The sequence below is a fragment of the Anomalospiza imberbis genome, chromosome 6 (assembly GCF_031753505.1).
Source record: "Anomalospiza imberbis isolate Cuckoo-Finch-1a 21T00152 chromosome 6, ASM3175350v1, whole genome shotgun sequence".
Classification (NCBI taxonomy): Eukaryota; Metazoa; Chordata; class Aves; order Passeriformes; family Viduidae; genus Anomalospiza; species Anomalospiza imberbis.
In genome coordinates this window covers 29,480,353-29,624,531 of record NC_089686.1, presented here as the reverse complement: position 1 = coordinate 29,624,531, position 144,179 = coordinate 29,480,353, and the positions used below count along the sequence as shown (strand labels likewise).

At 37.4% G+C, this 144,179-nt stretch overlaps 4 protein-coding genes and 1 long non-coding RNA gene across 7 annotated transcripts; 4 read left to right on the top strand and 1 right to left on the bottom strand.

The window, feature by feature from the left end:
* Positions 1–18,119: 18,119 nt before the first annotated feature.
* ZNF770 (zinc finger protein 770) lies at positions 18,120–26,163 on the top strand. Of its 2 annotated transcripts, none has more exons than XM_068193021.1 (2): positions 18,120–18,263; positions 23,023–26,163. In XM_068193021.1, the coding sequence occupies exon 2, from the start codon at positions 23,165–23,167 to the stop codon at positions 25,298–25,300; it is 2,136 nt and encodes a 711-aa protein (XP_068049122.1). In that variant the 5' UTR covers positions 18,120–18,263; positions 23,023–23,164; the 3' UTR covers positions 25,301–26,163. The 2 variants fall into 2 exon arrangements, with proteins under 2 accessions (XP_068049122.1, XP_068049121.1); XM_068193020.1 differs by having other exon boundaries at positions 18,139–18,284.
* Positions 26,164–36,281: 10,118 nt separating this feature from the next.
* AQR (aquarius intron-binding spliceosomal factor) lies at positions 36,282–86,463 on the top strand. Of its 2 annotated transcripts, none has more exons than XM_068193018.1 (35): positions 36,282–36,548; positions 37,499–37,555; positions 37,843–37,883; positions 38,882–38,917; positions 39,958–40,078; positions 41,356–41,496; positions 43,083–43,151; positions 43,623–43,723; positions 44,378–44,454; positions 45,655–45,719; positions 47,551–47,667; positions 49,143–49,256; positions 50,029–50,132; positions 50,645–50,747; positions 52,092–52,212; positions 55,039–55,180; positions 55,899–56,077; positions 57,881–58,048; positions 58,478–58,647; positions 63,031–63,272; positions 64,743–64,886; positions 65,344–65,413; positions 66,365–66,475; positions 68,576–68,685; positions 70,006–70,141; positions 71,796–72,005; positions 72,815–72,952; positions 73,823–73,894; positions 75,314–75,501; positions 77,069–77,240; positions 79,519–79,689; positions 80,401–80,486; positions 81,291–81,465; positions 82,780–82,893; positions 85,943–86,463. In XM_068193018.1, exons 1-35 carry the CDS (start codon positions 36,297–36,299, stop codon positions 86,186–86,188), a joined length of 4,563 nt encoding a protein of 1,520 aa, XP_068049119.1. In that variant the 5' UTR covers positions 36,282–36,296; the 3' UTR covers positions 86,189–86,463. The 2 variants fall into 2 exon arrangements, with proteins under 2 accessions (XP_068049119.1, XP_068049120.1); XM_068193019.1 differs by lacking the exon at positions 36,282–36,548 and adding an exon at positions 37,182–37,211.
* A 21,029-nt stretch (positions 86,464–107,492) lies between these two features.
* Positions 107,493–110,188, bottom strand: LOC137475589 (uncharacterized). The gene is made up of 2 exons (XR_010999963.1): positions 109,893–110,188; positions 107,493–107,840 (listed from the first exon to the last, which is right to left on the bottom strand). It is a non-coding gene; the product is annotated as an uncharacterized lncRNA (long non-coding RNA).
* A 1,258-nt stretch (positions 110,189–111,446) lies between these two features.
* ACTC1 (actin alpha cardiac muscle 1) lies at positions 111,447–116,553 on the top strand. The gene is made up of 7 exons (XM_068193017.1): positions 111,447–111,569; positions 112,110–112,258; positions 113,037–113,361; positions 114,021–114,182; positions 114,295–114,486; positions 115,714–115,895; positions 116,224–116,553. Exons 2-7 carry the CDS (start codon positions 112,130–112,132, stop codon positions 116,365–116,367), a joined length of 1,134 nt encoding a protein of 377 aa, XP_068049118.1. The 5' UTR covers positions 111,447–111,569; positions 112,110–112,129; the 3' UTR covers positions 116,368–116,553.
* Positions 116,554–136,429: 19,876 nt separating this feature from the next.
* GJD2 (gap junction protein delta 2) lies at positions 136,430–138,325 on the top strand. The gene is made up of 2 exons (XM_068193016.1): positions 136,430–136,596; positions 137,316–138,325. Exons 1-2 carry the CDS (start codon positions 136,526–136,528, stop codon positions 138,157–138,159), a joined length of 915 nt encoding a protein of 304 aa, XP_068049117.1. The 5' UTR covers positions 136,430–136,525; the 3' UTR covers positions 138,160–138,325.
* The last annotated feature ends 5,854 nt before the right edge of the window (positions 138,326–144,179 follow it).

Sequence of the window (144,179 nt, the reverse complement as noted above, 5' to 3'; positions counted from 1 at the left end):
CCTTCAATTTGGGATGCTAGTCAGCATCAGCCTCTATTACCTGAATAACTACTGTCCAGTGTCATTTTCTGGAGTTCAGAGTGAAATATTAGGGCAAGTTCAAGTCATGGTCTATTTTCAGAATCCCTAGAAGGGCTTTATTTCTCCTAAAATACTGATTCAGTGACTGTTACACACACAAACTAAAGTCTTGATGTCTTTAAGTTAAAAGCCACACTTCTAGAAAATTATTATTATTATTATTATGTAACTGAGGGTTCTGCCAAAGAAAAAACAGAAAATTTCTCTAATGTTACCACTGTCATGTTTTTATTAGACACAGTAAAATGTTCCTAAAGCACAAAAGTTAAATCATCTTTTATTGCAATACCCTTAATAAGAATATTATGTCCAACTACACATTGCTTGTAAAGTCTATTTGCCAAAAGTTCTTCATAGTAGAAAGGCAGAGATGACATATCAAAAATAGTTGAAAACCTGATGATCTTCTTTATCAAAGCTCTCTGTTTCTCTTATTTTCATTCTTCCTCACTTGAGCTGGGTGAAACCAACACTTGTCACTTGTAGAATTAAGTGCTTTGGACGTTTCTGAATAGGGTATGTTATTGGGGGGTTTATGTCAGTCTTAATTAGTCTGCTTTCAGGTTTGCTGGTAAGTCTAATCATACCACTGTCAAGATACTGTTCTGTTTAACAGGTGCTAAAATGTATTAGGCTGACAACTACTATTGGGCTGACAACTACTACAACAACTACTTTCTGTGTTTTTGAAGTAAACAGAGAAAATTACTTATTATTATTTTCCTGAACTTTCACAAAGTGAAAATCACAAGTACAACGATATGTATTTGTTCTGAGCTTTGAAACCTAGGCCTTACTGGCCAACATGCTGATTTCATACAGTCAGTAACACACTGGGATTCATGGTAACCAACCAGCTGCAGTGGTGCAGCCATATAAAATATTGCATTTCAGGAGATACAGGAAAAATTCAAGATAGGAAAATTAGAAATGGATCTCCAAAGACATTTTAGGGGTTGCAACTAAGTCCAATGAACTATATTAAAAGTGAATCCAAGGTCTGGACACTCTAAAATTTATCATGCAATGGGTCAAGCAAAGCTCTCAGCTCCAGCATTAACACTGGGGATAGCTTTTTCTCTGAGTCAGATAATGAAGAAAAATTGTTAATATGGAAACAAGCCAGAATTGCCACACTGAGGGAGAATTTATTTAGTGGTTTCCTACCATCTCTGGCAAACAGACAACAAAAGATCCCTTGATCTCCTGTGGGGATCTATGGACATTAGCCACTCAGTTATACCTTGGAGTTTTTTGTACTTATCACACTTTAGGAAAAAATAATCTGTTGGAGAATGCATATTTAGATGGTATGAAATGCTTCAGTTGGATGCTAACACTTGACAGGATCTCTACATTTTTAACTACTAAAATAGTAGTTTTCATTTTCTGTCCTTTCTGCATAAGCCACTTCTGAACACAAGCAAACTATGCCCTATTGTTTGTTCTTGCTGCTCTGTCGTCAGCTTCAGCTGGCAGCCGTTGTTTCTTGCATGGGAAGAGACAATAAGCAATAGATATCCATCCAGCACCATTGCTGCTCCTTCTGGAATGCATGATGATTTACACTGAGATTACTGTGCCATGCAGAGATTTCAATACCACAGTCATTACTACAGTACACAAACTTCGGTCTGCAGTGCATTAAGCAACATATTCCAATATCTCTATATGAGCTTCATCAGTGATGTAGAGCTGGAGTGCCTTGTTCATAGCCTGCTGGTTAGGTGAAATTTGTGAAGGTAATTCAGTTACTGATGTATGTCCTTCTCATTCCTCACTCTTTTAAATAAGGATCAAAACATGGACAGGTTGTCCTGGCAACCTGCTCAAAGGATCAAACAATTCTTTTCCCAGGTACGAACATTTGAGGTGGTAAGAGTTGCTCTGCTGGTCATACACTGAACATATCTGCTGGTGACCATATTCTTTACTTCCTTTTGCCCTCGGCATCTGTAGTTTCTTCAGACAATTTATAACACATGCTTTCAATATAGAGCAGGGATATGCAGGAGGTTTTATGAGTGGGATCAGAGTGCAGTTATTAATTATTTTTGTAGTACTATAAACATACAGAGTTCTCTCTGTTCTTCCTAGGATAGATAACAATGCAATTTAAACACAATGTAGCTCAATGAAACGGATGAAAGAAACAAAACATGGGGCAGCTGGAAGAGAGCAGAGGTTATAGCAATATATCTACATGGTTAGACAGCAAAGGCTAGCATGCAAATGTAAATTTCACAAGGTAAATTTATGAGAATAGAAATAAAATAAAAATCAAATAGAATTAAATGGAATAAAATAAATAAAATAAATCTGTGTCTCTTATATAATGGAATTTAGTAGTAATGATAACAGGCTATGTTATCATTATTAAGAGGTCTCTGTAGTACACCAAATGAGGTTACCCTTGCTGTTAGAATGTCCAATTCAGAAGGAATAAAAGTTAACAACTGATCAAATCAAATTAAAATATAGAACCCCCAGCATAGCCTTTCATCATGCTTTAATGGCATGTAAAAAGCACATCCTTAGATAACCAAGTGAATCTGAGCAAATCTTTATGCACAGATGTCATGGACAAGGACTTACCTCAGCTTTTTACAATATTCTTTTGAAGAGTTGCAGATCTGAAACTAAATCCAAATGTATAATTACTTAGGGATTCTATATACAGAGAGCAGACTCAGATCATTTGTGAGAGCAACACCAGTCCAGCATACAAGAAATCTTTGAACTGTGCATCCCATTTAAGGGTACACATAAGTTAGTATATGAAGAACAATATTCAGCGGAAATGTCAAATAAAAAGGGGCAGTAAAGCTAGTCTTTTCTTGAAGCAATGCCTGAGGGAATCTAAGGAAATTGGCTTTGTGGAATTATCTGGAAGGTGCATTCAAAGCATAATATTATCATTCTAAAATATTCCTTTCTTGTGGAATTAAATTTTGTGTATCCATCTTTATTTCTCTGCTAAAAGAAAAACTGTAAGTTACTCTCCTCTCCCAGCTTCAAAATCCTGGAGGTTGTTTCTGTCCTCTTTAGGGTCTCTGTGAGTTTTGCTATTAACCTCTAAAGGAAAAAGACTTGATTGTCATACTACTTCAGGGGACTCTGATGATTCAGTTGCTAATCCACTTTTATATGTAAATTACATAAATCATTGATTTGTATGAAATTGAGGGGAAGGAGACGCTTGTGGTTTTGCTAGGTAGAGAATCAAGGCTTATGTAATTGTCAGCTCTCAGAGTTATAAAATTAAAAGAAAAACAAACCCCTTCAGAATAGCAAGAGTATGCAGTTCATCATCATTCTGCAAACTGGTACCTTTATGGGTTTTGCTCTTTTTCTTTTCCATCCCCACTGTTCTTAATAATTCAGAACCTTCTTTCTTTAATCATATTATTAAAGGCAATAGACTGATGATTCATTTTGCTTTCTTTGCTCTCTCAGTGATGTCCATTAATGAAGACTTACTTTTCAGTGCCATTGACTCAGTTATCTAAATTATTTATTTGGTTGAGCAGTACAGTGTATCAAACTTTTTTTCTCAGTGTAGCAAGTACTTATAGCTCAGATTAGAGTTTCACATTGATTTTCTCCTGGAAAATGTGTATGAAATGGATTGTGCTTTAAAACACCAGAAGTGGCAAAAGCAGGGCTAAAGAAGGTGCAGCTAAAAAGATAACAATAATTCCTGTTGCTGTAGCAGTTTTTACATTTGTTGTTCTTTACATTTTGAATGAGTAAAAGACTTTTGAAAACCATAATGGTGCTGTAATTGCCATAAAGAACCTCATTTCCTGCTAGTTACGGTATTGGCCTAAGGTATCAAAGTCAGATATGCATTTTCTGCCTTTTGCACTCAGAACACAGTATTAGTCCCTGGCCACTGTAAATCAGAGATAAAATGGATTTTAATGTCTTCCCACCCAAAGCCTGTTCACTAAGTCATCACCTCCAGAAGACCTCATGTAAATGTTCAAAGAATGAATGCATATTAATAAAATTTACTTCATGGATCATTTTTGAGATGCTTCATTTGTTTTACTTCATGAATAATTTTTGAGATGCTTCATTTGTGTCAGTGATTTCCCATTGCCTTGTTTGTCCTGACTCTAAGGAAACCTAGGTTGCTTCTTGGATATGTTGATATCGCTCAGCTTCATTTTCTCCCACTTTTTTACTCTCCTATGACCATCCAATTCATAATGCCTCTTTCAACTGCTTTCACAACTGATCCTACTATATTTTCTACTCCTATCTCCTAATAAAAATCTTTTTAAAGACTTCATTCCTTTCAGTCTTTCCTGTAATCCAGTAAACAGAAATATTTGTTTCTACCTGAATACTTGAAAAAAATAGTCTGATAAATTCTCTTCACTGTGCTTCATACGACATTGTAAAAGGTTACTTTCTTTGTTAGGCCTGCATTCATAGGCTTCTGCATAATGCTTATATCACTGATTCAAACTCTCCACTGAATACTGGCAAATCTGTCAGTTCCAAAAAGAGAAAAAAATATTTCTGTGAAATAATGTTACTTTTGAGGAGCAATATTTTCTTCACCTAAATAAAGTACTTTGGGATGATGGAAAAAGCTTTTTCCATTTGGAGTCCACTATCATCTGGTGGTTAGATTCCTAGAAATATCTGTAGAGTTCAGATAAATTCTATAGGATCTGTGTAAAGCACTTATCAGAGACAAGGGTGGAAGTTTGAGTACAAAAGAGTACAAATTAGCAGAAATTATAAAAGAAAAATGGAACGTGAAACTTAGATTAAAATGTGACTACTATGTGTCAGATGGAAAGGATCTTTACTGTCTATTTTTTTTTTTTTGTTATGGAGATGATACAGAAAAAGCTTTGAATGCAGAAATATTGGAAATTCCTTGACTTGAGACCTGGTACAACCACCTGTAGCTCTGTCTGTGGAATGTGACTTTGGGAGAATTGACAGAAGCTATTGTATTTTCTCCAGATAGCAGGAATGTTTGTTCCTAGGCATGATGTGACACCAAGTACCATGGTGTTTCAGCACTGCACAAGTAATAACAAATTTTATTTTAAAGCATTTTTTGATCAAGAAAATATTTGATCTCTCCATTTTTCAGAAACAAACTGAAGCACAGAGGAAGTCATATTTTTCTCTGTAGTACACAATGAAACCATTTTTATGTGGGAGATGAATGATATTTCCCACTAGGGAAACCTTGGGGAGACCTCACCCTTGTAAGCAATTACATATGGGAGCAAGACCATCCTTTAAATGACTAATTTGTAAAGAAAAAGGAATTTTTAGCAAACAAACTGAGAAATGTCACTCTGATCCTTAGCTTCTATCTTACTAAAAATTAGATAGGCAATTCCAAGTTTTCAGTGCATTATCGGTCCTTAATTTCAATAACGTAGAGCAGATTACCTCCTCATTAGTGTTGATCTTATTGTACAATAGAGGTAAGAAAATACATTATTTTCCATTTGACAGCACTGAGAATCATGTGCTTTTTATCAAACTCAGTCCAGGTCATATAACCCCAATCTTTCATATCCTGAAATCTTCAGTTCTATTCTCTTCAGAAAAAATTGAGATGGAAAGTGTTTTGATAATGTTTGACTAATGAATTTAAGTAGCTTTTATTAAATATTTTCTGAACATAAATTCCTGTGGAATACTTGGGAAAAGAGTGTCATTTTTGAAATATCAATTCTATAACTTCTGAATTAGCGAAAGCACTTCAGGCACTCATAGAGTAGATGCATTCCAAGCTACCTCTTAACAACACAACAAGATCCTCTCTACAAAAACATCTACTCAAGATTAAAGACTAGACATGATGCCGCTTATCTGGACTCTTAAATGTTTCAGTAGAAAAAGCAAAGTATATGAAAAAAGGAACAAAATCTGAGGTAGGAAAAAACTTGCAGACTTGCATTTACCAGTATTCTAAGTGCAGCAGCGTACCCCTGCTCCAAGGGATTTCTCTGTCTGTTCTCAAGGTGCCACAGACACAGCGTAGCTGCATAATCGTGGTTTAGATTTTTGAGAAAAGAGTTGCATGAGAAAAAACTGTGATAAGGGGGCTGCTTGAACCCTCCTTGCTCAGAAGCTGCTTTCAATTCCCTGTTCTTTTGCTTGATCCCTGCCAAGGGTTCTTGGCCATGCCTGGCCATCTACTCCAGTGATTCAGACTTGATCTGACTCACTGACTTCCTTTCACAGCTTGGACAAGCACTTGTCTCTCCACCACAGATTTGTCTAGCAGCCCCATGACTCTTAGCTGACCCTCACTGCCATCACCAGACTTGCTGTCCTCTGCTTTGAGTTTTATGGGACTGGACCTTTGTTAGTGCAATCACAGCCCTGCACCTGCCTTTGGTCACCCTTGGCTCTTGGATCCCTTTTCTTTACAGAGCATCCCACTCTTGCTGCTCTCACACAATATCTTCTAATGCCATAAGAAATCGTAACACACACACTCAAAAAATGAGAGAAAAAAATAGAATACAAATACAGAAATGGATAAAAATCCTTTGCAGGATTGCTTTTAGGCATTGCTTTTTTGGCAGAAACCAATTTGAGTATTTATAGCCAAGTTAAAACCCACTGAAAGCGCAGGTCAAAATGGAAACACTGACCCTTGCCTACTGCAGGGCTAATGATCATCACCCCTGTCTAAGCACTTGTAAGCTGCTTGCAATAAAAAAACCTCTTAGTTTCAGCCCTCCAAGTGTCAGCCCTCTGTACTGGTTAATATTATCGAGGGAATCCTTGCCTGACAGAAAGTAATTTAGGATCCATTAAATATGATTACTTGGCCTTGAAAATGATGGATATTGAACAGAATTATAGGATCACTTTACAAAAGAAAGGTCTCTTTTACATCCTTTCTTGTGGGGCATTAAATAAAGTCTGAGAAAACTCCTAAGGGATTTCTGGCATTTATGGGTTACATTTATGAAAAGAAGGATTGATATTCATATTAAAAACTCTAAAAATTTAACAGGGTGATGTGGTAAGCACATGGACAGCTGAGACATGTCTAAAAAGTGAGTGACATGTTCACCAACTGTTTTCGTTGCTTCAGTTATACTAGAGATATGAAAAGTGCCTTTAATTTCAGACTAATCTTTCATGTACTTTATTGGAATATTAACCCCAAGTGGTTTCCTAAGTTCCCCATACTTCTCACTATAGCTCTGTTTTTAACTGAAGTATTTATACCAGAGGTTTTCAAAATTCTTAGGTCGCTGTTTTCATCAATGCCCTTTCCTAGCCATATGTTCAAAGGGAATTGTATAGAGTTGTATACTTGATATGTTTGTGCTGCTTTACCCTAACTGAAATCTATTCCTAAGAACATATTTTAGGTACATGGGAGGTTTAACCTCCTCATTACTAAATCATCTGCCTAAAGTTCAAAAATACAATGAAAATAGAGTTTGATCTTTCTCATAACTAAAATTTTAAACTTTCAAAATGAATTTTTTTCATTTTTATTTTTCCATGAGAAGGTGGACTGGCTGACTTATCCTACTGAGAAAGTAGGAAATATGGCCTCCAAAAATAGAAAAAAATAGCTTTGGATGGCTCCCCTTGAAAAGAAATCCTTCTCAAGAATCAAGGGGAAAGGGAAAAAAATAAAGAGAAGATAATAAGGATTAATTAAGTCTTCTGCTGTAATCTTCCTCATCTTGTTTTTTCCCTGTAATAAGCTGCCCTAGAAACCACAGCATCCTGAAATCCTGATCCTCACTCTGATTATTGTCTACAGATAAGGGCTCAACTTACAAACAGAAATTCCAGATACTTTATCCTTGAATCTTCATAATTAACCATAAGGCAGCAAATTCATCACTAAGACAAAAAGCACATTCATCATCTAGTTCATAACCATAAACACAACCACAGTTTGGGCACAGCAGAAGGCATGGCCCACTGACAAATCTTGGCTTGTGTGCTTTCTGTTTTGAGATAAGGAGGAGGTTTAATATATCTTTCAGTTTCAAGCCAGAATTGTCATAGAATTGCCTGCCAAACTGATTTTTGATTGCAGTGTGTATGTTGAGCATATATTCAGACATTGCAAGACTGTGGATGTGTACTTTGAACCATTCACGTACACTGGCATTTAAATTTTAGAGTCTTTAAAAAATATTAATATATCCACTCAATGGCATTAAATCACCCCTCTGGTTTTTAGATCTGACTGTATGCAGTGCACAATGGAAGCAAGTCCAACCCCTTCCAGAGGCAGCCTTTCTGCTGCTTCATGTAATGTGGGATCACTTGTACCTGTGTAAACATGGCACAATATTTTATGGGACTACATACAGTGCTTTAATTTACACTGACAACAGCTGCTACATGCACAGGGCTGGGAAGATCTCAGGCTATCTCAGCTTCAACAGCAAAGTAAGTTAACTCTGAGCTGTTTTCTTTTAACTAGCAAAATAACAATAATCAGCAGCTTCATGCCTCAGGCACACATCACATACAGACACATGGGTTTAAATTCCAGTTTTGCCAGTTGCAGAGCACAGCAGTGAAGTGGGATTTTCCACATCCCCTATGAATGTCTCAGCTATTTGTTTGTTCAGGAAGAGGAGCAGTCTCACATTCCAGTTTCAATCAGGAGAAACACATGCTTGACATGAGATAACTTCACCAAAAAAGGTTGTGTTAAAACTGATAGATGGGTCAAAAAATAGTTTTAGTAAATTAGTATTTTCTAATAAAAAGGTGGTTTCATCAGGCAGTTCTTGACCAGTTCCATTAATGTAAAATTTGCACAAAATTTGGTGACTTTATAATACATTAAAAATGTAATTAAATTTATACAAAAATGTTTCCTAATGTTATCACTATAGTTTTGTAATTCTCAGCATGAAAATTAATTTTCATTTTTGAAGGAATTTATGATTACGTATATGGGAATATTTAGAAACATATGAAGTTTCTTTTTGTTTATTTTTTCTTTCTAGTACATAACTGGAATCTTCTTGGAGAAAATGAAACTGAAAAGTCCTATCAGCTACGTATAGAAGGAGATGAAGAGGAAAAAAAAAGATATGTGGTTGTAAAGAAATGAGCACTAGTCAGCCTTTGATCATACTAAAAATCCTTATTAACTATTTTCCAATGTATGGAAGTGCACATAAAAATATATTTTTAATTATGCATAATCTAATTATTCCTTAGGCAGCAATCTTAGGTAGCCAGACTAAGTCAGAAACACATTTTTATGGTGGCGACATAAACCCTGCCAAAACAGAAGCTCATAATGGAAGTGCTAACACAACCTTCACACTTCACGTGCAAAGAGTATAATCAAATTTAAAAACTATTTTATCTCATCTGTTAAGTCTATTGTCACAAGCTGGCTGTTCAACAGGAAAATAGAAGATGACAGCATGCAAGCAAAATAAATCAGGATCAATTTATGCTGTTATACCTACTTTGTAAGTTTTAAGAATAAAATACATTACACAGATTTCAGTGTTGTACTTTTTTTATAAATGCTGCTCATGATGCTGAAGCAATCCAGCAAGTTGTGTCGCAGTATAGATTTTCTTGTACATCTTTCCCCTCTCAGTACTAGAAGTGAATATAATGAGAAGCTACAATACCCAGGCTAGAGAGAACATTTCATTCCAAGAGAGAGTTTAGAAATGTGTCCTTTACTTTACTTGAGTGCATCAAAACATACTTTTAAAATTTGCCAGGTTTTTTTTGAGGTTTAAATGATTTGCAACACCAGCTCTCATCATGCTGTATGTGTGGACATATGCACCTAAACATCTTTCCTTAGCATTTCTGTGATTACCCTGGACTGCAGTGTTTTAAAAACAGTGCGGAATGCCATGGTCATACCATCACAATGTTCTGCTGTTACTTCATGTATTGCTGGATTTATGATGTCATGCACTGTTGGACCCCTATCAGAAAATGATATCATTTCAGACCAGGAGTGAAACTATTTCGTTTCTATAACTTCCCTTGTTTCATTCTATCATTTTTCTTTTGTTGTTTTTCTTTCTCCTAGGTACTGGCAGATGGCCTAGAGGTCTGTTATTCCTTATGGTGATTAATATAGATAGATGTCTGAAAAAGTATCTGAAGTTGTGCTGGGACATTAAAATAAAGATTTTGAAGATATGAATGAAGACATGGCTCAGCAAATATTGAGTGGAACTGAGAGGAATCCTATTGTCCATTCAGACAAAAACATAGGATGGTGCAGAACTGTGAAGAGCAGTAAAGCCATTATGAATTGGCCAACATTGACTGTTGCTGATCAGCAGGTAATTACAGTATTCTTAGTTAATCAATCATTCATCTTGAAATTAAGATGTTTGTGACTACTGAGTGAGCATCTTTTTCCTCTAACTCATAAACCTGGGTAAAGCATAAGAGGTTCTGCGGTCATTGGGGTCCCAAAAAGAGCTAAGACAAGTAATGGGATACATGGAACCACTTTCCTTTCACTCCAGTTGTCAGCATTCAGTAACAGAAACTAAACCATCTCTTTGGACTGGTGTTTTGGTTTCTAATCTTTCTGTGTATTGTACTGATCTCTGCCGGGTGACTTTTAGGTGCTGGGATTGTTTACTTTATCGATTCACTGGTGGACCTTCTATGGGTTATGATCATAGCAACTTGTTTAAGTTGCTACTATACAAAAGATGTGTGGAAAATGTGTAGAAAAAAATGTACCGTGTAAACTCAAAATTCATTAGAGGATGGTAAAATTGTGGCATGCTTTTCCTGTATCAAAGACAGACCCTACATAGTGAAACAGGTGAACAGACCCTACATACACACCTTCAGCTTTTGACTTACTGAAACAAGATTTTTAATGGAAAGTTACCAAACTTAGACCACAGAGCCCAGGAAGTTGCTCATAACATTATTTGCTTTCTGACTTAGGGTTAAAGCAGAAGTTGAAAACTAAAGAATGCATCAGGTTTTTCAGAATAACTATACAGTGGTGATCACACTGCAGGGCAAATGAAGTATCAGAGTGATTTTTGAAGACAAATGTATCATCTATCCATACTGTGTAAACCTTTCAGGGTTAGCTCTGGGCAGCACACCCAGTACAACTAGCAAGAAAGGGTCTTCTTCTGGCTAACTCAAGAATGTACATTAGGTGAAGACAAGTCCTGGAACTATCTTTTACCTTAATATCCAGTCCTCCAGATATATAAATTAATATCCTCCATATCTTATGTAAGTAAATATCTAGCCTTAGAAGCCAAAAGTATATTTTTCTCCAAGTTAATTGTATCCTTCTGGCAATATGACTTTAGTTGACATTAAGCACATCTATCAAATCTCAACATATTTATTGAGTTATCAGGTAATTTGATAATTTGATAATTTGATTTGTCAAGATTCTCAGCAGTGTAGATAAAACTAATTGTATTGACAGGAGTTTTTGAGTAAGTCAATACAGAGGCACTGGAGTTTAAGAATAGAAAGGATTTCATAGCTCATCAAATCCAATTTCTTGGTGCCACAGGTGGTCAAGTGTTTCATGTTCTACTGCTGTTATATTTCTGGAAAAATAAATATACAGCTTTCCTAATTGTCTCACTTCAAGCCTTACAGTTTCGCTGCTATTTAAGATTCTCAGTTTCCCTCTCTTTTCACCTACCTAGTGATCCATATTGAAAACTGAGGCAAAATATTCATTGCATTTTGAATATTCAATGTATTTTGAACCATGCATGGTTTATCCTCCATTGCTCCTTTATCTTCAGTGAACAGGGATGTCACTTAATGTTCTTTTAAATTTATGTGGATGAAGAACCTTTTGTTATCTATTTTTTTTAAGATTTGTAATGTTTTATTTTCAGTAAATCTTATTTCACCACTATAGTTCGCATCCCTGATGTTTAGCTTTCCTTGCTAACCACTATTTGGTTTAATTAATTCTAATTTAATGAAATTCACCCTTTCTTTTGAAATCAGTAAACCTGAAGACTAACTTACATTAAACTACCAGCTAATCAAAATGTTATCTGCATGTCATCACTTAAAAGGTTATTTTTATGAACAGCTATTCTTTAGTGCACATACCTCTTCAAAACTCAAATGTAAATCAGCTCTAAAATAGAATCAGCTCTATTTGATTCAGTAATCATTCACTATTGTCTACCACATCTGGTTCCAAATAATCTTATTGACACTTTTCTCCCAGGGAGTGACACAGAAATTAATCTGTCCAGCAGTAATTTTGACTATTGTGTTCCTAGTTCATTTATTTCTCCTTAACTAAAGCTGTCGTTCTACAGACCTATAAGCCAGTTTAAATGTTATATCTTTTTGTCTTTCAAATCTCCATGAGCTCCAACTATATTTAATTTGTCCCTAATATCTCCAATGATGGAGACCTCACAACATCTCTGGACAACCTCTTCCAGTGTTTTACCATTTTCAAAGCAAAAAGTTGAGGATTTTTTCCTCTCGTTTAGGTGAAATTTCCTGGATTTCAGTCTGTGTCTCCTGCCCTTGCAGTGGAGACCACAGAGAGGAGTACAGCTCCAGCTTCTTCCATCCCTGCCTCCCACTTCAAAACATATTTAAACACATTGATATGATCCCTGCTAAGTCTTCTCTTTCTGAGGCTAAATACTCACAACTCTTTCAGCTTCTCACAGAGCAGATGCTACTTAATCATCTTAGAGCCTTTTTGCTGGACTCATTCCAGTATTTCCAGCTCTACCTTCTACTGGGAAGGCCAGCAGTAGGTACAGTACTGAGAACGTTTTGTTTTCTCCATATCTGTTTTTATGTTAATTTTACTAATTCCATGAAAGGAGTTAATTTCCATTTAATGAAATGTGATTTTTAGCTCCTGCATGCATACCATATACCTTGGAATTATATTGCAAATTTAATGTTTCAGTGATGTAAGGAATATTTTATCACTCAGTGGCCATCTAAGCTAGCAAATGGCACCGGATGTGCAAAGTCAGAAACTCAAAACTCACATATTAGACACAGCATGTGCAATTTTATATTGCATTTTAATTTTTCACTTCTATATCATCAGAAAGTTCTTTTTAATTGAAACAAATGAATCTACAGGAAGGAGGTGAAGAGAAGGGGAACTTTCTATGGAGTATGTCAATCTGTAGATTAATTAATACATTGATTCCATTTGAAAGCCTGAATGTACCTGTCTTCCCACTGAGATACCCACTGTGCAATCAGTGGTAATTTAAAAATCAATTGCTCTTCTGTAGTAATTAGGTTTGTCCATTTAAACAGATAAAATTGATAGAGCCTGCAACTAATTTCAAAGCAGGGATTCTTAAGGGATTGAAGAGATTAAGAGCTGTGAGCCAGCAATTTGTGGGTTTTTCACTCAACAAATGAACATCTACATACACTGGTTTGTGTATAAGTTTCAATTACTTTATACCAGATAAGAAAATTATTTTGAAATATACTGCTAAACAAAGCATAGTATATTGCTAGACAAAGCCAAAAAGTTAATGAAAGAGATTCTTAAAGGCACTGAAATAGAATTATTCTTACATTTCATAGAATTAAATGTGTTGTCTTTAAAATTTCATCATATTCTTTGGAAATTTCTCTTTCTTTTCCCTATGTTTTTATAAGTCTGGCTGAATAATGTTTACTTTTCTCAAAAATTTCATTACAAGTTGTTTTCTGTTTTGAGCATACAGAGAGAATTTATGAGTTCTTGACACAGTGCTTAATCAAATAAAATATGATACTTGCACATGTAGAATACATATTTCTGAGATTCATTAAACGACTATCTTCCCTCAAGGCAATTCATTGTTATGCACCAGAGGGTTTTAAGATGGACTATTTAGGGAAAAAAAAAAAAGTAGAAAATAGGGCAAGAGAAAAAGGAAGAAACCTAAGACTAACATTAAATGCATATTCACAGTTTTAAAAGCTTTTGCAATTTACTGCAGCCCCGAGGTGGCATTAATTGACACATTAGCAAGTTATATACTGTGTTATGTGTCTATTTAGCCTATAACACAATAAAAATAACACCAGGGGAATCGCTGTAACACATTGCATATACAGCTTGTGTTTAAAGTAGGGAACACCTTACAAAAGCAGACAAGAGCAGATTAATGATAATGTGTTGCAGTTAACTCACAGACTGTCCCCGCAACTCATGTAATTGAATTGCCAACTGTCAGCTTGCAGAGGCATCTTCACAATATTTTAAGGCAATAATCTTGTACTTCCTAAAAATTAATGGGAACAGAAATTTATTTGAATGAGTTCTGGCTTTCCATATCAATAGACTAAAGCATATACCCACAAAAAGACTAATCACTCATTTTCTGTTAAAATTGAGACTGAAATGTAAATACCTACTCTAGATAGTGTGCCTTCTACAAGAAGTGGAGCAATATGCATTTAGAATAATAATGTAAAAGAATTACATAACTTATGTTCTTGTGTATAATTTTCTTTCACAAATGAAGGAACAACTCAGCATTTCAGGATCTTGAAATTCAGCACTAGCCAGTGAAATTATTCTATTGCACAATTTTTATTTAAGGAAAGTTTAGGAATTCTTTCTTCATTTGTTTTTTACACTTCATTTTCGTTGAAAAAAAATTAAAAAGTATCTTGCATGTAACACTATAGCTATCACTAGAGCTAATTCTGTATAACCTCTCAAGTGCCAAGTTAGACAACAATCATGCAGACTGTTTCAATATGCTCCTGGTTTATTATCTGTTAAATGTAAGCTTATCTAGATAAGTAAAACAAGGATAATATGTATACCAAAGCATGTACATCCTGAATATTCTGCATATTAGCATGTAGAAAACTGCTACAAATGTTAATATTAGTGTGCAGGGAGAATGAATAACATGTGGGTGGAAACATCAGAAAGAAAAACCAGCTGGAGAATAGTTACAAGAATGGTGTGTATCCACAGCACCTCGATTAACAGGTCATCAAGATCCCAGCACATCCCTACCTACAGCTTCGAAGCACACAAGATGAGGCAAAGGGCAGCAAGTAAATCCCAATGACTTGCTGAAGTGGAACAGGATTGTGAAAGTAAGTGTGGTCAGGTTACAAAAAGACATCCACAACTGAGATGTGGGAAGAAGGCATAAGTGAATAGCTGAAATCCGTTTAGATTTAAAATAAATCCACTTTCCACACCTAGGAGGTCTTGCATTGTTGCTACAATGTTGCAACATGATTTCCTACAAACCCTGCCTTTTTTTTTTTTTTTTCCTTTGGCATCATAAAACCATGTGATTGACTCCGTGTGTTTGCAGTGTTTTCTACAAAAACATATTGATTTAATTCATCTGTTTTCTTATAACTGGGCTAGGACTGAATTTAGTATTTTTGGATTATACTTTCTGGTAACTTCTAGAACTACACAAGATTCTCAGCTGGTATTCATTGCAACAGCTTTGTTAAAATCAAGAGAGCTACAACAATCTACAGCAGCTGTGGGTCTGCTATACTAGTGTGTTACCAGGCACATGCAGAACTCAGCTGCTTGTGTACTTGCTTCAGACCAGACCAGAGGTTTCATGAGCAGGTTGCTAAAGCTGGATACACTTTAAAATTAAATAGATGCTTTAAAAAGAAAAGTATTCAGGTGATCTACAGTTATTAAAGGATGACTAATATTTCTGAATAGCTTTATGAGATGCACATGGCAATTATTATGCACTTTTTATAGCTAGGGGATGGACATCTAGAAATCTAAGTGACTTCCCTGTGACCATATAGTGTTTCCAAGCTTTCAGCTCTAGGCTGTCCCAATCCCCGCTTTAACCACAAGACTTGGCTCCCTTTCAGGGAGGTTGATATGTGACTGTATGCTACTAAAGCAACAATCAACACTAACTAAGCTGTTTGCTTGAGCATTTCAGCTTAAATGGAAATAAATTTTGTTCTGTAGTGTTACAATTTGGCTCGTGTGTTGTTAACTAGGTCAGATGTTATTTATACCACTGGCAAGGAGAATAATTTGATTTCTAATGTTGCTAAGCTAAGAAGTAGTGATTGTTCTACAGACATTTGTTTCTAGGTATCAGAGAAGGACATTTCTAGGTATTGCAAGAACAGTTCTTTACAGACACCTAAGCAAAATTATCCTTAGGCTAGTAAATGCTGCCAACTTCTCTTTCATTAATGTACACAACATTCATGAGTAAACAATTACTTTTTTATATATATAGCAGTTGTTTGGCGTTTCCTCAGCATAAATGATTTCTACTTAAATTCCCAGTAGGACTGGGAGAGAGGGCTTAACACCCAGAGCAGAAAGGCAATTTAAGTTACTGCAGCCTTTTTAAAACTTTACTAATTTTTATCTTTGATATTTTGTTTATTCTGCCCTCTTCTGTTCCTTCTGCTAAAAGTCAGATCCATTGCACCAAGATGGAGTCTCAGTAAAAGGACAGCTGAAAAAAGGTGAGTGAGCTGGCAGTCATGTTTCTCAAAGAATGTTGCACGTGCAAATAATTATTTAATTTCAGTCTGCATGAACAAAAGAAAATAAGCACAGCTCTTAGGAAAATGCATCTGTATGAAAAAAATAAACCTCTTATAAGCTTTATCTCAGGGAATGACTTATTTTGTCTTCAGTGTTACAATTTCACTCACAAAGATGGTCAAATCAATTATCAATGTTTAAAAAGGTGGGGATTGGTGAACTGTCTCCTTTTTTAAAGGAAAAGGGAAAGCATAGAAGACATCTGCTGGTCCTCTGTAATTCCTGGGATATGGTGATACCTTAAAAAGAAAAAATAATAAAAATAGAAAAAAAACCTGCAATCTGTCTTTAAGTGCTTTTGATAAACAGTTTAAGATTTGACTAATAGAGTCCATATTGAGCTGTAAATGCAGGTGGCTAAGTCAAAAGGCTAGTGACTAGAAATTCTCTGTCCCAATGGGGAAAACATAAGCAGCCTCCATGTCCTTGCATTATGTTAACAGACATTTATGATGAATCTCTTACACTTTGCTATGCCATTTACATGTTCTTTTATGAGGCAGAATCACAGCATAGAGTGATTTGGTTTGGCAGGGACTAAACTCAGATTATCGAGTCTAACCCCTTGCTGTAGGTAGGGACATCTTTCACTAGACCAAGCTGCTGAAAGCCCATTCAACCTGGCCTTGAACACTTCAGGGGTGGGGCATCCACAGCTTCTGGGCAACCTGTTGCAGTGCCTCACCACTCTTATTTGTGCAATATTTATTCCTTATGAAAGAGAATAAATCTATTCTCTTTCAGTTTAAAATTTTTGCTCCTTGTCCTGTCACTATAAGCCTTGGAAAGTCTTATAAGCCTCCTTTAAGCACAGGAGGGCAGCTGGAGGATCTCCGCAGAGCCTTCTCTCTTCCTGAACAGCCCCAACTCTCTCAGTGTGTCTTCACAGGAGAGGTGCTCCAGCCCCTTCTTGTGGCCTCTTCTGGGCTTGCTCCAGCAGGTCCTGTGCTGGAGACCCCTGAACTGGATGCAGGACCCACCTGTAAACGGTTTCTGTCTTTTACTGTATGCCTTCACCCTTTGCTGGCCATTCCTCTGAGGCCGGCTCAGCCAGGCTGTGGCCACCAAGGGAGATCTGGCTACTGCTGGCCAGGCATCCTTCAGCCCAGCAGCTCCAGCACTTGTTTGTTCCCGCTCTCCTGCAGAGGAGGCAAACCCGTCACCTTTGTGTGCACGCGTTATTGAAGGTGGTCTTAGAATTCCAGGGCAAGCGTCTCTTTTCCCCTTCCCTTCCATGTACCATTTCCCGGCATTTTAGGCCAGTAGGTTTGACTTTGCGGTGCGTTTAACACATAACGAAAGTGTAACTCTGCCATCGTGCTTTGCTCGCCATCTGCAGCCACCGGGCATTGGTTATGGGCTTTTAGGTAGCTGCAGTAGAAAATGTGTCTTGTTCGTACGAAACAACGTGCCACACCAACTAAAAATTCATCACCACGGCTGGGGGCATTTTCTGCCTGGGCATAAATGAAGCCTTCCCCGCCCCTCGTCCCGGCCCCGGCCGCGGCCTGGCGCGGCGGGTGGGGCCGGATTGCGCGGGGGAACGGAAAGCTCCGGGCCGGGTTTCCCGCTGCCCCGGTGCCATCCGGGGGGAAGAGTTTAGGCGGCAGCAATCCCGGGAGAGATGAGGAAGGTGGAGGTGCGGTAGCTGCTGCTCCAGGTCGCTCCCTTCTTCGCCCCTGGTCGCTGCCCTTTCCCTGGGCCGAGTGCGGTCCCGGCGCGGCGCCGCCGAGCCCCGGGGCACCGCGGGGCCGGGCCGGGCCGTGCCGGGGGGGTCTCTGCTCGCGGGGGGAGGCGCGGCGGGGCCGGGCGGCCGCGGGCCCAGCAGGGACCCGCCGTGCGCCGAGAGAGAGCCGGCCCGGGGGCGGTGGTGCTGCATATATGTGTGCATATAGGTGTATGTGTGTATGTGTGTGCGCGGTCTGCTGTCCGTAAGGGCCGCCTGGGCACCTGCTCTTAGGTTTTTAACTGGATTTGCGTGTGTCCTATTTGGGGGAGTGTTGGTGTCAGACCCAGGGATCTCAGGCCCCTGAAGAAGAATGTATGTTCTTAAACCAGCCCTGCTTCGCCATCATATATCTTTTACTTCTGTTGGCTTCAGGAAGTGTATCAGAAAGTTACAAGGAAAAGAGGAGAGAATGAAAGGTGTTAGCTCTGAGGAGCCATAATGCCTGATGTTGATTTCTGTGTAACTGACGAGTGAAGGTTCCATTTCTGATGTTATTTGTTCTCCCATTGTAGCAGTCTAAACTTTTCTCTTGGGAGAGCTGGTGAGGAAATCCAGTGAGCAACGTGTTTGTCTTGGTGTTCAGGTTCCTCTCTCTCTGGCATGCTATGTTTCATAAATCAGCAGTTAGATTTTCACTTTCTTGTTGAGTCATTAGTGTTACTAGAGGCACCTTATGTTTCTTCACACATCTATAATAATTTATTTTCTTAAATAATTGTTTCTAGGAGGTTATAAGCATTAGTGTGCCTCAAGGATTTGAAGATATACTAATAATAATGCAGAAGAATTCTGCCTGGAAAATTTTGAAATATACTGATTTTTTTAATTCCTAAATGTTTTGTTTTAAATTACAGTAACGAGTCACCAAAAAACAATGCAAGAATATATTCTTTTGTATAGGGTCAGCTGTGTGGGTGTGGGAATTTGAAAAGTGTTTGTACAACCTGCTTTGGAGACCTCCAATGTAGGCAGAGCAATCTCCCCACATAACTTATTTGTATGCTCATTAAGAAACACTTTGCAGCTGTAAGGACAATAATATACTTGAATTCTTTTTCTACAGTAATTTGGAGCCATTTTCATTCACAGCAATAAATGGTTTGGGGAACAGCTTATTTCTGTTTTCCTTAAAAGTTCTTCTGCTTTGTCTTGCATGGTGTGTGTGTGTTATTTTTTTAAATTGTGCCTCCTCTTTTTTTTAGCCTAAATGTTCCCAGTTACTTGAATCTTTTCTTGTATATTTTACATTTAAGATCAGATCATTCTGGATCCTCTTCTCTGAATTAATTTGTTCTGATCAGTTCATATGTTTGACTCAATTCGAAGGGCAGTATTCAAAACTGGATAGACTACTCTAGCTGAATTCTAAACAGTAGTAAGTAAATAAGAAGGAAGATTTATGTCCTCTCGGAGCTTTACATCTGTTCATTCATCCTGGTATGGATGGTAGCCTTTGGTATATTTACCTTCTGTTCCAACTTAGACTCTGGGTCTTTTCTGCACCAGGGGATTATTCTGTCCTAAATTAACGATATTGCTTTTCTTCTTATTTAAGTACCCTCTTCCTGGTTGGTTGTTTACTTTTTTTTTTGTTTGTTTTTTTTTGAGCTTTAAAAAAAAAAATAAAAACCAAAACACTACAATACAGACTTTTCTGATTAGTAAAGACTAGATTAGAATTCAGAATTTTCTTCCATCATGTTTTTGCTTTGCTGCAGCTTGCTGCCATCTGTAATATTAAGGAAACAGTTAATCATTAAACAATACTGCTTAGGAAGGTCCTCTCTGAACTTTCAGTGGCCTGTGTAACTCCTTGGTTCTATTTTTCTGCATGACCTTGCAGCCAAGATGAAAAGTAGGGACGGCGTAATATTAAATTGGACCTTTGCCATAAACTAAATCCTTATCACATAGTGAGGTATGTTTTCTAACTCTAATTAGGACAAGCCTGTGTACTTTCAAGGCTAGCAGGAAGCAATATTCCAAGCTTGTCTTTTGCTCTTTGATCTTCAGCAGCAGCATGTTTATTCCTTAGATGTCCAAGGCACAGAGGACCTTGAAATAGATGTGGAGATGCCTTCCTTAGTAAATAGGATTTGAAAATATATTTGGGCCACACAGTAATGCTCTGTCTTGGCTCCTTTCTCCTTCCCTTGCATCCCCTTAGTTTAGCTTATCTGAGCCTTCAGTTTTTCACAGGGCAAGAAGATTACAGCAAAAAGCCCTACTCTGCTTTTGACACCTTGTACTACAGAGCATTTTCCTCATTCACCAGATAGAATCTTAAAAAATTTATAAGCTAAATACAAAATCCCTTGTGTAATATGCCACAGCTGTCTCTTACTTTGGACTTCTTTTCATTGCATGTCACTGTGGTGTTTGAGCATTTTCCTGATGTGTAAATTAGATATGTATGACAGTATGTTAACTGAAATTCATCATTCTTTACAGTTCTTCCTCAGGAGGTTTTATTTCCCTGCTAATGGAGGCTGCCTTGAGCTGCACAGAAACTCAGCATAGCAGAGAATCTTTTCTCCTTTTCTCAGCCTGCCTGTCTTTAGCTTCATGGTAGCACCAACTAGAAAGCATTTGGTGTCACACACTTACTCTTTCTAATCTCCCAGCTTCCACATGATGTGACAACTGGGAGGAAAAGGAGGTCTAAAAGTGTTGTGTTTTCTTGCATCTTCAAAAGGAGACTGAAACTGAGTAGCTGTTAAAATTCTACAGGAAAAGAGAATTGGAAGAGTTGACTTTCTCAACTGCTTTATCTACCCTGTACGATTTCAGTGAGATTAAGAAACTCCTCAGTGTAGTGACAATCACATCTTAGGCAAACATCCAAATGTTCCTTATTAAGGCCCACAGTTACATAGGAACACACCTGTTAGGGATGTAACAATTCTACCTCATTACCAGGTTTTCTTTCCATTAAGCTTAAGAAAAATCTTGATTCACCAGGTATTTTCAGTCTTAGTGCATGTTTCTTGAATCTCATTGTAACTTGTAAATGCAGTAGGCTTTTATTCTTTGAATAGATATTTTGGATATTTATGATTTTTTAAAAAAATAAGGACATCTCTTTGTGAAGTGACAGGGGTTTTGGAGACACTGAAGAAACTAATTTGGTTATTCTGCTGGTATGTTGAATGAATATTCAACTTGTAATAAGATACATTGAGATACATTTCTACTAACTATAATTTGTGGTAGTTTGATATTACAAATCAAGTGCTAACTCTTATGCTCTTGCTTTAAAGTTTGCTCCCTTCATCCCTTTTCTTTTATATTGGTAATACCATAAAGGATTTTTTATTCTGTTGTTTGCACTATGTTTGTGGACTGCAATACTTGAATACTTAATCTTTCTTAGATGCTGCAATTTAGGAATGAAGTGACCAACTGATGTTGGTCCAGAGATGACAGAGATGATTAAAAACACTTTTTTTTTTTTTTTGGGGGGTGAACCTAAAAGCAGTACTTAGAAAACCCCAGAATTTTCCTGGTTTTAAAGCAAAAGAGTAGAAAGCACACTTTGAATACATAAAGTTGTGACAGAGAATGCTGACAATAACTATGTAGTAGAGAAAGGTGCAGCTGGGTGCAAAGAAAAGCTTTATGAGAAGGTGAAACTTTGAAGCAGGAGCCCTGCTGAGGTTAAGGAACCTCCCTCACTGGAAGTTTTTTAAGACCACTTTGGAGGCTGTCAAGACATGGGTTGGCCTCACAGTGGAAGGCTTGGGCTAAATGTTTGGTTAAGGTACTTTCTAGCTGTTCTATGAATATTTTAATAACTTTTCATGCACTCAGGAGCTTGCAAATTATTTTTTCTTGTTTGTAAGTCATTGAGCTGAGACACAGTAGCTTGCCAAACTGTGTTCCATGTTGAAAATTCAAAGAAAATTAGAACTATTTCACTATTTTGGTTTAGACTAAAACAATAATTATGATGAATTATGATAACTACCTTGGTATTCATGATGACTGCACAGTATATGCATGGTTAGGTATCACAACCCTGATATTCTAGCTTTATTGTGAGTCAGCAAACATAGCCTGTGTTTTTTCTATGTTCTGGAGTTGTCTTTGTTATGGTTATAGTTTATGGCTAGTGTGTTGCTCTTGCTGGCTGGCTCCAGCATTTGCCATTGTGAGAGAAATCAAAATTGATTATACTGCAGGATACAGTTGATGAGATACAGAAACATGAATAGTAAATTTAACAATATATTGAAGCTAAGTGTTTTTCTTTTCACTAATACTGCATTCATTTAATGTATTTCTGAAGTGCAAGAAATCTTAGTTCTTTTTTCTCTCACCTTCATAAATAATATACTTGGGAGTTGGAATTACTGCTGTAGAAAAGACATTTATTACAATAAGTTCTTGAATTTTTTTAAATGAATATAATGTAGTTGAAGTGTATATTATTTGGAAGAACAGATGCATTTATAGCACAGATGACTTAAACTTATTTTTCTTCTGAAAAGTAATTTAGTTTTTCTGCATCATGAAACAACTACTGATTACTCTGTTACAAGGAAAGTATTTTAAGCCAAATTAAATCAAGAGTGTGTTGATACTTTTGGTACTTTTGCAGAAAACAAGAGACAAACTTAGGCAATTATGTATTAATATAGGATAAATAATACTCTTTTTCTTATTTTAGGGAGCAGTGGGATTTAAGAATCTCTCTTCTAAGAAAATTTGCTGCTTCTACAGCCTTCCATCCTAGTGTGCACTTGATGATTTCACTTGAAATACCTATCTGAAGAAATTAAGAGTAGGCGAGGTGTAATTACCTTTTAAAAATGTTAAAAACTCAGCATTGTGTAACAGCTGTCAAGATACCCAAGAAAAAGCCATATATTTGTGACATGTGCTATAAACAGTTTGAAACCCCATCAAAATTAGCTAGGCATTATCTCATACATACTGGTCAAAAGCCATTTGAATGTCATGTATGCAATAAAACATTCAGGCAGCTAGTCCACCTGGAGAGGCATCAGTTAACCCATAATCTGCCTTTTAAGTGTATTGTTTGTTATAGAAACTTCAAAAATGTAATCACTTTCTTAAAGCATCAGCAGCTTCATAATGAAAATTACGAGAATGATACAAAGCAAGCAGAAAACTATGTGAATTCTGAGCAAGACAGGGTCACTTGTGGCATATTTCATTGTTCTGTGTGCTGGAAACCCTTTACAACTGAAGAGAGGTGGATGCTGCATCGGTGTCTCAAGTCAGATCATCTACATGGTGCCAGAAGAAGAAAGAAGAAAGCTCACACTTGTGAATCATGTAAGAAGACGTTTCCATCAAGATCCAAGCTAGAAAGACACTTCCTTATTCACACTGGCCAGAAACCTTTTAAGTGTTCTTCATGTGGCAAATCTTTCAGACAGTCAACACACTTGAAAATTCATCAGCTCACACACACAGAAGAAAGGCCTTTTCAGTGCTGTTTTTGTCAGAAGGGATTTAAAATACAGAGCAAACTCATGAAGCATAAACAGCTCCATGCCAGAAATAAGAATTTCCCCAATATTGTATGCAAAGCAAAGACTCTTAAATATCCCAGACCACACAACGTGTTGGAAGGAAAATGGGATAGCTTTGAGAATGCTGATACACACAAGTCACAGGAGAATGACCCACATGATGTGCATTCAATTTATATTGTACCCTTTCAGTGCCCAGCATGTGAGCAGTGTTTTGAAACAGAGCATGTTCTAAAGTTGCACAAATGTTGTTATTCAAAAGACAGCAGAAGTTCAAATAATGGTACAACAGCACGCAGACATGCAGTCAACAGGAAGAATAAGACCCTGATGAAACTGAAGCATACTGGAGGAGAGGCAACAGATTTTTCTCTGACTGACAGAAAAAAAATTAAATCAGGTCACGTTGGAAGTCCTGACCTGGTTGCAGCTAGAGATCAGCATTGTGATCAGCAGGTGTCCACTAAACCTTCCAAGGACCACCGGAGCAGGCGTGACGTGCGCAAGTCAGTTTGTAATGGGATGAAAAGAACATTTCCTGTGCCATTACCTTGGCAAGAGTACCCACAACCTGCTGACTTGGGCAGTAATTTAAAAGGTGTGCTTCCTGGTGAAAGCATGTTAAATGTTGGTGATTCACTGGATAATAAAGATGATGCTTTTTATGGTTCATCAAATGATAGTTTTTTTGATAATCCAGAAGAACTTCACTGTGCTTTTTCATCTTCTGCTAAAAATACACATAACAGACACAAAGTGTGTAAATGTGACAGATGTGAAAAAATTTTTCCATCTTCATCCAAACTTCAAAGACATTATCTTATACACACGGGACAAAAGCCCTTTGGCTGTAATGTTTGTGGGAAGGCATTTAGACAGTCAGCTCACTTAAAAAGACATCAGCTCACCCATACTGAAAAGAGAGCCTGTAAAAGCCCCATTTGCCAGGTAGAATTTGTAAACCTGAACAAACTTTTCAATCACCAGGGAGATCGCACTGAATTTATGTCGTCTCAGCCTCTGGGTTATTCCGTTTATTCTCAAACACCTTCACAGCCATCTGGCTTTCAAGAATTTGAGCTGATTCAGTCAAACCAAGCAGCTGAAATCAAAGTTGAAATTGAGTCAGGGGATTTTGTTCTTGACACCAGCAGTAGAAACCCACAGCCATATTTGTGCAGTAAATTGTTGGAAATAGAGCAAAGCTGTTACAGCTATTGGCATGATTTTTCTGAAGGTAGTGAAAAAAGTGAAGCTGTTAACAAATTATATCAATGCAGTGTCTGCTTTAAAACTTTTAAATCTCCTTCTAAGCTTGAAAGGCATCACCTAACGCATGCTGGACAGAAGCCATTTGAATGTTTAGTTTGTGGAAAAAAATTCAGACAGGCCCCACATTTGAAAAGACACCACCTTACTCACTTTAAAAGAGAGCTTAAAGCTTAGTTCCACTGAGGAACAAACAGGGACTGTATTAGTTTTAGCAAAACAGAATAGTGTCCTATGAAATAGTTTTTAATTTTTTTTTGTTGCATAATTATAAAAGATTTATATTAGGCCAAACACTTAACTGAAGGGGATTATATATTCTATTACAGAGATGACCTGATGAAGTTAATTTACTATCTTGAGAACTGTCTACTTAATATAATTTGTGAGATATTCATGTTGAGATGTTTTTTTTTTAAGTGCAACAAACCCACACACGCTTTGCATTCCCTTTGGCTAGATTAATTTTATAAATACACATTCATGTTGTATCAATAGTGTTGCAATAATCTGCAATGTTCCATGAATAAGATAATTATCACTGAACATAAAATACTATGTGGGAAAACGTAACACTTTTAAACTACCAGAAAAGTAAAGACAAAAAGGTAATTTTGAGAATATGAAAAAAAGGTCCTTTTCCTTTCTTCTGGCTCCCTATATGTTCCAAGCAAAGGATTCCTGCTGTATTTATCCCATACTTTAAAAAGAGAGGTTATTTTTAAATAGAAGATAATAGAAAAAGGGGAGAAAGTTCAATGAGAAGATGTTCAATATGATGTTATAGAAGATTCTATTTCCTATAGGATAGAAAAAATGAAAACTGCTTTGTTATTTACACTTAATGTGCTTGGAGAGATATACATGAGGAATTCGATAATTTCCTTTTTTATATAAAATACAAGGAGACTGCTATAATATTAGGATTTATAATCAATTTATCCATTTCACCACTTCATTAACTCTACTTCCTTGTAAATCTCTTGCCTTCTCTAGCTTTTTTGGCCAATTTATACTTTACTGAACTATTTTTCTGTAAGGAGAAAAGACAAGAAATTATCATTAAGGTTAAAAATGGGCTTACTATCTGTTCAGTCTCCTTTCCTTCTAGCATATATAGTGAACCAGTAAAAGGAATGTTCTCTAAGATATGATAATAACTCAGATGAGCAGTTTTGTCAGGAAGTCATGTTCTCATTACATTAAATATAAGAGACCGAAAATTACTTTTAGCTGAAATTAAGGAATTCTGATTTTGTATTAATAGAATCTGTAGTTACACTTTCTGGTAAGTAGATGGTTTTGTCCATTGTGCCAATGGGGCTGGCAAGAAGTGCAAGTGCAGTGGAGCTTCATACGTCATGAACAAGAATGAAGTTTGTTTCTTCTTTTTTGTCCTCTGAAAAAATACCTTTTAAGATACTTTCTTTGTTATGCAACTTTTGAATGGCTGAATGCTGAAGTTCTTATTCCTCTTTCTAAATTAACGTATCTGTAAGATACATGACATTGTTTTAGTATTTAAAAAGAACCATATTTATTTAAGTAAAGTGGGTTTGATTTTTTTTTTTTTAATGCCGTGAATCTTGTGGTACGTGGTGAATATGAAGGGTAAAAGGAGTTTTATTTTCATACATGTTATTCTTTTCCATTTTCAGCAAGAATAAAACAGGAAAAACATTTGGAAACAGTCTAGTTACTCTGCTTTTTATATGACAGACAAATTTAGTATATTATTGATTATAGTTCTATATTGAGATTTTTTTCTCCTTGTGTGAATTGTTTCATATTGAAAGACAAAATGCTGTATAAAATGTTTTGAAGGCATATTGTAGAGCTCTTTTAAAATACTTGTAATAAACTATTTTATTTATATTATACTTTCAGAGTGTGCTTTATTTGCAAACCAGAGTTTTAAAACTACCTGACATTCATTATGCAGAAAAGACTGCATATCAAAATTACTTTGTATGTTAGAACAATAGGTGTGGTTTCAGATGTTTTTTGTTATAAATATGTTAAAAAATAACATCTTTCTTAAGGAGTTACAGTCATTTAAAAATGCTATGAGACTAATGTTTAGAGAAAACAAAACTTTCATGTATTAAAAATACCAATTTAATTAAAATAAAGGGAAAGTAATACAAAAATATATTTTGAGGGATGAATAGACATTTGCAGGAAGTGTTACTGTGGGTCCTCCTGTGTTAACAATGAGCTCCTGCTGAGGAGAACTTCTTCAACAGCATGGGTTTAGCACTGACGTTCTGTGTGGAATAGAAGAAGGGTCAAATATTTTAAAACAAGCAGAAAAAAAAGGTAAAAGGGATTGTTTTAAGACAAATTATGCAACTGCAGTACTAACTGATCACACCATCCATTTGCTGTCTAGATGGGGCTATGGATACCTTTAAAATGTTCATGCTGCACTATCACTGCAATGTGTCATAAATGACTGTTTTAGGTGGCTCAAGGAATCACTGGCAAAGGTATCATCAAAAGCAGGTTTAATGTAAAAGTGAAAGCACAACAAAGTTTGTTGGCAACATTCTGTCTACTAATTAGATGGTTAAAGTACACAGACAAAAATTGCCGTAGTTGAGACTGAGGCAACACACTCCATTTTCAGAAGGCTTCAAATCATTTTTATTATAGTATGCATGCTTTTTATACATTCTTACAAAACTCATAAGTTTATACTTTACTCATTGGTCATGAGAGACAAACAAAGTGCTTACTAAAATAGGCAGTTGCAGGTTTCTCTTTATCCTTCTTTCTTTTTTGGTTTCTATGTGAATGACCTTGGTAGAAAATTCTTTCAGGGGTAAACATAGATCCTCTTATCAAACTTCTCTCTGGCTCACAGAAGTTGCTGTAAAACCTCTTCCACAAAAAATCAGACTAAAATATAAAATAAATCAATCTATGACTAAAATCAACCTAAAATAATCTGTCTGGAGGCTCTTGATGGAAAAAGGCTAAGGATAGAAAAGGGTAAGGATAAAAGAAATAAGGGGGACCCTCCAATTGAGTCACAAGGTTCAGAGAGGAGCCCCTTGCCAAACTTAGCCCTAGATCTGACTAACAGTTTAGGCCTAAAGTAACAGCACTTAAAAGCACTTAATTTAAGCCACTTCCCAAAGATTCTGTAGAATTTATATAGCACTACAGTAACTCACAGGATCTAACTTACAAATATAACATACTTCAGAATCCAAGAGAGCAACATTCATGTTCAAGAGAGCATATTCACACTCACACACACGGGGAACTAAAGGATATATATAAAGGGTATATACCTGTGAAAAACTTCCCTCGAGTTCAGTGAAGTTCTCACATCAGATGCCATTGCATCTTCTCAGTGGGCAAAGGGCTACCTGGGGAGTATCAGCCCAGCAGTGTTCAGTGCAGTCCTCAGAGTATAGCAGGCTTGAGAGTTCACCAGCTGAGAGCCATCCACTCAGGGCAAGTGCTGGTTGAAGCCCACTGTGGTTCAGGAGAGCTCCAAGGCTCTCACTTAGGACTGCTGTTTATAGGGCTGCTAGAGAGCTGTCTTTAGTCACAGTAACTTTCCATCCTGGATGAAATTCAGCTCAGTAACTTTCTTTGAAAGTTTGGTAAAAAAAACATTGTTCCACTTGTGTTGTTATGCAGACAAGAAGAATAAGTTTCCAAGGCTGTTTGTTAAAAACCAGGAGCTTGTTAGATAACAGAAGTTCCCAGGAAGAGACAGTGTTTCTGATAAGCTCGAGTAGCTCAGCCCCAGTGCTGTTTGTCAAGGCCGAGGCCTGAGGAGCAGTTCTGAGATCATAGTGGGGCCTGAGGTGTGTGTGTGTGGCAGCTGTACCCCCACACAAGGTTTGCAGAAAGTCAAAACAAACATATATGTATTCCTGTATATGTCTACAGAAAAATTCAAAAGAGGACAAAAGAAATAATAAACCACAGAAAAACTGTTTCATCACTGAAGCTGCTTTTCACTGTGTGCTGGGTTTTTCACGTGGCAGTGGTCTGCTCTCACACACCCAGAGCCAACAAGAAAATTAGTGATGCAAATGGGAGATAGAAACAAAATAAACTTAATTGAAGTTACTGCCACCTTAGGCTTCAAACCAAGATGCTAGATCTAATGTTTAGTTTTCCTGACTGCTTCCTAGTATAAATGTAAAACTACAAAAGTCATAATCTCTCAATAGTAGCTCATTTGTGTAACACTTACCTAAGTACCTTTGGATGACTCTTAAATCAATAAAGACTATGGATTCAGTCCATCTAATGGCCCCTTGTAATGATGTTGAAAATGCCCAGACCTCCTAAATAACTGAAGTGGTAATGGTTCATATTCCTAGCACAAGGTTTTGTGGATTTTTAAAGTGTAAGTTTTAACTTAATAGCCTGGTTTTACGGTCTGACGGCTGTGGATGAGATGTGTCTGAGAGGCAGTTATCATAAGGAAAATTGAAATTACAGAAGCGACTTTTCTATGCTCTCCTATAATGTTCTTTCTTCAGGTTAAGCAAATAAGTTGTATTTCTTCATATAATGACTAGTTCAGTCAAGCAGCTTTTAAACAGCTTTTTTTTAGCATCTGTTAAAAATGTGAATCTTCAAAGTCCATGCAAGTGAAGGTGAAATCAGTCCTATGACAACAAAATCATTCACAAGAGAACTGATATCTCCTTATTAAGAAACTATTGTTCTAACATGAAAGTGTCATTATGCTGAGTTATCATGGGTCTCTGAGTGCTGTTTTACTTCTGCTCTCTGCCATTCTAGTTCCTGACTGCTCCCAGGATATCCTTATGTGTGGCTTGACTCTTACACACTTGACATGATTTGGATATGTGGGTGACATTTTTCCTCTCTGCTGAATCCTTCGAGTGTTCCTGGTGCCAGTCTGTATGGCCCTGTTAAACCACACATGCGAGTTCTAGTCCAAGAGTCACGGAGCTGGCTGTTGTGCTGCCATGGCGTGTAAAATAGTGCCTGAGGATGTGAGTGCAGGAAGATGTGAGAAGCTGACTGGTGATGATGCAGGCCATGGCCTGTCATTCTCCACTCAAAGTCATCTGGGTGTGTAGGGTAGTAGGAGCACATGGATATGGTGACTGTCCAGCTTTACCTGTGGCACTGGAACATGCCTTGCTGACACGGTGAAGGAGGAGAAGCAGAATTCCTTGGCCACTGCTATTTAAAAAAGTAAAAGACTGTTCCTAAACTAAGGAAGCCAGCTATGCATGGTGTCTCCTCTTTGTACTCCTAATGCACTGCACTCAAATCCTATTGACATAAAGGAAAACACTCTCTGGATGCTGTGACATTATTTTATCTGTGCATTTTTTTGAGTAATTATTTTAATCCCTAGTATGTGTTTGCAAAAGCAGCTTGTTGAGCCACAGAAAATCAGATGCTTTCCTCAATTTCTAGTTTATTTTGTTTCTAAGATGACCCTGAAAACACAGTAGAGCAGAGAGATTTTTGTTAGTGACAACACAGTTCTACTAAATGAAGTAGAAATCTGCTAAGCTATCTAGACACCCCAAGTGTAGCAGCTGAGGATAACTTTTAAGATCAAAACAGGTTAGGGTTTTTTCATGACACTGAGAGCAAGCTTGGACCAGTATCTTGGCAACCTTGTTTGCTGTAGGGTACTATAGCTTGTATTTTATACTCTGGGTCTTAAAAACAGCAGGTACTTGGGTGGTGAGAATAGCTCTGGAGGAATCACCTCAGATGTTGAATAATATGTGATGGTAATGCAATTAGTAGAGGAAAAATGTGTATTTGTTAATAAGCTAAAATGATTTGTTGAGTAATACTGTCATTCATATTACAGTTGAAGGGTTTTTTCAATAAAAAGAATTATTAAAAGTCAAAACTTTTTTTTACTATTACACAGGTGTGAATTTGCTGTTTTCAGTAGTTATTCTGTTTTATTGCCATTTTATACTTCTTTAAAATCCTGAAATGCTAATGGAAATGTCTACCAAAAACCTAGAAAATACAGAGAAAAGCAAGGATGAAAGCTTTAGGAAACTGGAGCTAGCTCTCAGAATCTTAGAATTGCTGTCTTGATTGAGTTTTATGTTGCATATTAGACATGCTACAGTTTTGTCTGCAATTAATATTTTTTTTCCTTTATTGTGAGAAAAGAGATGTGATCAAGAATGTACTTTACAATGATGCTGCAAATAGACCCAAATTTCTATAGCACTTCTCATGCCAGCATTAGCAGAAAGGAAATTATTCACCTTAAAATCTCATTTCAGTGATGAAATTTCTCCATCAAAAAGATTTATTTCATATTAATTTTTTCCACAAAGAAATGTCATCACATAAAAGCCTCTCACAGGATTTTTAGCAAATATTACTAGAGCTTTTCTGACCATTGATCTCAGCTTCTTACCACTGTTCTCCCTCAGGTGGCAGGAACCTAGCTATAAGTCTCTGAAGGTAATTAGAATAGTCCTGAGATTGCTCTAACTTGAGCTGTTACCCAAATGTGAGCCCAGCAACAGAAAGCTAAGAATGACTCAAAGTCTCCTCTTTCACCATCTCCTTCACTAGAGGCACTGCTTGCTATTCTGGGATATAAAAGCAGCTGGGTTGCTGAATTAACCATATTTTCCTCTAGTCATGAGCTCAGAATATCCATTGAAGTTACTGTAAGTTTTGCACAAAAATCAAGGGCAGTACATTGACCAGAATGTGTGCTAAATAAATATTTATACACAAATCAGAATGCTACTGATGGCTTCTTTACACTTTAAAATTCTAAATATTTTAAGAAGCATCTGTTACTAAACTGAGGCATCATTTTTGAAAGTACCCATATTTACTGAGTGGAAGTACACATATTTAATGAGATGAACACAGTGACAAAAGTCTTGGACTAGAAGAATGCACATTAAAAAAAAACAGTAAAACCAACGTGACATGATTGAATTAAAGCTGTAATGAACAGACTGAACATTTAGTTTATATAAATATTAACTGCTATGAAGGATGAGCTATAACCAAAGCAATAACCCCCTGTCATTGTGTCTAAGCTTTTTACGTGTTAAAGGATTCCTCTAATCTTTTTTGAGAAGATTTTCCAAAATTTATTTACCTGAAAGGAGGTGTAAATCAATATATTTCTTCTATAAGTTTAACAGGTAAGAAACAGAGATTTCAGCTCTTCTTTGCTTAATGTACATATTATTCTATTTATATGCTGTTCATCCCCTCATCTGTTCAAAAACTTATTTCATATAACTTAGCAATAAATATTTCAAAATATTGCATATTCATAGTCACTTTTGTCCTTTGGTTAGAAGAAAAGTTGTACATTCATGTTGGTGTATTTACGTGATGCATGATGACAGTTGAAATTCTCATATGTGGAGATTTCGGTTTCAGAGCTTTTCAGAGGGATTCCTCTTGAAAAATCTCATGTGTATGTGCAAAAGTCAATAAACGAAGATGAAAGCTGATTTTAAAGTGATGGGTTCCCCTAAGCTTTACAGACTCGATTCACAGAAAGCCTACCCAACATATGGCTTAGTGCCACTCAGGCTGAGGTTCATCTGCTTTGAATTAAGGTGTGCAGCATGCAGTTAGGTACCTCCCCAAAGCTAAGTGTGCCCATGCAGCATGATGCAATGATATTAGGCCAGATAACACATTCCCATACAGCAGTGAGATGCATCCCAGATATTTTGACCCCCATCCTGAGAAGCATAGTTCTATTAAAAACCACCTCAATATTTGTAAGTTGTGCACAGAGAAAGCACAATTCAGCCATCAAAACTTAGCTGGTTTTGACATTCCGCACACAGAACATGGCTGTCAGAACACTCAGGGCTCACTTTAAAAAATGGAATGTCAAACTCCCTTGGCCTCTGAGTTATGGAACACATGGGCCACGAAACACTAAGGGTATTCAGTATATGCAGAAAGGAGAAAAAACTGCTGTTGAAAAGGGAAGTACAGCCACAGTCAAAGATTTGGGAAGGAAAAAGAGTCCCTCTATCAGGCCCCAGTGTCTCTATCAAGAAGCAGTTGAGGCCAAAGACTTAACAGCCTTGGTTACATACTGGAACTTTATGCCTAGCTTGAAACTGTACAGGTGGACCAGCAGCAAAACAGCTCCTGGATAGGAGAGCACAGGGCAGTACAACAATGCTGCTGTCAGTGAACTGCTTTTCTCTTTTATGAGAGCAATGTTAGCATGTCCTCAGCTATGAGGGAACAGAGTCTTCTCTGGTTTTGATATCTTCAATTCCATCTTATGTCAGGGGAACGTTTGTTCTGCTCCCCTGGCCACCTGGACAGGTGACAGTAGAGCTGTGATAGTAACCACCCCATCATTCCAGATCAAAGAGCCAGGAATAGTCACTGATGCTGTGCTGCAGTGACCAGGCTGAGGCACATGGGGAATCATCATCTGTCGCAGCAGAATGCTGCCTTGGAGGAGAACAAGTCAGTTGTCCACCAGACAAGATGCCTGTTCATAATTTTGAAAAAAAATGCTGACTAGAATGGGTAAGATAATGCCATTCTGCATGATGAATACAGTGCTGATATTTTTTACCTGCATTGGAACAAAACTTTCCCATCAGCGTATACAAAGGTGCAAAATGGTATCCACACACAAAGTCTGCATCTTAGTGCAGAGTTTATGTCTAAGAAGCTGAAGTCTAAATCTTTGTGTAGTAGACAAACAGTCAAAAGTGAGAGAGTGTTTATATTAGAAGTATGGGCCTGCTGAATCTATGGCATCTGCTGAATCTGCTGAATTCACTGGTCATGTCTCACTGATGACCCTATAACAGTAACAAACAAAATCAATTAATGTTTGAAATCTTTATCTATGAATTCTCCAGAATTGCTAGGAATTAATATTTTCTGTGATTTTAGAATCTAAAATAATCTACAAGTAGAAAATACAGAACATAGACCAACCCCTGTTGATTACCACTAGATAGTTCCTGTTCTGGTGGAACTGTGCTCAGGAGAGTATAACTGAAATAAAAGCAATGGCCAGCTTACTGATGACCTTGGCTTACATGGTTTACAAAGAATAGGAGAAAAGCATATTTTTCCCAATTACAATAATATAGAAAGGGAAGCATCCAAAATAAGAGGAGCTAATTAAGCAAGAAAGCAGCATGGAATATAAATTGACCAGGACTGTATGCAGCCTAGAAATGAATAATAGTCTTGAAAACTGCATCTACTCAAATATGTGACTTTTAAATAATAGATGTCTTCATTAATGAATTAACAGGTTTTTGAAAGGAATGTTTGATTTTCTTGACATGTAAAGCCAATGAGTATAGAAAGATGGAGAACTTCACAGAAGGCTGCTGGGAGGATGGGGTACAGGGTTTTATTTCTCCTCAGTTACAAAGGAGTTTGGAGTGAAAAGTGTCAGATGTGCCTTTACTCTGGGGGAAACTGAGCATAGTTATCAGACAGTTGTGAGCTGGGGTGAGATTTGCAGATGGGGACAAAGGTATAACACTGGGTGTCATTATGCTTGGTCTCACCATAATTCTTTAAAGGTTCCTCTGCTCCTGAGGATGAAATCAATGTATTTTTCCAAAGCACTAATTTATATTTTGCTACTCGTTTGTAGTCCTACTGTCCCCAGCACTCTCTAAATAAACAATACCCTCTATAGAGAAAAAATTAATATATTATTTATAGGGAGGGGATCTTTGTCACTTTATTTGGCATTTTCAATGAGGTATCTAATATTAGTTTCTGATATCAGAAGCTCCTTCAGAGAATGAGAGCACTTAGATTAGCTCTGACTTGCCTTTTGGGAGGACCTCTGTGGCCATATTGACTGTAGTGAGATTGAAGACAACTGACCTCCTCACTGGGACACCCAAGTGCCAAAAGTTAGGTAAATGTGGATTCCTCCTTGAGGTTTCATAGCTTTGATAACATATGGAAATTTGTGGGTTTTGACACAGGCCTGATGATCCGTCATAAGCAGAAGATTTAGGTTAGCCCTGCAAGGCTGTTCTAGAAAATTCACAAATTTTTTAACAAAATCTACAAAGTTCAAAATGCTTTTGCCTCTCCTAATTGTCCCGTCTTAACACCAATCAACATTTGACTTCCATCTGAAAGCCAGTTCAGAAATTTTCCTATTTTCAGCCAATATTTATAGGTAATAAACTTACATTCCTTTGTCCTTTTTTATAACTGTTTTGTAGCTTCAATTTCAATCCTTGTTATTTATAAAATTTCTTACTGTTACTTTTGTAACTTTTAAATTTTACCAGTTTTCATCTTCCTGGATCTTTTAAAGTAAAGGCATGCAGTAGGCATATTTATTTGAATGCAGCCATTGTCTGATCCTATTCAAGGTACTGTCATTGCTTTTCCCATTCCCATTGTACATTCTAATTCAACTTCAAAAAGAATATTTAGTTTAACCTCTGCTTGAAGAAATGAAATGGAGATCACCTTGATATGAAAACAAAGGAGGTCATATTCAAACAGTCTTCAATGGGACCTGCCTGGAAGTTTAAAGTATTCAAGTGGCAGGTGATGGATAATGAGCCCAGAAACAAAGCACAGTAACTTCCCTGGGGAATCTGTTCATTTCCTCCTTAATTAGTTTACCAAATAGAATAAGTTAATTTCAAACCATTCTAAAGCATTACCAAACTGTTGACTTCCTTGAGCATGCAATTTCACCCTTGTACCTTTGCCTTTTCTGCACACATTTCAAGAGATTCAACAGAGTATTCTGAGTTGGAAGGGACCCCATAAGGATCATCCTGTCCAACTCTTAAGTAAAAGACCTTAATTACGGACCTGTGGACGACACAGAGCGCTCACCCACGCTCAGGAGACGGTGGCAACTGTTTGAAATTAACAAGTGTGTTTTTTCCAGTTAGATGGACAGAAAGCTGCGCTCTAAGTGATACACAAATAGGAGTCCCCCTAAGCGTTGGAAGGCCGAGTGTAGCAGCAACTCTGTGCGCTGACAGCCTCCTTCATCTTTTCCCGCAGCCTTTCAACACCGACTCCTGAACTCCGGCCGGCGGCACGGAGAGAGCGAGGGAGCGGCGGGGCAGGGAGGCAGCCGCAGCGCACGGAGGGAGCGGCGGTGCAAGAGGAAGCTGCGGCGGGGCAGGGAGGCAGCCGCAGCGCACGGAGGGAGCAGCAGATGGCGCGGCCGCCGCCCGCCTCCCCGCGGCCGCTCCAGCCCTCCCGGCCCCGGAAGCGCTCCCGCCTCCGCTGCTCCCGGCCCGGAGATCCCTCCCTCGGCCTGGCCCGGGCTGGCAGCGCCGGGGGACCAAGGCCTGTGCCGGGCGGTGGCACCATGGCGGCGGCCGCGGCGACGGCGGCGTCCTCGGCCCCGCCGAAGAAGATCGTGGCGCCCACGGTGTCGCAGATCAACGCGGAGTACGTGACACAGGTAGGGCCGGCCGCGCCTCCGGACTGCCTCTGCCGCGGCCCCGGCCGGGGTTCAAAGGGACATTCTGGCGGCGACGGCGCCTCGGTGTTTAAATAGCCTTTGTAGGCCGTGGGGATGGGGAAAGGGTCTTGCTTGGTCGCAGTTGACGAGCGATGTACGCCTGTGTCATGTACGAGAGGGTATTTCCCCCCGCGCTTCCGGAGCAGCGGGATTTACAAAGCAGCGCTACCAAACGCATCGGTGCGATACACTGCGCATCGCTGTAAGGCGTGTTTTAACGTGTGAAAAGCTGCCGAGAGTTCCTTGTTGGTTAAAGTTCTAAATTATTTTCTAAAAGTCTACCGGTTTTCTTTCTTCTTTTCCTTTTTTCTTTCCTTTTTTTTTTTTTTTTTTTTTTTTTTTTTTTTTTTTTTTCTTGGAAATCTGTTCTCCTTCCTCTTCCAGAGCATAAAGAAGCTGGAATAAAGTTGCACAGGAAGCTCTTGTCATCATCGCTCAGGAGTATTGGTGGAGTGATGGCTGCAGCAAAGAGCCTTAAACTGCTAGGCTTTGAAATAGAGCTTCTAGTTACTTGTCAGATTCATCAAGGAAGCGTAATCACTTGCCATTTGGGATTTGCAGTTCCTGAAAGATCATGGTTTATTTTTGATGGATTTGTTAGATGTAACTTAAGAATAGAAAATGTTCGTTAGATAGCAGTCTGTGCATCTGAAATTTTCCCAAAGACTTGCATTTCTGTTGAAAAAGGTTTAGGCATAAAAGCTTTAAATAATTGATAAGTATTACTGTTGAAAAACATTATTTTATTACTTGTAGTTAGCATAAGCTGAAATTAAGCAAGATACTAGTGAAATAAAGTTTGGGGATGGGATATGTTGTAGAGATGTTATATCACTGACATGAAAATATATGTATTTAACCTTACTTTTTTTTTTTGTTTTCTTGTGCAGTTAGCAAATAAATACTGGGCTCCACATGTGAAGAAAACATTGTCGTTTGATGTAAAGGTAATTACTTCTACTGGAATTTTGTTGGGGGCTGTAAAAGAATGAGGATCAACCATTCTGTGATGTACCAATATTTAGTGTTGCTTATTTTATATTAGACTATAGGAGACTGCTTGGAAGGTCAGACACTGTAATTTGTTATGTATTTGTAGTTTATAAATGTAGGTGCTGTTAGGAAGGTATGCTGTAGCATGCAGTTATAGTATGCTATTCATAATAAAATGTCTCAATGCATTTTGAATCGTGTTAGTGGGTGTATCAAATTCTCTTAAATTTTTTTTCCATAGGTCATTGAAGATGTATATACAAAAGAAATTGTCAGGTCAAAGTAAGTACACCAGTTGCTTTCTCTTACTTACCACCATTCCAACATCATCCATGTTGTTTGAGTTTCTAATGTTTGATAGAATACTTTCAAACTCACCTATATATTAAAAGCAGATGGAAATTACTCAAGTGCATTTAAGTAATTTAATCATTATGGTATTTCAAAGTCTGAATGTAGTAAAAAGAGAGTTCCTAAGCCCATAAACCTTAAACATGATGGTTTGCGTTGATATTTTTCAGACCCTTTCCCTGGCAGTCTGTTGTCTTTTATGTTGGTTTTGTTGTGGCGGTTTTAGAAGGCTGATCTCCTCTTTTGTCACTAAAGAGAAAGAAAAAACTGTTGTGGAGTGCACTGCCTCTAGCTTCCTCCTCTGTTCTGGCTGCTGTTACCAGATTCATGAAGGGAAAGTGGTTTCAGTGAATTTATACTGTTAGATGGGGGAGATGAATCCAAGATACACTGCATTCTGCAGCTCTCTGTGCAGAAAAGAGGTGTAACTGTAGCTGGAGCTTTTTGGGGAAGATCGAGCTCTGCAGAGAATTCTCTGTATTATTCCTGTATGAAAGCAATCTAAGAATTTGTCATATGGTGTCAAAGGAAACTTCCACTGCCAGTCACTAAGAAAAAAAATACCATTATGAACAGATTAAATATATAATTGTAGTTTTCCAGGAGACACTCTCAGCTGCTAGCAGTTTGTATCATCAAGGCTATTGGAAGTGGTGTTTTCTAATTTGAAAGACCTACATGAATTTCTTTAAAATGTGAATTTAATTGCTTAATGAATCTCTGTGAACTTTAGCATCTCCAGTGTTACAGCAGTTGCTCCTGCATTCAAGTGGTTGCTATTGCATGGAAATGTCAGGACAGAAATAATTCCTGAGTGTTTCTACAAGTTTCATTATATAATGAAATAAAGGAAAATATAATAATTTTCCATGCAGCTGTGTGTGGGAGGCTTTCTTTCCTGTGTTAATTGATCAGTTTTTCCTTTTTAGGTTTGCGATCAGAAAGATAATGCTTCTTGAATTCAGGTAAGCTAAGGGGAGGGAAGTTTGGAGTTACATATTCATAGGAACCTGTAAAGGTGAGAAGGAAAAGCAGGGCAGTAAGACAGTTTGAAGGTAGCATATTTATTCCTACTTTGTAAGGCCTTGAATTGTGTACTGAGGAAAATTAAATGAGGAGAGCTTAGTTTAAAGAGGAAGTAATTCCATAAATGTAAGTGACATCTCAGAGTGTCTTGTTTTATGGTTCTCAATGTCTAGTGTAAGTGGAGCACCGAGAAAGGGAGTGTGAATGAAGTAAGTGAAAAACTTGGGACTGTAATTTGGAATGTATCATTAAGTTTTGAATCAGAATTCACTGAAATCAGAGAAGTTTTTGGATTATATCTCTTACTGTGAGGTTAAAAATGGATTGTGCTGCAGCAGCATTATTAACATTTTCTTCTCTTGAAAAAGAATGGAAGTCTGTTTAAACAGTAGTTTACAACTGCTTCAGACTTTCCTGGAACGGCTTACCGAGTATGTCTAAAAAGATATAAAATAAATATTATCAATATGTACTTAAAACCACAATATTTTATGTTCCATTTGGTTGTTTTAACTCTCAAATCTTAAGAAAAAATAAGAGATGTTTTTTGTTTGTGGTACTTTCTTTGTTTCAAAAAGGCTCAAGTCCCTAAGTTACTACCAGTAACTACAAAAGGACAAACTTCCCTTGTTTTTTTGCATTTTAATTAGAAAAAGCACAGGAGAGAAAATGTAAATTATGGTTAAGGGTGTGACACTAACAAATGGCATGCAGTGGACTTTTGGAATTTGTATGTCAGCAGTAGCACAGAGAGGTTCCTGTCCTTTCTGTGAACATTGTTAATGTCATCAGTTACTGAGTCTAACACGTTTTGGTTCGGTGACCTAGATGAGAGGTAACTTGAGGAACGACTCACTAACTATGGAGATGGCTTTCAGGAGAAGGAGGAAAAAAAAGGCTTGTGGATAACTGCTTTTTAAATGAGTGACAGATTATGTGGGTGGCTGCAACTAATGAAATACTCTTTATCTCTTCACAGTCAGTACCTTGAAAATTACCTATGGATGAATTATTCTCCAGAGGTGTCCAGTAAGGCATATTTAATGTCAATCTGCTGTATGGTGAATGAGAAGTTCAGAGAGAATGTCCCTGCGTGGGAGGTAACTGATTTCAATTGCAGCTAGAATTGACTTTGATACGCAAGTTGCAGCTTTTACAGTGTGCTCACTTACAGTGACAGAAGGTAGAAGAGCTTGTATTGTTAAAAGGAAATGGTGCCTCAGCTGGAATATCTCATATGGTGTTTCAGACTTTGTGTTCTTTTTTGGAGAGGGGAATGGACAGGTGTAAAATTACTTGATTCCTTCTGGTGTGGTTCTGCTGTGAGATGCTGAACACCATCACCAGCATTTGCTTTTTTGCCACTCAACAGAGGTTGGGTATTTACAGAGAAGTTCTTGTTCTGATATTGAAGGAAAAAGAAGGATTTATATATCTGTATAGTCAAGAAAGCACCACTGAAAGTCTAATGTATTATCCAATAACGTCTTGCTTAAAACGTGTATATTGGTTTCTACCTTTTTTGCTTTATACCAAAATAGTGTCTTACTCTTCTTTTATGTGCATTGTTTGTTTGGGTGTTTCTTTTTTTTGGTAATAATAGGTTTAGAAATTATGTAATGTTTCTACAAATCATCCAGGTTTTACAGGCCATCTCAACAACAGAAGCCTAGTTATACATTCTGTGCAGGCATTATTTCAGAAGCACACTTACTTCAGTGTGTGTGCCATTTACTTGAGTGTTGGCAAAGCACAAAGGATTAATAACTTGTTCATATATTATCCGTGTGCTTTTCTTCTGGCATACGTACTAGAAGTAAAATGACAGGTTATGTTCCAAGCAGCTTAGTTAAATTTATTTGGTACATGACTGCCCTTGCAAAGGAATTATTTTATCTTGGTGATTATTCAGTTTATCTTTTTCCTGCTCAGGTAGCTCAATGGAAGTTCCAGGACTATAATTAATCTCTGGTGGTTCTTACTTGCTCACTTTTTGCACGTGAGCATGTCACTTAGAGCTGCCATAGCTTTGGCCAAAACCTACTATTTATCTTCTAGCTGGGAGATTTTAGAGTATTTCTGTGCAGTCACAAAGTGAACATTCCCACAAGACTTCACCTGTGCTTCTTGTTTAGTTTGTCCTGGGAGTCACCTGTGAGACTATGCAGAAGATATACGGGGAGGATCCCTTGTCAGGAGGGTATCATTAGTCTGTTTTGCCTGTGCTACCTGGTTAGAATAAATGAAAATGAAAAAAACTAATCCCTTCTTTTATAGATTTAAATAGATTTAGAGAACTTCAGCTATGTTATGTGAATGAAGATTGAAATTATTTCTATCAACCTGATTCAAAATTACCTTCCTTTTCTATTCCTAGACATTCAAAAAAAGGCCAGAGCATTTTCCTTTCTTTTTCAAACGCATACTGGAAGCTTCGCTGGTTGAAAATGAGAGTGAGTACTCTCTGCATGAACAGACAGTCCTGCTGCTTTTCCTTGATCACTGCTTCAATAGTTTGGTATGTAAAAGTAATTGTAAATATTTCCAATGTGTTTATGCTGTTTTGTGTTAGTAGCAGTTTAGTTTGAGCAATTTCTTCTTATAAGGGAGATGAAGCAAAATTCCAATTTAAGGAAAACGCAGTACCAGAGGGCTTTTACCCTCTGTTTTGACTCCTACTTATCTCTCTTAATACGTTTGCTTTTCTCTGACATAAGGTCATAGATGAGACTTGCAACTGGAGGATTGGCAGTTAGACAATTAAAATATGGGATTTAATATAAATTTTTGTATTAAAAATGGTACTGTAAAATTTATGTATTTATATTTGAAAAGGTGCTTTACATTTAAAACTGATCAGTTACTACTGTGTTCTTTTTATTTTGCCTCGGAAATAGTGCAAAAATTATTTCCATTAATTATTGAGAAAGACAGTGAGGCTTTTTTCACTTTTGAAACCAGGTTTAGATACAGTTTTTATCTGCAGTTCTCCTGAGTTAGTTTTAAGAAAGCCTTAGACCAACTTGTGTTCTCAGTCTATACTTGAAGCAGAGTTACAGATCGTAAGCAGCAAGCAGGAAGAACACTTTACCTGTTATATGAAGCAGTGCTCTCTAACCTATCTTGCTACTGGGCTTTTTCCTACTTACATTGCACGTGGAGTGTATTATTCAAAATCAGGGTCTGCACAAATGAAATTGTTTCTCAGACAAAACAACATAGAAAGTGTTATTATTTGATTTTGAAATTAAGAATGGTTTTGGGAGCCAGTAACCATCTTGAACTTTATGTGTATAGTTTATTGAGATAGTATTTTTCTGTAGTGGCCATGGTACAGTGCATCTTCATTTAAAATAGTTTGATGGTGATTACAGAATCCTTCTTGTAGAGCACATTCCTAATACATCATGATAGGGAAGCTGGTGAAAATGTGCCTGTAAAAGCACGCTATTAGATGCTGCCCTTCTTTGTGAAAGACAGAATGGAATAGTCACAGTAGTGTTTTTAGTGATGGGCACTGAAGTTTGAAGTTTCAGAATGCTGAGAATGGAGTATTTGTGCATGAAGACATACTTAAGATGTTAATTGAAATTTTTCACTAGCTCAGGAGAGAAGGAAAACTTTGTGGATCCAGATCATAGGCATAGTTGGAGACAGCACATTTAAACTTACATGGAGAAAATTATTTGTTTCAGCCAATGGGAAGAGTGTAGAAGTGAGAGAAACTTGATAAATTAAGGGCTTCAGGAGACAAAGAACAGCTTAAAAACAAGTAGAGAAAGCATGGTAGGTGAGTTCAAGAATAAAAAATGACAGAGGAAGGAACATCAGTTCTCAGCAGCTTTTGTCCTAAAAATTCTTGCATGCATGGGGCTCCTGGTGAAGTGTTAAGAACTGACAGACTCCATGAAAAGAACCTAAAATACAGGGGTGTCACTGAATAGGGTTATAATGCAGTTTCCTATTAGGAAGTCGTGAAATCTGATAGAACAATATAAATATTTTTGTCAGATGGTAATGTATGTTGATGTATTTTTTAAGACAGTCATATAAGAAAACATTCTTACGTTTTAAAAATTTTTGTCATCTGTGACTTTCTAACAGGAAGTGGATTTGATCAGAGGACAGGTGCAGCAGCTGATTTCCTTACCAATGTGGATGGCTCTACAACCTGTAAGCATAACACTGTTAATTGGCACAGCAGTTTTCTAGGCATTATCCAAATCATGTACAGCAAATTCTCATGGAATACTGTTGAGGAACTCTAATATTTACAACGTTGATATGGAATTACCTTTTAGTGTGCTTTGCTAAATTCTTTCTTTTTTTGTTGCAAATTTCCATGTTATAAGGTTTTATGTAATTTTTCAGAAAACTGAGCTTTGTTGTTTATAGCTTCTTCAAGCTATGATTTGTAGACAAGGCCATGAGGTCACAGGGAGGCAGTGGAGTTGACATCTAGTCATGGCTGGACTCTCTAGCATTTTTGCATTTTTGTTTCACAGTGTTACTGAGAATAGCCAGAGACAGCTCTTTATTTCAGTTTGTAATATATTTTTTCTTTTTTAATAAAAAGAGTGGGCTGTATTTTTGTCTTATGAAAACAAGGTTCTTTGGTGACTGAATATCATTTTTACATTTTAGAATCGACTGGAACAAGAGTTGAAAAAGACACCAAAACTAAGAAAATTCTGGAATCTAATTAAGAAAAATGATGCAAAAATGGATGAAGAGTCAAGAATGCAGTATGTATAGAAGCCTTTTTTCCTTAATTCATTCATTGTGTTTCAGCTAAAATAAATTGTTTCAATGAAAAAGGTGTTTTTTTAAAATCTGTGGCAAAGGAGGATTGATCATATGCAGTCTCCTGGAAGCTGTTTTGGTTTCATGAGTCTCCATGCAAAATACTGTTACAGAACTTTATATTTTATTTGGTCAGTGAATTTGTGATACCAAATCTTAAAACTAAAGGATGAAAGCACAAAAGAATATTCATGTAGCTACTCACTTTTTCTTGTGACCTTTAGCAAATGTTTTGCTCTTAGGTATATAGCTTATGCAAGTATTTCAATAAATCTGTGTCTATCTCACCAAAATTAGATGTTCCAATGCCTTTGTGTTGCAATGTGCTAAGGTGTAGGAGGGGACTGACTTCTCCTTGACACAGTAAGAAGCATGGGTTGATAATCAGTTTCTATGTCTAAAAATGTAGACTGCTTATCTGTCTGCCTGAGTGCAGAGAGAAAAGTTATGATCTAAACAGATTAGGTGTGTTTTAAAGCAACCTACTATCATTATAATAATTTTGAAGCAGATAACTTTGTATTAGTGAAAGCTACAATATACTTCTAGTCTGCATTTAAGGAGTATTAATTCTTTTGTCATATATCTAATTTTAGAGCATATCGAGAGAGAAGATTTCTTTCACAGCTCATTCAGAAGTTCATTTCTGTTCTAAAGTCAATACGTGTTTCAGGTAACTGTGTTTCTTATGTTACTTTGTTATGTGGTAATCCGTGTGAAAATCTTTTCATGTTGCTGAAGCAACTGGTCCTTAAGATATCAGCCTTAGGTTGGGGACCTCAGGTGAGCTTGTAGTGAACACTGTCTGCATGGATTTCATATCAAAATTAATATTCAAATCTGTATATACTTTAAAAATGAAACAGCAAAAAGCTACTTTAAACCCCCTTCTATTCAATATGTACTTAGTAAAAACAATATTTCTGGGAACTGATATTCTTTGCTGTGTGCTTAGAGCCTTAAAGCATTTCATACATACTTAGGTGCCTTTTTAAATAGGTGGTATAAATGGATATCATAAGGCTCTGTCTATTCATACTGTTGATTTACAGTAAGAACAGAAGCCTAAGTGAAGTGAAATTCTGTAAGATTTGACTGCTCTTGAGTCATTGTGACAACCAAAATTATCTCCTTGCCTGATTTAGAAAGGAAAAGTGTTTGTGGAGGAAGGTGTTAGCCTTTTAACAGAAAAGGGTTATTATCCTCTAAGCACAGCACAATTTGGGTGAAATCAGTTCCAGAGTTTTGCTTTTTCTGTTAAACTCCTAGCAAACTTCAGCTTTTACCTGAGCTGTAAATTTTGTAATGTGGCTTCCTCAGAAAGGATATTTATCCCCTCTGTTTTCCTAATTATGCTGGACCTGTTTTAGGAAGATTTACTTCAACATTTCTTTTTAGGCTGTAAGAGTTGGAGGAAAGTTATTAAGGGAGACATGGTTTGTTTTGACGTGATTCTAAAGGCCCCTTAGTAGTCACCTCTGAGTACCTTTGAATATGGTCAAGGCCTTTTGCACACATCTTGTTTGCTGCTTTTAGAAATGTATTTTTGAGTACCTGGCATTAAAAGTTCTTAACAAACATAATGGGCAAGTGATACCTCGTGGAAGTGAGCATTTTTGCTTATTACATTCAAGGTTTTTCAAAGCAGATAAAATCACTCCTGAATTTCTGGTTCTGTTACTCTTTCATTGCTAACCAGAAGAATTTTTAATATAAGAAAGGTTTGTTTTAAAAAGAGAATAATGTTTTAATTAGCTTTTAACAATATTAAAATTAATGCTTTTATATTTGTAGCATTTATTTAGTTTTTAAGGAATTGTTCAAGTGTAAGCATATTGTGATGTGGATCAATATAATTTTTTTTTTAATCTAGGTCCTATTTCTATGGACAAAGTTCATTATTGTGAGAGGTTTATTGAACTCATGCTAGACCTTGAGGTAAGTTTTTAAATTGATTCAGCTAGTTTCCAGGTGTACTTTTCTAGGGTTGCAGTGCATAAAGCAATTATTACAGCCTTATTCCAAATAGGATGTGATTGTCACAGCTGTGCATATGGTTGTTTAAAAGTGATCTTCCATCTGTAAATAAGAGGTTGTAGCATTGCATCCGTATTGGGAGCTGACCAGCAATGTTGCTAAACCAGTAGGCAAAGCTAGGATCCTAAGTGCTTAGTGAAGAGGATTTAATTGGAATAGTGGTGATAATACTGGCAATTTCTGAAAATATGTAATGCTTTATTTTGGTAGGAATAATTCAGAATGATTCTTCCTACTGCATAACACGTCACTTAAAGTCTCTTTTGTGTTGCTGGGTTAAATCCCAGAAAGCAGCAGTAGTCTGAAATGTAAACTATTCCTGTTTGACTGGAGTTCATTATTTACAAGTACCAGTTCTGGGGATCTGCAGTTTGTTAGAGTAGTAAGGCGTGGAACAAGGTTTTGTGAAATTGTTCAGCAGATACCGAGGAGGTGAGACAATTTTAAGCACCACAGTACCAGTATTAAAAGGTATTCATTTACAGTTTCTTGCATGAAATTGTACTTATTTAGAGTAACTTCAGATTCAGAAGGCATTGTGAAATAAAACAAGAGTTTTATGAAGCAGTATCACAGGGAACTTTAAAATGGCTTTGTGGTGAATTTCTGCAGGCTGACTCTGTTAATATTTTAAATTAGAGCTTGCTGTCTTATGTATATAATATACTCTGGTAAGAGAAAACATGTTGGAAGGTGAACTGAAGTCTATCTGACTTAAAATGCTTAAAAGCAGCACATTTAAGATTGGTTCTCTCTAGGTATTACAGAAAGATTAGAATTCAGACAGATTTATAAAGCCTATGTAAGTGACTGGAGCAAGCAAATGAGAAATTAGCTGTAAATCCAAGTATTTTTGCCTTTGTAGCATGTACTGTGTTAATGGGCTCTTTTTACTTGGCTTTTTTCAGAATATTACTGTTCCATATTACAGTGCATACACTGTCATCAAAACTGGTGATTTGACAATTTGAAAGTAATAATTCAATGGAGAGTTCTTATGGTTTTATGACTTTTTTTACGGTTTTTGTAATTATTGTGCAGGGCAATCAACATCTACACAGATTCTTTTATTTTCTTCGTCTTAGTTCTAAACATCATGCTGATGCTTTTTGGCTTTCTAAATTCAGTCTGTAGAGAACAGCTAATTTTTCTCTTAAATTGTTGTGGTCTTCTACCGTATGCTGTTCAACAGTTGCTACATATAGCAGCTTAATCTATTTACATTGAGAAAGAAATTTTTTTCTCTATTTTTGTTACTGAAGATTTGAAAAGTACTTGAGTATTTTGCAAAGAAGAGAAGAAATAGTTGGCAATTTTAAGGACCTCAAGCTTAAAATTCATTAAATTGGTGTAGAAAACAGACGTTTAAAACAATGCTGAAGCAGTTTGACATATCATTTGTAGCACACAATCATTATGTAGACACTTATTAGTAGAATAATTTCTTTGTTTAATTTACTTTTTCTACTGGCAGGATGAATTCTCACTAGTGGCAAGTTTGTGTCATGCTTCCCGTTACATAAAGGACTGTGTTCATAGCAGCTTACTTGCATAAACCCAGTGACTTGGCATACATAAATGCTGCCTTAATACTTCTGTGAGGGTATTAGATATGCAAATAACTGGAGTAATCTGGCTTAATATGCCTTTTTGAAATGGAAAAATTCTGAAAAGCCAGAATTACTTACTTTTTGAAGAGTTGCTTGTATTAACATGATGTAATTTACCACAGGCTTTGCTTCCCACACGGCGCTGGTTTAATACTGTGCTGGATGACTCCCATCTTGTTGTTCACTGTTACCTGTCTAGTCTTGCTAAAAGAGAAAAAGAGGGTCATCTCTTCTGCCAGGTGAGATACAAAGTTCTTGAAAAGAACTTTTTCATTCCCTTTTTTTCTGAATGCTGCAGTTGGTTTCTTTTTATTAAAGATTGGCTTTTGTTTGGATGCAAACTACATGTTTATTTAAATCTTTCACACAGTATTTTTTTCTTACCTGTACTTACGTGTCTGACTGCTCCCATAGCATTTCATACATTTCATGGAATCACAGGCTTGGGTTGGAGTAGACCTTAAAGATCATCCACTTCCAATGCCCCTGCCATGGACAGGGACACCTTCCACTGGATCAGGTTACTCAAGAGTCCCATCCAGTCTGGTCATGAACACCTCCAGGGATGGGACATCTATGGGCAACAAGTTCCAGTGCCTCACCATCCTCACAGTGAAATGTTTCATTCTACTATCTAATCTAAACCTGCCCTCCTTCAGTTTAAGGCCATTCCCTCTTGTCCTATGACTCCGTGTCCTGTGAAAAGTCCTCCTCCATTCTTCTTGTAGCTCCCTTCAGGTACTGTAAAGAAAGCTATAGCATCTCCCTGCAGCCTTCTTTTCTCCAGGCTGAAGAGTCTTAACTCTCAGCCTGTTGTTGAAGAAGAGGTGCTTTGGCCCTATAGTTAGCTCCTCTGAACATTTTCCAACACGGTTTTTTTGTTTTGGAGACCCCAGAGTTGAACACAGTACTGCAGGAGGGGGTCTCACAAGAGCAGAGTAATATTTCTGCTTCTGTTTTTGAGGAGTTCTTAAAAGTACAAGCTAGAAAGCAGTGCAGCTTCTGGCATGCTTTACCACACACATAGCAGAAGTTGTCACCCTGCCTTCTTCTCTTGTTCGTTTTGACTTCACGCTGTTTTGCAGTGCAGCTGTTTTTCACTCCTGTCCTTCAGTTTACTCACTCATAGCTAGTACATTTTTTTTTTTATATGGCAGGATCTGAAGATCTGTCCCCTTTCCTGCATCACAGCTGCTTTTCCTGCTGCTTGCTGTCCCCCATCTCTGCTGCTTGTTCATTTTCTATGAGGGTCAGTATTGATAGAACACAAAGGCAGCAGCACATCTGAATAATTTTCTTCCTCCAAGTTAAATAATCCCATTGAAAGGTCGGATGAACTTCAGAGCTGCCATCAGAGAAGGCAGAAGGGCACAAGGCCTCTCCCTTTTGGTAGCAGGAAGCTGTAAGTTGGGTTCAATGACAGCCTCTGGGTAGATCACCTTACTGTGATCAGTTTCAATTTCAAGTCTAGTATATCAAGAAACCATATTGCTTGTGGACTATACTGAAACTTTGATGTCTTGCAGATGAGATACCTAACAAAAACTATTTTGTGCATCAGCCAAGTATAAAGTTTTGATACCATTGCTTAGTCCAATTCTTCTAGAACTCTGAGGAGTTCTTGTTTGTGCATTTGTCCTCTTGAACTGTGGTTTTGTTTGTAGTAGGGTATCTCTTATTGTTAATCCACTAATTTATATTGATGATGTCTCAGCTTTTAGATATGCTCAAATTCTACACTGGCTTTGAAATCAATGATCAGACTGGAAATGCTTTGACAGAGAATGAGATGACTACAATTCACTATGACAGAATTACTTCTCTACAGGTAAGTAGAACATGAAGTGCTTATGAGAGACAGAGGACTTGGTTTTGCTGTTCTAGTCTAATTTGCATCTGAAATAGGCATGAGGTTATTTCCCAAATCAAACCCCTTATTTTCCCTCTTGACTTACAAGAATAGCTTTAGCTTGACTGCCTGTACCATATTGAAGACATGTAATGTTTCAGCCTGGTGGGTGTGACTATGACTAAATAATATGCTCTAGCAAAACATCAGCATTTTTGACCTTGTGTTAACCAAAATGAACTGTTCCTGTAAAGTCTGTTAAGAAGGGAAAGCACAGTGCTGTTGGACCCTGTGGTGATGCAGTAGGTGGCAGCATTTCCTCAAGATCAGTGTGCACATGTCCCTACAGTGGTCCCTTGTACAAATTCACTCACACTTTTTAGAATTGCTCGCATCAGTTTTAACAGAACAGTTCAACAACCTTGGTTGAGTTAAATTTATTCCTGGCTTTTCTTAGTTGCCTGCAAAGCTACGTATCTGCTCCCTCATGTTTTATTTTAATGACAACAAATGCTGGTAGAAGGGTGTAATAAGAAAGATACTGTGTCAGAAGTAGAGGAGTAACAAACAGATGGTGTTAAGAAAAATGGAGATTCAATCTGGCTTGTATTTCTGTCCTGGTAGGGTCCATAGAGTGGTTCTTGTTATGAACCAGAAGAAACAGTGTTTTTTTTTTAAGTATTGAAACTGTTAATAAATCGTTTCAAGAATACGCTTACATCCACTTACATCATGCATGGATCTTTTGTAGAGAGCAGCGTTTGCACATTTCCCAGAGTTATATGACTTTGCACTCTCAAATGTAGCTGCAGTAGATACTCGTGATGCGCTGGTGAAGTTATTTGGACCGCTTAGGTAAGTTATCAAATTGAAATGGAAATTCTTGGTTCTCAGTATGATTAAATTTAACAAATTTCTAGCCTTTTTTCCTTCTGATTTCTCATGTGTGTAGCCAGTAGTTAACCTCTAACTTGTTTAGTGTATTTTTTTACTCCGTTCTGTAGAAGAACTACAACAGAAATCATGAAGGCATGCCACTGTGTTAACTGTACTATATTGTAAATGCTGCGAGTAAAAGGATAGCAGTATGTATTTTGACAAAGGCAGTGTCAAAATACGTTTGTTGTTTACTTCCATGTCAGGTCTTGAAACAAAAAATATCTACCCCTTACCATGTTTATTGTAGGTGAGGGGTTCAGCTTGCACCTTATACACAAACTTCACCTAAAGGCCTAACCCGTAATTGTTTAGCTCTGGTCGAATCAGGCAGTTGGAGTTTTCTTTAAGGAAAAAGCAGCTGCAGTAAGTGCTCCCTCCTCTCTGGTTCCAGTGTGACAGGGGCTTCTTGTTTTCCTTTCGCTGTGCAGCTCCAACGTTCTCCACCAGGTGGCGTCGTACCTGTGCCTGCTGCCGCCGCTGGCCGAGGGGGAGGACACGAGCCACGAGAAGGAGTTTCTGCTGGAGCTGCTGGTAAAAACCTGCTTAATGCTGCCTGCACTTTTCTGTTGAAAACTCAGGGCATAGCTACACTGCAGTAAAGTAGTCATTTAGAACGTTTTGTGAACCACAGCAGTGGTAGAGCAGTAAATGGCATGTTAAGATGGGGTTTAAAACCATATAAATTAAGTATTTGAAAATACCTATTCATAAATATAGTTTCAATGAGAAAGTATTGTGTGGTTTTTTAGGTCAATAAGAAGAGCCTTGGAAATGGTTTTGTGTTCTTCTGAAAAAGTTTTTGTCCCATTTAAAAACAAAAAGATCTGTTAAAGTAGATCTAGATTTTCAGTACCTATTTGGTCCTCAAACCAATTTGAAATAGTGTTTGATGCACATATGTCGTTGTTGAGGTGGCACGACACAAAGCAGAGACATCAAGCAGTCTTCTGATGGCAACTCTTTATTATGGAAAATGGCTGACCTTTTATGCACTTTCTACTTGTTTATACTTCTTCCACCCTAACTATTGGCCACAATGATTCAACATAACACCATTGGTGAAAAGTAACAGTGACTTCAGCTAACTTTCTTGTCCAGCTGCAAAGTTCCCTCCTTATCTTTCTTCAGTTCCTCTCTTCTCTTGGTCTCCTTGGTAACAGCCTTGCAGAGAGCTCCTTATCAGCTTCTTCTTGCTTCTCAGCTTCTTCTCGCTTCTTTAGCTAACAGCCCCGCTGTTAGCCCCTTCCACATACATAATGGTTTTTTGGATATTCAAGGTCTAGCAATACTACTGTAGGCTTGTAATTTGATATCAGTATTAGAATACCATAGCTGTTTTTTAATATCTCATTCATAAGTTTGTTTTGTGGTTGTTGATTTCTTAAAAAATTGTTCATGTAATTTTCTAAGGTATTGAAGGTAGTGATATGCCTATGGCTGCCATGGAAAGATACTTGTTCAGATAACATATTATAGTATTGGATAGATTTTTTTGTGTCCCAAAGAGGAAATAAAGACTAACTGTTTACTGAATGAGTAGTATTAGTTAGGTACTGACCATATTTTTCATGGAAAGTAAGGTAAGTTTTATTTGAAGTTGATTCTCTGCTGAGCCTTGACTATTTTCAGTTCTGTTGTGCCATTTTTGATCTGCTGAATAGCCAAATGATTGTTTGATTCTTGTACTATGACCACGAGTTGGACTATGTGTTTGTTCATCTTCTGATGTCACTCTGTGCATTTAGTTATATTAAAATATTTAATTAGAAAAATATTGATGGAGAAAATGCAAGTTATCGCCTTATGAATTATTGTCTGGTTCAAAAGTATATTTGTTGTTCCTTTTTGACTCAGAGGTTTGAAATGCTTCTTTAGGTGTCTCGTCATGAGCGACGAATATCTCAAATTCAGCAGCTCAACCAGATGCCTCTCTATCCCACAGAGAAGATTATTTGGGATGAAAATATTGTACCAACTGAATATTACTCTGGAGAAGGTATGATTAGTAGTTCAGTAAATGCTGAACAGAGTAGTAAATGCTGCAATAAAAAAAGGAGTTCTGATATATTATGTTTATTCTGTCCAAGAAACTTACACATGGTACTTTGGCATCTTCCAGTATCTTAGAGTAAGATCAGGGATTTTTTTCAATTATGAGTCAGGAACTCTTGAGATTAAATTATTAGCAAATTAAAGAAAAATCCAAAAATCTATTTTTACACAAAGATATTTATTTGCTTCTGTATAGTAGATGTGCTGTACTACCGGCTGAGGCACAGGTAAGGTGAAAAAGGTTGGAAACAGCAGCAGAAAAGCTGTTGTCTGTGCTCTGGGCTGAAGTATCTTCAAGAAAGCCTTTCTAAAACGGGGGAAGAGGTGGTAATAGGAGGAAATTAACACCAGTGATCTTACTTCTATTTCAAGGTAAAAGTACACATAGTTACTGAAGGGTGACTACTTCGAACATAATGTGCTCATGATCAGGGAAGTAAACTGCTGGTATTGCATACAGGAATCATGTAATTTTAAGATTTGCGACAAACAGCACATGTATTTTTGTTTAGCTACTTTTGAAAGCTGTTGTTCTAATGTAGATCATGAGAAATTTTATTAGGAATGTGAAAATTTAAATTTGGATTGTGACAATTTCAAACAACAACATATGTCTCCACAGACTAGTATAGTTTGTTTTGGGTTTCAGCAGCCAGTATTCCATGCCCTTCCCTGTGTAGTTTTGATTTAGAAGGGTTTTTTGCATAGGTGTAAGCTGTAAGTTCAGCTGCTTACCATAAATTAGTCTTTTTGGATAAATTCTCTGTGAAACAGATGTTAATGAGAAGAAAGAGCTGTCGCCCTTTAGATAGGCAGGGTTTATAGGCAACAAAGGATCTTTTTCTCAACAAGATATGAAACAAATGTCATCTTGAGATGTGCTCCAAAACAGGAAAAAAAGTATTTTTCCTTAGTATGATGCAGTTTGTTAAAAGCTGATTCAGATTCTTCTGCTGCTGTTGTTTAATCTTTAAAAAAAAGGGAGCAAAAAAGAGACTGCCCCTCTTTCCCCAAAAAAATAACCAAGCCAAAACAAAGGAAAAAAACCCTGAACCGGGGAGATTACTGTAACTTCTAGGAAATTGTTATATAAACCAAGTAGTTTTTAATTTTCTTTTTTTGTTTCAGTGAACAGCACATAGGTTGTTCTAATGCTCTGAAACATTCAGGTTCTTCAGTGCAGGTCAGGGCAGCTCTACTGTCATTCATCCCGTTCTGGGTGGTTAACTTCTCTGTGCTGTGTGGTTATGTTGGAGCAGCCAAATATATTAATGGCAATATAGGTTATAATGGGGGCGGTGAGGGGGGGCAGGAGGAAAAAGCAGCTCATCATTGTGACTTCTTTATAATACATTAAAGAAATTTTGTTAATGATGAAAGGGAATTTTGTCAAGTAACACTGGTTGCTAGTGAAAACATTTCTTCCTGTGGTGAATGCTTTTGGAATTATGGTGTTGATGGTGCTGTTGTGAAGTATTTCTTTTGCTGTCAGACTGTTACAGGTTTTTTTTTTTCTATTTTGCATCTCTTAGTTTAGTTTATACTTTCTCTTTTTAATCTCCGTGTGTTCTCCTGTCCTGGTTTCAAACAAGACAGTGTTGGGTTTTGGTCTTTTATGGTTTTTTTTTTTGTGTTCTTAAAAGTAACTAAATAAGTTTGGTGTAAAATTTATGTAATAGTAATTTAACCCAAGAATGTTAGGGGTGTTATTTCACTTTCCTTTTAGAAAATGAGGGAAGAAGAATATCTCTCTGATGAATACTGTGCAGCCTTAAAGAGGTGTTGCTTCACACCCAGCCCTTTGTGTATATTACTAGCTTTAGAGGACAGGGCTTCTTACTTGGTGTTGGGAAATGTGTTAAAGTATTTTATCACCAGCAGGCTTTCCACAACAGATATTAATGTGTTCTGCTGCCTTTCTTCACTGCTGTTGTATCTCAGTGCTTGTTAAAGTCAATATGTAGTACCTATAACAGAGAAAGGTTTCAACAATGATATTGCAAGTTTCAAAAGCAAGATGCTTTCACAGGTCTTAAACACAGGTATCAAACTGGAATAGTAGTCCAGTAATGTTAGATGAGTAACTTACAGGAATTTTAATTATGGAAAATTTGCATCTAAGACTGTCCTAAAGCAATGGAAGAAGCTTTAGGACCTGTCTAGGAGTTCTAATACTCATTGTGTAGTAGGATCTAATCTTCCTGTGTTTTTCTTGCATATGTAAAAAACAAACCAGTAACAGAAACTTTAGAGATGTGTGTTAAAATTGAATTTCTTGACTTAGAGCTGTTTTTACATTAATGGTTTTTTATGGCATCTAAGAAACATAAAGCATGGGAATAGGGGAATAGTTGGATGTTGCATGGTTTTTATTATTTTATTAGCCTTTTTCATCATTTTTTAATGCTAACTTAATAGCTGCATTTCCAAAGACCATTACTTTGTTGTGCATTTGATTTTCCTAAACTTAATTTTGTTACAGTCTGAATAAATTGATGGATTTAATATTTAAGTAGTTCACTGTATTAGTGCTAGAAGGATGAAAATTCCTTCAATCTTGTGCATGTTCTTTTAGAGAGAACCTGAAAAATACGTGCTCTTTAGAGGTGTGAATTGATAAAAGGGGTAGTTTTTAGAATCTCCAAGTATAACAGCAATGGCAGTTGTACAATAAAGTGTGTATGTGTGTATGAATTTATAGAAACAGTATATTAATCTTTTTTTTGTTTGTCCCTCAAATACCTCTTTCCTTCTTCCCTTAAATCTGTAGGCTGTCTTGCACTTCCCAAGTTGAATCTACAGTTCCTGACTCTCCATGACTACCTGCTGAGGAACTTCAATCTTTTCCGCTTGGAGTCTACCTATGAGATCAGACAGGACATTGAAGATAGTGTCAGTAGGATGAAACCATGGTAATATTTATTGATTGGTGCAAACCAGTCTGTTCTCTTCTAAAAAAAGTGTGTTTAAGAATGAAAAACTGGTACTGTGTTTATACGAAATGCATTGTAACAAATGTGATTTTTATTACATAGATACTGTAGTTGGTACTTACTCCTTCCATAAGGTATTGCCATCCCAAGAGTTGATATTTTAAGGGTTTGTGGTTATGTATCCCTGTAGGTATGTTAGAGGCATGTGGATGCTAACAAACAGCTTTTGTTTTGTTTAAGATGGATGAGTTAATTTTCCATGAGTACTAAGCCTTGGCTGACATTACAAAATACACAAACGTCATAAACTCCTCTGTTTGTGGGAGAGGTCACTGAGTATTCTTGAATTTGCCATCTGCCACATTTTAATCCTGTTTTGATTTAAATTTGATTTTTATTTGGTGTGATATCTTTTATACCCAGTAGTTGCTTTTTGTTACCTTTCCTTTATCTTCTGTTTCTGTGAGTTTTTTTTGAATAATGATAGCATAACTTGCCCTTGTTTTTTGAAATATAAGTTATGTTATGCTTCAGTTCTAAAATGCAGGATTACATGAATCTAATTCAGTAGCACATAAAGTTAAGAATTCTGCTTTTGTCTTAAAACTTACTGTTGGGTAAATTTTCTCACAGTTTAAAAAAGAATTGAATCTGTAATTAGCTAATGACTAACAAAACTTTGGGGTTTATTTCTTAGGTTATCAGAATATGGAGGTGTGGTCTTTGGTGGATGGGCTAGGATGGCACAACCCATTGTCTCTTTCACAGTGGTGGAGGTGGCCAAGCCCAACATTGGTGAAAACTGGCCCATGCGAGTGCGAGCAGATGTTACAATTAATTTGAATGTCCGAGATAACATCAAAGATGAATGGGAAGGTACTTAACATGCTTTGAAATGAAGTGCTCAAAATAGGTGCTCATCAAAATATATTTTGATTTAGTCGTATTTTTAAGAAGAGGTTTTAAACCATGATACAGGTTTGTCAATCCTAATATACAGCTTAAAAGTCAGTTTCTCAAATTTCAAGTTTAAGGAGTTTATATTTTCATAAAGTGAAGTTTGAAATAATTATTTAGGCATTCACTGGGAACAGAATGTTTATTACTTCAGACTGATGTCATTCAGTGACCAAGTGTAAAATGCTGTCCTTTATAGGGACTGTTGAAAGTTAACTTAGCATTTTAAATAATAAGTTTGTTAAAAATGTCATGTTGAAAAGTATGGGGAGTGTGATATCTGTCTCATACGCAAGTGAAGAGGACAGATTTTTATTTAATTCGAACCAGTGCATTCAGTAGTTTTCAGTATGTTTGAATGTTAAGAAGTGCTGACTGTACCAAATACTGTTTCTTGTAAGTATCCACAGGCGACACTTCTTTTGCTTAGGGATTTGAACTTTAGTTGACCGTGTTGGCAAGTGACATAGAAGCAGGCAATTGTACTTGTATTATCAGTAAATGTCACTCCTTTCTCTTTTGTTAGAGAAACCTGATAAATGTGCTGGAGCTGCATAGTGTGATTACAGGTCACGTAGCACAAATGCTAAAGGTGGACTGTGTGATAAATGAGCAGATACTGGTTTGAGGCTGTAGATTTCTGTTAAAGTAGAAAATCTAGGAGGATGGCAGAGAATTCACTATAATGAAGGTATCGATATAGTGGTACACCTGGCTTATTAAATATTGAAACGGCCTCTATGATTTGAAAAAAAGTAATATTTTAACTAAATCAAAACTGAGATGAAGAATTCATAAATTGTTGCCTGATGTAAGAAGATCTTGATGAAACTGCCTTCTCTTGAATAGTATCTGGTGCTTAATGAGGAATTATTTGTCTCATGAAAAATACAGCATGTTTTCTGAACTTTGAAGGTGTCTTACATCTCTGAGACTCTGGAGGTGTACTGGTGAGAAGATTTAGTGTTCAGAATTATGTTAGTGAATTGGAGAAGCAGCATTTTAAAAGTAGGATGTAGTTCAGCAGGGATGATTATTAAGCAAGAACAAGTCTGTACAAATACATGTTGGGGGAATAACTTGTAATAATACATATAATAACCTCTGAAGAATGGAAAGATCAGAGGTCATCATTGCTCACAAGTGAATGTGATTCCCCAACACTGTGTTAGTACTGAGGGAAAAAGACAAAATCTCAAGTTACATTGAAATTTATAAACTGGAATGTAACAGTAAACAAGTAACTTGGTTAAGTGACCTTTTACTCTATTAAATAGATAACTAAAGTAACTTGGTTTAGGGTTTTTTGCCCAGTTCTAGGCACTGCACTTAACTTGTAAAAAAAAAAGAAAAAAAGGAATTGGAGGTTTGTCCAGAGGGAAGCAATGAGAATAAGAGATTAATGTCACACGTCTTTAGAGATGATTGAAAATAACTAGGTAAAAATAACTGGAGTAAGATTATTGGGAGAAGAATAATCTTGAAATAATGTTTGTTCTTATGAAAAAAGCATTCAGGTTCTACTTTTTATATCTATTATATTACAGCAGCCTAAGGTTTTGTATTCTCTAAGTTCAAGGCATATTTTGAAGCAAAACAAAATATATACAGGTGGGATTTTATTTAAAATAAATTATAGTGCATTCTTTTATGTATATGTTAAGGACTTGATGAGGACAATGCCATTCAGTCATATCACTGACTGTTCCTTTTGGGGCTCAGGTCTGCGCAAGCATGACGTCTGCTTCCTGATTACGGTGCGTCCCATGCAACCTTACGGCACCAAGTTTGACAGGAGACAGCCTTTCGTTGAGCAGACTGGCCTGGTGTATGTCAGAGGCTGTGAAATTCAGGGCATGTTGGACGAGAAAGGGCGTGTTATTGAAGAAGGTATGATAATACCAAAACTTGTTTAAGAGATTTATCTTTTTTTTTTGTCTCTATTTTTTATCTTTAACAGCCTAATGGATAATTTTTCTCTCTTTTAAAGAATGTTCATTGAATTAGTTACATACATGGAAAAAAACAAACCAATTCCATAAGCAGCCTGAGAAAGGTTAACTAGTTTCCTCTGGTAAAATCTGATGTAGCTACATTAATTAAATTAATCTGGTATGCTGGGTTAAGGATTAAAATAGATTCTATTAAAAAACTGTTAGAACAATGCAAAGAAATGTTTCTATTGCTATGCAGAAATTAGTTTCATCATATGAATTTGTGTGAATTTCATTTGAGGAACAATTATGGATCACTTATTTGAACGATAATATGCTTTTAGCACTGAGTCAAATTCTAATCTTGCTGTTTCATTATGGGCAGGACCTGAACCGAAACCAAGACTTAAAGGTGATTGCAGAACATACAGAGTATTTCTGGATCCAAACCAGTATCAGCAGGACATGACCAATACAATCCAAAATGGAGCAGAAGATGTTTATGAGACATTTAATATAATAATGAGAAGAAAACCAAAAGAAAACAATTTCAAGGTAAGATACTTGCTCCTTGGCTCTTAGGTAAGAGTATGTCTGAATATGCTGTCAGTACTGAGACTTTTTTATTTTAGATGCATATAGTTAGGCTTTTTAGGTGGCAAAGGTTAGGCTTTCCCTATAGGAAGCTAGTGTATGTCAGTTGGTGATCTCTTTCCCCTGCAGATAACTCTTGCACTTAAAATCAGAACACTGCTACTCTGCTTGAGTATATAATAAAACATTAGTTTATAACTTCAGTCTTCTAACAGGAAGCCTTCATGTTTGGACTTTTGGGTTAAGGGTGTATTTGGAATGTTTTTGTTACCTAATGTAATAGTGAACTGTAAGAAAAGGAGTAAAAAAGTCAAAATGTGAAAATCAGAGGAGTCTGCTTTTGGGAGGGTCACTGGATCAGTTTCTTATTGAGCATTGGACTGTGTCAGATCAAGAGCAGCTCTGCTGGGAAGAACTTGGAGGTACTGGTGGATAATAAGCTTGATATGAGGCAACAGTATGCACTCACAGTCCAGATATCCAGCTGCATCCTGGTCTGCATCAAAAGCAGGGTGGCCAAAAGATCTCAGGAGGTGCTTCTTCCCCTCTGCTCTGGTAAGACATCACCTGGAGTGCTGCATCCAGCTCTGGGCTCCCCTACACAAGAAGGACCCATTGGAGCAAGTCCAGAGGAACGACAGGGAGATGATCAGAGGAATGAAGTACCTCTCTGCAGGGAAAGCCTGAGAGAGCTGGAGTTGTTTTGTCTGGAGAAGAGAAGGTTTCAGGGGGATCTGACTGCACCGTTTCAGGAAGGGGACTTTTAAGAAAGATGAGGACAAGCTTTCTCATCGTGGTAGTATAAGGGGTAATGTTTATAAACTAAAAGATGGTACATGCAGACCAGATATAAGAAAAATATTTCATGATGAGGGTGGTGAAATGCTGGAACAGGTTGCCCAGAGATGTGGTAGATGCCCCATCCCTGCCATCCCTGGAAATTTTCAAGATCAGGTTGAACAGGGCTCTGAGAAACTTGGTCTGCTTGAAGATTGGCCTGCTCATTGCAGGGGGGGTGGACTAGATGAGCTTTAAAGGTTCATTTCAGCCAAAACTACTATATGATTCAGCCTCAACAGCACTAAGCAGAAAGGAAGGAGCCACTTCCCTTCACCTATGGCAAATTCATACTGTAGCACAAACAAGGTGCTGTTGGCCTTCTTCACTGTGAAAGTGCATCATTTTGTACACCTAAAAATATTTCTTACTCAGTTTCTTTACCTTTTAGACCTCTGAATCATTAATGTTCCTTGAGTATTCCATTATGAAAATGCAACATGAATGAAAAGCTACATTTCTTTTAGTGCCTCAAAATAATGCGCTGCATAATTGAAGTGATGTTCATTTTGAGGGATTCTGTCGCAAGTTCTGTGTAAATGGTTAAAGAGGTAGGCAGGAAGACTTTTACTTCTTTTTAAGTCTAGAGGTATCTAGAAAGATACCTCTGGTGTGAAGCAGTAGCTTGCAGCCTGCATAGACCATTGTGGTGTCATCATTTCAACTCTGTTCTTGGAACAGTAATTTACAGGCAAATCCCAATGCAAGCCATTTTATGCTGGCATTTATGAAAGTCTCATACATTCATTTCTCAAGACAGTCTAAGGTATTTCCACATTTATCACATTGCTGCCAGTTTAGGTGCATGCATTCCATGCCATTTGCAAACCTTTCTAACTTCAAATGGAGAAAACAAGACAATGCTGTGATTAGTGTAGACAGTGTACGCAGCAGATGGAAGGCAGCTTGAAGTTTAAAGCTGAGCTTGTAGGAGAGAAGACAAGAGAACTCTTGTGCAGTCCTTGTAAATTAAGCAGATGAGACAGCAGAGAAAGTGCAAATAGAGTGTGTTTGCGGGAGGTGACACCACTGTGTCACTGCAGTTGGTCAGCAATGTTAGTTCTTACAAGAATGAATCTTACTGTTTTTACATGCATAAAAATTACATTTTGAAAAGCTGAAGCAAAGATTTTGTGATGTAGAAGCACCACATTTGCTGTTAGGAACATATTTCTTGCTTCCTCTTAGAAACTGATCACTAAGTTTAGAAATACTACCTGAAAATGTGACATTGTCTGTTTTCTTTATGCTTTTCTTAGCGCAAACATATTATGCTGTGCTTAATATGTGTTTGAGCCAGAAGTACTTGTTCTATATTTGCAACAAAATACAAAAAATTCTTAGTTAATATGGGATGTGTCCATCCATATATCTTTGAAGTAATTCAGGCTTCAGAAGTACTAAGATGCCTTCAACTTTGTAGCTTTACAGGTCTGTCACAGAAGCCACAGCATGATTGTGACTGGAAGAAACATATTCAGCAAATGGTTGAGGTTAGAGGGACCTTTGGAGATTATTTAGTCCAAGATCTGTTTAAAGCAGAGTCAGCTAGAGCAAGTTGCTCAGGATCTTGTGACTATGCAGTTAGAATTGGGTATGTGCAGTGATGGAGACTACATAACCATTCTAGACAACCTGTTCCAGTGTTGCCTTACCTCTACGGTAAAAATATTTTGGTGTATTTAGGTGGAATTTCCCATATCTCAATTCATGTCCATTGCCCCTTGTTTTTTCACAGGGCACTACTGAGTGACTCTCATTCCACTGACCTTACTTCCTCTCGTTAAGATTTTTTTATACAAATCAGTCAAATTCTCCAATGCCCCTTGAGTTTCGTATTCTTGAGGCTAAACAGTTTCAGCTCTCTCAGCGTCTCATACAACAGATTCTCCAATCCCGTAATCATCTTAGTGGCTTTTTACTGGACTCATTCCAGTTTGTCTGTCTCTTGTCCTGAGGAGCCCAGCACTGGACACAGCACTCCAGATGTGGTCTCACCCACAGCTGAGTAGTGGGGAAGAATCAGGACCTTAATAGAGGTCCTAAGCAGGGATGGTGATCACATTACTTGGCTCTTTGAATGATACTACATAAGCAAGAAAAAGAAAATCCTACCCTTTGGAGATGGATATATAAATGTAGACTCTCAGAATAAAATTCTGTACTTAGATTTGACTGACTGTTCTTTTACAAGATTGGCATTTGGAGGTTCTGTATTATATTCTGGTGTGGATGGCTGATGCACTGCGTTTGCCATTCATTTGCATCCATGTTTGGTGGCATGGGAAGTCTGAGGATCTGGAAATCAGTGCAGGTCTGGTATCCTGTGTTCCCTGCTGCTGCTGAGAAGCAGATACATGGTGACCAAATGCCAAGTTTCAAGTGAGATGGTTCTTCAAGACTTGCCACTAAAGTACCCCTTTAACAGGAAGGCTAAAATTCAGCTTCCTCTTAGTTAAAAAGCACGCCTTCTATGCAGGCCTAGGGTCTGGAGCATTGGTGTTTTGACAAGAGGGGAAAGGAGAGAAAACTTATATAACCACAAATGATTAGAGAAATTAATTTGTGGGTGAAGAGGAAATGCTTGAAGGCAAGCTTAAGCTGACTGCAGGGGTGGAATTTATAGGCATGTAAGAGGAAACCTTAAATTACGTGAGGATCTTCTATGCATTTTTCCCTTGCTGTGAATGTTCTAGGATGAAAACTTTACTGATGATTATGGTCATCCTTACTAGCTCTTAGTTTAAGAATTCTGTGCTTTGATACTGGTGTTTTGTTGCATATGTACGCTGTCTATATATTGACTCAATCTAACCGAATACTGTCAATTAAAGAGTTATATTCTGTCATCTTAAAATAGATTTGATTGATCTTCAGTGATGTTGGGGAAGATGAAATAGGAAAACCTTATAAATATGATTGCCTGGCAAAAGATTTGGAAAATACAGACATTGAGATGAGAACTAGATTTGAAATAACAAACCTTGACTACTGAATAACTAGAAAACAATAGTATAGCCAGGTTGAAAGCAATCCCCCCTTCTGATTAAACAATGCCCTTTACCTGCAGATAGGTCCAAAGGTCAGATGGAATGCTCTGTCTCACCCCCAATGTATGGTTCATTCCACACCTGTGACCCTCCCCTGAAGTATCAGGTATCTGTGACCCCATTGGCCCAAGTCCTGTTCCAGCCCACCTTGAAGCCCCCTGATAAGGTGTGCCCGAGGGACCGGACACACTTTTGGATCTTCCCCTGGGACCCTCACCTGGAGCCCTACCTCTCTCTCCTTCTTCCTCTCCCCCTGGGCCTGCCACGAGTTGCGCCTGACAACTCCAAGCAGGGCCTTTCCCCCCTTTTAATAAACCACATCTTCTAAGACCTGACTTCAGAGATCTCTCATCCATTCAAACCGTCCTGGAGACCCACTCTCTCTACAAGTATTATTTTTACTTGGTAAGAAGTCAGTTTCTTCAATCCGATTTTTTCTGTTTTTTCTTAATTACAGGCTCTTCTGGAGACTATTAGGAATCTGATGAACACAGATTGTGTGGTTCCTGACTGGCTGCATGACATCATTCTTGGATATGGAGACCCAAGTAGTGCACACTATTCAAAAATGCCCAATCAGATTGCAACTCTGGATTTTAATGACACTTTCCTGTCCATTGATCATTTAAAAGCTAGCTTTCCTGGGTACAACGTTAAAGTTACTGTTGACAATCCAGATCTGCATGTACCCCCCTTCAGGTGATCTCAGTATTTCAAGTACTTCTGGTCTGATATTCTTGCTGAAACGTGTTTTCAGGTGGAGTTGTGTTCAGGGGTTGAGGGGAGATGCTCTTTCTTTTAAAAAAAGATAGAGATATGTTAAGATTTAGATAGTTACTTGATAGAGTTAACTGTACAACAGCTAGACCCAGGGCCAGCTTCTGTTCTATTCTGTACAAAAATGCATCAGAGCATTGCTTCTAGATCAGCCTATGGAATATATGGAAAAAAACAAAAGTATGAGATAGAATCAAGACACATAATACTCTTCTGTATTGTGGTATCTAGCCTCCTCAAGATAAGGCTAGGGAATTTTAATTAGATAGTTTCCTTACATGTCTCATTACAACAAGCTAAAACCAGCCATTTCAACATCAGTTAAAATTTGAGCTTTTGGAGACACCATTCAATCAACACAAAGAATTAAGTCTGAAATCCCATAATGTTTATTTTTAGAAATTATTTCTGAAATAGGATGCCATTGGCAGCTAAATGAGATTTACTCATTTTGTTTCAGTGATGCTATTGTCCAGCATTTTCAGACTTGCAGTTCTGTCCCTCCTGGTGCACTTCCTTGAATTTTGACAGCTGAGTTTCACATAGTACTGGAGAACAGTTCCTTCAGGTGAAGAAACTCCATCTTTTCCTTGTGAAGGAGTAAATCTGTGGAGGGAAAAGATGCCTTTCCTCTGCACCAGTCAGCTTTTATCAGGGCTAAATTGAATCTTGAAAAGCAGGGAGGTAATCTCCCAAGCTTTTTTTGGAAACACTTCATGAAGAATTTGTGTGGAGAAGGCACCAACACTATATAATGATATAAAAATAGTCTGAAGGTATCAGGAAAAGATCTCACATGCAGTTTTCCTCAGTGACCTGTTGTTCAGTTTCAGATCCTATATTAAGAGAGATAGTGCTCTTTATGAGGAGCTGTTGCTCTTCCTACTGCTACTTCTGTCCTGTAAGAGATTATTACTGTTATAGGTATCTGCATTTTGGATAGGCTTTGGGATTCATTCACCTGTGATTTGTTTCTAAATTAGAGAGGCTTGCTAATATATACAGAAGGCTATAAAAAATTGAAATGGGAGGATAAAACCTTCATCTCTTGGAATAGTTTGGAACACTGACACAGCTTATGTTCTGTGATAACTTTTTCCCTGCCTCTTCCATTTTCACTTACAAACTTCTTGCCTTCATTGTTCTTCCAGCTGGCTCTCAGCACTGCTCCTGGCTTTTCCAGTGTTTTGAAACACTGTTTGTTTAATCAGCTTCATCAATTTATTTGTCATTTCTTTTCTTTATTCTCCTTAAAACTTTGTCATTTGTAGCACTTGTTTCCCTGTTGTATGAAAGTTTGTCTTAATGGTGAGAAAAAATCTTTATAACCTTCTGAGACAATCTATGTCATAGTGAACATGTTGAACTGTAACATTAAATTATGTGTTACAGGATAACTTTCCCAATGAAGGAAGGTAAAGGAACAAAAAGAAAAGAGGATGGAAGTGAAGAAAACCCTGAAGAAGCCAAAACACTGATTGTAGAGCCTCATGTTATCCCAAACAGGGGACCATATCCATATAATCAACCAAAACGGTAAAAAATGGATGGGAATATATTTTCAAACCCGTGCATAGCAGTTCATTTTCAGAAATGATACTGGTTTGGTTTTTATTTAAATGAAAATATTCTATTGCCCCTCATCTGTTAAAAAAGCCCCTTGAAGAACAGGAATTTGAATATTAGGAAAGTAATACCTAAATAATTTTACAACACTCTCTGCCAAAAATAACTAAAGACAGTCTTTTAGATGGAAAGAGTTCGTTGTCACATGGACAACATGATTTACTGTCTTGCTTAGAAATTTCGAGACTGTTGTATCTATAAAAAACGTAGTTCTAATGCTGGTTTAATTTGTGCAAAAAGTTTGCAAGTGTGTAGTTCAGGAAAGATATAAGCAGTTAATTGAAATAAAACTTGTTAAAACAATTGCTTTTATCAAAATTGTTGGCAAAATCTGTCAATTATCTGATCTTGTTTTGCTTTGTTGCAGCAATACTATTCAATTTACCCATACTCAGATTGAAGCCATCCGTGCAGGAATGCAGCCTGGACTAACTATGGTAAGAATGTTTTTAAGTTCAGTAAGAATGTTTTTAAGGATTCTATACTCTTATTTATTTAATTCTGGCCTTAGGTGCATTCAGTGAAATACTAGTCATGCCCCTTTCTGTAGCCTTGCTGAGGTAATTTCTGTTAATAGTTTAAAAATCTGAAAAGTTAACATTCAGAGGTTCAATGTGCTCCAATTCTCACAAAATTATACAGCAACACATCTCTCTATCCTGTGTTTCAGTGGCTGAAGGCTTTCCACAGCAACTGGATTTGGTTTTGCATTGGTTGAATAGTCTTTAAATAAAGCAAGAATGATTTCATAGCAATTTGTAATTTTATGTGTAGATGCTTATGAAAGCTGCTGTTCAGTGGTTCTTAATCCTGAACACATTATTTTGAGACGCTTTCTTTATAATACTTGTATACCTTTAAAATGTCTGTGGTGTCAGTTTTAGAGTGTTTGTGGAATTGACCCTATGAAAACATTTACTATTACTATATGTCTGTATCATCAGTTGTAGATTTCAGAGTAAATAGAAGGAATGAACTCTTTTTTTTTTTAATTTTTCCTGTTCTTTATGTCTGCTTCACCTTACTTTTTTTCAGTTGTGTGTCTTGATTTCTTTTCACTATTTCCCCCCTGTTTAACCTGTTCTGAGGCTGAAATACCTTTTTTCTCTGAGGAGATCTGTTTTCATAGTAGTACTTCCTGTGCTGGATAACCATATTCCTTTTAGTCAGGAATCTGCCAAAATAGTCTGAAGGAGTCTTTTATAATGTATTTGGTCTGAAAGCTCACCAGAGCCAGGAAGCAGTGTGTAATGTCAGTGTCTTGTGAGGTTGTTCTGGGTTTTTTCTTCCCCAGCTGACTTAGGTTTTTTTATTGTGAAATATTCTGATAAATTGTGTATTGATTTTTGTTTGCTTTTATTTTTCTGTGTGTGTGTGTTTGATTTTAGGTAGTGGGTCCACCTGGTACTGGAAAAACGGATGTAGCAGTCCAGATAATATCCAATCTTTATCATAATTTCCCAGAACAACGAACTCTAATAGTTACCCACTCTAATCAGGTAAAGTGTCAGTCATGTGTGGAATTTTCCTGTAATTGCAATGTAGAAGAACAGTAGGTATTGAGATCAGTAGTTTGGTAATTGCATTTGTCTCCTAACAATAGAAACTTGAGTCCACTTGTGTGCAGTTTTGCTAGTTTGATAATGTGAAATTAAATTTTTGAATTTCAGGTGTGTAGTTCTAAACTATTTATCTGAAGTTTTCAATATGTTTAATCGGTTGGAGGTCAAAAATAAGAAAGCATTTTGAAAAAATCTCTGCTTGGTTCTTACAGTTGCACATGCATTGCAAGCATGGCAGATTTTTGCTAATTAGCTTTGTCAGACTCTGGTTGCTCTGTGCTTCATGCTCCAAAGGGAAGGCCTCTTCAGATGAATATTTGCTTCCCATTCATAAGAGATGGAGTCTAACTGCTAATTCTCAAGCACATATAAAATTAAAAAATAAAAATAATGATAAGTTTTTAAGAGTCTTACTCTTAATTTCCCCACTTTACTCTGCACTGGTACAGCCTTACCTTGAGTTCTGTGGGCAGTTTTGGGCTCTACAATATACAAGAAACATAAAGCTATTAGAGAGTGTTGAAATAAGAGCAACAAAGATGCTGCAGGACCTTGAGGGGCAGCCATATGAGGAGCAGCTGAGGTCACTTGGTCTGTTCAGCCTGGAGAAGAGGAGACTGAGGGAAGACCTTATTGTGATCTACAACTTCTTCATGAGGTGACAAGGAAGGGGAGGCACTGATCTCTTTTCTGTGGTGTACAGTGACACGACCTGAAGGAATGGCCTGAAGTTGTGTCAGGGGAGGTTTAGGTTGGATATTAAGAAAAGGTTCCTCACCCAGAGGGTGTTTGGGCACTGGAGCAAGTTCCCCAGGGGAGTGGTCACAGCACCAGCCTGGCAGAGCTCAAGAATCATTTGGACACTGCTCTCAGGCACAGCGTGTGACTCTTGGGGTGTCCTGCGCAAGGCCAGGAGTTGGACTTGATGATTCTTATGGGTTCCTTCCAACTCAGCATATTCTAGGATTCTATGAAATTTTCATCTGATTTGGAATGATTTGTTTGGAAACCAGGGTCAGCTGTTTCCTGGTCTCCCTGATTAGCCTGTCCTGTCTCAGTTATGAGTTACTTTAACTGAACGTACCATTGGAAAACATATAATAATTTTTCATCAAAGCAAGATCAAAGAGTGGTTGAAAGGGTATCATTTTGGTGAGGAGTTACAGCCTGGAATAATACAGGCCAGTCTGAAATGGGTTGCAGGAGAGTGACAGGCTAAAGATAGGAGAAAGGGTTGAAAACATGTCCATTGAGGAGAAAAAAGGAGGAAATACTTTGAGGCAGATAGAAGACTCTTCTTACCAGACAAGACTATAATGAGGACATTAACTTGAAGTTGTGCCCTGGGAAATTAACTGTATCTCAGCAGGGTACATTATCCATGCTTTGATGCTGCACTTTAAGATGTTTACATGACTTGCAGCTGCAAGTGGAGCTTGCTTGTGTTTATTCTTATTTTCAAAACTTGATGATCCAGTGCTTACAAGCTTCCTCCTTTGAAATAAATGGGTTAGTTGATAGTGAGCCACTGAGAACTGAAGAGTTTAAGGTAGAAGATGTAGCACACCTAGAAGTTTAGTTAAGCAAAATTCTGTTATCCAATATGGGATAGAGTCACAGTACCTGACAGTCAGTATCAGATGATACTTCTTTTATGTACAGTGAAAGTTAAATTATTTAATGTCATCATACAAAAATTGGTGTTTGTGAGACAGTTTTGTAAACTGATAGCTTTATCAAATAAGTTAACTATGTGATAGAATTAAATTTGACAATTGTAAAATTAAATGTAAATGTTGTATAAAGTATGCAACTAAAAGGGTGTTAGTAGGCTAATTTCCCTGTTGTCATGATTCAGAATTTCAGTATTAACTTTATTTTGTTAAAACAAAATTAAGTTATGTTTGTTTTGGCTTCCATTTATAATAAAATAGGTATAATCTCCTGGTTTACTTAGGAATAATTCCTCAGTTTTCCCCTGCAAGAGCCTCTGAACTTCTAAAAACTACCTTTTCTCCTGTTCTTGTCAATCTTTAGGCTTTGAACCAGCTGTTCGAAAAAATCATGGCTCTAGACATTGATGAGCGCCACCTTCTGCGTCTGGGTCATGGAGAAGAGGAATTGGAGACAGAGAAAGATTTCAGCAGGTGAGAAAGGAGATGCTAATGATAAACTCACTTGTATAAACATGGCAGCAAGATGTCTCTGTTGAATCCACTTGACCTCCCATGCAAAGGAGCTGTGTTGGACAAGTTTTAGCCTTGTCATATTATTGAATCCCAGTAACACAGAATGCACTGTTTTTCAGTACCAGGTTTAGTAATTTTTGGTTTTTATTCTGTACAGAAGCTGTGCTCCCTTGAGCATCTAAAGGCAGAATCAGTCCGTTGCTTGTTCACAAACTCAACTGCTTGAATAATAGATAATTACTTTTTTTGGACCTTTATACCTTTCATACAATTAATCTGTGAGAGAATTTAGAATAATAAGGCAGATTCTTAGAGTTACAGTTTTTTTGTACAAATATGGTATCACCTCTACTATCATGGTGATTTTTGCATTAATAAACATGAAATTAAACTTTCTGCTTTGAATTCTTCTTGAACTACTTAACCTCAAAGTTGCTTATTTCATTCATAACACATTTTGAAGTATACATGTGTAAGGAAAGCTATCAACTCTATATCAGCACAAAACTTAAGAACCTGTTCTTCTAAATATTTGTATGTTTGTCATGCATTAGTCCAATTGACGTCAGTAGGATTACACACATTCATAAATGTAAGCGGGGTATAATGGTCGTGCACTGGAAATATCTGAACTGTCCAGTACTGGATTATCATAGCAATACTTTGACTTCAAAAGCTGTAGTAAAAATTATATATAGTCACTAGAAGCTACCCACATTCACATAGTTTGGTATTTAGCAAAATAAATACCTTGTGATTTTTTTCTTTTAAATTGAATGCTTTGATGTAGTCAAATTATTCCAGAAACTTGATAGCCAGAAGCTTACTGAAATTATGTCACAGCAGATATTTATTTAGTAGTATCCATAGTTTAGTATATTCCTTGAACTGTAGTGTTCATCATTAAAAGGAGTTTTCTTTAAGACAATACATTTTCTATTTTCACACTTTCTCAAGGTAACTCCAGACCTGTGGGATATTTGTGCAAGCACTATGGGTAATGGCAGTTCAAGAGGGAGGGATAAAGGTTGAGGAATATATTTGAAGGTGGGCTGCACTACTGTGAGAACTTTATTTCTTGTTAGCTTGTCTTTTTGAATTGTTAGGGCTCAACTGATAAAAATAGTCAGCATGTAGCAGATTCTTAGGTTTTGGAAGAGGGTTGTAGTTGTGACAGATTTTGGCAGGATGATGGGTTTTTTTGTGATCTCTCATTGTGATACTTAGATACTATTTTGAGTTTAATAAAAATTATGCTATATGTAATCCTTTTTGTAGGTATGGAAGAGTTAATTATGTGCTGGCTCGAAGACTTGAACTTCTACGAGAAGTTGGGCGATTACAAGAGAGTCTTGGAGTCCCAGGAGACGTGTCTTACACTTGTGAAACAGCTGGCCACTTTTTCTTATACCAAGTAAGGACTGAAATACTTTTGCAGAGACTGTATGACCTAAATATGTTACGAAACACTTCGTAAAACTTGAAATGAATTTTTCAGAGTTGAGAGTAAAAGCAAAAGACATTTTCCTTGGTGATTCACAGTACAGTAACAGCTAAAGCTAAAATTGCAGCATGACTTGCTTGTGTTGTTGTTTTAAATCCTGCCTGCTGACTCACCAAGTCATTGCTGCCCTTCATGAGTGCTGGCAAAGATTCTAACCTGAAGCCTCTCCTTCAATAGGAAAATCTGTGGGCTGCTTTATATTTTGGACAAACATTAGAGCAGCTACTTGATGGTCCTGATAGGAGGCTTTTATAGCATTAAATGCCAGTGTGAAATCAAATGTACAAAAGTATATGTTGTATGTCCCTCGTTTCTTCTCCATGTATTTTTCAGTGACGTGGTCTACATTTGCAATTAGTGTTACATAAGGAGGATTACAGAGGGGCACTTAGGACTGAATGCACTTACTGTGTATGTTGTTACAGAAGTTACTCTGGGCTAGCTTTAGTGTGGACCTTAACATTAAATGGACATTTGGTGTTGAAGAGTGCAAGGAGCACTGCTAGAGGTCATCTGGTTCAGTTTACTCCTAAATGAATCCCACTTGGTATTTAAATCAAAGTGGTGTAAGTGGAGATAAAAAAGAAGTTTACTTCTGTATCGGGTTTATGTGGCAAGGTTTTGATAGCAGGTGGCTGTAGAAATGACCTCTGAGAAGAGGCCAGGGGCTGCCCTGTGCAGGACACAGCCAGCTCCAGCAGACCCACTGCTGACCAAAGCTGAATCCACAGTGACACTGGTGGTGCCTCTGTGAAAACCTCTTTGAGAAGAGGTCAGAAACCAGCAGCAGCTGAGGGCAGAGAGGGCAGTGTGAGAAACAACCCCATACACCCAGGTCAGAAGAAAATGAGGGGGCAGGAGGTGCTCCAGGCGTCAGAGCATAGGTTCCCCATAGCTTGTGGAGGCAGCCATGGTAAAGCAGGTTTTCCACTTGCAGCCAGTGGAGAGGCTGTGGCAGGGCAGATAGCGACACTGCAGCCCATGGAGTTTCCCATGCTGAGCAGGTGGATATATCCTGAAGGAAGAGGCAGCCTGCTGAAATCCCATGCTGGAGAAGGGAAGAAGTGTGAGTAGGAAGGGTTGGCAGAGACATGATGTTGTGAACTTGAACCATTATTTCTGTACTGCTCAGGGTAGGGACAAGGTAAAAAAATTGACAATGAAATTAAGCCTGCGAACAAAGAGGGAGTGGAGAAGATGGTTTTGGTTTTGTCTTTGTTGCTCACCATCTTAGTCTGTTTTTAATTTGCAATAAATGAAATTAATTGTCCCTGTTTTGTCTGTGATACTACTTGCAAAGCAATCTCCCTATCTTTATCTCAACCCATAAGCTTTTCTATCTTATTTTCTCCCATTGTCCTGTTGGAGAGGGGGAGTGAGAGAAACTGAGTGGGCGTCTGGCAGCCAGCCAAGCTCAACCCTCCACAACTTCAAAAATGTCATTCTGACACAAGGTTAAATACTACCTATGACATACCTTACTTTTGTGATATTTTTTTTAATGCTATGCTGCAAGCCTGTATATTGCCAAAAACCTTATGATATAAACCTTGCTTTGTCATAGGTAATGTCTCGTTGGGAGGAGTATATCAGTAAAGTGAAAGTTAAAGGTGGAAAATCGCCAGATGTTGCAGATGTCTCCAGTTTCTTTCCTTTTCACCAGTATTTTGCAAATGCTCCTCAACCAGTTTTCAAAGGCAAATCATATGAAGAAGATATGGAAATTGCTGAAGGGTGTTTTAGACATATTAAGAAAATATTCACTCAGCTTGAGGTAAGACATGTTACTGTCTAAGGCAAGTGAATCTGGCTAATCCTGTAGAAAAACTACGTGATTCCGAAAATCTCTTTTTCCCTACATCCTAGAAGAAATATACACATCTAGGCAGCTTCATTGCCTTGCAAGGTGAGAATTTCCACCTTTGAGTAATATAGGTATGTTGCACAATAGGGGCAAGGGTCTCGTCTCTTTTAGTTGGATTGTGGGAAGCAGCCATTCTGCATCCATTTCCACTGATGAGGTTACAAGGATTGGTACACCTGTCACTGCTCCTCTGAGCCTCACAGGGTCTTTGTGTTTACAGTGAGTTGCCTGTAATCAGATAGCCTAAAAGTAACACATTACCTTCTGGTTTTGACAGAATTGTTTAAGAGGCTATTAAAAGTTAGAGTAAAGGTGATTTGGGTATCATTTGATTATATTAACTGTAATGATTTTTCTACTACTGAATTTGATGTCATGTTACGATGCATTAAAGTAGGAAACAAGAAGATACAGTAACATAAAATTTTGGGGGTTTCTGAGAGGGTTCCTCAGGATTATTTGAATATTTGTCTGCAAATTTATATGTACATACAGGTTGAAAGAATACTTTCATAGGTTTTTACAAGATTGTTTTTCAAAATACGCTAAACCTGGAAACCACAGTAAATTATTCAGACAGGATTGTTAACAGTACATACCCTCAGAGCTTTCTTGTTTAATTATATCAAGAAGGTGGCCACATTGTTCGAGTGGATTCATTTTATGAGTGATATTTTTTCATATTCTGACTTTCAAGACTTTTCTTTTGCTCTCCATAGGAATTCAGAGCGTTTGAACTTCTCCGCAGTGGCCTGGATAGATCCAAATACCTGTTAGTGAAAGAAGCAAAAATAATTGCCATGACTTGTACTCATGCTGCTCTGAAACGACGTGACCTGGTTGAATTAGGATTCAAAGTAATGATTATACTAGCATTACTGTACTGCTTGATTTTGTTGTTGGTTCTCTCCTATTTCCCACCCCATACAAATCTTTTTATCTGCCCCAAATCTAGGTGGCTAGATTATTTAGAATTGCATTTTTTACATGTATGTTTCAATTTTTTAATTCTACTGAAGAAAAATATAACTTCTGTAAGTAAAAGATTAAATCACTTTTAAGTTGCTGTATATACAAAAATGGTATATTTTTTTAAACTTTTTTTTTTAAAGTCAGTTTTGCCATATTACATGATAAACAGCAGTGATAGGATTAATAAAATAGAGGCAGAGCTGGGTAGAAAAACATGGCCGTTACATTAAACTTTGTTTACCTAAAAAATTGACAATTTGATGAAAAATAACTATGACGCAATGCTTTTTTTCACTCTGCAGTGGTAACTATAACTATTAATTTGGTGCAGTCTTCTTTTCTAATAAAAGCCGGCCACCAGTAATTCTTCCAGTTATATTTTTCACTGATCATATACTGTCTTGGATCACAAAATAGCTCCTCTTCAGCTTCAGCGCAGAGATACCAAATTAGTTTGCTCCACTGCACAAGACTTTTCTCTTGTGGTTATGGCATATAGGAAGCACGTAACGTAATTCAGTCATGGATCCCTTCTAGTATAAGCCCTGACTGGTACAAAGGGATCTGCCATTGATGTAGTAGGACTTCACCTATTTGGTAATACTGATATTTTGCCTGTAAGGTGAAATCCTGCTCTAACTGTCCTACCCAGCAAAATCTGAAGGAGTAATAGATGCTTTCTTTTGGTAGGCTGAATAAATAAGTTCATTTTGTTACTATGTTTACAGATATCTCTTTTTTTTTTTTTTTCTCAGTATGACAACATCTTAATGGAAGAGTCTGCTCAGATTCTGGAGATAGAAACCTTTATACCTCTCCTGTTACAGGTTAGATTTGAAACATAAAAGATCTTAAAAAGATAAATAAGACTCTGTGTTCTTGAACACTTTTGAATATTAAAATTAAAAATATCATGTGCAGAAAGTAACCCAGAACTGATATTTTCTGGTAAGACCTTTCACACTGATTTGACTGATTGGATTTTTAATTATGAAATTATTTTATTCAATGTAGTAAGCATCTTACATTTTTTTTCAAACATATAAATGAGCATTGAATAACCAGATGCATCTGGCAGATGAGGGAAAATAGGTATATGTGAAAAATGCAGGAACTGAAGAGTTTGTGTAATTAGAGTAGACCATTTCATCATAGTGGCATATTCTGGGGGATATTTCATGAGTTTATTTATGTGAGGCATCCAAATAGTCCTTGAAAATTGAGTGGGTTTTAATTTTAACAAAACCTAAGGGTGTAATCTTCCAGAGTAGCAGTACTTGATTTCTTCACTTGCAATTCAGTGAGAAATTTTTAAAAACAGAATTCGGGGGGCCTCTTTGTCCAAGATTAAAATGGCTGATACGTACAGAACAACTATATAGAATGTTTTGTCATCTCCAAAGCAGAAGCTTTCAAGAAAAAAAAAGGAAAAAAGTAAGTTTTGGGTTTTTGTGTTTTTTTTATTCTTGCCAATAAAAATTATTTCCATCCTCTTACTTTCTTACTAAGGCATTTTCAGGCTTGAAGAATTGGATCGTCCAGAGTTCAGTTTTCTTTCCTTGCTATCTGATCAGAAACAGCTTCAGAGCTCTTCCACTTCAAGTGGCAGGAAAAAGAACTTTATGTTCTGTCTCAAATAGTGTTCCCATGGGGAAAGGGAATTATCACAGGAGTGTGTAATGAGGATCTGGCAGCTGGAAGTCTCCAGGATGCTAATTGTGAAGAGCATTCAGTCCAAGAGCCAAGATGGGAATTCATTAGGGGCACATCCTGGTCATGGAAGAGGGTATTTGAGAATTACAGAAGTAAACATGAACTACAGAGACACTTGAAAGGTTCAGTGTTGCCTCAGACATCTGAACACTAAAAACTGTTTCAGATGCTTCATATTCACTACCTCAGAATCCAAAAAATAAGGTTCAGAGGACATTTCTGGGGTAACTGCTGCTACTGTGTAGTAATCAGGGATTTTGGTCTTAAAAGCAATGTAATTTGATCTTTATTCTGATATTTCTCTACTAATTTTAGTAGATAAAGGTACTTGTTTTATAAGAAAAGAGATTTTATTTACAATTCTGCTCTCTGATTGGATGAAAGCTAGTAGTCTTTTTAAAGACTGAAGTTCAGTGTAGCTTAAAAACAAATGTTAAAGGGCTTAGACAAAGGCAGACAACCTGACTCTTAGTGTGTTTTGAGTGCCTTGATTATACTGTAATAGTTGCAGTAGTGTAATTGTTCAATTCTAGAACCCCCAGGATGGATTCAGTCGTTTGAAGCGGTGGATTATGATTGGTGACCATCATCAGTTGCCACCAGTCATTAAGAACATGGCTTTTCAAAAGTACTCCAACATGGAACAGTCTCTTTTCACACGGTTTGTTCGTGTTGGAGTGCCAACTGTTGACTTGGATGCGCAAGGAAGAGCAAGGGCAAGGTAAGACACAAAATCCTTTGTCTAGCTTGTCAGAAAGTAATAAGTAAAAATGAGAGAAGGGCACTACAGAAACTGGTTTTTATTGTTAGGACAGGAGTTTGCAAAGCTGGAATTTTAATTTCAGCCTAGACTAGGAAGGCAGATTTTATATCTCTGAAATGCAATCAGATTAATTTCATTATTGTTATTTTTATATAGTAGTAGTCTGCTGTTGCATGAGTACTTTAATGAAAATTATATTCAAAGGTACTTAATCATCTTCAATGTTCAAGGTTTTTTTACAAATGAGACTTTACAGAAGCTTTCTTTTCTCAACTAACATTTAGTATATTCAAAATTAAATTAAAATCCAATATATTTAGTGCTAAATATATAATAATTCCCTTAAAGACTGTAAAAGGGTGCTTTTCTGTAGTATTTCAGGCGAGATGCATCCAGAGATTGGACACATTCAGGTTGTCCTCACAAGAACGTAAAACATTTTTTATAGTAAAGGAGATACTGCAACTCTGTAGTGTAATAGCTTTTCTTTTTTATCTATGTATTTGTCATTTCACTGTGGTAATTTAAACACCAGATTTATTGATTGTGTAAATTGCATATTTGTGGTATCATGGTAAGAAGAGAAATAAGAGAAAATTACTCCATATAAAATCTTGCTACTCTAGGTTTAGTTCGAAGTCTTTATTTTAGGCATAAAGTGTAGTGAACAATATGAAGGAGAACTTTTTTGTTTTCATGTAGGAAATATTTGGAATCTAGAATATTATTTTCTAGTCTTATGAATGACAGTTCAGTATGATTTTTGAAATGAAAATTTTATCTGAATGATGGTAAATAAAGTTTTTGTTTTAGAAAATCTTAGTGAACTTCTTAGGGATAACAGAGCAGAAGTCCTTCACTTTGCAAGTAATTTCTTGATTAAGAGATTACTTCCTATGCTTTGTCTTTTGCGATCACAGGTAGCTTTCCCATGAGCTGTCTCCTTCTTAATCTGGTCTGGATATTGTTGGGCATTTGTGAATGAGACGTTTTGTTAGTGTTACTGTCCCTGTGAATATCAGGAATCATTCAGAATTAGGTAGATTTTGTTTGTTTCCATTCATATCTTGTGCTAATACTAGGAAATGCACAAAATAAATAAGGAAATAAATTTCTTTTTACTGTAAGAAGCTTTACCACAGTTAATGCAGAAAATATTTTTTTCCTTATTCCTTCTGTTTTGTAAAGTAGGATTAATATTCCTTAAGTTTTGTTACCCATGAATTCTTGCAAAGCTTGTAGCTTGATCAAGAGGAACAGACTTAAACCTGAGTGTGCCACATTGACGTGGCATTTGAAGTTTTCGGTGAGAGAGACCAAAACAGAATCATAACCTAAAAATAATATTGCTGGAGAGATTGTTCGAGTGTGTTCCTTTATATATGTACAGGCTGCCTAGCAAAATTATTCTTTTCACTGAAAGGCTACAGAAGCCCTGATCTCGTATGCATCTGAACTCTATTGAATGAGTTCAAGAGCCTGCTCGAGCTCACTCTGTGTGCTGTGTGTCTGTGGTTTTGAACAGTTTGTGTAACCTCTACAACTGGCGCTACAAGAACCTGGGTAACCTGCCTCACGTGCAGCTTCTGCCAGAGTTCAGAACAGCCAATGCTGGCTTTTTGTACGACTTCCAGCTTATAAATGTAGAAGACTTCAACGGTGTAGGAGAGTCTGAACCCAATCCTTATTTCTATCAGGTAAGGGAAGTACTACATGTGTAATTTATTAGCCTCAATAGGCCTTGTTAGATCTACAGTGAAGACAGACTATGAAAAACAGTAAACTGACATTCAGTTAATGTTCTCAGATAATTAAGTCATGTGTGTGATTTTTTTTCCTCCTTTTAATGAGTTTTGAATGTTGGAAACGAAAACATTGTGTTGGGGCTTTTGCTCAGTAAATAACTTTGTTTTCTCCTTGTTATGGGAGGGATGAGACTTGGTGTAATTCATTACAAAACATAATTTTGACCTAAGGCAAATTAAAGTCCATTGTAATTCAGCTGTACCATGATAGTGAAAAAACACTAGTTTTTTCCCTGCACTTCCGCTGAACACAATGATTTGAAGTTTGCTTGGTTGCTCATACCTGAGTTTGAAGAGTCCTTGTGTTGATTTGATCTATAGGTAGGAATGCTAAAATGCCTATTCATTAAAGAATAAAACAGTACTGCTAGAGGCATACATAAGAGCCATAGAGACATGGAGGATGAAGTAAATTGCCAAAAAACCTTAATCTTGGAGTTTCTCAACTAAGTTTTCAAACTCTCAACTAAATTTTGAAATTAAGCCATCATCAACAGTCTATCTATTTCTCTTAAATTAGAAAAACATTTTACACTTGTAGTAAGATGCTTATATTTTCAGTCCTTTTATTTTTCTTGTTTTAAAAACTGGTGAAACAAACTATGGTGCCTAAAATAGCAAACTTGGGCTTTTGAAAAGTTAGAGTTGGAGCGATGTTAAGGAGTTTAATTCAAACATGGAGTTAACACCTTATATTTTGCCTAATATTATGGAAAGCAAACAATATATTTTATGATGATAATATTCTTGTTCATTTTTTCCTCTGAAGATCACTGAGACTTATGTGAATCTATGTTTTTAAAAAGGTATGAAATATATTTGTAGGTTTTGCTTGGGTTCGTCTCAATACTTTTTCAGTACAAATTAGTGTGCTGCTAGAGAAGAAAGCAATGGTTAATCCTAACCCACTTTATCCCATTGCTAGATGGAGGTCAGAATTGTTTGGAGAGATCATTTTGATTTTGTTTTTGAAACTGTAACATGCAAGTAGTAAAAAGTTGTCCAGTGGAACACAAACAGCTGAAAGGAGTGCCTGATAATTGAGAGTGCAAGCGCTGCTTTAGACCACTCTTTGGCTAAAGAAGATTAAGAGCACTGACATGAGGACACAGAACACACTTCTCATTATATCAGTACTCTCATGTGCACACTCTTCCAATACTTCCTACCATTACTTTTTTTTTTTTTTTTTGTGATCTTGGTAATTGAGTGATAGCATAGTATGTTGGTGGCATTCAAGGTTTTTCATGAGATAACAGATTGCTGTCATGTATAATTCTCTTCATGAATTTGGGCTTTTCTTTTCAGAGTTAAAGGGGATTAAAATTTGTAGAATAGCTTTACACCCACAGGTGTTTGATATGCCTGGCAACTGCATTTTCCAAGTAATGCAGAGCCCACTTAGTAAGAAAAAATAAATGAGGCTGGTATGTCCAGCCTATTCAAACATAAGCCAAGTGGGGATAAAATTCCTTGTATAAATAGAGCAGGAGTAAATGTCAGCATTTGAGAACAACTTTTTAACCTGAAAGATAATTTTTGTTGACAGAAAATGGATTTAAATAGGCTATGAATAACTTCAGTCTGGAAATAGGACAAAGCTTCCTGTAGCCAGAAGAGTGGTACTTTGGGACAGACTCATAAAGTAATGACAAAGAGAGAAAGTTACAATATACAAAATAAGCACTGGTAATTCGTAATTGAATAGGATGGCCTGCAGTGAAAATAACTGGATTTCATAATCCAGTCTGTCTCCTAATTAATACTTGAAAGGACTTTGTTTATACTAGTGAAACTAGTTCATACTTCCAGTTTACTGGGGAGTGAGTCATTGCACCTTTTTTGGCTGACTGGAACTTTTGAGTAAATATTGCAAAGTTTCAATCAGTGCCTAACAATAATATTAATGTAGATATTTTTAACAGTTGTCTGAAAAGGAGTGAGAATGATACCACAGGTATTAAACCTACTTGTGGTTCTTCCATTCTTTCAAAATGGCTTGTACAAAGTGAGCAAAGAATCATCAGATCTAGGGACATTTCTCTCAGTGCTAAATTATTTGTCTAAATACCTGACAATGTCACAGGTGTTATTCTTTTTAGCCTTACAAGATGAGTAACCCTTTTTCTATCTTTTTCTTCATGTCTTTTTCTCTTATTTTAAACTTTAGAATCTTGGTGAGGCAGAGTATGTTGTGGCAGTCTTCATGTATATGTGCCTGCTTGGTTATCCTGCAGACAGGATAAGTATCCTGACAACATATAATGGACAGAAGCACCTGATCCGTGATGTCATTAATCAGCGATGTGGAAACAATCCTCTAATTGGAAGGCCAAACAAGGTGACTTTGAACGTATATCAGTCATTGCAGTAGTTCTGGTTTCTGTGGTTTTAAATTGTCATATTGAAAATCAGGCTAATTTAAGCTCCACTTAAACAGGTGTCTGTGGAAGTATTTCCTGTTTAACCACATATTTATGAACCTACATTCTGTGGATTAGTGCCCTCATTTTTGCCTGTTGATAATTTGACAGAGTGAAGTCAGTGAAGGTGAAAAGACTACAGGCTGTGTGGGACAGAATAACTCTTTTTTTGTCATTTGTTTGTCCTTAATAATAACATCATTCCCCAAAATCACATCATTAGAAAGGTCCACCCAGAGTGGAAATTATTTGATAGAATGTATGATCACGAATCTGAAGAAATAAATAATACAGTTATAAATATCTGGTGCTAATTCTGCTGGTTAAAACTGTATTGCAAAGCTAATGGCTTCCGTAATCTTTTGGTATTAGCACTTCACTTCTCTGACAAATTTAAATAAAAAGAAGTAAAAGAAACAGCATACAGTCAGACAAAAGCTCCTCCTAATGTATTCCAGAAAAAAAACCCAGTCTTTTAGTTAGAGGCCGACTAAATCAGTTAAAGAATTTTCTCTTCTTGTTTACTGCAATCTCAGTCCAAAGTCTATGTTAAAATTTTGGTGTCGTGTTTTAACTGAAATGGCAAAAATTAACCTATAGAGGTTTTTTCTTATTTTTTAATTCTGTAGGTAACAACTGTGGACAGGTTTCAAGGCCAACAGAACGATTATATTCTGCTTTCCCTAGTGCGTACCAAAGCTGTAGGCCACCTTAGGTATGTAAGAAGATCTTCTCATAGTGCCACAGCAGTACTTGTACTCTGTATCAGATACAGAAATATGTATAGTCCATTATACAAAAAATTCTATTGTATGAGTATGTAGTAGAAGTGAAGTTCAATGCTATGTGTATAATGAAGTTCAGACAAACTTTCTTTTATAACTGTCTGGTACCCTCTTCTTGAGCACTTATCCTTTTGTAATGGCTCTTACCCTATAATTAGTTTATGTTGCTGCAGATAGGTTGACCTTGGTTTCACCCTAGTAGAATTATAGGACTATAGTGTTTTTTGAGCAAAATGCAGGCTTAAATTTTCTCATATATCCTTTCCTGTAATCGAGATTTTTATTTCTTTTGCATCAGAAGTGTTTGATCATTGCATAAGTTGCATTATGGTGTATAGTTTTAAATGTTTGCACTTTTGGTTTGGGATGTGATGGAGGAAGACATGTCTGATCTTAGGTAGATAGATGAGTTATCAAATTCATCTTTACTCATTCAGCTACAGAAATGCTATTGGAATTTTTTCTCAATGTTTACTTTCAACTTCTGAGGTGTAGGAAAATAGTAGAGGGCAATTTTTCAAAGTTATTGGTACAGTGAATCAGTATATTTGTTTCTATATAATGGTACTAGGATTTGCTAGTTATTGAAACAATGTATAGGGAAAAAAACTAAAGACAAGATAGTATTTGGGCAGATGATTTTATATTTCTTTTAAGACTCCCATGTACTTCTAGTTATTTTTATTGCAAGTGTGTCATCAGTGAAAAAAAATGATTGATTTCATTTTCTGAAGGGATGTCCGACGATTAGTCGTTGCCATGTCAAGAGCCAGACTTGGACTTTATATCTTTGCAAGGGTGTCACTATTTCAAAACTGTTTTGAGCTAACTCCAGCTTTCAGCCAACTCACAGCTCGACCACTTCACCTCCATATCGTTCCCACAGAATGTTTTCCAACTGCAAGACAGGTAGGAACAGCTGCACTGGATTCTGGTATCTGTAATGGGTGTTGGTGTTTGCTCACTTTATTTCAGTGGACTGTAAGAGGTCAAAGTGTTTTCTCTGCTAGACTGGTGCATCTGCTTCTTGGCATTGGACCAGGCTGTCCAGGGAAATGATGAAATCACCATCCCTGGAAGTATTTAAAAAAAGGTGTGGATGTGGCACTTGAGGGTATAGTTTAGTGGTGAACTCAACAGTGCCACTTGATGATTGGATTTTGTTGATACTAGAGGTCTTTTCCAACCTTAATGATTCTGTGATTCTATGAATACCTCCTTAGAGTTATCTTTTGTCATGATAAACACCAGCTGGTTTTAATTGATGTTTCCACAAAAGTTAATTATCAGTATAACTTAAACTTAAGTATCAGTAACTGTTGTGCCTGCTTTTTCCTGAATTGTGCTTATGTAAATGATTCAGTATTTTTCTTTTGTGATCAAAATATTTTTTTAGTTCTTACGCATTTTTGGTCTTGTTGTGAAACAAAATGATGTTACTTCTCAAGCAAAGCTACATAAAGCTACTCATTTCTCATTTAAAGAGGTAAAATTACATGTAACTGAGTAATTCAGGATTACAAGTTAATTTTTTTTCTCTTAAAATTGGTTTCAATACCACAAGAGTTTTGCTGCTGAGCTAGGTTCATAAGTACAAGAACCTAATTTTTAATACTGCACTAAATGTTTGGGGAAAGGTTTGAGTTGAGGATCTAAGCACAGGGCACACAGAACAGGATGCTAAATGAAGAAACAAAGGAGCATATCTACTCTGCTTTCTGAAGCTTTGAGAAGGGATGCCTGCATGCACCAAAAATTCAGTTACAACTCTTTTCCTGGTCTTAAATGCTGTTGACAAGTTTGGGAGGGAGCCCTTTCAGTTGAAACTTTCAGATCAACTGTGCAACAAGACTGCAACGAGCAAGGTCAGTGAGTGTGAGCAAGGAGCTGGGCTGCAAGAGGCTAAATCCTAAACTGATCGTAAAAAATTTGTGCCTTTAATATGTTCAATTACTCCAGTCCAAAATGTACTTCATGGAGTAAGAATCAGAACCCAGCCTGTCCTTTTGAAGTTTCTTCAGGCTGCAGTATCATGATTAATCCAGTTCCCCAAAATGTAAGACCTATGCTTCCTAATTTTCCAAAGAATTCACCGATTTTTTTTTCTTCTAAAACCGTTATTTAATTTCTTGGGGCTTTTGACTTCTAATATAGTTAAATAACCTTTGAATAAAGGTTTTTTTGCTTTGTTTGCTGAATGTCCACTTTTTTCCCCTTCCTTAGAATGGAGAAAGACCAGCTCATCAAATACATGTTATTAAGAACATGCCTCAAATGGCTAACTTTGTGTACAATATGTATATGCACATGATACAGAGTACACGCCACCATCAACAGGTAAGGACCGTCAAACTTTTTGAAAGCATTTAAAATAAAATCATTTTTCAGTAAATGGCATGAGAAGCTGTTGAGATTTGAGTCTGTTTCTGTTATATTTAAAGTTCAAAAAGTGTTAGTGACTGGAAGTGAGAATATTGAGGTCTTGTAAAATGTTGTGGTAGCAAAAGCTGTATCTTCTGGTGTTGTAAGCCTCAATTTAGGGCCCCAAATGTATCAGTAATTGATGACAAGTGCATTGATGGCTCTGTTTGGGCCAAAAATACTATTCATTAATACTAAAGAGCTAGCTTGTCTAGTATTAATTTGAAGGAAACTTGTGTGTTACATTTCAGGTAAGTGTGGGATTTCAGCTAGTTGGATTGTAACACTACTGCATGATGTAATAATGTTTTGTAAGAGCAAGACCAGATCATGTCCTGAAACCATTTTAACCCTGTTAAATCACCCTATTATCCAGGTTGGTTTGCAGCTGTACTGTTTTTTGGTTCTGGAGCATGTTTTTTCAGCCCTACTTCAGCATCAAGCAAAGCAGTTGTAGACACTTCTGTACCTAGTTTTGTCAGTGTTTAATCCCTGAAGTAGAATTTAGAAGCCATCAGAACGTCTTTGTAGTCTTGTGTAAATGAGTGGACCATTAAGGTAGCTTAGATAGTATACTGAGCATACTTAGATTTGTAAAGCCTAGAGGTAGTTAAAGCAAAAGGGAATGGTCTGAAATGCTACCCCTTAAATGCATCAGCTTTCACACAGTGTCTGGGGTCTGTCATCTTCATATTACCTATATATTATTCTTCATCTATTATATAATACCTATATATTGTATTACCTATAATTTATTCTTTCATGTACTCTGAAGTTCCCTTTTTGATTTTTGCTCTTCTGAAAGATTTCCAAAAGTGGACAAAATTGATGTAAAAAGACAGTACTTACTCTGTATTAGCCGACTGTGGGAAGAGAGTGTGAACATGACTGTCCCTGAACAGATAGTCTGAGATCTAGGTCCTGTTCTTTAATGCAAGGATGTCTCTGTCACATCTTCTTCCTTTTTTTTTTTTTCTTTCACTTCCATGTTTTGTATAATATGGAACAGTGTAATCAATAGAGATCAGAACTCAAAACTTTTTCTTTAACTGAATGTCAGACTTTCAGGAGAAAATTTATTTTTCTCTGCAGTTCTTACCCAGTGACTACTGGATTTTATTTTTATTTCTGAGAGAAAGCTTCAGCCAAATTTGAAGTGTTTTGTTACCCAGAAAAAGCCTTTTCCAGGCTGTCTGGACAGACAGGATACTTTCTGACTATTTTGGAGAAATGCTGTTAATTACCTGTGTGCTATAAAGAAAAGGGGATATACAAAGAGGACACTACTAGAATGTCTTCTTACTGTAATTTTTTTTTTAGTAGTAGTGAAGTAAACTCACACTGTTTTTTTTAGAAACCCAGTCCTATAAGCACCTGACAAGACTTGCTTTGAAGCCAGTTTGTCTAATATAGTTGGAGATCTTTCAACCATGCAAAATATTATGTGATGAAGACTTACTGGATTGTGCAGTAGATGGGCCACATTTAGGTGTAAGTGAATAGCCCTGTCAAAACAGGGAAGTATATACATGTCCTGAAAAGCAGATGCTGGCATCTAAATTTTACCAAAAAGCATTTGCTTGACACCTTAATCAAATATGGACCCAATTCTCCTGATAATACCTGTTACTCTTTTTGGCATCCTAATCTTATCCATTGCTAGCTAAAATTAGTTACAAAACTGCTGTTTTCCTACTGTGACAATGAATCACATTCTCCTTGCAGGAGAAGCCGAGAACTACTGAAAAAAACCAAAGCTGGCATTAAATTTCTTTTATTATATTCAGTACAACATTATTATTTTCCTTTTTTTTACACTAGTCTTTACGGTAGTTGTCACAAAGTACAGTATACAGCTAAGTAAGTCACAGAAGTCTGAGTTTGTCGCATACATCAAGAATTAATTTTTGTAAGATCTTTGGTTTGGAACTGTGCTTTCCCGTGCGCAGATGGATATAGAGACCAGTCTGATGACTTCAAAGTCTATAGAAAATGTTTTTTATATCTCTGCTGGTAATCACAATTGATTTGTAGATTTGCCTTTGCAAATTTGTAATATTAGTGTCATCTACTTGAAGGTAAAACTTCACTGTAATTAAACACCTCATTTTTCATGTCATACAAAGTTGCCTTTTGAGCAAAACAAAGCTAAACAATCGTCAAGGTTTTTAAGAATGTGTTTCATTAAAATGATCCAAAATATTCTAAAGGAATATCCATCATGTCATTAAATAATGTCAGGCTGCAAGAAGTATGAGTGTTTCTGTTCAGCCTGCAGTTGTATAGCATTCATCCATACTCTTCAGCTCAATGTATTCCTGGTATTTTTTGTCCAGTTGTGTTACTTAACTACTATTCAGCCTATAATGTTTTACAAACTACTTCTTTGGTTGTAAGCAGAACACTTGGAATACACGAAATGACTTTTTCAGAAGTATTGTGTGAAAATATTTAAGCATTGTTTAACTGTTAGTGAAATTTGAATTGTGTAAGTACAGATAACATTCACGTAGTATTTTATAAGATGTTGCAAGGGGAAATTATGGGTATGAATTGTTAAAGACAGGCCTGTTGAAGGCATCGAAACCAAGTTAAACATATCTCGGAGTTTGAAATGGTAATAGGTGAGATTAGGGTAGAAATATGCATATTGCTCCAAGATTTACCATAACCCTATTACTTGTCTGAGTGTTTGGGATAATGAAATGTGTTTTCTGTCCTTGAATTGGAAGTCCTAAGATTTTAACACTGTCTTTTCCATAAAAAAATGTATCTAAGATGACTGTATTGTGACCATTATTCTAATTTTTTTATATATAGGCGTGAAGTGCTTATAAATCATTACAGCTTCTAAATTTTATGTATTTGTTGTTAACTTGTTATCTAATGCAAATTCCTAATTGTAAGATGAACAGTTCAAGCTAAAGTGTAACAACTTAAAATCCTTCCTTTTTCAATCATCCAGCATTTACTGCCCCCACCTGCCATGATTGAAGAACCAGAACCGACACAAACTGGAGAGACTGAAGTAGAAGGGGAAGTTCAGGGCATACAGGAAGATGCAGCAGAAGAAAATGAAGTAGTGGAAGAAACGATGAAGGAAGGAGAATTGAATGTGGATGAAATGGATGAACATCGAAAAATGCCAGAACACCCTGGAAGAGACAGTGATAGTGGAGACAGTGAACCTGAGAATGAGACTGAAAAGTAATTGATGGAATCCTTGTCCTTAATGCATTTTGGGAAATGGGCAGGGAAAAGAGCAGTTGGAAAAATAATTGCTATTTTTACATTGACTTTCATTAAGTGGTTGCCTATGTAATACCTGTTTGGTATATTTTTCGCTGAATACTTTGTGGACAAGCAAGATGTTTGGCAAACATTCTACTGACGTCTTGTCACTATTGGTAATGTAATCTGTTTAATGGCCTCAATTTATATTTTTTCCTTTTTATAAGTTGTTCAGTAAATATGCTTTTTACACCAGTTTTGAATATTTGACTCTTAATTCAGTCACCCATTAAACCTCACAAAGTAAATTCAGTATTGGTCAGACATGCCTTATGGTTTCCTTATTATTTTGCCATGGACAATTCCGTATGCAGAGCTGTGCTTGTATTCACTGAGATGGTATTTTAGGCATAGTCTCAAGTTCATTAAGATATGTGATTGTATGTCTGAGAAATGTGAATTGTCATGGGACTTGAAAGTGTTCAACAGCTTTATTGAATTTTGACCTTAGTGGATTCTCAGGATCCACCTACTTGTAGCAATTTCTTATCATTAACTTCTGATGTTGTTTTTAATTTTTTATTCTTTACAGAAGAAGGAAGGATGCTGCTTTTCAACAGCCCTGGGTTCTAAATTAGTGTTTTGAAATAAATGTCTTTTGCTTGAAGAAGAAACAGTAATTGCCCAGGCTAAAGCCACTTGAGGAAGAAAAGAGATAGTAGTTCCCTGAATGCAGGATATATAAAACATACAATATTGGTATTAATGATATAATGGTTGGGTGGGGTTTTTTTAGGACAACTTTTGAGTGTGCACGTTTCATAAAGTGACCAGAGAAAGGATTGGTCCCTGATTCCTTATGAATACTTGTAGTCAGTGGTTTAATGAGACTTAAGAATTTCCAAGTAGATTTTCAAACACAGCAACAGCCATAAGAACACCTTTTGCTGGCAAAGGGAAAACTCTTGGATTTCAAGTGTTGCAGTTGTGAAGCTGCCAGATGGACTTGCTAGAATGATTAGAGAATAATTAACTTCCAAGCTTTTTTAACAGCATTGAAGTTTTTTATTTTTTCTTAATATTTTTATAGTACAGGAGAAAATAGTATCAAATGTGTGCCAAGCTCCATGAAATGCATCTATTGCATACCAGTCTGTGTGTTCTGGGATCTCATCTGCCCCTCCCCTGAAATCATTCTTTTCCTTCTCTCAGAGGGGAGCTCAGGAGTAGCAAATCTAAGTACTTACCTTCAGTACATGGTGTTCTTTTATGTTCTTCCTTTGCTGAAATGAAGTTTTCTCAAACAAGAAACTAATAATAATGCAGAATTTGTGTTCTATCTTTGTGTGTTTTGCTTTAAGGGAGTGTACTGTTTATTACTGAATTGCCTGCCTTGGAAGAATGAATTGTGTTGAACATATGGGTATTAAGTTTCATGCAGAACTGAGTAATACTCAGCCTTCAGGCCACAAGCAACTAGCTCAGATGAGGGTGGTCATCTTTGTTTTCCAGCTAATTTTCTGTAAATACTGAGTCCGACAATCATTTACTTGCTTTAGTATTTCAGTAATTTGAAAAGGACTCTCCAGTAGTTTGGGTTTTTTTTTTTCTAAAATGAGTAATTTAACTGACAGAGATGCTATAAAAAATTAGGACAGAATGACTCTTAATGAACACCTGAAGCTGAAGGGGGCTGCAAAAACTTCTTGAATTGTACAGTTTGCAGTGGACAGTGTCCACACCTGGCTGTGCCATGCTGTGCTCTGTGTGCAAGCCCCAGGCGTGTCTGGTCCCTTTGGCTCAGTCCTTGTAGAGCAGCAGCCAAGTATGGAGCTAGTCCAAGTATAGGCAGACCTCAGTGTTGCCCTGAAGTGCTGAGAGGAGTGGCAATGGAGGTTGTTTTGGCTAAAGAGCAGGAAGAGGCAGTGGAACTGCAAGCAATTGTAAAAGCTTGAACAGCTTTAATGTGCAGCTTTCTGAGGCACCTGTAAAAAAAGTGGAAGGTTTTGTTGAGGCAGCGTCAGCAGAGCAGGTCCTTCATTATCCTTAATGCCATCTTCCACATGTTAAAATCGACTTTTTTCAGAGACATGGGCGCATTAGGAGAATACATCCTCAGGAATTTGGGAAAATGTGTTGTCGTTCTAGCAGTGGTTGGAAAGTTCTTGAGGCTTTGGTTTGGAGTGTGAGATTGGATTTGGGGTTCCAAATTGGATTAAAAAGCTTCCAAAGCTTTTTAGTTCTGTATATAATTTTTGATAAAGGATGAACTTTGTCTTTTCTACCAAAATAGTCTTTTATGACTGATGCACTTTTCTTTCAAGAAGGATTAGGTAGGAGAACTGCAGGAGTTTAAAACTGTAATTTTGATCTATGTGGTTTGTTTTCCAATGGCAATATTTGCTTAGGACTTAGCATCTCTGTTCAAGTGAACAGCAATACACAGTTGTTAAACTAAATGTATTGAAATAAAAAAAAAAAACACACAAATTTAATTACTTTAAAAACATAGAGCTTTTAAATTAAATACTTGTTAAAGTAGCTTTTAAAAAATTCTTTTTAAACATTATTTCAAAGATTATTATAGCAGTGCATGAAAATCTAGTGAACAAAATTAAAATCTTTCTGAGGTCAAGATCCCCTAAGGGTATGAACCGGAGGAGAAGAAATAAAATTGCTTTATTTTATTGTTCCAAAGCTATAGAGTAATATATCCATTAAGAACATTTGAGTGAAACTAAAGAACTATTAGTGTTTTTTCTTCATATTTATTTAGCAACCCTTAGATGAATTGCCTCATTTTCCTCTTGCACTGAACCTGTAAAACAAATTAGTTACTACTTTGCAGGTTTGCTTAGTGACTGGTTTGGAAACAGCTCACCCCTTGGATACTGATGTAGTGCTAATGTAAAAATGACACTGTAAGGCAATGTCCTGTTCATTTCTGTAATAGCCAGAAAAAGAAAGGTAAAGAGCAATTTACCTTGGGTTCTGTCATCCATATATAGGTGAAATAATGCTATACTAATACAGGCTGGTTTCTGTCTGTGACTGAACTGATGCAGTAAGTGCAGGTTTTGGTATTATCAAAGAAAATGCCTTGGTAACTCAGCAGAGTTTGCTTTTGCTTTAGTCTGTATGGACTTCAAAAGGGCTTGGCAAAGGTGATGGGTAAGTTAGGACTAGAATATTCAGGAGCAGTTTTGCCAAGGGGAAAAGAAGGGACAAGTAAATGGAAGACATACAATGTATATAATCTGTAATATTAAATATAATCATATATGATAAATTTCTAAAGACAGGGCTGTTACTTTTTGCTAACCTACATTGTATTTGCTTTAGTAGTGTATACTGAGTACTGCTCTGTGTGTTCAATAAGGTAGGATCCAACTTCCTTTGGAGGGGAAGCAAGTTTCCAACTGCACTGGCAGTTTCCCTTCCCTCTTGGAATGGATCTTACCATTTCCTGGCATGTAAAAGGCTATGAATCTTGAAGAAAAGTATTCTCACGAGGAGTAGAAATTAAGTTGTTTCTTAACAGAGTGGCTTTGCTGACTCGACCAGAGAGACCAGCTTTCTGAAATCACTGAATTCTTTTAAAAGAAGACCTAGAGGTGGTGATGATCACATGCTGGATAAAGACAGTGACATACAATTCTGTTGAAACAAGAAGTAGGTAACACCTGAAATCTTGTAGCAAGCAGACAAATTGAATGTCCTGGTCAACAAATGAATCACAGCCCACAGCAGTCAAAAAGCTTTGAGTGCTGTTAAGATATATGACAGCGTAGTTTCCTTTGCCAAATATGGTAATGCTCTCAGGAGTGATAATCAATCGAAAATGAATGTTTTTGTGTGAGTTTTGGAAGCTGTTTTTACGGCCCTTAGTTTATGGCCCAAACATTTCCTTTGCTATGCGGTTTCTCAAGTGTAGTTCTTTTACATCCTTTTTCTCAAAGTGTTGGTTGCTTAGGTACCTGTTGGAAAAGCCCAATAACAGTGTAATGTTCATATGCTATAATGTTTCAAAGAATGCTGTTTCCATTGCAAATTGCAGAAGAATGTTCTTGAAAGGCTTTCAGCTAAGTATCCTCAGTAAATCATGTATTTTCCTAAGTTTTTGGGAGGTATCTGAGGAAGTAGAGTACTCAAAACTTCCAAAACTTGCAAACATGAGTTTCTACAAAATGGCTACATTGAAGAGAATAGAGGAGAGAGAGAAACGATAATTGCAGTTACTCCCTCTCAGTTTCTAAATAGTATTTCAGACTAAACACTACTTCAGTAATGAGAAAGTGATTTTTTTTTTCCCCACACTTACGGTAGGTAACAAGGACAGATAATCTCTCCAGGCCTTGGTCTGGCAGGGCTTTAGCTTAATCTAACCAATATAAGGGATAATGTAGTATGTTAAGAAAGATAGTGTGTTTTATTTAGCTGATTTTCACTCACCTTGAAAAAGGAGCAAGGGCAAGGATAATTGAATCAAGTAATAGCATTAATTATGTGCAATACAGAGTAGCCTGTTGCTGTATCACTATATCTGGAAAACGAGATTCAAAAAGAAGCTGAAGAAGAGTTGTTTCAGCTATAGGTAAGAAACTTCCCAGAGTTCAGGCATTATCTTTCTGCTGTAGAAACACTGCCAGAGCAGAGTATGTTTCTGTACAAGTATGTTCTAAGAATATGTGGGCCCAAACAAAAGGTTGAGCCAGCTGCTGACAATGACATAGTTCACCTATAGATGTCAGTGAAAAAGCTATATACGATAACAGTGCACGTTTGCTTAATAAAACATTAGAATTTTGTGATTCCATAGAACAGCATAAAAGAAGCAAGCTGGATTGCCAAATAAGGATCAGGAATACATCAGTCCTGGCACCATTTGCAAGAGATAAAAAGAAGCCGCCCGTATTGCATTTATCAAGTGTGAATTCCTACATTGCTGCAACCCGCTGTAAAAGAAGCCCTGCTACGCATCTAGAGACGCTTCAGCATCCTGCTGTGCTAGTCTGACATCTCTTGTGTGTCAAGAGCACTTATTTTTAGATGGGACAGTCGTTAGGGACAGAAGGTGTCTTTACTGTAAAGGAAGACAGGAAGTAGTTCAGGGGCAGCAGAAGTGGGTAGGGAGAAGCTCAGTACAGAGGCACAAAGATTCTCTTTCTGACCACAAGTCACAGCAGTTTAGGCTTGCCCTATTTTTTCAGAGTGATTTTTGGCAGCAGCAGTCATGTCCTATTGGGCAATACCTGTTTTCTAAAATGAGACCATGTTTTGCAAGCTGAGTCAGAGAGGGGAGAAATCGACTCACAGATGATCCTCCTCTGCTGAGGACACATTCAAGAGCACTGAAACAGGACTAACTGGGATGAGAAAAGTCAAACTGTGGAAAGGTTTTCTTGCTGTCTGTCACTGACAACCCCTGGAAATGTGATCAGGGTTAAATAAAAAAACTGCTGTGTTGTAATTATGCAATATAATGTGTGATCTAAATTTGAAAAGAACTCATGTAAATCCAAATATTGCCTCTGTATAGCTCTGAATTAAACCTAAGTTTAAGATGAGATAATGGTTTTGCATATGAGAAAGATATACTGAAAATGACTATTCTTTTATTAATTTATTTACTATGTTTTTGTTAGGAGTTTTGTGCTTTCATGCAGATTCTAGAGGACAATGCTACATATTCACCTTCAAGAAAATTTTGAGTTATTATTTTGCAGACTTTTTTTACTGATAGCCTACTGTGTGTTGATCTGGATTCTCTTATGTCTGTTGATGTGTAGTAGTGAGAAATCTTGTGGAGAGCAAGGCCAGAACCCATGGCCTCCAGTTCAAGTTTGTATCTAAACTATTGCAACAGATGTGTTTTACATAAATTTAAGTGCTGAACTATAGGTTTTCAAAGAGAAAATAAATTACATTATTTGGAAACTCCTGTGGGATATTGTTTTCAAAAATAATGATGTTCTAGGCATGACAATTTTCCCAAAGCAATGCTTTTCCCAAAATGTTGCATTAATGTTGCAATTTGTTGGGCACTTATTTAAAAAAAACAACAAATAGAAAGTGTTCAAGCACTTACCTTTAGTAATGTAATTTTCCCTTACATGAATGATATATTTTTAGGAAATTGAGGGATGAAATAGAAAGTAAAAGGTGCAGTATTAAAAAAAAAAAACCAACAAAACCAAACAAAAAAAAAATCAACCAATCAAACAAAAAACCCCACCCACACCAAAAAAAACCACCCCAACATACCTGATTGTTTAAAATTTCTGTTGTTGTGTTTTGTTTTGTTTTGTTTGTTGATCCAATTAGCACTGAAAGGAATTTAAAATTTGGAGTTTCACACAAAATGAAAACATCAAACTATGACTAGCTCTGGTCAAATATGTTAGGATGTTGAGCCATTTGTGCACTACAACTTGAGTCCCAGTTTTGAAAAATGGCCAACCTCTGTGCAGAAGTGGGTGATTCACTATAATCTTCATAAAATTCAAGTTATTGGAATTGTCCGAAATGGCCTGCCTTCCTGTCCTGGTAAATGATGTAGTGTCATACGGTTTCTTTCCATGTCCACACTGTCCATGTTTGAGGCACCTGCTAGTTTTACTCAGAGCTGAGAAATGCTAAGAAATTTTCACAGGCTTGGTTCTTTATCTCATTTGATCTCTAATGTACTATGAACTAATCTTGTTCCTGCATACACAGATACTTCAGTGATGGGACAGTTGTCCTAGATTGCTCCCTGCTCCTGCCGTGTTCACCCACTGGCGTTCTGTCAGTCTGAGCTGCATAACAAGAGGAGACACTGAGGACAGCTGCTGCTCCTGACTCATCTCAGTGCTCAGTACCTTCCTGTAACTCTGAGCTGAAACAATCACTGTAAATTGGAAACAAATGCTGAGCAAACACAGCAGGTATAATACTTAAAATTTTACTCTGTTGAAACACAAATATCAGTGGAAGTATACATGCATACCTTGTGTAGCAGTAAATTTATATTAAACTGATTCTAAAGAGAATCTCTTACTATAATCACAGATGTGTTCAGTTTTGTCAGTATGAAGCCTGAGATTTATATAATTGTAAGGTAAAGCCTATTTTGTAAATTATTAGTTTAAACCAGGTTTTTGATACTATTTCCTTTTAAGGAACTATGAGTGAATATGTACCCATACTTTCTTTCTAAGTATATATGCAAAAAGCCTTTCAATTTAAACAACATAAAATGGTTTGTCCTGCAAATTTACAGTTATTCTATTTGTATTTATTTTATTACATTTAGAAATGATGACTTACAATGTTCCAAAATGAATATAGTAGAATAACGGGCCAAGGCAAGTTATTGTTATTGCTAATGCTTCTCTACCATGGAGGAGGAGGTGTGGAGAAGGCAATCCCTCTCTTATATTCCTGAATTCTGCCAGCAAAGGAGAGTACTGGATGAAAGTGTGTTTCACCCAAGCTAATGAGGCTTTGGGTTTTGATTCTCCTAGACCTTAGAGAAAGATGCTAAATTTACCCACATATAAATTTGTCCTAAAAATTGCTACCCAAACTTTTTCATAAGGGATTGCATGGCTGTGAGTAACTGGGACCTGGAAGGCAATAGGTATAAACTGGTGAGACCATTAGATCAGAGGTGCATAATATGCCATGAGCACAGTGTGAGGAGGTGCCCAGTAATGTGTAGCAGTGAGCTAAATATGTGCCTCGGTGGTTTAGCTTTAATTTATGAATGTAACAACAGCTCCATGTTTCTTCTGGCAAGATCTTGTACATGAGCTATAAATACATCTGCTTTGATAAAATATTTTCCCTGTTGGCACCTGTCTGCACCTGAGGCTACTTTTCTCCTTTGAGAAGTGAGAAGCAACTGTGTTTTTACTGTTCTCACACTGATGCCTGCAGAGCCAAGCTCTTCCTCAAGTCAACCAGAGAAGCCTTAGTGGGAATCTTCCCCTACCCTCTGCCTTCTGCCTCAGTTTGTTGTTCATAGGAACTTCTCAGCTTGGAAACTATGCTGAATGCATTTTGCAGCTTTTTGCACTCCAGATATGGCCACATTCAACATGCAGTTGAAGGGAAAGACATAAGCTTCACCTTGCAAGGTGAGCCTCTGATAGATTAATGTGAAAAAGAATGAATTTGCTCATAAGCAGAAAACTGTATAAGATTTATAAGGGTAACTTTAACACTGAAGTGTCAAACTGCCGCTGCCTGACTCAATGTCAGGCATGTACATCAAAGTCTCTCCTAAGCCACACAACCCTGTGGCATTAGGTAGGAGATATATGCAGAATTTCAGGTTATGGTTTTAGATTTTGACTTTTAGGTGCTGTTTTATTCACAGAAGTTTTGGTTTGGATAGGGGTTTTTCCTTTCAGATCTACCTCTATGCTGTATGGGTATCAGTATCTTTTCAAATCAGCAGTCTTGAAGACAAGGAACAATTATTCATAACAGTCTTTTTGGTAATTCTGAAAAAATACTTGAATGTGTTCATAATGTTTTCATTAAAATTTTGGACTATCACCATTTTGATACCCTTGTAAAATCTGCTTTAAATAGGGAACTCCCTCACCCAATAGAACAAGAAAGACTGTACTTTCTTGTCTTGCTCTAGCTTGAAGCCAGATTTGGGACATCTTAAATACATTCATAACTAAGAAGGTTGAAGGCAGATTTACAGGAAAGGCAATCAGAAATTAAGCACTAATTTGCAATATTATTTCTGTGGGTACATGTTCAGAGTGAAGGTTTTGTTTGTTTTTTATTGGAAGCCAAATTAATGTTAAGGGCCTGTTCAGCAAATATGAGACTGAAGATATAGTGCCATTATTTTGCTGTTTACTGTGCATTTTCTTTATTTGAATTTGTTCTTTTGCTTAAGTTGACTGTGTGTTTAAAATTTCAGCTGGCAAGCTGTCAGGCTTGCCAGCAGCATTATAACTGTGAATATCATGACATCCATATACTTAAATTTTCAACCAAAATATTTGTTTAGCAACTTCAGTGATTAAATAAATTTATGAAAAAAACCCAACTTCTTCATATACACTGTGAAAAAAAATGTTGACATAGTTCAAATCAACATATATTTACTCTGACTATGAGGATGTTTTGTTAAACTAAATGCTCAACTCGTTTTGTGGCAGAGACTTTATTTGACATATCTCCACAAGAAGAAAGTTACTTAGAATATCTTACAGCATTTCACTCTGATGTGATTTAATATATTCTAAGTGGATTTTAACAGAATTTTCTGAAGCATAAACATTGTTGAATTATAAAAAAGCTGTCTATACAAAAGCATTTGTTAAATGCCTTTTAAAAATTACCAAATGCACTAACAGAAATACAGACTGAACATTCCCTGGAAGTCATAGAATGTTCTTGTCATCTAGCAAAATGATGGCAAAGACAAGTAAATTGGAGGATTTAAGGAAGTGCTTGTATAATGGATAAAAGCAGAAGGTTTTGCATAGGGCTTCTGGGACATGTTTTCTTCCCTGTCTAGTTGTTTCCTGTTTCTTTGTTAGGCCTGTACCAAAATCACAGAATTGCAGAATATTTTGGGCTGAAAGGGTCCCACAAGGATCACCGAGTCCAGCTCCTGGCCCTGCACAGCACCATCCCCAAGGGTTACACCATGTGCCTGAGAGCAGTGTCCAAACATTTATTGAACTCTGTCAGAGGTGGTGCTGTGACCACTTCCCTGACGAGCCTGTTCCAGTGCCCTCTGGGTGAAGAATCTTTTTCTGATATCCAGTCTAAACCTCACCTGATTCAGCTTCATGCCATGTGACTGACATAAAGAATATACTCTTTCACAGTGATCACAGTGAAGTTTTCTGTAAGATCACTGCAAAACTTTTCTAGCCCTCCTTATTCTTCTATTCCTGTCACGGAAGGAATGGAGGGACTAATTTTAATATCTTCATATGTGCCATGTCTCTCCTCCAGAAGTTTTCACTATTCAAAACACAACATGCACATGCTGTGTCTGGTTTTAGTTTCCCTGCCTCATGTTTCTTGTAGCTGAGATCAGAAGAAACTTACTGTACTCACTGAAATGCATCTGCAAAGCACAGCTGAGGCTGGAAGCTGCATCCTCAGCTCTTCAGAACAGGCGACATACAAGGTCATCCATCAATGGCAGTCATCAATGCCAGCCAGAGCAGCCATCAATGCCTCTTGGGAAGTGCAGTCTCTGGCTGATGCTGGTGACTTCTGCACACTTCTGTCCTTGCCCAGCAGCTCCAGATAGTGCAGCCACCATCTGGGATTCCATGAGCCAACACAAAGATATTTCCCACCATGGTTGCTGGTTTACAGGTGTGAGTGTTGGGGAATGTCAGGCTCAGGAGCACCTCAATTCCTGAGAGATATTTGCTGTCTACAGAGTCCCTCGATTCCTAGCAGCCCTCCTGAGGCATGAGCCACTTGCTGAGACTACACCTGTTGCTGTGGCATGGCTGTATTTTGGCTATAGTGGGGTTGGTGGTGTTCAGGTGACACAAGAGGAGAACATTGTACTCACATTAGTTTCCTGCTTTGGTGAATGCCCACTGGAGAAAATATGATCATTTAGAAAGCCATAAATCTATGCTGTCAAGGTAAGGAAAATTGTCTCCCATATATTTTTCTGGTTTTACTCATAATTGATAAATTTGTGTACTTTACAGTATGATATTATAAGACAATAAAAATTCAGCTAGTTAATCCACACCTTCCTATCTTTGAGCTCTTCTTTGGCCCATTTTCATTAACAGGAATGATGAAAACTGCATTAGTATGTTAGTGTGGTTGTGTGATTGTGTTAGTATGATTAGTGTGATCGCTATGAAATTAGTCCATGAGCAACACTCTCATGAACAATACTGTTCAAGAAAACATTCTTTGTGATCATACTTTACATGCTTTGTAAGCAGAACTTATCTGAAGAAATGGAACTGTGTATGTTGCCCATACACCCAGAGATACTATTTCATGTCATTATTTACTTTGTCATGATTTTAAACAGGTGCCTCCTGTGTGTTGTTCATGTATTTAATTAACATCTGAATTAGAGCAATCTGTTTAACTCAATAATACTGTACCATATCCAGTTATCTCTCATTATGCTGAGTAATACTGCTTTTTACTACCTCAACATTTTCTTCTCTTCTCTCCTCTCTCCTTGATGTTTAACCTTTGTATATATAACTAGTTAACAGCAGTCATCTGATAACCAAGAGTGTACAGAGTACTTGGGTTCTAATTTTAAAAGAATTTCCTGAGTAGTTTGTATTTTTACCATAAATTCTCAAATTTGAATTATTAAAACACTGAGAAATGTCTCAGTATTTTAGATATGATGCTTTATTTTTGCATTACATCTTTTTTCTAGGTTTATTTAGTTGTTGGACCTCTCACAAGACGATCAGAAAACAGCAGGTTGTGTTTTCAATTGTGTGGTGTTATCATAAATATATCTGCAATTTTCCAGTCAGCTGAAAGAATGAGCAAGGCAGAAATAAAATACTCTGACAGCTCACAACACATCTCAGACATTGGGGAGATAGCTGTTAATATTCTTGGTGGATAATAGGCTTGATGGATCTGTTAAATAAAGCACATAGTCTCAAAGCTCATCACAGGGAGTAGGTGATAATGAAAAGAACCAGCAGATATGCCAACTCAACCTGCTACTAGTTGTGTGCAACCTATTCCTCATTAAGCCAGAAAATAAACAATGTTGTCAGCCTGTGATGTTCTGCAGCTTTATGGACTAGCCATAGTCTAATTCTTGGGATTTTATTAATGTATTATATTCCAAATGTATTGTCTTCGAAACATTAATTTTATTCTTCATCTATAGCAATATTTTATCATGCATTGAAGGGACATTGAAACTTATCTCTGTAGAGCTGTGTTAAAAGTTTGCATCTAAGTCATACTGCTCTAGAATGCTACTCATTAAAGTGAATCTGATATTTTCCTTTCTTCCTCAGGAAGAAACCCCAGAAGGCATGTGTGACTTGGTATTTTTTATATTAGACTTTTGTTAAATAGAGGAAACAATATTTCTTGGCTGAAAATATCTTTCAATCCCTCCCTCAAAAAAATAAAATCCAAACAAAAGAGGTATATATCTCTATATGCACTTGCAGTCAAAATCAACCCTTCTTTTCCATGTCAGTGGTTTCAGATGGCAGAAACCACTGCCATCTGCATGCTGTGGAGATTATTTCGCCTCGTTGTGCTGGTGTTTCTTGGCTGGCCCGTAGGTTTAGCCCTGTGTGCCCTCCCTGGATTCCTCTCTCCTCTCTCAACTTCAGCAGGACCTGATGAAGTAAGCGAAGTGTTGCTGAAGGGCGCGTGTCGGGAGGCAGTGTGCTCAGAATGCATGCAATGGGCAGCTCCTGTGCCAGGCAGTGGAGACAGCTCTGCATCAGACCAGCTCTCAACTGTAGGCTGTTGGATTTCATTGTTTACGCTGTTAATCCTTGTTTTTCAGGTCTGAACAACCTTTCTCTTGAGCATGTCACAGAAACCTTAACAATCCAGAGGTTTGTCTCCTAAAATATACAATGGAAGCTATTGTAGTGAAAATGAGTAATGATACCTTGTACTTTTAGAAGGTAGCTTACTTGGAAAAGGTAGATTATATATATATGCATTTGTCAGGTTTTGAACTCAGTGTCAAAACCTAATTAATTAGAAAAGATTGAAAACAGGAGAATAGGGCAGCCAAGGTTATATTGTGGAGATAGACCTGAATGTAACTAAGTAAGAATTAGGTTATAGGGCTGATGAGATGTTTTTGAAAGACTTAGAGAAAAACTACACACCCAGGAATGATACTTCCAACATGGTTGTGGAAAACACACATATTACTATGACAGTAATATTGGTGAAAGTAAAGACACAAACCTCGCTGGTGAAAAAGCATTATGGTGCTATATGATGTCACTTCTGAATTTCAGCTTCCTTTTTTAAATCTCCCTGAAGACTTTGTGCAAAGACAATTCAGTGAAAGTATACCATGCTTGCAAAGTCAAGAATCTAAAGTCAGGAATGTTTCTCTTACTGATTAAGTAGAAGTCAAATGACTGCATATATTTTCTTCAGCAGGGATTTTGGTATCATTCTGGGTACTACAGGATACCCAGTGCTCTGGGTGTGATGCTTCAGACTTTAATTTTATTCAAACCTATTCCAGAGCTTTTCATATGTGGAGATTAATGTATCACGTTCTGCAGGACCCTTGGAAAACTCTGTGGTGAAGAAGAGTACAGGAAAATGCCTGAGGAATCCAGAGTCCATCTTTTCCTGCCTACAGCTTAAAGAACCATCTCCAAGGCTGTTTACAGTATTTATGTAATGCAGTTACTTTTTAGCTACTGAAAGGGAAGAATAGATAGGAAACAACCCCCAAATATCTGTCTTAATATCTCAAATACTACCTCTTTTTGATGATGTACCTAATCATTAGAGTATAGTGAGAGATTCAATCCTGTGTATAGCTATCCATAATTACTCTTGTAATAGCTTCTGTCTAGAACTGCCTTGAACATGGCTCTGAGAGGTAGTGATATGTATTTCTACCTCAGTAGGAACACAAAAGGATTACATATGCTATTTATGAATAAGCAACTGCAATTAAAAAGCCTTTGGAAAATAAAGTTGGCCATAACTGATGCATTTTTGAGCCTTTATAAAGTGGTTTCAGGCTGTGAATCCAAACTGGCAAAAAAGAGCATCTAAGCTCTGAAGATAAATGGTATTTCAGAAATACCCTTGTCCTCATTTAGCCTCAACCTTCAAGAATCATCTTATGCTGAATTGGGTGATGATACACAGGAGAAATTTAATATTTTAGAGGATAGGATCAGAGAATACACAGTGCTGACTGAGGTGATTCACTGGGGTTTTTTTTTTTGCTGATTCTGTTCTCTGAAACATTTAACTTCCCCTGTGTATTAACATGGGAGCTGTGAATTCTGCTAGGGCAGAGCAGACAGATAAAACATAGACATTAAACATTCATTTAACACTCATGTTAATGCATCAGGTGGAAATATGATATTTAGATTGGGCACAGTATGTGTTTTTGATATTAAAAATAAGAGAAATAAATACACCCAAAGTCAAACCCTACACATACTAAACTTAGTATATGGTTCATGTGAGGGACTCCCTGTAAGTTAGTTTCTAAGTGATGGAATGAAAGCATATTTTTTGTTTGACTTATTTAGCACAGACAGAATGACACAGATATTTTATCTTTTCTCCCTCTTTTATAGCTCCATAATAATCAAACAGAATTGAGAAAAACTTCTGAAAACCCAGATTTTTTGTTGAAAGATGATTTTGAAATATCTGTATGTGTTAATTTTTGTTCTGCATAGAAGTCCATTTTCTAAAAATCAGTCTTATAATTACATTTCCTTCTCAATCATAAATGTTGCTGTGTGACTTCCAACAGTAATTGTACTGGCTGGTAAAATGGAGCCTCCAATGTACAAAAATCTTTAAGTTACTGCTCAAGCCTAGCAGGAGCCTCCTGGGAGTACTGGAGCATTGGCTGGTTGGCTCTTCATGTCACTTCTGTCACACACCCAGTTACACATCCACAGGGTACCAACGTGTCAAGGCTGTGTCTGTGGCCCAGAGTCTCAGGAGGATCTGTGAGAAGTGCACTGGGAATTAGAATGTTGAGTCATCTCTATGATCACCTCTTTAATTTGCTCTTCCATTCCCATCTCTCTCAAATCAAAAATTAGCGGGTGATTGCTCAAAAACTTTTGGATTGCAATGAGTTTTGGAGCCCACCAATCAAGACAGATGTGAATGTCTGTCAGAACAGCCTCCATTCTTTTCCCTTCCCTTTCACTCTTAATGTGCTATCCATCTTTATTCTCTTTAAATCTTTCCTCTGTTTTTCCTATTTTTGCTGGGTTTTTGTTTAGTCCATTGTAATTTGCATCCTCTTTTTTTTCTTGTAAGATTTAAATTTTTTTTAAAATTTGAGATTTTATTAATAGATTTTATTTTCCTTCATTATATTTTTTACCTTCTCCATTACACACTTTAGTTTGTTGAAGTTCCTTTTATATTTAAAAAGCTGCTTTTATGCCTGACATAACAATTGTAGAATTCTTTGTGCTGAGTATGTCTGAAGGGGTTGTTGCATTTTGTTTTGTGTTGTTGTGTTTTGGTATTTTGTTGTGTTTTTGGATCACAGCCTGTTAAACCTTATGTTATTAAGTTTTCTTGTTCAGCCATCCTTGATCACATCCTATTGTTTATTGTTTACTACTTGGACTGGGCCTCCAGTGTTAAGTGTTCTAGGCTGGTGGTCTCCAAACTTTTTTGATTGCACGCTTTTGTCAGTAAAAATTTTAAGTGAGCATATCCAATCTATGTATATTTATTAATGTATTACTTACGAATGAGTGCTACAGTAATAACACATTCTGTATACTATAAAACCTATAAAAAACAAAATTGGAGAGTGAATGAGATAAAGATGAAACAAACACAATTTAATTTTTTTTTTAACTTAGCTATAAATGGTGCAATGAATATTTTCTTCCTGCACCTTGGTGGATTGTCTTGTGCACCCCCTTCAGTCTTTATATCCAACTTGGACCCCACAGCATTTACCTTTTGTAACATTCTTTTCCCTAACTCAAATTTCTAGAGTACTAAGTAGAAGCAGGATAATTTCTTCAGCTTTTCTTTTAGAGTCCACCTATCTTAAATGTTTTTTTCCAGGCTAAGTAATTAATCTCTCATGATATCATACGGGTTGTTTTGGTAGCAGTGACACTTTTATATCCAACTACATTCTCTCAACAGTTCCAGAACCAGGAGGTAAACCAAAAATGTATGTTAAGCTGTAATTTTCAAATCCCTTATGTTTCTGTGCTCAATATTTTTTTTTATTTGAATAATGCAGAGATAATTTTCCTAAAGGTAAGGCCTCCAGTATTTAATTTCCTTTTTATTAATAATTGAACTCAGAATCTTACTGCTCTTTGGCTTCAGGTGGGTATAACTGCTGAAACCAGCAGTACTTTCTAGGGCTTTCAAGAAGATCAGCTTGGAAAATATGGCTGAGCAAAGGAATTTCTTCATGGTGACAACTATGCCATCATATAAAAGTCGTCTGTAAAACTGCATGCCCCAAAATACTAGAAGGAATGGGGGATATTTAGAAAATTTGAGGACTATAGGACTGATGCTCAAAACACTGGAGTGGTACTTCTAAGAAGATTTTTTTCTTTTTTGGGTTGATCAACAATTTCCTGTTTATCAGTAATCATTTAACCTCATTGTTTTATGCATAGAAGCCTCACAGGAATTTTGGGAATTCAAAATTCACCAAGAAGCATGAACATTGCAATTATATCAGACCAGAAGACCTCTGAAGAGCCAGAAAACTACTGACTTTAGGACAGAGGCAAGTTGTTAGCTAGTCCCAGACTGTAATTACAGTGCGTATTCTGTCCTTTTCTCTTATTGTTCAGGCTTTGAGACCTCATTTAGTTTATATGCTTCTTAGTGTATATACTTCCAGGCAACTGGAATTTTCAGAGTATATTTAGACATGATATTTTTAATATTCATCCTATTATTTATTTAATCTTTAATTTATTTTATGCTTGTATAGAAATGCATCTTCTTCCTGGTGTTATGGAAATTGACTCAGCAAAATAATATGTCAGTTGCTTAGTTCAACAGGAATAGTCCAGTTTCTGCTGTGGTTTGAACTCTTCCAGTATCCTTTCAAGGTTACAACCTAAATTAACAATTTTGTAGGGTACAAAATGATTCATAATTAATGGCCAGAGTAAATATGCTAGTTATATTTCTATCAAACTAATATTTCTTTATCCTTGGGCATTTATGCCTTCTATTTAACTATAAATAGTTGTTGTGTCTTTCTTAATTTGATAGGAAAGCAAAATACCCTAGACAATTCTTCTTGGGCTTATTCCAAAGCCAATAAATTCAGTGAGAGTTTAATAAAGAGTTTTGATGCGGTATTTATGAACTCCTTAAGCTTTCTTCTAAAGAATTTCTCTCAAACATATCATGTTTCTGAATTTGCTGTAGCTAATTTCAATTTTTCTTGGACTAGAGTTCTTAGAACCTGCACTCTGAGTGCAATAGTTTAATTCTTGCAGCAGCCATTTAGATAGCTTCCATCTGGTTGTCATAGGGTCCTCACAGGGAATCAGCTTGACCATGAATGACAGAAAAAGGTGCAGATGAGTCTTACAGAAGACAAAGTATTTATTTTCAGTTTCCAAAAGCTTTAACAAAATTTACATTTCAGAACAGATTCTGTATTTAAGGCCTTTACTTTTAAAATGGTATCGTTTTTGAAAGCATCATAGATTTTAATTGTTACCTTCAAAAAATATGTGCAGTGTCCTAAATGTAAGCTAGGCTGGAGGTGCTGCATACCTAATTCTTAGTTGCCTCTCACTCAGCAGGAGTCTAGAGAATTGGCATAGGTGTGTTGGTTCTACCTGCAATATGTGAGATGGCTTGGAACCCTCAGCAAGTAACTGCTCTTTTTTACTAGTTTTTGCTGAATCCTTTGTCTTAAGGCCATTTTATCTCATTTTGAAATGAAGTATGTTATATCTGAAATTTTCTTCATTTCAAGCTATGTCACGAAGACAATACAATCCAAGACAAGACATTTGGTGCTGGGAAACAACTGCTTATCATGAGAGCCATTCCTCTGAGGGCAACCTTGTGGCCTGGTAGTTTAGATATCATTTTGCAAAGTAGGAAAACATTAAGATTTTCCTTGTGCAACCAACTGCCTTTGGTTGTACTATATGTATTATTTTTGAAAATATTTTATGGGGAAATAATTGCTTTATGAACCATTGAATTGACCTTTCTTTTTTTTCCCTGAACATCTACTATGCTTAAGGCAACCTATTAAAACTGTATTTTCAGCAACACTTTCCCCAGTTGACTTAAATGATGAACTTTTGCCAGTGAGATTTTGATGATTTCCATCTGGTACTTTCTCTGATCTTGAATTACTGAGATTTTAGGTAGATTACCTGTTCCTTGAATATGCATTTAACCTTTCAGTTTTGACCCTTTTTTCCCAGAAGTTTTCCAGGGCTTGCAATTATTCAAACCCCCATCTACAATGGATCATTGTTCCCAAGCGTAGAATACTTTCTGCTTGTCAGTTCTTTACTGGACAAATGACAATCAATAGAAATTTTAGCTATGCCTTAACAGTATTTTAACTGGAAAATTCTATTGCTGCTTTCTACAACTCTTACCTCTTACCTGTAGTACATATTGGATAACTTTATACAAAATGCTAATTGAAAGTTGAATTTTAGACACCTTTGTAGCAAGCATAAATAATTACTAAGTTTGATGAGCCAGTAACATAACTTCCTATGTTAAAGATGACAGTACTTCAAATAATGTATTCCAACACATTGGAAATCCAGAATTCTGTTCTACACTTAACTCAGAAATGCCCCATTTTCCATCATGTTGATGAAATCTTGGTAAATGCTTAGACTTGTATACAACAGGGCTTTTTAGCAAGAAAAATGAGGGACACCCTGACTTATATTTTTTCTGTAGTTAGAACTTTGAATAAATAAGTGACAAAATACGTACTGGTAGAAAATATTTCCCACTGTTATTCTATAACAGTATTTAGAACGTTATAAAACCCTGGACGTAATCCCTTTTTAGTCCACTGAAATTGTTTCCATCACCAAGCATTCTATAATGGCTTAAAATGTAGTTTTGCTATTCTCATTTTACTCTGATTTTTTGTTGTGGTATTGGTTTTCTTAGCCTGTAGGTACTTAATAGGAGTTACTTAATAAATGCTCTCCGAGATGTTAAAAGTCTATCAGTACTGTTAAAATGTGGCACATATATTTTATTGGTAAAATGAAAAATGTCAGTCTGCTATGGATTCTTATTAGTTGTACTGAATATATTATGGAACTTCTGGATTGGAATTAAGATTGCATTACTGAAGACACCTCATTGTAGGATATGGATTTTGTAAATATTTGGGTGTTCTTTATAAAACACACTATGCAAGTAACTATTGATAAAATCTGGTAAAAAGCCGAAGCCATACCTGCACAGAAAAGGTAGCCATATTATAGGTTCCCTGTGAAAGTAAAATTTGTGATCCAGTGGCTGGCTGAAAATTCAGGAAATAGAACCGTATTACATAACAATTCCTTCACCGGTAAGTGTAGATTTTTGAATTAAGCTTTCTCTCTCAATCTCTATCTCTCTCTTATTAGGCATAAGGAGAAATGAATGGCAAAAATTGGATAAAATTCACATTAGTAACATGATATGTAATCACAATATATGAATTTATAAGATTTTTTTAAATTACATAAACTCTCTTTTAATGTAACATTGTGGAAAGTTCTTCAATCTTGTAACCAGTTGCTTAACTGCTAATTGCTAAATGTTCAAGGGAAACTAATGGTCAGCAAGATTCCAGAGAATTTTAATTTTGGTTATCAGAGTTTTAGCTTAATAAACTGTTACATTTGAGATAATTTTTCATCTTTTGAAAACAGTGAGACAAAAATAATTTTTCTACTGAATTTTTCTGGGGGCAAAAATATTCAAAATACTTAGAAATAAAATTTAGGAAAAAATAGTTCCCATCAAATTTTTATATTCGTAATTCAGATAATGTTTTTCTGTGACGTAAATCTGTAGCGTTGTGGATTTTTTTAAACTGTAAGAAAGTAAAATGAGCTGACTTGAGAGCATTCTTTGAAAAATGGAGTAGCAAACTTCTGGGGTAAATGTATTTTTATGGAGCTTTGTTTTTTTTAGCAAGATAAATAATTTTTACAGGAAGTTCCAAGCCAGTCTCTGCATCACCCAGTTCTGCACCTGAATCCACTTACTTCAACTCTGTGTTACACAGTGCAGCTACACCCTTTGTTAATAACTGAGATTTTTTTTATCTAAATCATCTTACAGCTTTGCAAAACTGTATGTGGGAACCATCACAATTTTATGAGACACATCAAATATCTTTGTGTTCCTTATAGCATCAGCAGGGTCCATGGGTCTGGTAACAACATTTCTTCAGAAAGATGATTCTATGAATTGTGCAAAGCAAACTCTGCATATACCACAGATTCAGAAAATCTTAGGTACTCATATCTGAGAGCAGTGGAGGGCTTCTTATTCAATGGCAGAACTGGTCTTCAGAAGCAGGATTCAATTCTTACAGAAAGTGCTAATTTCTAGTGTGACTTCATCCTGCTGAAGCTTAGCTTCTCAGCTGTAAATCATCACTTCCTTCTCTCCGTAGTCTATGCAGATTAAGAGATGTTGGTCCTCCTGCTTTCACACACAGTATGAGCAAATGCATGTAGAAAGGTTAAGAGAAAATAAAGTATTTGATGGCTTCCTCTGTTAAAGGGTAATTCTTTAGTGAAAATGCTATTAAAATAGACTGTTAAATCACTGCTTTTGTTGTAATCATGAGACATCTGTCTCTGATTCTGGAAAACTAAAAGGCAGCTGAGAAACTATCTGGATACTCTCACCTTACTTTGCAGCATCTGGTAAATCCAGGGTCCTTTAGTTTCAAATTAAAAGAATTTTTTCCTAATGTCTAATCTAAATCTACTCTCTTTCAATTTGAAGCATTCCCCCCTGCCCTGTCACTCCAGGCCCTTGTAAGGAGTCCCTCTCCATTTTTCTTGTAGGCTACTTCCAGGTACTGGAAGGCCACAATTAAGTCACCCCAAAGCCTTCCTTTTTCCAGGCTGAACACTCCTAATTCTCTCATCTTTTTCCTCATAGGAGAGGTGCACAATGGATATAATAATCTCATCCTTTCTTTGGAACTGACATGTGGCAAATAATACATTGGAGAGTGAGAGACTTAGAAGAACAAATTCCTCTGACTGCCACTCACCTCCACTTATGCTGCCCGTGCCTAAACCTCTCAGCTTCGTAACAAGATGTTTTAGCTGCATCTCTGACTCCCAGTGCCCACCTCATGATTTCACCCTTTCAGCGCACACTTAAGATGTTTTAGGTTAATTATAGAAGTGCAGCAGCACATAAGTGAGTGAGAGAGAGACACAGAGATGATAAGAGCCTGCAATTATGTGAAGGGTTTAAATGCTGAGAAGACAAGGAATATATAAAGCATGAAACATGGGCTAGTACTAGGGTGGATGAGACATAACTAAGAAAGGGGAACACCCAGTGAATTCTCTGGAAAAGTTTACCAGACAATGTAACTGTTAAACTGGGAGACTCTTCTAGAATGATTCCTCGCTTGGAAGGTTCAAGACTTCAATAGTTTCATAGGGAATAATTTCATATTTGTGGTGACTGCAGAACTGTCTTCTCTGGCTTCTCTAGGTATGTCTGCATACACAGAGAGATTCATAACTGCACAGACATTGATAACAACACATGGCTCCTTCGTGACAGTGACTCCTTCATGACAGTGATTTTCATCATATATTACATGTTTGGCATTCTTATCTCATCAGGACTTCTGCCCATCAACAAGACTGCTGCAGTGCTGCTTATATTTCTAAAGACCATATAGCTCCAAACAGCTGTTGTGAGACAAAAGAGACAAAAGAAAACCTGTCAGAATGGCATTTTCTTCTTATTCTTGAAAATGTTAAGTTTCTTTCAAAGACTACACTGGCCTGAGGCTTAAGCGAGGTAACATTTGGCTCCGTGCTAGGACAGATTTTATATGTCAACATCCATTGGATTTAGAAATAGCAGATTTTAAGTGAGAAGTTGCTGTTAGAATCTGATAGGTCAGGATATACTGTATATAAAATTGTTTGGTATATTATGAAAAATTTATTGATTTTATTGGGACATTTACAGAAAAAAATTTACTGAAAGGCTGAACTAAAAAATACGGAGAGGACCCGATCCTACAGATTTGCGATTTCTGAATGCATTGCTAAATACCATAAATAATCTGAAGTCTGTTGTAATAAGTGTTCTATCCTTTAAAGCTTTTAAAGAATCATGGCTATATTTTTAAGGTTTTGTAATTTTTTTTAGTCAAAAGCTGAATAGCAGTTGTGAGGAGTTCTAGGCAGTGTGATTTCTTTGTTCACATTTTTACCATGTAGAGGTAAGGACTCGTGTTCTGATTCTGGCTGCAGCCACAACAGTGTCTTGTTGGTTGAACAACACATCCAGTTTTGCCTATATGCATGTGTCACCTATATATATATATACATCTCTCTCTCTATATATATACAGACATACATGTATTTAATTTTTCTCTCCTATTAATAATCATACACGTTGAGGCTTCATGCTCTGGTGTGTTCAGGCTGTTATAGGGACATGCAGATCACGTCCACTGCAGATCTGTCTCCAACACCCTGTACTGCCTGTGTTTCCCTTGTCTCTGGGGTCACTCCCAACAGCTAAGTCATGAGAAATGTACACAGCATGTGGGGGCCCTGGTCAGAGCTAGAGTGTTATTCCTCTAGATGACATTGCATAACATACCTCAGTAGGTTTTTGCTTCTCTGGTTTTCTTCAGACTGTTATAACACTTTATTGTAGAAAGCAGAATTATTTTGGCCTAAGGAATAACTTTAGCTGGGCAATTTTCAAGTGGCTACAAGGAAGAAAATGGTATTTTGGAATTATGTGTGTTGTGTGGTGCCCTTTTCATTTGACCTTGCAATATATGGGAGTGTGTTGGTGTGTGGACTGATGAGTTCTCAAGTGCACCAGGATCCTAACTGTGAGTCCTGCTGGATTAGAAATGTAAAATTTGAGGAGATAGTAGAGAAAGCAAAAATTTAGTTAGACAGTAAACAAAAAAATACAAACCGTTTCATAGATTTTTCAGTGAGAGCTGGCTCTGTCTCAGCTTCAGGAGAGTCTGTCTCTCCCTAGCCAGGGGGAATGCAGGATGTGTCAGAGAGGGTCTGATTGGGGAGGAATTCAATGCAGCTATCAGCAGTGGACTTCTATGTAAATACTGCAACACCTCTGAACTGAGCAACAGCTGAGATAACACTGTAAACTAATCTCTAGTGCTGGTGAAGCTGGTCAATCCCTCACATTAGATGGTTTCTGTAGAAAAGATGTGCGAAGGAAAAAATAAGCAGATTTAAACTATATATGGGAACTTACCAGGGGGTAAAATATGCTGACTTTTTAAAATTAAAAGCAGTATATGGTATCTTTTTCTTTGAAAGGGTGCTCTGTGCCAGCGTATATATGCTTAGAAATCCTTGCATCTGTATGAATTCTTGTATAAACGGGCATCACTATCAACAAAGCATTTCCAATTGTCTGTTATGTGTGCCTGATCAATTTAGATAAACGTATACTTGCTTGGGGTCTTTATCCCACCAGTATTGATTTTGGTTGATTTTCCATCAAGACAAAGCAAACAATGAGCCAAAGCTTGTCCAGAGCAGAGGCACTGAATCACAGTGTTTTGCTGCTTTGACCTTTCGAGGTCACTGCATTTCTTAGGTAGCTAAGAAAAAAAAAATCAATATATAAATAAATACATATACACACATATAAATACATGCATATAAAATACATATGGGCTTATATATACTGATGTATTAAATATACATACACAACTCTGTACAAAAATGGTGTCTCACCTGGAACAGGTTCTCTTTCCTCGCAGCACTTAAAGAAAAGCAGGAGCTTATCCCAGAAGTTTGTGGCTACCACCTCTTTGAGAGCTGTGCTCATAATTTGGCACAAACCCAAGATAAACTGGGGTTGGGGTGGAGCTAACCACCTCATTAATTGTGCTAGAAAAAAGGAAACTGATTCCACAATCTCTGATTTCACAAGAAATTAAAGTCTGAGGGTCTCTGACGCCCCCTTTGGATACAGTTTAGAAACAAATAGCGATTTCCAGTTGCCGCATACTTTGTCAGAGTTAAACCACCATGCAAAGACTGCTTTTCCCCCAACACTTCTCAAAGCCCCCAGACTGCAGGTTGTGTAGCATTCACGAGCTCTTTCCACATAATTTAAGATTTATAGACCCATGTGCTGTCTGCCAGCCTTTGTATGGCATCTCATAAACTGGACCTGTGTTTAAGCACCTGATCCACTTGAGTGTTCCTCTCTTGATTTTGAATCTCACCATTCCCTCCTGTCCCAAACCTCAATTCTACCCGCTGCATCCTAGCATTGTTTCACAGGCAGATATGGGGCATTTTACAAGATGAGCTCCTGGAGGACACTGTACTCCACATTATAATGAGTTTCTCTGGGACATGAGTTGACAATCTCTGCTTTCACATACCAGGCCAAACCCACTCAAGGGATGCCTCTCCAGTCTTTCTATTTTTAACAAACAAAAAAAAAAGTCCTGAAGACACATGGATTTTCTAGGTTCCACCGCTGGAACAAATTATCAATGTGGATGTTTCAACAACTGAGCAGGAAAACAACTGTCACATTACATTAATACCATAGCTGGGTTTTGTCCAAGCTATTTCCATATCTCGTCCTCTGCCCTAGACATATCACTATCTCTCATGGATCTGGTGTGCATTAAAAGAGCAAAGATGAGGAGTTTAAGTCTATGCATATTAACATAAGTGAGCGCGTCCCATTTTGCGCTATAGATGCCAGCCAAAAGCAGAGAAAAGGGTGATTTTTGCAGCATGTCCTCATCAAAGTTTAAAAGAAATTGAGTGTGCACTGCTCCTTCCTAAGGCAACACAGAAGAGTAGATGCCGCCCCCATGCAGGAGAGGAGCCTCAGTTGTTGGCATCGAAGTAATCTAATCACTCGTTGATTAAATAGAAGCTCGACTGGCCTTTTCTTTTCGGTGGAAAAATGAAAAGCCGGGGGAGAGAACACCCGTGCGCCTTCCCTCGCACCCTCCGCCAAGCCCGAGCATCACGAGTTTGAGGCGCCGCACCTGGTCGGGCACCGGCGGGTTCTGACCCCGGGGCCGAGCCGGGCTGCGGGCGCGGCGGCCCCTTCCCGGCCCCTGCCCAGCCCCTGCCCGGCGGCGCTGACCCCCGGGGGCTGCGCTGGGCTCCCTATTTGGCCATGCGGCGGCCGGGGCCGCGCTGCCCCGCGCCTGCCTTACATGGGCCGGGCGGCCGCGGCGCGCCGGGGCTGGCCCGGCTCCATTCATGGCTGCGCGGCCGCTCAGTGGCGCGGAGCCGACCAAATAAGGAGAAGGTGGCTGCCCCGGCCCGCCGCGGCCCCGGACGACGCTGCCCCTCGGGGGGTATAAATTGGGGCGTCTCCGGCGAGCCAGCACCCAGGGTCTCCTCCGCTGCCCCCCCGCCGCCGGTGCTGGTCTGGTGAGTAGCGCGGCGGCACCCGCAGCCCCGAGGGGCGGGCGGGAGGCTTTGGGTGGGACGGGACGGGATGGAATAGGGGACGGGAGGGATGGACAGGAGGCACCGCCGGGCGGCGGACGCCGGTCGTGCAGGCGCGGCCGGAGCTCGGGCCGTGCAGCTCCCGGCTGGGCGCTGCTTCTGCCGGGGGCGCCGCCCGGCAGCGTCGGCGCCGCTTCGCCGCCCGCGAAGCGCTCTGGGCAGGACCGATCTCTGCGATTTAAAAAGTTTTCCCTATCTTTTCGATCTGCGGCCAGAGGGATCCACTATTGACGCTCCAATTGAGCGTCTTAGCAAGCTGGGGCTGCTTTAAAGGGCGGAGAAGAAAGCGGCTGAAGGATCCCGTTTAGAGCCCTGCCCACGAGCCGTCGAGCATCCTCCCGGGACGACTCAAATTTCCCGCTCCCGCCGCAGCGATCCGGCCGTGCCCTCCGGGATGGCGGGCGGGAGGACGCGGAGGGGCTGCCCGCGGGTCTCTGAACGTGCCACCGTGCTGTTTTCCAGGTTCGTGCTTTCTTCCGAAGATGTGTGACGACGAGGAAACCACCGCACTGGTGTGCGACAATGGCTCGGGGCTGGTCAAGGCGGGCTTTGCCGGGGACGATGCCCCCAGGGCCGTTTTCCCGTCCATCGTCGGTCGCCCGAGGCACCAGGTAAATTCGGAGGCAGGACCGAGGCAGGACACTCCATAAAAAGTGTTTTTTTAAATTAAAACATTTACAATTTGTTTTTTTTTTTCATCCTGGATAAATTGCTGCTAAGGTTGCATAGTAATATGAAGTATCTTTGATCAGTAGAATGTTAATTTTCCTCTGTATTGTCCTGTTTACAAACTCCTTTGTTCATGATACTGTGCAGTTTACTTTCAGTTAGATTTTTGGAAATTAGAAAGAAACAAATAAGAAAAAAGACTATGAATATAAGAGGTGTATTATAAATGGGGGAACATCCATTCATCTCATGGAAGGAAAACAAGATTTTATGAGAACACTTCAGATTCTATTGACTTAATATTTTAATAATGTTAAATTTATTTTCCTGAAAAGCCTTTTAGGAGTGTGACTGCTTGTACCTTTCTTGAAATAAGATAGTTGGAATTGCAGAATCATAGAATATCCTGGCTTGGAAGGGACCAACAAGGATCATCAAAGTCCAATTCCTGGCCCTGCATGGGACAGCCCTGGGTGTCAAACTATGGGCCTGAGACAGTTGTCCAAATTCTTCTTGAACACTGTCAGGGTTAGTGCTGTGGCCACTTTCATGGGGAGCCTGTTCCAGTGCCAAATCATCCTCTGGTTGAAGAACCTTTTTCTAATATCCAGCCTAAACCTCTCCTGACTCAACTTCTGGACGGTTGTCTGTGATGTATTTGTTTGGGCTCTATGATGTTGTCTTCCTCAAATAATGCTTTTCTGTGTTTTCTCCTCTTAGGGTGTTATGGTTGGTATGGGTCAAAAAGATTCCTATGTGGGTGATGAAGCTCAGAGCAAAAGAGGTATCCTTACTTTGAAATATCCAATTGAACATGGCATCATCACCAACTGGGATGATATGGAAAAGATCTGGCACCACACTTTCTACAATGAACTCCGTGTGGCCCCTGAGGAACACCCTACTTTGCTCACAGAAGCCCCCTTGAACCCTAAAGCTAATCGTGAAAAGATGACCCAGATAATGTTTGAGACCTTCAACGTACCTGCTATGTATGTGGCAATCCAGGCTGTCCTGTCCCTGTATGCTTCTGGTCGTACAACAGGTAAAATAAACAAATAAACACCATTTAGATTCTATTTCTGTTCAGGAACTCTCCTTCCTTTCCATTCCAAATAGGAAAACACACCATAACTCATTCAATTTACAGAAAAATAGGAATTTTTGGTTCATAGCAATTAATGATAACAGTAGCATAAAAGCCAGTACAAAATAGGTCACATTGTTCTTTCCATAGACAATTTGCATTGCTTTTGGAGAGGCACCATGGAACTGACTGTGCCACTGCTTGTTGTGGTGCAAATGAGGAGATATTCCTGTATGGATACTGCAGTTACAGAAGTGTTACACCAGCTGAAGGGTTTAAACTGGACCAAAAGATGCCCATTATCAGACCAAGACAGTCACCATTGCAAACATTCTTACTGCTCAGTATAGTAGCAGTGGAAGACTGGTCTTATGGATTATCTTAAAATATGTATGGAACAACTATTCTGTGTGAAGATTCACACCCCACAGGAATGCCCAGGCAAGCAAAGGCAGAAAGAATTGGAATGATCTTTGTGACTGAAAAAGAATGATGCCACTTTATACTGCCTGAAAAGTCATTTATTTTGTTGTGTTTCTTGCTGTTTCTTTCCTGTGTGCAAGGGCTCTAAGCATTCGCTAGATGATTCCAGCTGCTCTCTGACATTTCTCTCCCAGGTATTGTTCTTGATTCTGGAGATGGTGTCACCCACAATGTACCTATTTATGAAGGGTATGCTTTGCCTCATGCTATCATGCGTCTGGATCTGGCTGGCAGGGATCTGACTGACTACCTCATGAAGATCCTCACAGAGCGTGGCTACTCCTTTGTGACAACAGGTCAGTCCTTCAGCTTTTCTCTACTAAGAAAATCCTCAGGTCTCTCTTGGCTGATCATCTTCTCTAGTATTGTGCTTATCCAAAGCTTGATTTGATTCTCCTATATCTACAGCGGAACGTGAGATTGTTCGTGACATCAAAGAGAAATTGTGCTACGTTGCACTGGACTTTGAGAATGAAATGGCCACTGCTGCCTCTTCCTCCTCTCTGGAAAAGAGCTATGAATTGCCTGATGGTCAAGTGATCACAATTGGTAATGAACGTTTCCGCTGTCCTGAAACCTTATTCCAGCCATCCTTTATTGGTAAGTGTTCCCAGGAAATTCTCCTTCCTGTAGGAGGTATGAATGAATCAGAAGATTTGGAAGGTTCCCCGCTCCTCTTCCTGCTTATCTAAATTTGGCACAAAATCAGACATGAATGAATAATAATTTAGATAATTTGGTTCCTGTAAGATGGGCTTGATGCGAGCTCATCTGGTAATTAGCTGAGTTACGGGCTCTTGTTGCAAGTTTCAGACCAAGTTTTTGGGTCACAGTTTTTTAATGATAAAACATGCAGTTACAATACCATCATTAAGGAGATGGACTCCATGGTCTTTATGGGTCCCTTCCAACTCAAGACATTTTGATTCTGTGTCACTGGTGGCAAGAATAGCCTTCAGAGCTGTATTTTTAAGGCTTACACTCAAACAGTATCTATTTCCATGAAGAAGAAAAGTGTCAGAGAGGGGAAGGACATGGAGTGAAGGTGTGTGTATATTTATATACACTGTAATTAACATTGCCGTGGTCGAGATGGTAAGCCTTGCTGGTTGTGCATGCAGCTGATAGATACAGCAAATGTTTATACTCTTAAGTCCCAAGTGGTACATGCAGTTGTTCATCAGCTGACTTCTTACTGTGGATCCAATGTCAGCCCTTTCAGGAAGCACCTGTTAAAATTAACAAATTGGAACGCAACCTACAAACACCTGCTTCTTGTTTCTTTTTTCTTACCATCAAGTTCTAATATCTTATTCTGTGTCACGGTTATGTCTTGCCTTGATGATTCTGAGTAGTATAGACTACATTTTGAGTAGACTGAAGAAGTTACTATTGTCTTCTTTAGTTCTTCTTCAACTATTTTTATTGTCTTCATTTGCTGTCTTTACTATATTCAACTAATGCTTTTAGTGAGACTGACATAAACCGATACTTGCGTTTTCTGTTCTTGATACCCTTCTTCCATTGCCATATACTAAATGACTTTGTCTCACATATCTACTTGTTATCTTACTGTATATTTTGAGTCTCTTGCCCTTGCACATGCATTATGATTCTTACCTTTTCTAACAAACAATGTTTACTTCCTAAATTCGTTTTTGTAATTCTATTTTTAAAATAGTTTTCTGTAACACTTTATAATCAGGAAGTATTTTTACAAGAAAAAGGCCAAAGAAGCTCATATTAATGATGATGAGAAATGCCCAGTTTCATTTCATGGAGACCTCTTGTATAATTCACTGGCCTACTGTCTTTTTTTTCCTCAAGGTATGGAATCTGCTGGTATCCATGAAACTACCTATAACAGCATCATGAAGTGTGATATTGATATCCGTAAGGACCTCTATGCTAACAACGTCCTCTCAGGTGGTACAACAATGTACCCTGGCATTGCTGATCGCATGCAGAAAGAAATCACTGCTCTTGCTCCTAGCACTATGAAGATCAAGGTAAGGAATTTGACTCTGTGTTATAAAATGTGGATAAAGGTGGAGACAATGTCCTCTTCATTAAACTGGGATATAGGAACAACTCAAAAATGAGCAGAAATTCCATTTAATCAGAATAATTATGTTGGTTAGAAGCAAGAGTTAGAAAAGAAGAAAATATGATTACAGATTTTTTGAATACATTATATGTATTGTAAGAGCTGCTGAAGATCAATACCATTATAGAAATGTTCTTTAGTTGCTTGAGGAAGTATCTAGTGGTGTGTAGCATTGACAATATGGATTCATTGTTCAGAAATGAGGATTTTGTTGCTTTTCTTTATCCTAGATCATTGCCCCTCCTGAACGCAAATACTCTGTCTGGATTGGTGGCTCCATTCTAGCATCTCTGTCCACCTTCCAGCAAATGTGGATCAGCAAACAGGAGTATGATGAAGCTGGTCCATCCATTGTACACCGCAAGTGCTTCTAAGCACCTCCCCCCTCAATTTACTTCCCACTCAGGATGACGACAATATGCTTCTTGGAGTCTTCTGGCAAACCTTCCCGAACTCTTCAGTCATTGTACAGTTTGTTTACACACCCGTGCAATTTATTTGTGCTTCTAATATTTATTGCTTTATAAATAAATGAGATCTGGGACTTGCAACCTACAAAATATTGTCTTTTGTTTTATTTTTAGTTATTTTGGGTCGGAAAAATGAGACTAAACCCTTGGGATTTGGAAACTCCCATCAGACCTATGAATACTTTTACTGCATCCATGTCCTAACTGATGTAGGCATGTTAGGTCATGGTTTTCTATTAGTAAGAATTTACACTTTATAGTTTTAATTTTGAAACTTGGAACAAAAGAAGCAATATATTTCAAGGCTTATAAAGAAAAAGCCTTAGGGTAGACCCAGTAAGTAGAACAAGTGAAAGGAAACCTCTCATACTCACTCACTCAATTTAGAAAGATTCTTCTATCCCATTTATTGTAACTCAGATATTTTAATATTAATTTATTAAAAGCCAAAGCTTCTGTAAAAGAATTATGTTAATACATTTAGAATGTGATTTATAAATAATTAACTCAATCCTAAAGAGTCATGCAATTGTTTTCCATGGGCTATAAATATTTATGACAAAACATTAATTGAAACTGACAGCTTACTCATCTTCCCCTATCTCTTCAAAGCCAGAGATAAAGAAGTGAAGTCTTTATTGTACTAATGCACAAGAATCAAACTTTTGCTGTATAAACCTACAGTTGTTACAATCACAATTATTTTCACATAATCATTCATATGTTTTAGGCAATTTTTAATCCTCAATCTTTGCTATCCTTTCTTGCTATTTGACCCAGATACTACAATCATAAACTGCACACTTTCCGTGGGCATTTGTGTTCCTCACCAAGACTTTTTATAAGTGGGCTTTTTGTCTTTTTTTTTTTTTTTTCAAAAAGTAGTAGCTAAAAAAGGAAGTACAGAATGATCTGGGACATTTTCATAACAGTAATGGAACCAGTCAGTGTCATAGTTTGAATTATGTAGAGACTAGAATATGAGAATATGCCGAAATTTGATTTAGGAAATCAGTTAAGCATGTTTCAAACTGTGTATGCAGTAAGCTGAGTTTCATCAAAGCTGTTTGAAAAGCAGCATAAGACTTTATGCTAATTTTATAATTCAATGTTAATTAAAAAACAATTTTCACATTTGTTTGGAAAAGTTCTGTTCCTGTTTGCTCTTATTTTCTTGAAAGGCATTAAAAATAGTTATTAGATGTGATCTGTAGTTATTTAGAACCAATTTTACTCTTTTCAAAAATATGAAGATATATTTAATGTTTGTCCTCAATTTACTTGTCATTAGGAGGTATTTTACCGGGGGAACCATTGTAGTTTCCTACCATCCCCTTGCAAACAAAATATTAAAATATTTCTAGATATTTTTGGGGTTGGGCAGAGAAGTCGGATGGAATTGTCAAATATAAAAAAATTTAAACATTAACATGACATGTAAAAAATTTTACAATTTGGACATTCATTTAAATATTTTAGGCAATCATAAAAATAAAATTTTAATGGTATGAAAATTTAAAAATACATGTGAAGTCATTCTAATACTGCATACAGTATTACTGAAACGTTGTTGCAAATAGGCCTTTTCATAATTAAATACAGATTTATTAACTTGTGAATCTGTTAAAGCAAAGTCAACAGCCTCCATTGCTCTCAAGAAGGTTCCCATGGAAGGTAATTATTCTGAAGTTCACACCATGGAGAAATTTTTCATGTCTTGAAAGCATGGGAACTCTTCCAGATGTGTGACCAACGCAGATGTTTGCCAATGTCTTTCGCATATCGTTGTTTAGAACCATTGCAGTTTTTCACTTGACTTGCTTGCTAATTTGAAAGATTTGGCTGGGCAGAAAGGTTATCTCAGGTATTAGTGTGAATTAATAGGGTGATACTGGACATAAATTGCAACTAATTGGAGCTTAAAATGTTAAGCTAGTATGCAAAGGGCATGCTAAGTCAGCCCTAGTGGATGCCTGCCTTGACTGGCTCTGACTGACAGGTCAGGAATGGCAGGCAGCAGTTGGCACCACATTCACAGCTCTCATCAGGGATTCACTGCTGAGCATGTGGGCATGAGCATTGAAGGAAGCCACTGATTACAGGACTGATGGAAAAATTCCTTCCACAGGCATTTCGGGGTTTGTAATTCACAGTTTGTGGAAATGGATATGAGTAGCAAGGATTGTACAAAATAGTCATGTGCTTGCATATAGGTAGGACAGAACTAAAAAAAATATCAATGCCTTACCCTTTCCTCTTCTTACAGTGTTTTCCCAGATGCATTAATTTTTAGTGCGCTTATCCTGTATTTGGCCATTGAAAATTATGTATTCCCACTCAATGCAGTGAAAACTAATAATTCATTCATATAGGAAATATAATAACTATTTCTGGAAGCAAAACTAGATCTAATTTGATTGAGAGGAATTTGAATATTAAGTCACATAATTTAGGATTCAAAATACTGATAAGAGAGGCCACTGTTAACCTTTGCCTTCTGTTTACATTTTACAAGAATTAATGTGCTATACATTTTGCATGCAAAATTAAGATGGTAGAATGGGATGCAGAAACTAACTGCAGAGCACCAATATGATAGGTAAAACTACTTTGGATATTTCCTTGAAAAAGGTAGATTTAAAAATATCTGTACTCAAGACTGTTGTGGTAAACAATCTTCACCTCTGAAACACCTCACCTAATGAAGACATTGACATTAATTTGAAGACTAAAGGAACCTAGCTAACCTTCACTACTTTTGATGAGATGCCCTTTCAATGGAAGAAGAACAATAAATGTTTAGCCAAATTATAGATTCAACACACGTGTTTTGAAAAACAGTGTGAATACGTTGCAAAAGGTCTGTCTGCCACACTGAAGGGTGTCTGGTTATTTGACTTTTCAGCTCCTTACTGCTCTGTATGTAAAATGGAGTGGAAGGAATTCTGTGGAGGTCAGCCTGATGTGATTCTTAAGCTGCATAAAGAAGCTTTATTCAGTAGGAAGGGCTAAATAGTATTAAGAAATACTGAAATACATCAGTAAGAGCTGAGACAAAATCTTATTGCCTGTTCTGTCAGTCAGAACAACACTGCCCAGTACTTATGCTTTTGACTGAAAGTCATTGAGGTATTACCACTGCTGGCTGACTCTCAGATCTTACAGAAAACTTTTCTTGTAGACTGACGGGCATATTGGCATTTGAGGAGTATTGAGAATTACCATCAAAACATAATGCTTTTAATATCTATACTAAGTATATGCTAATGAGTCATTGTGAGTCTACTTAAAAGGAGGGTTTTTTTTTTACAAGAAATAAGGAGATGTTTCAGAACTCATTTGTTTATGTTTAAAGTTTCCTTAAAAAATTGGTAGCAGAGTCATAAATTTGATAGAGTTGTCTACTTTGTACTAATCTTCTCTTAAAAGGCTGTTTTGGCTAAAGCTTTAAGAAAGTCAGCCTGAGGGAAAGCACTAATAAGAAAATTTTTGGCTTGAATAATTGAATTCTGTAGAGTGATAATTTTTTAAATATAGAATGATAGGGTTTTATACTTAGACATCATTAAGTGTCTCTAAATTTGTGTGACAGTCAGATTAACCTACAATAATAACACTAAAATAGAAAAAAATTAGATAAAACCCTGCTGTTTGGATAACTGTATATGAGGCCTGGGCGGAGAATGATGCTTGCTTCCAGTAACAGCTGAACTGTGTCCTACTCTGAAGCACCCTGTGACAGAAGTCTCTGTCATTATCAAGACACGAGAAATAGAATAAAATACTAGAAAATTGAGTGAATATTAAATCTTATTAATTATACTTCTGAAAGAAGCAGTTCAGGCAGTTAATATACTACCAATTACCTTTGCTTTTTATCCTGAGGATGGCTACCGTTGCTGAAACATAAAAAGTAAGCAATCAGAAATGTTAATTATTGGAAGAAAGTTCCAATGCTGTTATATATTTAAAGGATGGATTTAATTTATGATTAAGCTGTCCAGTGTGAATAATATTAGATGAAATTAATATAGTAGGCATTAGGACAAATTAATATATCTGGTGGCAATTTTATGTTTCACCATAAAGGTAGAATTCACAAAATACAATATATATGTTGTCTACCAAATACAGGGTAGTATGCTCTTGTAGAGGAGATGAATTGTATTTTAGAAACATATTTTTAACCAGGAGATATATATTCATGTAGAGAAAAAAGTGGATGAGGCATAGCTTAAAGCTTTATTGACATAGATTTGTATAACATGTAAATGATATAATAAGTCTGGGAAGGTACCAAACAAGATGAAGGTAGTAAGGCAGTAAGAAAGAGCTTAAAGATTAGTTCTGAGTCTCTGAGCCCCTCAGGTTTAGATCACCAGAAAGGGGGATTAACATTATCATTGAGATTATCATTGTCAATGATAATGAGGACTACATGAGCTTTCTTTCCAAAGGGTCCCAAATGCCTTGGGAGTTACAATGTGATTTCTGGACATGCTTTTGCAAAAAGGTGGAGCTCAGAGGAAAATCAGGGAGTTCCTGAATGTTAGAGGGGGCCTCCAACTCCAGCTCTTCCAGAGGGAGTGGCAATGCAGCAGCACAGCGACTCCTGCCGCACAGGTATGCCCCTCCCGCAGCTCTCTGCAGCTGGTTGTGACAGCAAGCAGGTGAAACGTGGAGCTGATTGCCTTCTGGGAAGGAAAGGGTCTGGGAGGCACATACTGCTGGGCCAATGGTTGTGGGGAGATCTTCCACAGCATCCAGAAGCACAGTGATTTTACAGTACCTGCTATCAAGGAAAGAATAAACATTTAGAGAATGCAAGCCATATCCTCATGTTTATGCAATAGATGAGTTCTGACACTAAATTTCACATTAAATCTTATTTATTTTTTATTTTGATTATATAAATTATTTTCAAGACACAGACTTCTATCTTCAAAAACAGCCACTATTTTATATTAAAAAAAACCAAAACAAATCAAACCTCAAACCTAAAGAGAATAAGAATCATTAACCTTAAACAAGAAAATTGTCTACTTTAGTTCTGTGTGTATATGTGTGTTTACAATGCTCTGATTCTTTGATAAGTCAGCGAGGAGAAGAGTTCTTGCAGAACTAGAAATCTCAGCAGATTGAAATGTATTTTTACATCTTTGTGCATATACATGCATACAAATATTTTCCCTAAGCCTTCTCTTTAATTTTGCAATGGAAGAGCATCCCTGACTTGGTAATAAGTTTAAGAGACCACGTCTGTACCACACAGCAAATGAGTACTCCTCTCTGGAGAATTGGCATAGTTGACGTTGGAAAAGAAAATATTTCTGGTCAGAAACATCACTGAGATATTTTAGTAAGACAAAACTGTGAATATTTTGTAGCCTTGTTCCTAAGACAGAAGTTAATTCTTGATTTATTTTTGTGCTTTGAGAAAAACCTCAGAACTTTGGAATTCTGAGACCAGAAGAGTGTTTTTAGTGACAATATGAAATACTCTTTCCTTCTTATAATCTACAGTCAAAAAGTGCCACAGAGATACGATACTGCTGAAAGTGTAAAGCATGGCCAGAGAAAACTTTTGTGGTGTCTGGTGTCACATTCTGCATTTTAGTGGCTGCAGCAATGGTTTTGTAGACTTTTCCTTCTGATGGAACATAATGTCATCTGTTGTCATCAAACTTTTTCTGCCATTTCATTTCATTGTACTGGCACCTAACAGAAATAGAAACTACATTCTGACCTTATTTTTGTAAATAAAAAGCAAGTGAAATCATCAGGAATAGTAAGTATCCTGCAGACCAGACTCTTCCTTTGGCAAGAGGTATACAAGGAGTCCCATTGCTTATACAAAGCATATATCTTGCCATTGAAAATGCTGTAAGGCTATTTCTTGTATAAGAAATTTTACAGAGATAGTGATTGTGCAATCTCCTAATAGGGTCATGTGGTGACAGAGGGACAGTGGGTGCTATTAAAAGCTTGACATTTATCACTCACAGTGTTTAAATTTATCATGGAATTTGTGGCATTTGCCAATCTAAGTATAGAGAATGCCACAAATACCACAGAATAGATAAATACTACAATGCAAACCCCAACAAACTGCTGGTGCTTCTTTGCTAAATCTATAGAACTCTTCATTCTGGTGCTACTGGCTGGAATTTCTCAGTATGAAAAAGCAAACAAAAAAAGTTTGTTATTATTTTCTTTTCCTTTATTTTGACTATTTAGACAAAAAGGTTTTATGTATAGGAAATTTTTTAGTATGTCTGTCTGTAGCCTCCAGAGAAATGGAGCTCCTATCAAAGTTTAAGGTCTTAAAGGTAACAAAAAACAGATAATGGACTAACACTTTGTTACTTTGTTGTTATAGTTTAATGGTGATATTTGGGCAAAGGCTGGATTTGATGATCTTGGGGGTCATTTCCAGCCTTTATGAATCTGTGATGCTATGGCATATCATTCACACAGACAAAATGTACATGGTAGTACGCGAATTTTATGAAATGTTCTATTGGAAAATACATTATGTAACTTGTGATGAACAACTGTGGAATTGTTGGAAAAAATTACTTTTCTAGAAAAGTAATTGGAAAAAATTACTTTTCTGCAGATAGTTGTTCTCTAGGACTCTGAACTTCAGGGCTCTGTCTAAATCCTGAAGGACAGAATTGATATAATCAATCACACTGTACACTTGCTCTAAGAAACACACCAAAATCATCATTTTCTTTGCAATAACTGCAGAAAAGACATTAAGATAATATAGTGTTTCAAGGAGCTATATTTTATTCATCTAACAAAGCATTTTTAATTGTTGGTGGTAGAAGAGTTAAAGGCTTTGCCATTGTCTTATGACTTTGGGTTTATGGAGTCTAGGCACCCAAATCCAATTTGTACCTTGGAAGATATTGTTTCCTGACTTCTTTTTCCCAAGCTCTCAGGGTGAACATGAAATGGACAGCTGCTCCCAAATCACACCAGCAGGTGCAGTTGTGTCCCTGCTTGGCTGGAGGAGGTGATGCAGTGTGAAAGCAACAATTCTCTCTAAATTGTGTAAAGGGTGTTCTGCTACAGCTTAAGAAATTGAGGCAAAACGTTGAAAGAATGTGTCCATAGTCGTGACCAAGTTCTTCAGCTTTAGCAATGATGTGCGCTTGATTCCTTAATGGGATTCTATCCTCATAGAACAAACCTAAGCCTAGAGTTCCCTGCCATGCAGCTATTGAGACTGGCAATTTGATTATCTCTTAAATTTTTGAATGCATTTGGTTACAAGAGATGGCACTGAAGAGTATATAATGAAATTCCTGGGCTATCAACAAGACTTGTGTGTCATAAGTCACTCCTGCTGGTAGCTCATGACATGAACTCTTCACATTCATTTGCTATTCTCTTCCAAATTCCCTGGTCTTTCTAAAACCACAATTTGCCTGGTAAAAGCAATGGAGGGAAGTAGGCTAGGGAAAGAGGGTACTGTATCAAACTTTAGCCATTTCTATAATGATTTAAAATTTGCACTAATTTATATTTTGAAAAATCTCTTGAAGAATCTAATGTATTTTGCTTCAGTGAGTATTTCCTTGGAGGACTAGAACTTCAGATATACCTTAAAGGCAGAACAAAAAGGCTGTGCTATATTATTAGATCCATAAAGAAAAAAAAAAAAAGAAAAAAGGGCCAAAATCTCAGGTCAGATACATCTAAACACTGCCCTTGTTTTGAACCTGATCATACTAGTAGGGTTTTCTAAAGTAGGTGAGGATATGGCTATTTTCCAAAACAGTTTTTTTTCCTTCCTATGTTGCAAATCTCCAGTGCATGCTTCCAATCAACTACTGAATACAGTAGCTAAAAAGAATCAAGTGGATATTCCCTTTGCCTTTGTGAAAGGGCATTTTGTGTGGATATTTCAAACTGTGTGATTCAATCTAGATGCTAGTGCAAGCTGATGCATATCTCTGAATATACTTTCTGACTTCTGAGAAAATTATTTTCATAATAAATATCACACATAAGAAACACTTTTGTGTTCTCCTAAGTAAGAAGGCAGTAATACCCAGTCACAGAAGACCACTTAGAATTTGGGTTATATACTTCTTTAACTTTGCCTTTTCTGTGTGTATTGTGATTTGGTTTTCTTATCTACATATTAACTTAACTAAAAATAAAAACATTTTAACAAGTTAATTACAGACTTTGTAGCAGCATGCTTGATTTGTTTCAGAGGCACCTGTGATAGGTCTCTGCAGGACAATCATCATGCCCTGTGAAGCAAGTATGTTGGCACTTCCTAGTTCTGGAAAGACTGTTTTCCCCTGCTGCTGGGAAAAGAACAATTAAATATATTTATTTAATTCTTGTGATATATACACTTGATATATTTCTCTGACCAACCCTCCCAGCGGAAAGAAAGCATAGCATCTTATTTATGATGTCAAAATCAATGTCTTTACATTATACTTCCTCCCACCCCCACCCCAATCTTAAAAACTGAAGAAAATCACATTATTGAGAAGGGCTGATTCTAAGAAGAATGTCTTTTCAAAAGGGGAAACTCAGACCCTGCTCCCTGTTTGAGAAGGTTTCTACAGTCATGGTCCAGGTAGAAGGCTTGCCACCCAATTTAGTTTATCTTGTTGACCTCATGATCTTTCAGAGTGAAACGTGCAGCATGAAGTTGTATTTTCTGTTCAGCAGAAGCTGTGCCTACACTGTCCGCATGACTCATCCACCTGTCTAGTTGCTGTTCTTTGGATTAATTGATCTATCTTTAAGCTCATGTTTTCTCTCATGCCTTGTTTGTTTTTGTGGCAGTCATATTTGGATTTCTCACATTTATTTTTGCTTTGCATTGTGCCTTCAAGCCCGAGGTACGGTTTGAACTGACATTTCAGGTAGCATGGCTTTGGACTTTGATAACTAGTTGGTGTAATTACTAAATATGCTTCACAAATATTTATTAAAGCCCTGTGGGACTGGCTGACATTTTTTTCTCTTCCACATTGCACTAGCATTCCTGTGAGCCTTTTCCCTTTGCAATATAGTTTCTATCCCAAGGCTGATCCCTCATGCCAAGGAAATATTTAAAATTATGAAATGTATCAAAAAACACTAATCAAACAAAGCAAATCAATAATTTATCCATGCTTTTTTGACGTATTACTGATTGAAGTGCATTTTAAACAGATGAAGCCTTTAAGTGCTTATCAGAAAATACTTGAATCGCCTTGCCTGATTTTTGTCCCTAAAACTGTAAGATGGATACACTTACACAGTGAAACCAGGGCTGGAAATAAAATTATTTATATTTTTTAAGATCAGGAGAGGGTCTGTTTTGAGAAAACACTGGGGACCTATGTCTCACCATGGCATCTGGAAACTCCCATCTGAAGTAGTGTGTAATTTTCATCTATTTTAAGCATTGAAAAATCTTAATTAAACTGAAAGCTTGGGAGACCTAGTCCTTCTGGCTTTTTGATTCACTGTAAACCCTCTTTTCTTTTTAGGCAAAGGGAAGTCTCTGGGATGCAGCAAGTCCTTCACAGATTCATTCTTAGAAGTTTCCACAAGTAAGAATGTGTTTCATCCTGCCTCTATGCAGTAAATCAGGATGGGGAAAGGTAGAGTTACTGTCCCATGTTAGGAGGTATGATTTCCTTATGGGCTAGAATACAGTCTGAGTGACTCTGTCATGAGGAATTTGTATGTGAAATTAAGATATTATGTAGAGAGTTATTGAAGAAAATATATTTCTTTTATTGTGCTTTGGCAGGTACGGACTTACAAACACATACAGGTGTAAGAGATGCTTGAAAACCTGAAAAAACCCCAGAAAACATAGGTAAAACCTGATGAAATATTGGCAATATATCTTAGTAACTGGTAAAAAACCAATAGTTGGTAAAAATGTTTAGGATATAAAATATTTATTCATTTGCATGTAAATATAAATATATGACATTCACACTCATTGTGAAATGCAGGCAAACCCAGTGGGAAGAAATTATGATGTCCAACTCCAGGTCAGAAGGCTGAATGATTTCTTTATTATAACTATGCTATAATACATTAATATACTATATAAAGGAAGATACTAAAACTACATACCTACTTTTCTAACTACCATATCTAACTCACAACTCGTGACCCTGTTCTCGAAAGTCCAGACAGGTGGATCTGATTGGCCATCAGGCTCAAACAATCCTCACCAGAATCCAATCAAGCAATCACCCCAGGTAAACAATTCTCCAAACACATTCCACATGAGAAAAACAAGGAGCAGAAATAGAAATAGCTTTTCTTTCTCTCTGTGCACCTCTATGAAAAATCCTGAGAGAGAAATGTGCTTGCCCCACACACTCTGTTGCATCCTTTGAAGTTCAACTGACAAATATTTTAAAGACTCCGTGGTTCAGGCTCTGGTTTAGGTGTTTAGCCTTACATGCGGTGTGTAATGTAGCCCTTCAGCTTCCCTTGATTCTCAGTAAGGTGCGGAGCTGGGCAAGCACAAGTGGGAAACCTATCCAGGGGTGACTCAAAGAAATGCTTGGTGCTGCTGGTAGGGTGAGCCAACCTGCCCACCCCAGGCCCCAGCTCCTGGGTATGTTATAAAGATGTGGACAGAGTTATGGAAGATACATCTCTCCATGCTCTTTCCTGCTTGTAGAACAGACACAGTTTTAGATTAGTGAAATCATGAAGCAAGGTACCATGGCAAATGTTCTTTTTATTTTTATTTTTCCCTATACATCAGTGATAGCTTGGTTAAGTTTATCAGAGGAAAACAATCCTCACGTTCTTGCAGGAAAAGTGTGAAAGAGGTTGCAAACACTGCAGAGCAGAATTTCTAAATCTAAAATGCCAAGTAAATACTTGATTCAAATGAGGACAGATTTGCATAAGATGTACATAAATCTGCAGCCCTTGAGCAACTCTAACCTATACAAGAAATTATGTGGGTTTCACTGTCATCTTGAAAAATAAACTGTAACTTCCAGTCTATAGCAACGTTACACATAATGCTGATTTGTCCTTTACTTAAAAACACAGAAATAAATTACACACATTTGCAGCTGTCCAACAATGATTCATGAATAATTTAATTTTTCTGTTTCTCTTGTTGTGTCACAGATTCCTGCATTATAGTTGAAAGTACACCGTTTCTAATAGATTCTGAAAAATTTAGTTATGAGTCGAATATTTCAGAATATGAAATATTTTGCAAAATCTATAGGTAAGCATTCAATTTCCTGGGGGATAAGAGAAATTTTTATCCTGAATTTGATTTTGCTCTATTTTGAAAAGGAAACATTACAAAAATTTAATTAAATACTCATCCTGGAAATCTTTTCCTTTAGGAAAGATTAACAAATGGTGTTACGAAAACAAAGCATGTTGCACAGCACTGAGCAGATGCTGTTTGTTAGTAACAGTTGTGGAACTCACAAAAATGCCAGTTTTAATCACCACCTGTGAAATTTCACATGTGCATGATTGAGATGGGTCTGAGAAAGCATTCTGGCTCTATTAATTGGTAATTTCCAGGAAAAGTTTCTAGCTCTATATATTAGATTAAAGACTCTAGACTAAAAACCTGATACTACTGAATATTTATAAACTTACATTAATTTGAAAATAATAAAAAAAATATTTAATGTCCTCCACAAAGTACATAAGATACTTTTCTCAAAGCCATGACTAGATATTCTTGGTCCATATGTACTAACATCACTTAAAGCCAAAATTCAATAGCTTTTACCGAGGATCTTACCCGGTACAATGTCTAAAATCTTGTGGAATTTAAATATACTTTCCTCACAGAACCAATTTAACTCACTTCAGTAATCTCTTAGAAGAGGATTCCTAGATAATTCCTATGGGTGGGTTTGCCTCTGCTCAATCCAGACACTTTTCCCTGACACATTTCTCATATGCACTATGGGAGACTTTATCCCCTTTTGTGGTAAGCAGGTTCTGACTGAGCAGGGCCTGCTTGAGAGGTGGAGCCTGTAGTATTAACTATTCAGGTGTTTACTAATCAGGTGTTAACTAATTTTCACTAAAATGTAAATCTTAGTGTTTGAAAGTTCCACCATCCACTAGTTTCAGTGTGGTTTTTAACACTCCATTGTACCACCCAATTTTCCCAGAGGCCAGTTCATGATAGAGAATATGACACCCCCAGACAATACCATACTCTCTGGCCCAGGTGTCTATGAGGTTATTTTGAAAATGAGTTCCATTGTCCAGCTCAATTCTTTCTGGAGTTCCATGTCTACACAGGGCTTACTTTTCAAGGCCCAGGATGGTGTTATGGGCAGTGGCATGAGACACAGGCTAGGTCTCCAACCATCCTGTGGTTGCTTCTACCATGGTCAGCACATAGCGCTTGCCTTGGCTGGTTTGGGGAAGGGTGAGGTAATCAATCTGCCAGGCCTTCCCATACCATTACCCTCAACATCACAGGGCTTTACCCACTTGGCCTGATTGATTGCAGTGCGTGTTTCACAGTTATGAATAATCTGCGAGATACTGTCCATGTTTAGGTTCACCCCTCAGTCATGAGCCCCATCTGGATGTTGCGTCTCTTCGCTAATGACCCAAGGTGTCGTGGGCTCACCAAGCCAGAAATATTCACCCATATGTTGTCAGTCCAGATCCAGCTGAGACACTTTAATCTTGGCAGCCCAATCCACTTGTCCATCGTGGTGTTTTTCCATAGCCCAACTCTTGGGCACATGTGCATCTCTTGATGTACTTTTACAGCCAACTTCTCCGCCCAGGCACCGATGTCTTGCCACAATTCAGTAGCCCAGAAGGTTTCCCTCTGCAAGGCCAACTGGTCTTTTCCCATCCATCCAGCCAACCCCCCAGACCATTTGCTACCATTTATGCCACAGTGTAGAGGTGGAGCACTGGCCATTTCTCTTGTTCAGTGATGTCCAAATGCAGCTGGATGGCTTTCAGCTCTGCAACTTGACTTGATCCACCTTGCCCCTCAATAGTTTCTGTCTCACCACCTAGGACTCCCCAGCCAGGACACACATGCATAAATACATACATCTGTGCACCTGTGAATACATATTTATGCCTTATATGTCTGGAATAGAATTAATATCAAATATATTTCACAAATGTTTGTTACAACTGTAGAATCTTTGAATGACAGAAGGTTTAAAACCCCTCTGCACTTCTTACTGATCTCTGGCTTTTTCACTCCCATTCACTCCCATTACTTTCAAGTCAATCACTTGAATGCCCTAGTTATTTCAAGGGATTGTTTCAGCCTGGCTCCTGAAGGGAAGCTTTAATGTAATGTGAATTCCCTTCTGTGTCTGGTGAGATGGGGAGGGAGGACAAGAGTGAGGGGCACCAGGAATACTGAAGACATATGGTGGTGTAACAATCAAAACAAAGGAAAAGAACTCCTCAGTAAATCGCGTCATCGGACTGAAAGCAGCTGGGAGCACAGAGATTCAGCATTTGGTTAAGACAAATATAGACAGGGTAGAGATAAGCAGTAGGTCTGAAAAAAGTGCTTGATGTAATGCATTCATGCTGAAATACTGAAGCATGATTTCTCATACTTTTTTTTTTTTTTTTTTTTTTTTTTTTTTTTTTTATTTTATTTTATGGAATAGGAAAAGCATCAAAATCCTGCCAGGACTTCCAGTAGAGAGGACTCTTTTCTTATTACTGGACCTTATTTTTCTGTTTTGCTGGATAATCTGAAGCATTCAATAGCTTTCTCATAATTCATATTATGCCACAGGAAATTTTAAAATGTTTGGGTACAAATAACTTAAAGATTTTAAATTTCTGTCTCTTCTAAAGCCAGTGGGAATTGCTATTAGTACAATGGAAATTTACTATCACAGGATGGAGATATTATGATATAATATAATTTTTTAAAGGTTAAAGGGTTTTAGTTAAATTTAATTACGTTTCTTCTGATGAAAATTTGTAACTTGTTTTGATGGAAAAGAGAAAGATAAGATTTGCCAAACTGAGTCTAACAATATTCTGCATTGGCTGTGGCATACTGGTAGTATAATTGGCTGGCATTTTACCACAATGCCCTAATCAGTTATATTGGACTACATTTATTTTGTAATACATATCTTTGAAGGAATAGACTCTAGGAATAAAACCATTTGTTCAACAGTGAAAAATTTTCACTCCCATATTGAATTAATTATTATATTAGTATGTAGATATTTTTTACATCCTTAAAATGTGTACTAAATCTGTTTCTAGAGGAATCCTTCATAATCTTTTCTGTCCAAGGTATCTTTGAAAGGCTCTTTCATTAGGGTACATGTAAACTTAAAAAGAAAACTGAAACGAGAACCCACATAAGATTGGCTTACAAATTTACACTTAGGTCATCATAATCCATGAAATTGCATAAATGGATGTTTGGATGCTTTAGCACAATGTGAGTCCTTTTTTCAGATTGGTGAGAGTCAGAAAGGAAACTCAACAGACTGGCAGCAGATTATCTGGTCAGTAGAATATTTTACTTCTTTTGTATTTCTTTGCAGAGCCTGTCAAGTAATAAGTATTTGTTTCAAAGATATTTTCCTTCCCCTGGCTGCATCCTACCTGCAAATAAATCTGAGTCTGCAAGAAGTGCAAATGCTGCTGCATTAGGAGCTGTAAATATGCCAGAAGTAAATGCAAGTGTGATTCACTATATAGGTCCAAGTTATTTCCTAGAAAATTGATTCGAACTGTTAATTTGTGCATAGAAAGGTCCCTGCAGACAGCTTACAAGAGCGCCATAAAACTTGGGTGATTTTTTTCTGTCAGGAAATAAAATATTCTGCAACTGGAAAGTGTGATACCGAATTTTTTTTTTTTTTTTTTTTTTTGGTTAAAGCAGTTATATTTTGATATTTTAAATCCCCTTAGTTCAGAAGACTGTGGAATTTTTACTTAGTATCTGCCCCCACTGTGAATATTTCTTATGTTAGCCCCCCTCCCCCCTCGCAAGAATAGTTATGGAGCTTCAACGTGGCTTATGAAGCCTCACTTTCAAAGTTCATGACTATTCATAGATTTATTCCTTCTTCACTGATTACATTCTTTGCTTTCCTGAATATCTTTCCATTTATAGCGATCTTCATTTGTAGATATGGATCTCTGATGCACAACAGAGTCTTAATTTGATTATTAGGTTAACAGAGTGTTTTGTCTGTTTGTGTGTTACAGGAAACCCTGAATTCTGTGCACTTGACACTGTTACTGTCAAGCATGAAGCATATAAATGCAGGCTCTATTCCATGCTCACAACAAGGACCACAAGAGCCCATCCTGCAACTGGAAGCTTTGACACAAACGCTGTCGACTGGATGGGAAGAGTGTGCTACCCATTTCTTGGCAACAAAATGAGTATTCTTGCAATGCTGCTTTCTCTTGTGAAGGACTGAAGTAATTAGCATATCCAAATCTTTTACCTTTTGGGAAGTCATTACTTTCAAAACTGCAGAAAAAATACATTTTCTCTGCTGTGATATACTAGAATTATCTTTTGAGGGCATTTTATTTGAGAAAAAGACATGGAGAGCGATTTCTTATTAAGATCTACATTCAGCAGCTAACTGCAGCTAGAATTGTACTCATACAGTGGAGAGGGAACATACACGCAAATACTCATTTTAATGAGAGAGAAAGTGTAGGTAGAAGCAGATGACCTAGATGATTTTATGAATAAAAGATTTAATCTGATGCAATCATTTCATTAATACACACATGGCACCAAATGAAAACAGAGCATAGCAGATGGCTATGAGAGGTCTTAAAAAGACATTTTCAGTTTCGTAGCTAATGACTTAGATTTCATGGACAACACCAAATACTATCAAAGATTAAACATTTACTGTACCAGTCTTCCAAAGAATGTTCTAAAGCTTTATGAAAGTAATGCTGAAAAATCTATTTTGTGACACCAGTTAGAAAATGCAGTAACATTATACATTATACAGCTATAGGGCAATGTAATTTTTTCACAAAAACTGTTGAAAGAAAACTCCATTATTTTCTTTATTAATAGCCTACATTTGCTTAATTTAATTTTAATTTATTTCATTTATTTGCTTCAAGTTTCCTACAAATGGTGGAAATAGTGGTTTCCAATGTAACAATGAAATACGGTCATTTGTCATGCAATTTTAGAATATAAATATGACATATATTCCTATGCTATGATGATGAATCCACTGCAAACAGCTGCAAAAAATTGCACTGAGGGAGATTGTTGGCATAGTACTAATAATTGATTTTAATTGATTTTAAGACAAAATATTTGGAGTAAATTTAAAACAAATGTATAACTTTAAAAGGAGGCAGTGAGTGTGGAAGGCTCATGTAAGATCTGTATTGTGTTTTTGCACTAGTAAACCTCAGCAGAGAAAGCTGTTTAGCACACTGTATTACAGCACTGGCCATGTGGCCACCTCACCCTGACCCTGTCATGTCATCCACGTCCAGGTTGCAGGGGGTCTGACAGACAAGCCAAATGTGTCAGTTCTGCTCTCAGTCTGTTCTCCTCCATCCTTGAGGAATGTGCATCCTGCAAGACTTGATTGCTCTCCAGACCCTTTACAAAACCAGATCAGGGCAAAAGGGCTGGATTTCTTAGAGAGAATCTGGCCTACAGCTTCTTACAGACAGATTAACCTCAGTTTGGCTTCAAACTGAGGACACATGCAGTCTCATTCTTCAGACCTAATCCATTATTGACTTAGTCCATATTACTTCATCAGAAATTAATATCACGGCACTGGCATCTTTGAACTCATGCAGACTGAATTTTCTTTTTGTAAAGTTTGTTTGAGATACTGTTAGGAATGACAGAGTTTATACTGAATTTGGATGGAACAGGAATACTTATTCTCTTTGAATGCAAAGAAAGAGGAACAAAAATACACCCTATCACCCAAAAGCCTCTGTGTGGAAAAGCAAGCTGATTTTGTTTCCTGTCTATGCAACTGATAAAAATATTGAAAAAGACAAGCTTAGCCCTGTTGCAAACTGTTATTGCTGCTTCCTTAGGAAACAGTTCTTTGTAAGCCAGGAGATATAAAGTTTTGATAATCCTGAATGCTTTTGAAAGAAATGTAGGCATGGGTTTCCAGTCTGAATATGTACACTCTGCAATGTGCATCCACAGCATCTCTGGCAGTCTACTGCTCTGCAAATCCTGGCTTTGCCATTGGCTGAAGCAGAATGGTGTAAAAACTAAGATGAACCTTTAGAAGCTGAAAATCTTCTTACGTCTAAAACTTACAGTCATGACTATACATAGTCTGAGCACTTTTTGATTTAGACAATTTGTCAGATAACTCCAGAGGTTGCTGTTACTCACATAAAGAATAATGGAAATGCAGCTAATTGCATTCTTCATACACTTTTTACTGTTGTGTAAAACATTCAGAGAACATCATGTTGATTCTTATTACTTCTATTTTGATAGCAAGTCAGGCCTCAGATAAAGGACAGAAATTCATAACCTCAGAAATTATACATATAAATTTGAGATATAGAAGCTTCCTTTGAATTTTTTAGCCATGTAAAATGAATGTTGGCCTTGTGAAAGAGACTGACTGAATTTTTTTCCAAACTCCCCAAGGTCTGAAGTCCTGTAAACTTTCTCAAGAGGAAGGTCAAGTATCCTGCATGTGAATGTGAATGCAGTGACATATGAGGTTCCTGCTGAAAAAGGAGATGTCAGTTATTCCAGAATGAGATGCAACTCCTGTAAAAGAAGGTCTGAAAGAATTTAACTTTAAACCATAACTAAATCAAAAGGAATTTAAAAACAAAATTTATATGTTTGCAGCATTCATTTATGATATTTCCCCTCCTTGTCTTCATGACTGAGCTATCAGGAACACAGCAAACACTGACTAACTGTTAATTAAGAGACCAGTGCTTGATAAGATCAGAATGCAATTCCTTTTCATTTAAAGGTCCTAAAAGCTCAGATAAATGGGTTTTCTATAGCAGTATCAAAACCAGCTTTCCTTTGTAGAAATTCTGCTATTTGTCTATGAACCAAAATTTTCTCTTCTCTCCAGTAACTTCAATCCTGGGTTTTCCCTCTGTTTGGTGCGCTAAATAGGATTATCATCATTAGCGTCTTAGCATATTCTCTGCCCTCTCTCCTTCTACACATGCATTACTGCTTCCCTTACTGCTTTGATTTCTCTCTTTTTCAGACCCATCTGCAAACAGACAGTTTGGGTCTATATGAGACACTCAGTTGTCAGGGTAGCTGGATAGATACCAGAATCTTCTTAAAACAACCAAACCAAACTCAAACTACTTCTTTATAGCTTTGGTATTGTTGCAGCAGCAATTTTTAGAAACAATATACAAAAAGCCAAAGACTCTTGGCTGGGAGTGGGGTCTTCCAGTCAATAAAAATCTCTCAATTTTTGTGCAGAATTTCTGTGTATTCACTGATCCTCTCTTGTTTGATACTTTCCTAATTCAATCAGTCAACTGACCCAGTATCACGTGAAGCAGAGACCATCTGCATAGTCCAAATGAAAAAACAAAAAACCTTGGGGAGTCTAAAACATACAGATGCCTTGCACAGATGAAGCATGGTCCCATTTATTCAGAAAACACTTAAAATCTTTAATATAACATGGAATTAATTCATGAGCTGCAAAAAAAGAAAAAAAAAAGACTATACTATTTATGACCTATGCAGTTTGGCTTTAGAAAGAATTTGATTTTACTGAGTTCAATGGTAGGAATATTATGATAAGACTGATAAGAATTTTTTTATGTTGTTCTTTAATGAGATTAGTTGAGCAGGCGTGAAGGTTTACTTGATTATTTTGTAAATATACAGAATATGAGAATATATTTTACACTGCTTCACTGTAGTGAATTCCAGCTGGTACCAATGTTTTATGTGGAAATATTTGGTGATGTCTCAGGTACAATCTGTAAGGGTATATGTAAAATAAAAAAACTATTTTAAGCACAGTTGTTTTTGAGAATAAAATATTTATTCAAGATACTTTTTTCCAGATACTGTTTAGAGCTGCTTTGTATGAAGATTTGGTGTCTTTTCTAGCATAAATACAATCTTAGTCTCAGAATTCTCTGAAACCGGTATAAATGAGCTTCATTTCCCTGCAGTGATTCTTATAACTGTAATCGGGGGACAATAAAGATACAATTTGAAGTCAAATATCTTCCAGGGCTTAGCAGTTCTAACAAGTAAGGTCACTGCTGTATTACACCGCAGTTATGATCTGTAGGAGTGAGGCAAAGCCCAGCAACCCCTGGGGACCCCCGGCCAGGGGCCCGTGACTGGAGGGGCCGCCGTGCCAGCCTCCCGCCCTAGAGCAGCGTTTCGGAGGGGCAGCCGAGGCAGCGCCCGGTGCTGGCGGGGCTGCGCTCCCGGGCGGAGCGCGGGGTGTGCCGGCGGGCGGGGGCCGAGGGGCAGCGGGCGCCCGGCCGGGGCGCTCCGGCAAGGAGGCACTCGGTTGCACAATGAGCCTCGTGCCTGCCGGGGCAGCCCTTCCTCCGCCCTCCCTCCTCCTCCTCCGTTTATTTATTTCATTTATTTTTATTGCATTTATTTGTTTGTATTCACCGGAATAATAAAAATGAGAAAATCCGAGCGCTGCTTTTGGCTGCTCTCCACCAACCTGTCAGTGACGCAAGCGGAGACTACTTAAAGGCAGATTAGAGGCAGCAAGACATTAAAGCCAACCTTCCTCCCTCCACGCCGCCGGTCCGCCCGCCGCGCCGCGCCACGAGCCGAGCGGGCCGGGCCGGTGGCGGCTGCCGAGCGGCCCCAAGCCCCGCAGAGCCGAGCCGAGCCGAACCGGGAGCCCTCGGCAGGGCTGCCGCCTCCAGGCGCCCTCCCGCCAGCGGTAGAGACAGTGCTCTTCGGTTTATTTTCCCTCCCCCTGAAAAAAAAAAAAAAAAAAAAAAAAAAAAAAAAAAAAAATAGGAGGGGTGAAAAAAGGCAGAAGTGAAGAGATCTCCTGCGCTTGCCAAAGTCTTTGTCTCCGGATGAACAGCGATGGGGGAATGGACTATTCTAGAGAGGCTACTGGAAGCTGCCGTGCAGCAGCATTCTACTATGATAGGGAGGTAAGGGTCGCGGGTGAGCTGCAGGGAGCTCGGGGGGATCCCCTCCTGTCCGAGCCGGCCGGCCGGGAGGAGGGTCCCGGCTGCGCGGTGCCCTTCGGCCGGGCTCTTTCGGGGTGTGCCTGGAGCTCGCGTGTCTTGTCTGTGCGGGTGTGTGTTTGTGTGTGTGTGAGTGTGTGTGCGTGTTTGTGTGTTGGGGAGGCTGGTATACGGCACGGGGCGCAGAGGCAAGGGGACACCGCAAGCGCCGCCGTCCTTGTCCCCGAGGAGCCACGGGGCACCGGACTGTCGTCGGGGAGACCCCACTGCCATCGGGGTCCCGCTGCCGGCGCAGCCCCTCTCCTTTCCCGGCCGTGCTCTCGGGGGCCCCAGGGCCCGTGTGATCGCCCTTCGGCCGAAGGGGCCGGGCGGGGGCCAGCGCTGAGCGCCGCCCGCGGTCTGTGGCACACGGCTGCGCCGAGGCGATGCCGCACAGCCTGCGCGCCCCCCGCGCGGAAGCGGGGTCGGTTCGAAGTGCCGGGGCCGGTTCGAGGTGCCGGGCCCGGTTCGAGGTGCCGGGGCCGGTTCGAGGTGCCGGGGCCGGTTCGAGGTGCCTGTGTCGGGGCCGGTGCCTGCGTCGGGGCCGGTGCCGCTCCGCTGTGCCGCGGCGCCGGGCCCGGTCAGCACTGGACAGCTCCCGGCCGCGCGGCGGCGGCGCGCACTGACGGGCTTCTCTGTTGCAGGATCCTGCTGACCGTGGTGGTGATCTTCAGAATTCTCATTGTGGCCATTGTAGGGGAGACGGTGTACGATGACGAGCAAACGATGTTTGTCTGTAACACGCTGCAGCCAGGCTGCAACCAGGCTTGTTATGACCAGGCTTTCCCAATTTCTCACATAAGGTACTGGGTGTTCCAGATCATCATGGTGTGTACTCCCAGCCTGTGCTTCATAACATACTCCGTTCACCAGTCTGCTAAACAAAGGGAACGGAGGTACTCCACTGTCTTCCTTACCTTGGAAAGGGACCAGGATTCAATGAAGCGTGAGGACAGTAAGAAAATCAAGAACACGATTGTCAATGGTGTGCTGCAAAACACTGAGAACTCCACCAAAGAGGCAGAACCAGACTGCTTAGAAGTGAAGGAAATCCCCAATCCTGCTATCAGAACTACAAAATCAAAGATGAGGAGGCAAGAAGGCATTTCTCGATTTTATATCATCCAAGTGGTCTTTCGAAATGCCCTAGAGATTGGATTCTTAGTGGGACAGTATTTTCTGTACGGATTCAATGTCCCTTCCATGTATGAATGTGACAGATACCCTTGCATTAAAGAAGTAGAGTGCTATGTTTCTAGACCCACTGAGAAGACTGTATTCTTGGTATTCATGTTTGCTGTCAGTGGGATTTGTGTGGTGCTTAATTTGGCAGAACTGAACCACTTGGGCTGGAGAAAGATCAAAATGGCAGTGAGAGGAGTACAGGCAAAAAGGAAATCCATTTATGAAATCAGAAATAAGGACCTGCCAAGAATGAGCATGCCTAACTTCGGCAGGACTCAGTCAAGTGACTCAGCTTATGTGTGAGGCTGTGACAGAACTGAAACACTATGCCAGGTGGAACAGACCCAGATACCATTAGAGAAAGGTACATTGCTTAGGCAAGCATTTTATCAAACCACCAAGAAAGCCATTAAGGTATTGGATCTCCACTTACTGAACTAGCTGCAAAATGCAGCGCTATATAAAAGACTGAAAAAACAGCTATAAAACCATGCTTGACCTAGCCTTACAGCACAGCTACTATTATTCCTACTTTTCTTTCTAATGATTGGGTTTTATCTGTCAGTGAAGCAGCTTTTTGGTTGTCATTAGGATGTTTACAGTTTGAACTGTCTGACTAATTATTGTAAATGTGTAGAATGTTCATATCAAAAACTCTGCAAGGATACTCTATATGGGGTGGGGTGGGGTGGGGGACACTCCTGCAATGTGCAGGCATAAGCACGTTTTACAAGGAGGGTAAGCACACTGTAAGGAACCTAACCACAGCTCAGTCAGGATATCTGTGTTCACGTATCTCACAGATGTCTTATTTTGTTTGCCTAAATCACAGACTTTATTCCTGGTGTGTATTACTAGCTATTTTCTATCATGGTTTGTGCATCAATTAGTTACGCTAAAAATAAAAACTGAATATAATTTTGCCATTTTTTCTTTGCCTGTCCACACACACACACACACACACACCCACACCCTCACACACACACCAGAGACCTTAAACATCTTGCATTAGTTGTGATCTGAAGAATATATCAGTACATTTTTATTGATTCCCTAATATGTGCATGAATAAGATGGACTTAGTTCATGCCAGCTGAGTTATGCATTTACCTACAATCACGTATGATGACACACATACCAAAGGAAGAGAGTTCATTGCATTTAACTGTGAATATATCATCTTTCTCTGCTCTTACTTATATAAGTGCCATACTTGAAACATCTAACTCTGTACTTAGTCAAAAGGTTGTTTTGGGATACCAGCTGGAGTGAAATGATTTTATACTCTTGTTTATTTTATGCTATTTATTTAGTCATTGCAATGGTGTAAAAAGCAGCTAAAGTATCTATTGATAAATAAATACTTGCCTTTTTTTTTTTTTTGTAAGCCAGAGAAATTTGTTCTTTATTCTTGTATACAATTGTAAAAAAAACTTACAGGGTTAAAATAATTGACTTGCAACAACTATTCTTCAGGGTTTAAAATGTCTTGTTGGTGTTCTAAACTCGAAGCGACAAAACCTGTGAAATCAGGACTGTTTTTTATGTCTGTTTTCCTCCTTAAGCAAGCTTTCTCTGTCTTTAAAGCCTGATCCAAAGCCCTCTGACACCAGCAGCCTTCTTTCTGCTGACACTAAGGGCAACACAGTTGGCTGCCAAGGTCACTCTAGGAATAGCCAGAATACATTTACCCATAAATGAAACAATTGCAGCTTTTCATCAGGGAATCCAAATAGTAACCTCAGCTTTTCTGCCTTACAGCTGGTTTAAGAAATATGTTGTTCACGTCCCATCAACTTACTGGTAAGCCACTGGGGCAGTCTCAAATGAATCTCTGTTAGCAGCAATTATCTTAACGCAGAAAAGAATACTAAGGTTTACTTAATGATTTTTTTTTTTACATTTTTAAAATTCCTTCTGAATTCAACAGAAAATATTTCTCTGGCAACAGTAGGAGTTGGATCAGGACTAAAAAACATACAAGTGCATTTCTAACTAAATAGTATCTGCCCTTTAAAGAAAAGGGCCAAAATGGTGCTGGAAAATTTAGGGGTATTTATAAACATAAGAAAGAGACATGGGCTCAGAGTCATAAATGGCCTTTTGATTGTATTTTATGTCAAGCCTGAAAATGGATTTTATTATATATTGGCTTGGAGATGATGCATATAAATCTTTTCTTCTTGGCTTACAACAGATACCTTAACATTCCATTCTTGTAGTTTGCCAGCATTGTCACTTTAAAAAAATGTTGATTAATTCTTAGATAGTCTATCCATTATCACATTCATCTGTTGTCTTTTTTCTTCCACTGTTAAGCATTAAAGATGTGTCATGTTTTTAAAGATTTAAAAAATATTTTTCCTTATGTATAAATTTAAGAGTTTTCCTGATTTGATTTTAGAAACCTCTAAAGATGGATTTCTCAAATTCTTTGTGATAAAAATGCACACTGATATTGCTAGTTGACTGCATGCTCCCTGGAAAACTGCATGTTATTTTTAGAAGGACAACATGGCAGCTAAAATCTCCATCTGCAAAATAACAAGCTTCTGAAGATTATTATTTGACACACAAATCCAAGTCTGATTTTCATTTTGCAGAGTCCTAGGATGGTTTTCAAAATCTCATTTTGAACAGATATTGAAAGGGAAAATATTATTTGACAGTCATAAACTCTCCTTTAATGTTGAAGAAATGAGAGATTGTGTGCAAAGTGCTTGATCCAGTGCAAATTAAAATTGGAAAAACAACTTCATTAGGCTTTGCTTCAGGTTCAGCATTTTTTCCTGTTAGGCAGAAGCCCTAATGCAAGTTTTTTCCAGTGATTGCATAGCAGTTTTCAGTCAAACTATAGTGAAGGTGCATGTCTTGAAAAAGATAAGATTTTAATACCTTAAAATTCTAAGGTAATATTTAGAAAGTATCTGTTTATATTAGTCAATTCAAATGACTCGGTTAATTTAATTTTTTAAAATGTAGTTGCACATTTTTACTCCAGTAAGTTGGGATTCTTCAGATTTGTCCAAAGAGAAGAATATCAGGAAATGTAAATGCTGATTTATGTAATAGGATCAGCGATAAACTAGGTAAAGACTTATATTTTGATCAACAGAAACATCATCCACCATATTTGGAATATGGCTTTTCATATTCCAGATAAGGGATGAAATATGTCAAGAGATCAGTTATTCTAACCTTCCTTTTAAGTTGTTATTTTTCATTTCTTACCAACTGCTCATTTGTCATGGACAAGAGAAATATAGCAAACATGGGTTTTTTGTCAATGTATGTGAGAATCATATGATTAATGCTAATGGACTGTTTGCATGAAAGCTGACTATTCATTTACAGAATAAATGCTTTGAAATTGTCACAGCAATGGAAAAGTGTGTTAACTGGACAGAACTGAATGAACATGAAGCTGAAGAGCACATTACTGGTTACTTAGGTCTTGCTCCTGCCTCAGTGAAATAAATTAGTCTCACCATTGACATCTCTGTAAGGATCAGACATTAAAAATGAAAATTGAGTTAATGTTTGTTTTCTTCATTGTTTACATTGTTTTGCACTGGTGGACAACATTATGTGTCATAATAAGTGCAAACATAAATGCTATATTCCCTAGGCTCCTACAAAAAATTGCAACAGAATCTAATAAACCATTAGTTCCATGGAATTTAAAAATATACATAGAATAATGACATCCTTTCTATATAGACTTGATCTTGTGCTTTCCACTCTTGTGTGAATTTCAAAAACTATTTACATTGGGGTTATGAACCATTTACCAGATATGTATAAGATACAATGAGAGTCTATTAAAAATTTTTTTATTAAGAGGAATTTTTTTTTTTCATAATGAAAACTAGCGCATTTTTTTCCTGTAGCATTTTTGCATGGGGAAGCTGAATTCAGTGGTCCAATAAAGAGTTTTGTTTTAGAGACCTCTGACTGAAGAAATGTAAGGGTTTTCAACTTTTTCAAGGGAAAACTGAAGAACAAAGAGATAACTGAGATGAATCAATTGTAGAAGTGGTCAGATGGATGAAGAAGTAAGAAACACTCAGCATCTTCAGAGTGGGTGCAATGCTTTTCTTGCATTATACCTAAGAGGGTAGGACAAAGTTGCTGCTGTGTAAGGAACAATAGGAAAGAAAGTACATGAAATGTTAAGTGTGAGGAAGAATTCTTTTCCTGCATTTTTAAAAGAATAATTTTTTTTCAGGGAAAGAGGTTGGATCAGGTGGGCATTGTGCCTGCATTCTTTTGGCTTTATTTTGGTTGAATATAACTGTCTCACCTTGCTCATTCAGCAAAACGAATTAGAAGCTTTTGTTTGGTGTGCAAGTATAGAAATGGGAATTAAAAAATTGGGTTATATGAGAAGAACATAGGCATATGTTTTCAGTGCTTAGAGTCTGGTCTGGTACTTCATGAATTTAATGACAAGACTTCATTTTCTGTGGGACCAAGTCAATCCCCAGATGGGTGAAACATTTTTATTTCATGATATTAACAGGAGAGATTACAGCATTTCTGTATTGCACACCCATCCCTGGATATTTTGGAATGCTCTTCCCAGAAAGTCTATTTTATTGTAAACTTTCAGAAAACACACTAAGTTAGTATCAGCTACTAATACCAGATCCTAAACCTCACCATCCTCTCAATGAAATTATGATAGTATCTCTATGAAAAAAATTGGTCTAGGAAGTGCTTCATATTATGTCTATTAAAATGTACTAAAGAAGTCAATCAAGAGTCAACAGCCCATTAGATAGGTGCAGATATGGATTATTCCCTGGCACTACATTAAAAATAAGCCATGCATATAGTTATGTATATTTGAAGCTAAATATTTGCAAGTTTGTGAAAAGATTTCACCTAAATTGAATTAGTGTGTTACAGATTGAATTTCAGAGACAGTTAGAAACTGAGCTAGATGCAATGATCTGACTGGATATTTAACATGCAAAAACCGCCAACAATCACCCTTTTCCTGTGACTTCTGGGGCTATGGGCTATACCAATTGCTTTAGAGAGTTTAGCTGAGCAGCTGTCTCTCTAAGTGGCAGCTTTTAAGAGGCTTGTCTTCGCACCATTAAAATCTATCAGCTTCTTCTTGGTGGTGCCTGAAATACAGACCAATCTCATCTCTAGGTTATGGAGACCCACATATGAAATGAATTTCTTATATCCCCTCAAAGTGAGTCTTACTCTTGTATTCAACAGAATGTGTAAGTAAGGTAATTTGCTATTAATCCACTTATTTTTTGCATATGTAGTGTGGCAAAAAAGGACATAGAAGGGTTACCAGTACCTGGATAATAATTAATACACCCTAAAGTGATTACACAAATCTTGACTTATGTTTCTTTCACTGAAGACAGCATTTTCTGTATATGATTTAGCTACAAATATATTTCATGGCACATAATTAATTAAGTGTAACTTTCATTTTTGAAATATTTTGTGAAGTTTCCAATGAAATCATGATTGATTTTTTTTTTCTGAGAAAGGTTCAAAGATTACAGTTTGAAATCAACTCTCTATTTTTTGAAGGATGTTATAATAATTAATCCTATAATTTAAATCTGCTAACAATTTGGGGTTTTGTTTGAGGAATGCTAAAATAGAAAATTATTTGTACCAGTAAAGCAACATTACCTTTGGAAGAGAGGGTTTCCTTCTCAGTGACAAGCTTTATTTGTCAAATCTTTTTTTTCTCTATTACACTAAGCAGAGATTTTTTAACATATTAGAAGTACATATTGTGAATAGATAACTTTAAGGAAATGTATAACAGCAAAATTGGGGGAAAAAAACCTAAAGATTTGTGGGCATTAGAGAAAAGTAGGTGTACTATGGACTTACTTTCCCCTACTTATTAACAGTTTAGGGATTAAAGCATATTCAGAACATATTCCAAGAAAATATACAAGATTCTTTGCATTATCTCTTATGTAAGCAAAATGTTTCTGGAAATTATTTCCAACTATTTTCCAGCTTTACTTTGTATAATTTAAATAGTGAGTTACAATGTCCAAAGCCATCATGAGTAGTGATGTCCCTAGTTTCACCCCTAACTAATGGGTTTTTTTTTGAAAATTCACCATTGCTCTGTAACAAAAACCATTTTGCCTGCCAGAAAACAGGTGGTACTTGACATGGATATCAAGCAGACTTTAATGGAGCAACCAGACTCAAAGCTGCATATTAAAGAGTGTCTTGTGATGAGCATGTTATGAATAGAGTTACTGCAAGGCCAAAACCACTTAAATAAAGGGTTTTCCACATTTGCACTGCATGTGATATTCAGG

Bases quoted from the DNA above. Each gene is read 5' to 3' on its own strand.
- ZNF770 (XM_068193021.1), top strand. From the start codon at position 23,165: ATGTTAAAAACTCAGCATTGTGTAACAGCTGTCAAGATACCCAAGAAA.
- AQR (XM_068193018.1), top strand. From the start codon at position 36,297: ATGGCGCGGCCGCCGCCCGCCTCCCCGCGGCCGCTCCAGCCCTCCCGG. The intron at 44,455-45,654 runs GTAACTGTGTTT...TTTTTAATCTAG, and splicing joins AAAGTCAATACGTGTTTCAG to GTCCTATTTCTATGGACAAA. The intron at 49,257-50,028 runs GTAAGTAGAACA...GATCTTTTGTAG, and splicing joins ACAGAATTACTTCTCTACAG to AGAGCAGCGTTTGCACATTT.
- ACTC1 (XM_068193017.1), top strand. From the start codon at position 112,130: ATGTGTGACGACGAGGAAACCACCGCACTGGTGTGCGACAATGGCTCG. The intron at 112,259-113,036 runs GTAAATTCGGAG...TTCTCCTCTTAG, and splicing joins TCGGTCGCCCGAGGCACCAG to GGTGTTATGGTTGGTATGGG. The intron at 113,362-114,020 runs GTAAAATAAACA...TTTCTCTCCCAG, and splicing joins TGCTTCTGGTCGTACAACAG to GTATTGTTCTTGATTCTGGA.
- GJD2 (XM_068193016.1), top strand. From the start codon at position 136,526: ATGGGGGAATGGACTATTCTAGAGAGGCTACTGGAAGCTGCCGTGCAG. The intron at 136,597-137,315 runs GTAAGGGTCGCG...TCTCTGTTGCAG, and splicing joins CATTCTACTATGATAGGGAG to GATCCTGCTGACCGTGGTGG.